At 46.3% G+C, this 101,629-nt stretch overlaps 3 protein-coding genes and 2 long non-coding RNA genes across 14 annotated transcripts in view; 3 read left to right on the forward strand and 2 right to left on the reverse strand.

The window, feature by feature from the left end:
• The first annotated feature begins 1,465 nt into the window (after positions 1-1,465).
• LOC135921818 (uncharacterized) lies at positions 1,466-69,311 on the forward strand. 2 transcript variants are annotated; one of them, XM_070526270.1, is made up of 20 exons: positions 1,466-2,176; positions 37,720-37,790; positions 38,890-38,981; positions 39,331-39,464; positions 39,622-39,720; positions 40,325-40,447; positions 42,754-42,845; positions 43,310-44,408; positions 45,305-45,508; positions 46,157-46,338; positions 48,347-48,408; positions 49,333-49,673; positions 51,265-51,443; positions 52,060-52,121; positions 53,999-54,273; positions 55,784-56,052; positions 59,011-59,072; positions 64,653-64,846; positions 65,579-65,733; positions 66,665-69,311. In XM_070526270.1, the coding sequence occupies exons 1-20, from the start codon at positions 2,008-2,010 to the stop codon at positions 66,986-66,988; spliced, it is 4,188 nt and encodes a 1,395-aa protein (XP_070382371.1). In that variant the 5' UTR covers positions 1,466-2,007; the 3' UTR covers positions 66,989-69,311. The 2 variants fall into 2 exon arrangements, with proteins under 2 accessions (XP_070382371.1, XP_065312233.1); XM_065456161.1 differs by lacking the exon at positions 1,466-2,176 and adding an exon at positions 36,033-36,255.
• LOC135921819 (uncharacterized) lies at positions 40,212-70,919 on the reverse strand. Of its 3 annotated transcripts, none has more exons than XR_010570637.1 (5): positions 70,760-70,919; positions 64,631-64,767; positions 55,725-55,965; positions 51,254-51,450; positions 40,212-40,421 (listed from the first exon to the last, which is right to left on the reverse strand). It is a non-coding gene; the product is annotated as an uncharacterized lncRNA (long non-coding RNA). The 3 variants fall into 3 exon arrangements; XR_010570636.1 differs by having other exon boundaries at positions 55,725-55,944; positions 70,760-70,918; XR_010570638.1 differs by lacking the exon at positions 55,725-55,965 and having other exon boundaries at positions 70,760-70,918.
• Positions 59,411-64,402, forward strand: LOC139050077 (uncharacterized). The gene is made up of 2 exons (XM_070526271.1): positions 59,411-62,170; positions 62,238-64,402. The coding sequence occupies exon 1, from the start codon at positions 59,585-59,587 to the stop codon at positions 60,773-60,775; it is 1,191 nt and encodes a 396-aa protein (XP_070382372.1). The 5' UTR covers positions 59,411-59,584; the 3' UTR covers positions 60,776-62,170; positions 62,238-64,402.
• Positions 70,920-75,967: 5,048 nt separating the features above from the next.
• The window catches only part of LOC135921817 (uncharacterized), a 45,322-nt gene continuing 19,660 nt past the window's right edge, over positions 75,968-101,629 (forward strand). Inside the window, exons 1-2 of the long non-coding RNA XR_010570635.2 lie at positions 75,968-76,078; positions 77,511-77,618. This is a non-coding gene — a long non-coding RNA (uncharacterized lncRNA). The remainder of the gene's footprint in view (positions 76,079-77,510; positions 77,619-101,629) is intronic.
• The window catches only part of LOC135921816 (microtubule-associated serine/threonine-protein kinase 2-like), a 33,392-nt gene continuing 13,342 nt past the window's right edge, over positions 81,580-101,629 (reverse strand). For 3 of the 7 annotated variants that reach the window (XM_065456155.2, XM_065456153.2, XM_065456159.2), the window contains 9 exons: positions 101,214-101,284; positions 99,407-99,523; positions 93,383-93,705; positions 91,769-91,927; positions 90,693-90,801; positions 89,281-89,417; positions 87,916-88,143; positions 83,865-83,984; positions 81,789-82,201 (listed from right to left, as the gene is read on the reverse strand). In XM_065456155.2, the coding sequence (XP_065312227.1) occupies positions 81,938-82,201; positions 83,865-83,984; positions 87,916-88,143; positions 89,281-89,417; positions 90,693-90,801; positions 91,769-91,927; positions 93,383-93,705; positions 99,407-99,523; positions 101,214-101,284 (1,528 nt within the window). In that variant the 3' untranslated portion in view covers positions 81,789-81,937. Of the gene's footprint in view, positions 82,202-83,864; positions 83,985-87,915; positions 88,144-89,280; positions 89,418-90,692; positions 90,802-91,768; positions 91,928-93,382; positions 93,706-99,406; positions 99,524-101,213; positions 101,285-101,629 lie in introns of all 7 variants that reach the window. The other 4 variants (XM_065456157.2, XM_065456160.1, XM_065456156.1 and 1 more) reach the window with 4 other exon arrangements.

Raw genomic sequence — 101,629 nt, forward strand, 5'->3', positions numbered from 1 at the left:
ATAAGTCGTTAAATTTTTCTTCTCGAGTACGAGAAAGTCATTTTTAGTGCCAGTGAAGGTTTAAGGAAGGCTCTGGTAAGACAGAAAGACAGCAGCGACGCCATACTGAAGTTCCCGCACTAATCACTCGGGACGTTATGGATTTTGACAGCGTATGTGCGGGACTAGCCTGCTGTTTGTCTATAAACAAGGTTTACAACGCTTTAATTTAGGGGAACAAAGACTATGCTATGTAAGCTTTACAAACATTTACTGCAAGAAAACGGCCTAAATATGCGAAAACGTTTCGATCCTTGACGTCACCCATTGATGTACCCGCGCATGCACTTTCGGGGGAAAAATTCAAGAAAACTTGGGCTTTCACTTTTGTCAACGCAAATTGACTCTTCAAAAAATATCACCATTCTCAACTGGTTTTGCATTTCTCTTCAGTCGGGTGCCTTCAACAAACTCAAGAGACGATCAAGATTCAAAGGCATATCGCGCAACGACTCCGCGACTGTCCAAGCTCCGGGAATCTATCGACGTCACTATAGAGCCCCCTTCCATGATGCAGTCACCACCAGCGCATGGAGTCTTGCCACCGAAGGCCTTTTGTGACCAGTATACTTCCTGGAACACCTTGCGGGGATCGTCCCCCGTCTCTGATCACTGCCGATTCATATTACCGCCGCCGGCCACATCGACCAAAGATATGCGGCCCGTCCGTTATAATGGCGGCACGAAGTGGGAAGCCCGATCGAGAGAAGGACTGGTTCCAAAGGTCACTAGGGGGTGTCAAACCATGGCACGCTCCTCTTTCTCTTTTCTTGATCCCGCGGTGTCGGTCGTGTACCCCCCGAGGCATGTATGTACACACTCTGGAGGGGGGGGGGGGGGCGACCGACTGCTCGACCTTCCTCGTGTGTAACGTCGCACACGTCGCCCCGGGCTGCGCCTCCCGCATTCCCGTCTCGTCTTTCTCCGTTAATTTTTCCCTTGCTTTCGTTTCAACGTCGTCCTTCTCGCGGGCGCGGGTGAGCGCGCGCCGCCAGTTTTCTCCGCGCATTTTCACCCGTTTCGCCGCCCGAACGCCTGTCCTTCCGGCGCCGACAGCTTGCTCCACCAAGTCGTCGTCGTCGACGACGCAGCGCTCCGCTTCGCATGCCCACCCGCTAGCTAGCCGGCCAGCCTGCCTACCTGCTCGCCATCCGAGGAATGCGGCCCTCCACCACCGCTGCGACGTAGAGGACAGGTTCTCGCGGGCTTGTCTCTTTTTTGTTGCGTGTGTGTGCGTGTTTGTGTACTCCGCGCCTTCTCCCTCTCTTGTTCCTTCGCGGTCTTCGTCATCGCTTTGCAAGCTCGCTCGCCCGCTTGCTCGCCGGCCGAGCCGGTGGAAGGCGAGGAGGAAAGCGCACTTTCCGGGCCTCCCCCCCTCCGTCCTCTCTTCTGGCCACCTTTCTTCTTGCCGGTCGCGGCGAGCGAGCGAGCGAGCGACGGTGAAACGCCGACCGACGGAGCCCTCGGCGACCAGTCTTGCAGCGAGCGGCCGCCGGCGGTTTGCAGGTGTGCAGCATCGCCTCCCCCCTTTCCCTGTGCCGACCGACGTTCGCCCTGCGCGGAGCCTGCCACGCCGACCCAACAACAACGAAACGAGAGCCCGAGAGGACCCGAGACCGAGCGACCCAACCACGCCACCGACGGCCACGAGTGGTTCGCGAAGCGAGCAGACGGCATCGATAACCTTTCTGTAGTGTGTGTGTCTTCGCGAAGCCAGCAGACGGCACCCATAACCTTTCTGTATTGTGTGTGTCTTCGCAACGAGTGCGCCGTTACGGTTCATCGTGGCCGTCTGGTAGAAGCGCCTCGGCACCATGCCCGCCGCGCTCAGCCTGTGATCTCGGAAGACGTGCCTCGACTGCGTGTGGCCTAGTGTCCGCCGCTGAAAAAAGTGTGACAGACGCCGCTGGAAACCGCGGCGGCGGCGGCGGGCTCGTCGTTCTTCGTCGACCGGTCGGTCTCGTGGCCATGCGTGGGCCAACGTTGCTGCAGTTGGCGATCGCGGCCGCCTTCGCGGCGGCCCTGGTGCTGCCTCCGTGTCTGGGGCACGTAGCCCTAACGTTCCCGCCGGCGAGGCGCTACGACCTGGACTTTCTCGACAACGGCCGAACCAAAGGGCCCTGCGGAATGCCCAAAAGTGAGTGGACGAGTGTTGCGGTGCATGTTCGCTGGGCGCACAGTGGCACGAGGTCAGCTGGTGTAGCGCCATGCTTCGCGCTGCAGCAGCAGCGGGCAAAAGCGCTGGTCGAAACGGTCTGGCTGACGTGCGGTTTCGCGGGCATCTTCCTCCGGATGAACAATGGTACTGCTCATACATGACGTAGGTTCTGCACGACCACAATAGTGCGCTACGGTAACCGCCGGCTGTCCTTGGTTCGGGTCGTTCTGGGAACAATAGCGAAGGGCTAATTAAGCCCGGACGGTTGGGCGGAAACGAAAGTTTCCCGAGCCAATTTCGCTGGCGATTCCGCGAAGGCGGTAGGACACGATTAGGCATAAAAGTGAATGCAGTAAACCATTATTTTATTTACGATCTCCCGCCCAGTGGCGTTGGAGGAGGCAACGGGGGAAAGGACATGTTGTTCCAGGGGCCCAAGCCTCTTGAAGCTATTAGTCTGCCATGCGCCTGTATAGGCAGATCTATTGAATGAATACGTGGCATTTTAGAAAACACCACGTGAAATAAGTTTGTGGCTACGCCACTGTCTGTGCGAACACCACAAAACAGTGCGAGTACTAATGACGGTGAGAACAGTTTTGCGAGTTCAGTTTCGTACGTACGGCACATATGGCACCTTCACATTGTAGAACGCTCGGCCGCTGTCCAAAAAGAAAGAGTGTGTTGACGTACCTGCATGCAGTTTAGCGTAAGCGGTGTTCTCGCGCCCGTTACCATGGTTCACAACTGATTTTACAAGCAACGGTCGGAGCTGTCACATTCAAAGCGTCTGTCAACACTGAGTCGACGTATTTTTGCGTTGGGTTGGTTGCAACAGAAAAAGGGAAGAACGCAGAGGAGGAGGCCTTGGGGCGCTAGTGAAGGGACAGGACTGGGAAAGGGTAAGAGAGAGCTGCAGTGAGCACATGTGGCTCAAGGGCACCGTAGGGAATGTTGAGACAATCCTGGGAGTTGTGTATCTGAAAACGGGGAATGGGTCGAAAGAGGAGAATGCAGAACATTTCAAATGTATGGCCAAGGACATCAGGGAGGTAGCTATGAAACGGGAGATAATCATCCTAGGGGACATGAATGCACATTTGGAATACTTGACGGGGCAACAGATGCAACAGGGCAGATGTTAGGAGATTTTTGTGAGGCTCATGATTTTGTGATAGTTAATACTGAAATTAAATGTGATGGGAAAATAACATGGGAAAGAAATAACACCCACTCGACAATCGACTACTGCCTAATGTCCCACAAGCTGTATGAACGGTTGGGATGTATGGAAATTGATGAGGAAGGTACAAAAAGCCTGGGGAGTGATCACAAACGAATCAAAATCAGTTTTGGAAGGACAGTACCACTGGTAGAAACTAAAGAAAGGAAAGGTATGAGCAAATTGAATGACAGGCAGCTACAAGAAGTGGCGAAAAACATTGAAAGCATGGTATCCAAGCAACCACAAATGGCATGGACATACGACGAGTTAATAGGTATTTTTAAACGAGAGCTAGAGAAGGGACAGATTAGGAAACTAGGAAGTAAGCAGGGTAAATATAAACCGAAAAGCTGGTGGGACCGAGAAGTTAAGGAAGCCGTAGAGCAACGCAAAGATGCGTGCAGAAAACACAGAGCAGCGAAGAAAAGGGGAGCCACACCAGAAGAGGTGGAGACTAAATGGGAGGAATACCTTGCAATGAAAAGAGAAGCAATAGCATTAATTCAAGCCAAGATAGCAAAAGTTGGGGTACAGTGGATGTTAGAGATACGAAAAAAAGACAGGAATGCCTCTAAGAAATTTTGGGAACACATTAGGCAACAGAATAAGAAGACAGAGGTGGTTCAGCACTCACTGACCTTGCCAGATGGAACAAAGGTAGAGGGAGAGGAAGCTCAGGAATATATTAGGTTAACAATAGAGGCAGCATTTGCAGAGCCAGTGGGTAACGAAATGGAGAATAATGACAACAGCAGGACAGAATTAGAGGAGGAGTACAGAAGGATGACAAGTAAGGAATGGGACAGAATTGAACACAAGGTCCCAGTGGGAACAGCGACAGGACCTGACGGCATACCTATGAAATTGATAAGCATATTAGGCCAGAAAAGTAAACTAAAATTACGACAACTTATTCAACAAATAGTAGTAGGGGGAGATGTTCCACAGGACTGGAAATCAAGCAGAATGTTATTAGTTTACAAAGGTAAGGGAAGCAAGGACAACATTAAATCCTACAGGCCAATAACTATCACATCAGTCATATACAGAGTAGCAATGCAGATGGCGAAGGAGAGAATGGAGGAATGGGCAGAACGAGAAGAGATCTTGGGAGAACTGCAGAATGGATTTAGAAGGAACAGAAGGCTAGATGATAATTTATTTGTTATAACACAGTGCATAGAGATAGCGACAGCCAGGCAGAAACCACTATGGATAGCCTTTTTAGACATTAGAGGAGCTTATCATAATGTAAACCGAGAAAAGTTATGGAGCCAGTTGAGGGAATATGGTCTAGAGAGAAAGATGATAGAGTTCCTACAACAAGTTTATACAGATAATGAGGTAGAGATAACATGGGAGGAGGAAACTACAAAGCCAGCTAAAATAAGAAGCGGTCTCAGACAGGGCTGTCCATTGTCACCTCTGCTTTTTATGATCTACATGAGCCAAATGGAAAAGAGACTAGAACAGAGCACAATAGGAACCGACATAAGCTATACGCTGGAAGGGCAGAAGGTAGTTCAAGTACTAGCCGGACTGATGTATGCAGATGATATAGTACTGCTTGCTGACACCCGAGAAGGACTACAGGAACTAATGAGCATATGTGGAGAGGAGGGAGAAAAATTGGGACTCCAATTCAGTAGAGAGAAGTCTGGGGTAATGGTATACAATGCAGAAAGGGGGGAACCATTGGAAATACAAAGCACTAAGATTGATCATGTTCAAAAATACAAGTATTTGGGCATATGGCTAAACGAGGGCAAAAAGTACTTGGAAGAACAGGAAAAAACTTTGATTGAAAAAGTGAAAAGGAACTCGGCTGTAATGAAACACAAGGCACTTTGGAACTATAATAGGTACGAGGTGGTTAGGGGCGTATGGAAAGGGGTTATGGTACCTGGACTCACATTCGGAAATTCAGTACTGTGCATGAAATCGGAAGTTCAGGCATGCATGGAAACGAGACAGAGAAGTGTAGGCAGGTTGGCCTTAGGAGCACACGGGAACACCCCTAATGAGGGAGTGCAGGGGGACATGGGATGGACGTCATTTGAAGGTAGAGAGGCAATAAGTAAAATAAAATTTGAACAGAGACTCTCAGCACTGGAGGAAAAAAGGTGGGCAGGAAAAGTGTACAAATATCTGTACATGAAAAGTTTGAACACAAAGTGGACACTCCGAACGAGGAAGCTGAGGAATAGATACCTACAGACGAGGGAGGGGATCCAAAGTTGTTCTAGTGTGGGAAAGGAGGTGAAGGAGACGGAAAGAAAAATGTGGGAAGAAAGAATGCTCGGAAAGCCATCGCTATCAATGTATAGGTCACAAAAACAGGAGATTAAGAGAGAGCTCTTATTTGATAACTCGCGGGGCAGCTCACTATTATTCGAGGCTAGGACGGGGGTTTTGAGGACGAAAACATACAGGGATAAATTTGAAGACGTGGACCTTCGGTGCGCAGCTTGCGGAGCCGAAATGGAGACCACTGAACATATAGTGCTGAGATGCACAGCCCTTCGCCCGACCCTGGCAGAGGGAACAGAGGCAGATATGGAAGGGGCATTAGGTTTTCCCGGGGAACGAGGGCAAATAGACGAGAAAAGAGTGGCAGTAACGAAGGGGAGGCTAGAGGATTGGTGGAGGAAGTCAAGGGATAGATAATAACATAAATCGGGGACAAAATGTTTCCTCTACTGTTTTAGATAGTTATCTTAGGGGGGGGGGGGGAGTAAAAACTAGGTTGGGAAAAAAAAAGAGGATATAAAGATAGAAAAAAAAGAATAATAATAAAATAGGAGGGGGGAGCAAAAGGCTAGGTGGCGCCAGCCGCCGCCCGTTACAAAGCGTATAGCCGCCATCCATCCATCCATCCATCCAACCAAGCGAAGGAATTGATATCGCAGGGAACAGGACACAGCAAGGACGCGTATTTGTGAAAGAGAATTTCTTGAGTACAGGGTGAAATCATGCGAAATGAAACATCTCGCCGGTATCCAGGCAACGATTACCTACCTCTTTCGCCAACATCGCTAAATGACAACTAAAACTCAGCTCGGCCGTCCAATCATCTGCCTTTTATAATTCTCTTGCTTTCAGCGCGAGAAGAAAAAAAGGCAGCCGTTCACATTAGACACCACTGTTCTCAACAGTGGCTGAACGACGTTATCTCGCTGAAGCTAACGCCACAACGAGAGGACTTCTCAAGGTCCTGACGAAGACAAGCTCCTGAAGGCAACGTTTCGAGAAGGGGACTTCGTCAAAGCCTTGATGAATGCAGGTCTCCTTGTCGAAATGCTGGCTTCGGCGACATGCCTTAGTTCGACTACTGTTGATCCCTGCAGAAAATAGCGCCTCTTCACAATAACACTCTTTCTCTCAAGTCTCCATCTTTTTGTGAAGCTTTGCCTACAGAACACTGCGCAGGTTTGTCAAATATAAATGGAAGAGCAACATTACAGCGGTTCGAACTAGTATAGTATTTTTTTTAATTATGGAGTTTTACGTACCAAAACCACTTTCTGATTATGAGGCACGTCGTAGCGGAGGACGTAGCGGAAATTTCGACCACCTGGGGTTCTTTAACGTGCACCTAAATCTAAGCACACGGGTGTTTTCGCCCCCATCGAAATGCGGCCGACGTGGCCGGGATTCGATCCCGCGACCTCGTACTCAGCAACCCAACACCGTAGCCACTGAGCAACCACGGCGGGTAAAGTAGTATAGTATCCTTTCGAAACCCTATACTTTCTGTTCATCTGGGAGTAAAACGGTCGGTTACTACGAAAGATATCATGAAGACTAAACTTTAAATTTCTTGAATTTCGCGCGAACAACATGAGAAACGCCACGTCACTATGACGTCACAAATGCTGAAGTATTTGCCGTTATCAAGGCTGTTCCGGTGCATAAAAACTTTCTAGGATTAATATTTGGTTCCGTTAAAACACAATGTCATATACTTTGCCCATAAACAAGTGGGCCTGAATAGACACTAACAGAATATATGACGTCACGTAGAGCATGGCGTTGGAATTTCAGGGCGGTATCTTCCCTCGTCATTCTTACTGAAACAGAGACTGTCTTACTTTTGCAGAAGCGAAACTAACAGAACCAGATCAACAAACACATCTATTTGGCCTTCCCATTAGACCTATTTGACACTGCAACCTTACAACTGCGACAGAGCTTTAATTTTAATCAGGGAAAAAATATTTCGGAGGTTTAACGACACGAGGCTACATAGTGGGAAGCTCCGGATTAGTTTTGACCACACAAGAGCGCGCTTTTGTATTGCGATTCCGTCGAGATGCCGCCGCCGAGATTCGAACCTCTGACCTCGTGCTCAGCAGTAAAACGCCACAGTCACTGAGTCACCGCTGCTGGTCGACTTAATCAGAAAAGGAAATAAAGAACATTGCCCATACGGCGCATTATACAGACATCTTCGCACACACATTCAGCCTGCAAGCCTTTGTGTCATAGCTGTTACGATACGGCGAAGTACTGACTGGCTTTGTTCCTTCTTTAAGAGCGGGCGATGCTGTACATCCGTGCTACGTGCTTACGCTGATGGACAGCCATACCGGAAAAAAAAATCGATACGAAGACACTCGTCCCAGACGCGCGCGAAGCACAAATAACAGCGCGTACGGAAACACGAAAAGCGTGTAGAACCAGAACCACCCAGACTAGTCTTATCATACGAAGCCAACAACCACTGACACCAAGGACAACATAGGGGACATTACTTGTGCTTAATGAATGAAATAAAGAAATGATAAATTATTGGAAATTAAAGTGGATGAAAAAACAACTTGCCGCAGGTGGGAACCGAACCCACAACCTTCGCATTTCGCGCGCGATGCTCTACCAATTGAGCTACCGCGGCTCCGTTTTCCCATCCACTTTCTTGGGTATTTATGCGTCCTAGTAGAACCCTGGGAGTGTTAGCCAGTGCCACCACTCGCAGACCTTGGCGGCGGACGTGGAACGTCTTTTTTTTGCCGCAGGCGTCACGAGAACGTGATCTTTTAGGGTGAAGGCAACTGGTCTATAAACCCACCTTGTTACCTGAAGGCATCAATGTTGCCGGATTCGAGACCCTCGTTATGTAATAACGAGACTATAGTCTAGGTGGTTCTGGTAGAACCCAGTCGCGGTCTTCGGAAGTTCTGCTGGTCGTCTCCGGAACTGCCGCGTTCGAACTGCGCGTGCGAAAAGTACGCGCCAGGCACCAAGTCAGCGCGCGAACTCAAGTCCTCCGGCGCGAGCAGGCGAGGTGATGAAAAAAAAAAATATGGGGTTTTACGTGCCAAAGCCACTTTCTGATTATGAGGCACGCCGTAGTGGAGGACTCCGGAAATTTCGACCACCTGGGGTTCTTTAACGTGCACCTAAATCTAAGCACACGGGTGTTTTCGCATTTCGCCCCCATCGAAATGCGGCCGCCGTGGCCGGGATTCGATCCCGCGACCTCGTGCTCAGCAGCCCAACACCATAGCCACTGAGCAACCACGGCGGGTTATATGCTACCACATATGCTACCTGAAGGCATCAATGTTGCCGGATTCGAGGCCCTCGTTATGTAATAACGAGACTAGTCTAGGTGGTTCTCGTAGAACCCAGTCGCGGTCTTCGGGAGTCCTGCTGGTCGTCTCTGGAACTGCCGCGTTCGAACTGCGCGTGTGAGAAGTACGCACCAGGCACGAAGTCGGCACGCGAACTCAAGTCTTCCGGCGCGAGCAGGCGAGATGATGAACGGTCCCGAACACCTGCCCCAGGGGGTGGGGGTCTAGGGGGGTATAGGGGGGTGTAGGGGGGTACGGGGGGGGGGGGGGTCCCGCGGCCACGCTCCGGCGTCATCCGTCAGCGCAGAATCGCACATGCGGTACACGTCGGTGCGCCACGCATCCCCACCGATGCGCGGCGATTATGCAAAAACGTACGATCCGCCGCGTCGTGTGTGTGTGTTGAGGAGCGTGTCGGCCGGCCGGCCTGCCGCACCGCGACGCCGTGTGACGTCGAGCGAGTCGGTCACGACTCCGGAGGAGCGCGAACGCGTTCTTACATAAGCGGGGTTTTTCGATGCGAAACCGCGTTTAATTCGCCGAGCAATCGGTACAGGGCCTCGTCGATTCCCGCGTTCCTTCCTTCCTGTCACTGTTTGCTTGTTCGTTTCTCACGACTGTGTGGCGTCACATCACTGTTTGCTTGTTCGTTTCTCACGACTCTGTGGCGCCACTGGCGATATGCGTGCGATAGCACACATCGCCAACGTTATATGCATCGAATCGTGGCGGCCGGCGAAACGTTGCATACGACGAATATTTTATTAACTTGTCAAGCTGACTTCGCTACCGGAGAATACGAGACAGGCGTTCTTCGCGTGGGGGACGATTCGGCGGCGTGTCTTCGAAAGGTATTTCGGCGTTCCGGGCTCTTCCGCAACGAACACGTGAGGACGTGCGTGGGATTCACGACAGAAAAAAAAAAAAAAAGAAACGACAGATGTGACAGCCACGCAGGAATCAAACCGATTTCATTGATGACCGTATTATTCTATTCATTCCTCCTCTATTGCCTCATTGATATATTATAGAAAATTATTTTTTTTCCTCTACGTAGCATGACAATCTACTGAACCGTTTCGATTTCCCCTCGCCTAAACTCATGTAACAAAATTTTAGATTTTTACCTCCATTTTCTGAACACATAAGCAAAGTCTGCCCGACTCTTGGCCAATCCCCGCGAGTGGGTAAGCGCCACACTCATCAAGGACATCATCATCATCATTAACTTAGAAGGATCAAATGGCTTCGACATTCGACTGCAGGGGTGTGGGCGAATCTGCATTTGAATACCACACCCGCGATGTTACGTCATACTCGCACCAACTGGTCGATCAAACGTTGAAGCTGAACGATGTAGTCGAGGATTCGACGGAATATACCATCTGGTGGTGTAAGTCGCGTAAGTTTCGGAATCCGTACGAATCCCGAAACGTCATTTTGTTTTCACTATGGTCAGCGACCTGCTACTTTTGCACTGAAGCTGAAGAAGCATATGTATGTCACTTAATTATGCGATGACCACCACAATATCGAGTTTCACCCAATTCCCCAAACCTGGTTGCCATCAGACCACGTGAGACAAAAACAGAACGAGCACTTGAGAAACATGGTCACTTTCATACAGACACGCCCAAAGGTCGTGTGATCAAATCTATAAGTCAGAACGAAGAAAGAGACAGTTTTGTGCTCATTATTACTGAAGTTGTGGTTCATTTTAACACAAGTGAATTTTACCTAGCACAGTTAACAGAGGCCCCCTCTCCCCACTCCCTCCCAGGCACCCATCGTTCAGCTTGCGTACCACTGGGAAAGTACAAATCTTGCAGAGTTTCTAAAAAAATTGAAACATTAAACACCCGTTTCCTTGTTTCGCTCATCAACGTTAACCACGCAATTTGAGACGTGTGCTATGCAGTTAAACCAACACGTTGCCGAGAAACGGTGACCTATATATCGCTACTCCACTAAGTCCAAGATAATCTTAATTTGCATAAATAGATGGCACACATAGCTGGGTTCGTACTATAGGCCTCGCATGGGATCATCCCGGTATCAGGGGTATGCTACTTTTCAACGTCGGAACGGCTGAAGTACGCGCAGCCTTGTGTGTGAACAACATTTCGTTCCGTAACGTTCAGTCGATTCTCGCTCTCGACAATTACCGCACGGATTTCTTTTTTTCCTCGAGGGAAATTTGTTCACGCGAATCGGAAGCAGACTCGTTTACGAGTCCCGGCAGCAAACTATATAAGCGCTACGCCGAAGCAGCCGGGTGAGTGTGACAACCAGCTATGACCGCTGGATACATGATAACAGATTTCACAAAACACTGCTTCAATTCATACACAACACAGGCCTCACAGCACACATATAATACACATATACGCTCCAACAATTATGCCTTAAGGGCAAGCCTTCATCGCAAAAAAAAAAAAGAAGAAGATGGCGAGGCGAGATTCGCTATCTCTCTCGACAACCGCGCCGCTTCTCTCCTGCAGTCTTGTGAAGCCTCCCTGCAAGTACGAAATAAACGAGGAAGCAAAAATACCGATATGCAACGAAAGCCATCAGATCTTGTCTGCGGCGGTATCATCAAATCGCTGAGGTGAGATTACCCTCATACGTGGGCCACTTCTTATTCACGAATTCTGCTCTCAAGGACGCTGGTATACATACCTGAAGCTAAGCGCAGCGCGAGGGAGAGTATGGTTGCGACACACAATTTGTACTTGCAGCCGCTTCGTGTACGCCTTGAAGGATTTCCATCAGATCAGTCTGCGAAGTATTTGCCCTTGCCTCTCTCTTTTCTTGAACACTTCACCTCCCTCACCACATACACACAAATATATATAATCATAGCATAAGAATCGATCAAATAAAGGCACCAAGGACAACGCAGAGGAAATTACTTGTTCTTACTAATTGAATTAAAGGAATGATAAATTAATGAAAATGAAAGTGGATGAGAAAAAAAAAACAACTTGCCGCAGGTATAGGGAACGATACCTCGTCCGATCCACTTTCTGGGGTATTCATGTGTTACTACTGGAACTAACCCAGGGAGTGTTAACCAGTGCCACTACTCACCACCTTATATATATATATATATATATATATATATATAAGAAAGATTGCCTGTCGAGCTTTTGTCTATAGCCAACTCTTACGTTGCATAATATTGCAGTGGAAGAGGTATACAACGAACTACTTTGCAACGAACCAACCTGTATCGTGCATAACGAAAAGATCAACATGTCCTGGCCAGATGTTCTTGCAACATCTGGAACATGTTCTTGCAAAGTAATTCGCAGTAGCGAATTACTTTGCAAGAAATTTCCCCGTTTTAGCAAAATCATTTACGTGTACCCACGGCCACGTTTGGCCTTGCATAATGAATTCGTGCCAAGGCGCCCGCGCTGACTCTTTGTCAGGGCAACTGCAACGCACGGTAAGCGTGAAAACAAAACTTAAATTTTCTGGAATTTCTTGAGATGTGGAAAATTCAGAGGGAGAAAACAGAATTTTCACCCCGCGCTTTTGGCTTTAATAAATCGGGGAAATTGGTACCTCCAGCGGTTGTGGCGAAGCCGGCGGTATCCCAGAAAAGAGCAATACATTCAACTGAAAACCTGCTCAATCCGCAAACGATGGTGCACCTTTTGGTTGGGCAGGGCTGGTTTGTCGGAATGTAACGAAACACGTCGTTCATTCAAATCTGACAGTGCTTCCCAAGTGACCTATAGCTTGATCTTGACTTCAAGCGCGAAGCGAACCTTGTCATGTTCTTATGCTACGGTTTTTGCAATCACCTATATATATGTTCTTCGCTTTAATAAAATTTAGTTGAGAGTTAGCGCTCGTCCTGTCTGCTCCTTTCTATGCCCGTGTTCGCTCGCCAAGATCATGTTACCGTACCAACTCGCCCAACTGTCTATCCTTTTGCATGACCTATAGCTTGCTAGCAGTAGTTGAAAATTATAGGCCGGCAGTAACTAAACAAGCTATGAACCACCTTTCCTTTTTTTTTTTTCTTGCGCCAGAACTACACGTGTTTTAGACTGCAGGGGAATTTTTATAAAAACATTCGGTAATGACACAAAAAGAAATCTGACAGCTTAAAAACATCGACGTTGTACAGACGTACAATTGGTCCGTTTGCCGCAACGTTGCATTGGCCACATCCAAGTCCGGTCAGTGCCTGAATAACAAGTCCAAGCAAAGGACGTCTCCGCAACATTGCCTTCACGGCGCTAAAGTCTCTTTTAGCGTAAACTGTACGAGACAGGTTCCGTAAGGGGCACCCGTCGTTATTCCGTCATAATGAACAAAGCTTGAGTTGTTTCATCGCGCGTATCTCGTATTATTTATTCATTCATTCGTTCATTCATTCATTCATTCATTCATTCATTCATTCATTCATTCATTCATTCATTCATTCATTCATTTGCTAACACTGCAATCCCCTCTTTGGATATTTTGGTGGGCGGGTTACACAAATGCAACCGTTGACAAAATTTGATCGCTGGAACAAACGAGTTCCAATAAGCATGGCACACATGACACAATGACGCTGCATGTAAAGCAGTTAAAATAACTCGACACAAACGACGTTAGTCAGCGCTGTAAATAAAGGCGACATTTACAGAGAGATAACCTGTGAGCGAAGAACATTCTTGGCCCCGGCCACTTATAAAGACGTTTGAATGTATATACCTAGGAGGAAGTTCCTAGAAAAAAAAAAAAGGCTATTAATCCATATCTTACAACGGACGACAACGGGCCAATGACAAAGACAAACGTACAAACAGCACTGGTTTTCATATACCTGAAAATTCATACCTGAAAGTCATCGCTCCACGTACGTTTGGGCCCTTCCTTGATCCCGTTTTTCGTGCGCTGCGAAGTGACCTGCGTGCCGGGGGGGGAGGGGATTAGATCACCTTATCCGTTGGAAAATAAAGTTTACTGTATCTATCCATCATCACTTTCATAATCCTATTTTTGCGTCCACTGCCAGGACGAAAGCTTCCACCAGCGATCTCCGATTATCCCTGTCTTGCGCTAGCTGATTCCGAGTTACTCCTGCAACTTTCCTAGTTCCATTACGCCTCCTAATTTTCAGCCGTTTTCGACTGCGCTTCCCTTCCCTTAGCATCCGTTATGTAATTAATGGTCCACCGTTTATCTGCCCTACTCATTACATGGCCTGCCCAGCGAAGAGCCACCTCGTAAGCTCATTGCTGATAAATCTAATGACCATATAAGTTCGTGGTAAATCGACAGTCATTAGAATAATCGTATTCGATTCGAAAATCTCGCCATTCGAAAAGCGGCTGGTTGTCCTTAGTGAGTAAGTGGTACAGTGAATTATCCACCGATGATCGCAGGATATATAAGAAAAAAAGGGTAAAGAAAACACACCGCGCGATGCAACACGAAAACACTCTTTCACATAGTCGGCATACCCTAAAACTGAAGATGAAATATACATATATTTGTTATAAATGTTGCGCTTCTGATTAATTCCCTAATAATCAACTTTCTTTCGCCAAAGAAATCCGACTTTTGAATGAAACACTCGGCCTCCGTACGGCCAATAACGTCTCTCTCGGAGTCCCTCAGTTACTGACAAATATTTTCAAAAGTTCAAGAATCTCTGCGACGCACTCCTGGCACGTCGCTGAAGCCAACGTCTCGACAAGGGAACAATGTGTCGTGCACAGATCTCGGCGCGCTTCTGTCACCCCGTGCTTCTTGGAAGAATCAACAAACAGTTCCCCTACCGGTTACCTCCCTCAATAGCCCCCTCTCCCCCACTCCACACCCATCCTTTTTTTCTTTGACACCGACTTCACTCACCCTATTCTGCGCACGGCCTTCTCCTCCTGTTCGTCCTCCATTGAGGGTGGGAAGAAGGAGCTACATGCACACAAACGCTGCTGAAGAAAAGCAGTTCCTGCCCCGACAACGAAGACAAGTATCCCCCTGTCTAAACGTGGGTTACAGCGCTATTCCTTGTGCGACCACTGCTATATCACTTTTCAGGACTCCATTTTTCTCCTGCGAAGTTTTCTCTTGATTGAACTTAACAAGTGTGATAACACTTATAGGACATTTTAGGCTCATACTAAATTTGTCACAGCATGCTGCGCCTGGTGTCGTCGAGGTACTACAGATGTCGTGACACGGAGTAAAATTTGCTGACACGGTGTAGCAAAAAGGCTAAGTGCTATAATATATAATGCCGCTATCCTTGAAAAGAGAAGCATAGAATCGTTGGATCCTACCGGTAGTGACATATGGGGCAGAAACATGGAAGTCAACAAGGAAGGTTGGGAACAAATTAAGGACCGCGCAACGGAGCAATGCAACAAAAAGCGATATGAGAGCCGGAAACACGTCACAAGCGCCTTGCTTTGGACAACGCCCATTAAAGGGTTTGGACCTGTTTAAAGCTAAACAATGACAAGTCAAAAATGCGACGCCAGTACTTCTGTAAGGGAAACTAAGGAGAAAAATAATTCGAGCTGTGTTAGTAAATTACCCTCCTGCAATAATAATAATAATAATAATAATAATAATAATAATAATAATAAACGACCTTACTGCGAGAGGAAACTTACTGGTAGGCCAGAAAAGTCGTTAAGACTAAGGACGGGTGGCGACGCCGCCGTGAAGTTCCCGCACCATACCGCCGTGACGTCACAGATTTTGACGGCACCTGCGCGGGCCTATAGTTACATATTTATCGGTAAAAACGGACTGCGCTCCTTTTCAAAACGCCGAAGAATGAACTTCGGCAATTTTCGAGAACATCTCCCGAGCCACTGCGGTACAATTAAGAGAAGACGCTTTGAAGTCCGTGACGTCACACTCGCCTATGCCGGCACTGTGCGTGGTTTTAAACACGAAATTAATTAAAAACTAGGCTTCAATTTCTCGTTTAGTATAATCAACCTCTTACCGCGAAATTGAACTTAAAAAATGAAGTTTTGACGTAATACACTTCATCGGACTAAACGGACTTTGCGTTCCCTAACAGCGCCTTTTAGCGTCTCTGTTGAGAGTCTGTATGCGAGTTGAACCGGAGGAAAGCGTCAGTGACGTTTCGGGGCGTTCGGAGAGCAATGAAGCGAGATTCGCGCGCTCATGTTCTCGCGATGCGCTTGCAAGGACGCAACCTGAAAACGTCGCGCACCGCAGCGAAGAATGCGGATCGGCATCGCATTCAGCGCATGCATACGAACGGAACGAAAGCAAGAAAAGAGAAAGAAGAGCGCAAGCAAGAAAAGAGAAAGAAGAGCGTGATGACTTTGGAGCGGGTAAAAGTCGCGCGGCTTGCGCTAGAGAGAAAGAGAGAGAGAGAGAGAGAGAGAGAGAAAGAGAGAGAGAGAGAGAGGACACACGAACCGCGAAATCCGGATTCACCGTGCAGTGGTGAGCACACAGGGCCGTGGTTCGACCTTCGACGGCCCCGCGCGAGTGCGTTATATACCTGTGCGTCACTGGAATTTTGCGCATCGGTCGACGACGACGACGAAGCACAGCCGCGCGATCGCTCGCCAGATACATTTCCTCCTCGCCCTCTTATAAGCCGCGAGTGCGATGACACCACTTTGGCTTTGGTTGCGTTACGGCTCCTTGGAGGAACCGCACGAGTTTCCCGCAAAGGTTACTGGAGGGAAACTCTGGCACTGACGTCGTTCGGCCACTTTGGGAATGTAATGCAAAAGGATAGGCAGTTGGGCGAGTTGCTATGGTAACGTCATCTTGGATTGTAGCGCTAAGTGACAATGACAGAGACTAGAAGCAGACTAGCGCTCGTCCTGTCTGCTTCTAGTCTCTGTCCGTGTCACTTCGCGCTACAATCCAAGATCAATACTTTGGGAATGATATGGCTGGTGCGTAGATTTGTCTATAACCTTCGTAACTGGGGCTTCAGACGTTCTTGCGACGTTATCTATATATGAATGTATAACGTATGAAAATGAGATTTCTATAGAAATTTATAAAGCTGGGGAATATTGTATAACGCCACAGGAACGGATGAAGCTGCGAGCACGAAGACTAGACAGATACACGCACATACCCGTCATCCTAGCACCTGACGAGTTCCCTCTAGCATTGTTTTTTTATAGGAAACTCTCATGCAGGTAATGTATACCCCAAGATCGGGTGGCGAGCTCCTCCCGATCTCGGAGGCCAAGCACGAGTAAAAACTGGAAAGTGCATCATTGTAATAATGTAATTATGGTGTTTTACGTGCCAAAACCACTTTCTGATTATGAGGCACGCCGTAGTGGAGGACTCCGGAAATTTCGACCACCCGGGGTTCTTTAACGTGCACCTAAATCTAAGTACGCGGGTGTTTTCGCATTTCGCCCCCCATCGAAATGCGGCCGCCGTGGCCGGGATTCGATCCCGCGACCTCGTGCTCAGCAGCCCAACACCATAGCCACTGAGCAACCACGGCGGGTAGTGCATCATTGGAATTTGCGCTTGGGTCGCCACAGTTAATGCCCGATCGCACGGCCTATTTCCTTCTTATTCTCCAAGTTGAGCGCGCGACGACACCAACTTGGTTTTCGTTGCGTTCAAGTAGCTTAGAACAAACTGCGCAAGGGTAATGCCGCTCAACAGGGCGCGCGGATTAGTACCGTGCAGATCTCGCCGTATAGTTAGTACAGCACAATACAGTACAGTGCAGTACAGTAGATTGCAGTATGCATTGTATAGTATAGCTTTCAGCGTTCAAATTCCACGAAATCTACGTATTGCACTTTGCTTTTTCCGGATGGTTTCGACTCTAGCAAATCCTCTTACACAACGGCGACTGTCCGCGGAGAATCCTTACACTGCACCATCGGTGAACCAGTTGAACAGCTCTACATCGATTTCCCAAGACCTAAAAATTGTACTTTGTTCTGCTGTGCGCACGGTGGTTGAGCGAAGGCCCTAAGTGACCCCTCAAAACAGTGCAGTAGATTATTTCATCGCGGCCTTTTTGTCCAACCGGTCGAGATCCGAATTTTCGTGTTTAGTCGCTGATTTTAAGTAATAAATAACGAATTTTGCTGACTCCTTCGTTAATGCAATGTATTTAGGAGACACTGCCGCAGGAAACAGGCGGGTCCGGTAAAGGACAAACACAATAGCGCGTTTAGATATCTGGACGAGACCATCAAGACACTTTTAGAGACTATGTGTACGTAAATGACTAGGGAACCGTTACTAAGCATAGTTGAACCATGGGAGCAGACAAATTCAACGCAGCCAATGATGAAAGAAGCATGTCTGATTTGCAGTACCATTCCCCGAAGGACATATAGTGATTCGGAAACGAGTTAGACGACTTTTGATTGCCTTCATCCGATACGCTAATTTGATCGACGTGTGGTGAAACCGTGTTAAGGATGAATGAGATGCTTGACGGGAACAATTGCCATTCAAGAACGCCTGGCTAAACACGCCTGAGTCCGAATTATTTTCACAGTTAATTCAAGGCAGAACAATTACCGGAACAAGTGCACATGAGACAAAAATATACCAGCATCAACCGATATACAAAGGAAAAGTAATGTCAAATAGCTAAGAATCAGAAAGTGATTAACTCGCCGTCTGCTCCACAGAATCAAAATAACACTGGATTACAATAGACACAAGGAATGCGGCAATCCTCGAATAGTGTACCAAAAAATTCATCACGTTCACGTTACTAATTACGGTGTACATACATACGCATTTTTTTTTGTCCCAACAGAATTCTAAAACATCGCCCGTCACAGATTGCAGAATTCTATTGCTTTAAGTGAATTACTCGAAGAGGAGGACATTACGTGCACACGAAATCAAAATCGAAAGCAAAATTTAACAAAGTGATTTTTACCTAATCAATTTTAGGGCATTTAGTGCAATTTACGAATTAGAGCCGGTGAGTCTGAAAGTCTTGAAAATCATTTCAAAGCTAAGCACTAGAAAATAGTTTCGTGAATGGCACCATTTTCGAGATATGCGTCCCTAAAGTTTGCAATAAAATGCATTACCGATCCAACTGAATGTTTCCTGCACTGCTTATTAAGACGGTTTTTTTTTTTGTTTACTATGTGGAACAACAACGCATTTTTGCCGCAAATTTGACGGAGGCATCTCCTCATGATGTCGCTAGCAATGCCGCTGCGCTGTTCACAACTCCAATGTTACTGTATTTTTGCAAAGGACATACGTTTACGGGAAGAATAAAACTTTGCTATTAGCGATTTGTCCATTATTCAGTGCAGTGTGCAGGTTTGTTAAATGATAGCTTGCCTATGTCGCGCAATAGCAGTTAAGGGCAAATACTTTATTGATCATACGTATAGGCCAAACTTTTTCTCGTAGCCGAAGCCATAACGTTGATGCCAGAGAGGGCAAGAAACTAGCCTGATTTGACAGTACAATCGCTCAGTCTGGCCACACTGACCATTTAGAGATGCCGTAAGGATGTCGCACAGAAAGCGGACGCGTTCAAGTACGAGAGGGTGTTGTACAGCACGGATTGCAAGTCAATTGCTGATGTGGATTCTCAAGTGCCCACAACATCTGAACTTGCTCTCTCCACTTCCTCTCTGTAGTGTTTACCCCGCGTGATAGAACGTAACGCGAGTGTAGGTGGTTCTAGGGGGGCGAACTATTCAAAGCATAAACATCCTCTCTCTCTCTCTCTCTCACTCACTGATAGACACACACACACACACACACACACACACACACACACACACACACACACACACACACACACACACACACACACACACACACACACACACGCACACACAAAACACCCAACCTGTTCGTTAATTATACCTACCACGGAAGACCTTCCCACCCCGTCGCGTCTTCACATGCGCCAACCACAATGTTTACCGCTCACCACAATCAGTATGGGCGATCTTCCTGGCAATAGTTCCTTGTTAGAAATCCTCTCGGCTGCCTCGACTACATCCCTCTGTAAGCGCAGAAAACAAAAAGAAACATATAAGAGAAAGAAAAGAATGGCCAAGATATTCAGCGCTTTGTTTTCTCTTCGTTTCTGACCTATTCTTCTTCGCGGCTTCCTCGTTGCGCGATTGCGCAGCGAGACGCGAGCCGTATCAAATTTCCATCGCGCGCCGTCTCTTCATTTCATTGGCGTGACGGTACACCGGCCGGCATCTCATTTCCAGTGCCCACCTCTCTAAACAACAACAACAAAAATGCAGTCTTCCAAACGAGGAGGCTCCGGCGGCGAGCTGTCGACGAAACAAGCAGGCACACGCAATCAAAAGAGCCCACATTCCATACAATCGAACGAACTCGCGAGGCAAACAAACGCCAGCATGCGCAGCCGAGCGCACGAGTTTTACGTACATACACGCAAGCCCGAATGATGCGGGCGAGCCGGAGGCAGCGTATTAAAAACCGCGCGCGCGCCCGGTACAGTACAGTTCAGTCAGCCCGAAACGTCGGCCGAATAGCCGAAACGTCGTCGTTGCACGGCATCGCGAGAGAGGGGGAGAAAGGAAAGAGAACGCATGGGAAGGTACAAGATGTTCGCTGGGGCCCGCTCCGCTAGGCGCTCCAGTGAAGAAAAACAAAAACAAAAGAGGAGCCTTCCGGCCACTTCCGGGTCCGCCGGTGGAGCTACGCGAACACCGCCGTTACCGAGGCGCCCCCCTTTTTCTTTCTTAACCCCTCTCGCCTTCTCTGTTTCTTTGCATTTTCACCCTTTGCGTTCTTTCCGTTTCACCGACTCGCGTGTGAGCGGGCTGCCGGGAGCATCGTGCTCTTCCTGCGTACTACTACACGCTGTCGTCTGGTCGCCGTCGTCTGCTCTACACTCGGTGCTCAGCGCAGACTGCTGCTGCAAATAGTGCGCGCGCGTTACGTTGTAGGCCTAGCACATAGGCCTAACTCCATCACCCTCTCCCTCCCTCTCCCGGGTCACGCCTAGCGCGGGCCCACTTATTATTACGCCCTCTAGCGGCGGCCGTTGTGTGCATCATGACCGTCGGCGGACGGCTATGCGAGCCTATCTCGCTCGCCTTCTGATCGCTCTTGTGTAACGGTGGGGCCGGCCGAAAAGGCGACGGGTCGAGACGCCGAGGAGGAGCGAGCCTCGAATTGAGCAGGTGGAGGCTCCGACTTGACCGCGGAGAGGCCGCGCTGTCTGTGTGCGGTCAACTATAGCATATAGGGAAGCAACTGGCCGAGAGGAACTGCCCACAATGCACGGGTCTTTCGAACGGGAAATGAGTTTGGCATGACGGGCCGCTGGATCGCCGGATTCGAGGCGCATCTGGACTTAATTCGATCGAGTGGCAGTTTTCCGCGGTTGATTTTTTTGTTTGCTTTCTTTCGCTGATGCCTTTCCGGAGAACGTCGCCGCACGGGCTTGGCTTCTATCCGTAGCGGATAGCACAAAGACCATCTTTTGTGCGCTTCCTTCTTATTTATAGCTCTTGTATTGTGTCCGGTCGCGTAGTTCACGGAGGCAACGGCTTATAGGTGGTCTCAGGCAAAAGCGGCGGACGTTCGCGCCGAATTACACTATAGCCGCGCGCAAAGGTGAGCACCCCAAGCGAGCGCTGTATTCAACAACGCTTCCGTGAGAATAGACACATAGAAGCGACGCGTTTGTGAGGTGCTGGCAGGCGGACATCACGTGGGATCTATCTATAAGTCAGCGTAAATAACGGACGCTGACAGCAAGTATAGCTGTTAGCGCAAGCTCACCTCCCATTGCCGTTGAATGTATCGGAGATATCTGCCTGTCAGGTCAGTGGCTTTGCGCTAGTGAACAGAATGTTGCGGCAGCAATCGCCGCATGCGCTTTGATGGTGGCACGGTATGCATTACACGCCTCTCGAAATTTTTGCGTGCACTATAAATAACCACGGGTGGGCAAAATTAATTCCGCGACCTACACTACCTCAAGGCAGCCTTGCCTCGGGACGTTAAAAGTCAATAAATCGATCAATTAATTGATGAATTAATCAATCAAAAAGTTGGGAGGACAGACTCGAATTAAACAGCACCGACTGACAATTTATTGTATCAAATTCTCGTAAAGAATCGCTGAACGATTGAGTAAGCATCCAGCGGCCACGGTTTTAGTTTTTCGCGGGTAGGTCCCAGAATATTCAACGCTCCGGGCAGCTAATTAAAATGGCGCTAACACGGAAAACGCAGAGGCATGGGCGCTGTGTTCACGTTAAGTCTACTGACCCTAAGCGATGGTCAATCAGCGTGGACGGTGAAGTCAGAAAGCCGACCTGCGTGTGTACTAAGTTTGGCTGGCCAAACTGTCGCCTGCATGTCAATTTCTGTCACACAAAGCTTTCATCGAAGCCCACATATTATTCCAGAATATTTATTTATTTATTTATTTATTTATTTATTTATTTATTTATTTATTTATTTATTACACAAATCCGCATTCACTGCAAGAGCACAATAGCGAGGGGGGATATATACACAACTTTGAGCACGGCTTTAAAAGCAGGTAAACAAAAGCAAACACAAATTTGGTTATGTAAGTTCATAGGTTCTTTTTTTCTTTGTTAACCTAGGTAAGACATTAGGCAGTATAATAGCAAGAGCTTGGTGGCGCAACCCACCGCACCGTTCCAAAGGGGACGCTCATAACATCCATCCATCAATCCGCCTCGGCGGCCGCCGTTCCCGCGCTCTACACAACGGTGACGCCGACTGTACATTTCCTTTCTGTTTGACGCATTATATTTTTGGACGCGAATATGAACAGTGAGAAAAGCCTCCTTAGCCTTCGTAGCGGTTACCTGCTATGTATGAAAATGTACATAGTAAGATACAAGTATGCAGTGAAGCCCCGCCTACGCCCTCATAACCGCCAGCCACTGTTCCTCCACGAGGCTGCAAATAGTTCGTACTTCAAACTTTTCCTGTTACGTAGATAAGGCGGTAACCATAAAAATAAAGTTATAAGCGCGTAATTTTATGCGATTTCACTCGTCTGTTATAGTGGAACGGCGAAAGCCCAATTCTTTATTGAACTGAAAGAAAACGTTTGCTTCGCTGCAACTATTTACTGTCAAGTTTCACTTCAGTTGGCAGTGAAGTTTCACAGGTAACACGGGCTCAGCAATAACATTAACTGTATCGAGGACTTTTGAAGAGTGAAATGCTCAGACCTCATACACTTTGTTCATGTCTGTCGCACACCTCATAACTTCCACCAATGAAAATACTCTTGAAGAGCAGCATACGCTCCTGAGCTATCACGTACGACGCCATTTTGAAAAGGTGGCACGATTTTGTTTGCTTCTGTGATTGGCCAGCGGAGTAACACAAAGCCGCGCGGTCCGTGTGCTTGGTTGCCAACTGCTGCTTTTTTTTTTTTAAGTTGTATCCTACCATATAGTATTCGTCGGTATCGGCTCAACACCTGTCCCACACAGCCGTATACTCACGGGACACTATGCACCCACACAGGCATACCAGTAACCATGAGAACTTTTCCTTGGTCATCATCGGTATTGACTCAACGAACGCATTAGTAGTCTTCGGTGTCGCAGCACTACATCCTGTCCAGCAGGCTCCGCGAAACTGCTGCGCAGGCATGCACAACGTGCTGGACGTCCTCCGCGGAACGTCTCCAGCGAAACGGAGAAACCTCAAGTACCTCGCCGCGTGTATAACAATGAGAGAACGGTTAATACTTTGCACACCGGGTCATTGTTTGCTGAGGTATACGTATCACCGAAACCTGAGCGGTCGCAGTGCGCGGGCCAGCCGCGCCGGCAATTTTCACGTCAGCGTTTCTGCGTCGCGCGTTTGCCGACATGCAAATGATCCGAGAGCACGTATACACGTCAGCGACCGCGCATGCAAAGTACACTGGCCATTGGTGATCACCTGCACGTACAAGGTGAGGCGCCCACGTGTTGGTGTGTTGAGCAACGAGGCATATGCGCGACACACCCTGCGCTTTACATGTACGTCACACGAATCGCGTAAGCTTGTGCGCCATGCTACGGGACGTGTATTATACTAGCTTTTAAAAGGACACTAAAGACACTTTTCAAAAGGAAAACGCAAGTTGAACTGCATGAGTGAATTACCCTTCTACGATAAGAAAACTATACTCCTACTTTGAGAGGAGGCTTACAGGTGGCGCCGCCTCCTTGAAGTTGCCGCACCAGCCCGCTGTGACGTCATGGATTTTGATGACGTCTGCGACGAGCCCAGTTTATTCTTTATCTGTAAAGATGGATTGCGTCGTATTCTAGAAGAGTCAAAGGTAGAACATAAGCAAGTTTTGAGAAGACTTACAATGCACCACAACGGCCCCAATTGAATAAAAATAAAATATACTGATACCCCTGACGTCACGCTGAGGTTTCGACGATGGGGCTTCGGCGCGACATTAAAACGATTATAAGCTTGACCTTCATTTTATCGCCTAGTAATCTGCAGCTCTTACCGCGAAATCAACGCAAAATGGACTATGGGAAAAATGCTTTATCTGCAGGCTAAACTCTCCTATGTGTACACCCCGGGAAATGATTCAGGTAAAGCAATGATATATCTTACCATCGCTGTCATAAGCTTTTATTCGTTTCAATCGCACGATGCATTCGTTTGCTTTCAGTAACGCTACGTTTACCATGGCCCTATCCGAAACGGAGGAACCGGTGGAGAAACCTTAATGACAATGTAGCCGATAATTATGACACCTGTTGTTTCACAAGAATACATCGTTTGTCCAATTAAGAGTTAATGCTATTATATAAACGCATGAAACCTGCAGCATGAAAGATTACGGCTGTAACGGGAAAGGTATCTTTTTGTTTACTCCTTTCTTTTTCTTTACTTTTATGTGCAATAAGAGTTACCTTCTCTTACGCGCTATCACGACCGCCGTTGTCGTTCGCACGTCCACTAGATAACAACGCGTTGTTAGCCTTTTCTGGTACAAACGCCGCGTCCAAATGAGATTATATGTCTTGAGAACGATGGCTGTTTCTAACCCAAGATGGGCGTTCTTAATGTCCCATTTCTCAAACACTGCGCAAAGCCACCAATATATAACGCTTTTGTGTGATGTTCTTTGGTTTTCTCAAGGTCGCTAGCGTAATACAAAATTTAATCATTAATTATGGGGTTTTACGTGCCAAAACCACTTTCTGATTATGAGGCACGCCGTATAGTGGAGGACTCCGTAAATTTCGACCACCTGGGGTTCTTTAACGTGCACCTAAATGCACGGGTGTTTTCGCATTTCACCCTCATCGAAATGTGGCCGCCGTGGCCGGGATTCGATCCCGCGACCTCGTGCTCAGCAGCCCAACACCATAGCCACTGAGTAACCACGGCGGGTCGTAATACAAAAGAAAGAAGTGTTACCGACAAAGAAGCGGTGTTACCCTACCGCAGTAATGCCTTGCAAGCATATGTGCGTGTCATTATATATCTACTGGCCTTTTACCTAACTTTTTACCTATTTTCTTACCGCCATGCTTACCTCAGGTCTTTTCTGGTCACCGATACCCTTTCACATGCAGAGTAGTATGCATACGGCTACTTATACGGCGCAAAGCTTTATTTTTTTTTCTACGTTTCATTAAAAACCTTTCTCTCCCCTGTCTCACTGGAGGTGGATCATTGAGAATGTAATTTAGTATGAATAAAAATAATTTCTCGGAACTTTGGGACGCTCGACCACAGAGCAACCAAGTATATGTTACCAATACACCTCTCGTATAAAGAAAGAAAAAAAGAGAAAAAAAGCAACATGGCCGTCGTGAGCGAGCGGCAACGTTCATAACGCAGCGCGAAGTCGCCGAAAGCCAACGAACGCGTTAAGAACATAAAACGCGAGGAACGTGCTAGACCAAACGCAGCGTGACGACGTAAAAAAGCCACCAGGAAACGGCGAAAGGGTGAAGTCGCCCCTCCCCCCCCCCCCCCCCCCGCTTCGTACCAACTCCCACTCCAGCTTCCAAAGTACCGCGCAGCAGCAAAGACCGGCTACAGGCCTCGAGAAACAAAAAAAAGAAGGAAAGAAAAACAAGAGCGAACAAGTAAAACACCGAAGCAAGAGCGACGAGCTAGACATCTCATCGTGAGGGCGGCCTGTGGGCGGACGTACGAAGCCAGACCGATGTATACGTTAGAGAAAAAAATATATATAAAAAAAATCGCGAGGAACAGGAAATGGGAAGAAAGCGTAGTGGTGAAAACGCTGTCGCCGTCGTGCCGCTGTGAAGTGCGCTTCCTCTTTCCTGACCACGGAGTTCGCAAGTTCCTTTTTTCCTTTCCGTTTTTTTTTTTTTTTTGAGACTCTCTTAGCCGTTTTACACCTCTGCGAACGACGGTGAAGTGTGCGCGAACACTGCACGCCTTTGCGGTGCGCGCAGCACACCCTGTTTATACATACGCACAAGTCTGTCGCCACGCTGCTCTCTCTCTCTCTCTCTCTCTCTCTCTCTCTCTCTCTCTCTCGTCTGGCCGTTTTTTGTTTCTCTTTTCGCTTTGAAACTTTCGTTTCCTCTCAAATCGTACGCGTGCGGAGCGCCACGCCAGGTCACGCGTGAGCCATACATACAGAATGCAGGAAACTCAACAGTAGCAGTTCCTTACGGGGCTTCGCACTCCTGCAGACTGTTCTCGAGATATTTTTCGCCGCCTGCAGTAGTTCTTGCTGCGTTTTACGGGCTCGAACGGGGGGGGGGGGGGGGGGAGTGGGAGCCGCGTTACATACCTAAATACGGACCACCGACCACGTACACCCTGCAGATCGGTCCGTACCGATTTCGAGATTGTTCCGCGAGCTGTTTCTTCCGGCGCGGTGAGCGTGGTTCATGCCGTCGAATTCCGCCATGTTTCGATCAGTTTCGAGCCAATCAGAGAGGGCGCGCGCGTAGTCCCGCATTTGCGAGCCAATCGGGGCTGGCAAGATGGCGAACTCGACGATGCGGCGGAGTTCGAGTGCATCCCGAATGGCACCCCCGTGTGTGTTCAAATACTGACGAGATCATGTAACTATAACAAGCCGATGTAACTATAACGAAAATGACGGACAGTGCGTGGATTTGTTTAAGCTGCGCCCCTGTGAGTTTTAACCAATCTTCTGGGATCTTCCTTAAATATTTGTCATCGCATGTTTGTTGTACTGCAATGATCACCCAATGAGAGTTCTTTAGAAGATTACAAACGAAAGGAATTGTGAGTAGTATCGAAGATGACCACCAGCAGTGAGCAATTATATTCGATATACTGTTTTCAGAATATTACAAACGAAAAATAAAAAGCGGTCTAAGATATCGACAATGATTCCCCGTTGTGAGAGAGACAATCCTAGTTTTCTACAACTGAAAATAAGGATAAAGCCCGTAGTTAGTGTTGCCACCCAAAAGATATCTAGATCTCTAGCAGCACCCAAACTTAAAAAAGAAGAATGTGTTCGAATATAATTGTGAGTGCAAATTACATAACAGAACGACATAGTTGAACGTAAGCTACTCAGCTCCCCTAAAAAGAAAACGTTTTTGTGGCCTCCAAACATGGCCCAAACCCACGATAGGCACTGGCCACTCAGAAGGAGATAACCACACAAACAATAAGGACGAAAAACTGTCAGAAAGGTAACAATAGGTGACACAACGACGGTGGAATGTGATTTCACATAGCACACCAGAAAAAAGAGGAAAAAAAGCTGCGCCGTCGGCACCCCTTGGAGCCCCACCACCGCCGAGACGCATGATTAAACTTAATTATGTAGATTTAGCTGCCATAATGAACCCGCGTTGGGCACTCAAGTGATATAAAACAAACGACAATATATTCGAAGTTGGATTGCGCGACATTTTGACGAGACACACAGAAAAGAAACACACCAGAGCGCTACTTGCAACTATCGTTTTATTCCCTTGTCAATGGAATAAATGCAGGAAGATACTCTGGGGAATGGAGGTGGGGAGGGGGGTCGCGACAAAAAACAAATAAACAATTTTTTTTTTTTACAAACATGGCCATCTACCAATGCCCTTCCCTCCCCCCCCCCCGAATATCTTCCTGTATTTATTCCATTGACAATGGAATAAAACGATAGTTGCAAGTAGCGCTCTGTGGTGCGTGTTTCTCTCGTGTGTCTCGTCAAAATGTTGCGCAATCTAACCTCTAATATGCTACACCAACACGCCGTCTTCAACCTTGACAACATTTATTTTTTACAATATATTCCATGTCGATAAACTAAAGCTCGACGACTTGCTAGAAATTTGAGGAACATTCTGGTGGAGCGAGGAGAAAGCGGCAGCAGAAAAGGAAAAAAAAAATCAATTGTTTCGTGGTCGTTACAAAAAAGGACATTAGCTAGTAATTGAGATACCTACGAAGATAAATACGGGGCAAACACGCAACAAGGCTGAAGTAAGACGAATTCAATCGAAGTCGCAGTCTAATCGCGTAACAATCCAGATGTCATCCATCATATTTTCAACTAGCTTAACTATACCACAGTACCGCGTAATTTTTCTCCGGTAATGCTAGCATAAAGCTATACCTTGGATTACGTGTACACGTGCTTGTGCGCTGACAAGCCCATATTGTCCGTACAACAAGCTCGACTTAGCCCAAGAAGTAGTACTAAGTTCACTGAATAACCAGATTTTCTAGCTGTACACTTACTAGCTATGCCAGGAGTTAGTATGTGCTCTAGTTATACTCTCTTAGTATGGTATAACTAAAGTTAGTCATACTGACGCTGCGTGTCTCGCCGGAATGAAATGCGAACGCGATAAGGCGAACCAGACGGCTCATTTCCCTTTCAAAAAGCACGAGCATGCGTCACACTGACGTTATTTATTCACGTACGCTTACTTCTGCGGCGTATCGTTCAGGCGTGATCATAGTTTCATACAAGGGCGTGATAACACGCCTTGTCTAGCCACAGTCGTGCCTATATGCCTGCGTCAGTGGTGCTACGTTGCCGTACACAGAACGTGCGCGTTTCAGAGAAGCGGCGAAACCATGCCGTTGAGTCAACCATGAACACGGTAACGGTGTGGCTATATGATCATAATCATGAAGCCTAATGCGTTTCTTTTGCTCTAAACGTTAAAAGAAATAAAATAAGCAGGTTCCCAGCGGACTTCGCGTCCGGGTTTTTTTTGTTTTTTTTGGGGAGAATATTGATGACCTTGGTTTCCCGAATGCATCTGATAAGGCCTCGTGTGCCGCGGAAAAGCCTTCCTGTTGACAGCTTTCCGCGTTGGCTGGGGACATCCGGAAGGCGTATCCGGCCGTCATTCATAGAGGCACCCGACGTTCTCGCTATGTCCAGCTTTTCCTTTTTTTTTTTTTTTTTGCCACCTCCTCCTTCCTTTTCCTCTTCGGCATCTGTGAAAAGCAGCTGACATGTATCTGTTTTTGCGCACAACTGTACTATTAGCATCGTACGCTTGTACCAAGCAACGATTAACCCTTCGCCGACATACGGCAAGCAAGCAGTTATTTGCTTGAAGCAAACTGCTTTCGTCTATGGTTACTTTTGTTCGCCGGTGCATCGGTAGATGGTGTTACTAAAAATGTATAGTTTTGAACGTGCCTCACCCTGCTTCACTGGGACGTACTCGAATAGTCGTCGGGCAATGGACTGCGATTTGCGACCGTAAATTGGACGCCAGACTCAAAGTTTAACGTAATCTTTCCCACTGGGAGTTCTACAATAAGTAACCTGTCGTGGTGACAGCTAGTTAGATGGTGCTAGTAGTAGTAATAATAAATTCGGATTCCGAATGACCACAGCAGCAGACGAAAATCAACTTCGGAACCACACCCTATCTGTCTCCACGGTTTCAGTTCACAGGTGTACCGTTGGTTACCAAGGGAGCTCATGTCAGTTCGTGAAAAATATCAAGCTTTATTGGAAAAAGCTTTGCAGTGGATTATGTCGCCTTACAATAAACTGCTATTGTGGCGCATTTTCTACCTTAACTAAAGATGGTTTTCATGTGACGTCAGGGACGTAGCTCTCACTGCGCTAGTACCCAAATATGGCGGCAACGATGATGTCAGTACATTGCATCATCAGGCGCACATTGTTTTGCTTATTGACGGAGACTGTTTTTCACCGGTTTATCACTGTTATCGCTATGTCGTTCCACCCAAAATGGGCCCATCATGATGTCCTGCTGTTACGTTTCTTGATTAGACTCCTTCTCGACGTGCTTACACCTAAAGATGGCGGCCGCGATGACGTCTGTGCAAACTATCTATTATATCAAACAGATTGTATTACTCGCATGGAGAGCATCGATACTACTTGTCTCATTTTTCGAGAAAACTGGGCTTCTAGACACAGAGTTAAGACGCAAACGCAAAACAGAGAGGCCCACGTTCCCGAAATCGTTTCCGCTTCGGTGCAGTGCCTTCTGTTATTTCTTTAATTACTTTGTCGTTAAAACGAAAGCATCGAGTATATGAACAGCAGCCGGTATAAAGCAGCGACACCGTGATCCATTTTTCACACCGTATAATTAAGGTTTCAGATAAGCGCGAACGACGGGGTTTCCCTGTTTGGGCTGGACGCGGCCTCGGCCAAAGAAAAGTAGGAGGCGTTTACGTCCTGTTCACGGACACGCCTGACAGCTGCCGTTTTCTGTCGTTCGCGCTGGCGTTCGCCCTCACTAATGAACACCGCATACACTGCTTGAACGTACAAAGTACTATGTTATTAAAGATCGTCACTGGCGCCATCTGTTGTAAGTAGCGTAAGTAAGTTCTGGGCAGCTACGCAAGGCGATACAGTGCGCCCGCCAAGGAAGTCGGTCCTCAGAGTGATCGCTTTCCTTCTTTTAGAGGAAGTCACCTTGAAAACGCACACCACACTTTAGTACCATGTACGTAAACGATGGCATGTTATTTAAGGTGACTTTCTTTACAAGTCGTCAGTGTCATTTTAATATATATGCATAACCTTAACCCAATTCAGTATCGGATAACTATGCTGTATAAAATTCAGGGCGTTGTTCCGGCGCGAAGGAAAGATCTATAAGACAGGCACAGGTTCCGGAAACGCTGTCAAATTCCGCCATGTTTGATTTTTGGACCAATCAGGGAAGGGGCAGCCGTGCTGTGAGCCAATCAGAGCATGCAAGATGGCGAGCGCAAGCAAGTTGGCCGAATTCTGCAGTGTTCAGAATAACGCTCGCTGGGAAAAAAGAATCCATACGCGAATACTCGTGGGTTATCGCATCGGGCATTGAGGATGCGGCACTTATACAACCACCGTTGTTTCGCCATTGCTTCACCGACCATCTGATGTGACACGGATTCGCAAAGAGCTAGCATACCGACCGAGGTTCGGTGGAAAAAGCATGGTTCATTTGCAAACTTTCGGTAGCTGTAGCTGGAGTCACCCAAGAAGCCATTTCCAGTCCGGTGCCACGCTTTCAGACTGACCGCGCCGACGTATAATGCGGACCTCCAATTCTGCACTGGTATAATTGAAACGGAAGGCGCGAGCTCAATTACTCGAGCTGTGTATATAGAGCTGCGACAGCCGACACATGTGTCGCAACGAGCACTTAAGCACGGTAAGGAGCCAACTGTGCAAGTGACCTTGCTATAACGGCACACCGTATAGTTCCCTTTGTTCCAAGCACGACAACGTCGTCCTCGGCACTGCCAGAGAGATATGTTATCTCTGCCGGCGCCAATTGTCTTCCGCGGCGGTTAAACGGCGAAAAAGGGCGTCCCCGCGAGTCCCACCGGCGTCGTGCACCGCGAGCTGAGAAATGGGCCTCACTTCTTTCGACATGCAGCGCGGGAGCAAAAGAGCACGACCAACTAACTGACCACCACCGTGCGCCACCCGCGTGGCTTCGGCGGTCGAGCTGCAAAGGAACGCCGTCATTTCGAAAGCGCCCCCCCCGGTCGACATATATGCCGAGCTTGGGTCTCTCGCGCTGTTACGAATGCCTTGGCAGCTTATATAGACTCCTTGCCGAGCGCGTTATACGCAGCTCCCCCCAAAAAAATTCAAAAATCAAAGGTCCGGTTCTGCGATACAAAAAGCGCGGGCCTGTTCAAACGCGTTACCTTTTTTTTCACCCTCCGAGAGCTGTTTAGAAATTCACTGCCACAACGAACGATGCAATATATATAATAGCCAGAGAGAGAGAGAGCGCGTGTGCCCCGCTTTCATTGTGTTGCGAAGGCGTCGTCAACGCGTCAGTCGTCGACGCTATAGCCCGCGCTCCTATCCATTGTTACTTGTCGCTTTGGCGCGCGCGATGATTCAGGCCCGCAGGGGGGGGGGGGGGGAATGGAACGCGCTCGTATACGCGGAGGTCTGGCCGCACGCATTCAACGGCTCTCTCTCCTTGCTCCTCTGCAAGTGTATTATTCGCTTCTTTTTTTTTTCTTTTATTGCTCGGAATTCTCGGGCCGCCGCAGGTCCGAGCGCGGTGCGACGATTTATTCGCCGCCTCGCTGTTGCGTGCATCGCCGGGAGAAAGTCGAGACGGACGCGCGTGAGGCGTAATGTGTGACCTGCGCGCGTGCGCGCCCTCTACGTGACAAACCGGTGATGTCCTTCGCGGAAAGGCCTAGCTAAGCCTAAACGTCGCCGCCGAAGCTTCTTGATCTCCCGTCGTATTCGCGCTTTCCAGATACGCTAGCGCCGCCGCGCGGATTTTTTCGGAACCCGGGAGGCGGTGATGGATCTCCCGCCCACACGGTTTCTGCAGCTGTGTTGGCGTTTTGGTACTCTTTGATATGGGGAAAAAAAACAGTCGACGAGCGAAGAGCAACCGCATGTGCAGTGTGCCACAATGCACAAATCGTGCAATATTGGGAAAAGTATTGGGAAAAGCACCACTTTCCAAAAAAAAAAAAGACAGGAAGTTGTGGGTGATCAAGCTCCGCATCGGGAAGCAAGTGAGCGAAGAAATAGTCATATGTAGCAAGAATTTCAACAAAAACTTCTTTTGGGGCCACCTTGGTGAGTGTACTTGACTGTTGCTCAATGATTTCATTTTATTTTTGTGGCGAGCTCTTACGAAAGCGGCTGAAGAGAAACGCTGTGCCTTCGCAAAAGATCCCGCTGCGGTCCCACGAAGCAAGACTGAGACCATGGTGTAGCTGAGACCTAGCGTTGGCCGAAGAAGGCCCTCTACAGATTCCCAAAGTAAATTTAAGTGCACAAGTGTCACCGTTTATTAAGTTTTCTGCCTGCACTCGCGCTGTTTCGGCAAATACCCTGCGATGGTGCCTGACGCTGCGTCGCGAGCATTGCAAACTAGAGAACCTATTCCGCAACTGTTCGTAGTCGTTTTGTGTGAGAACGAAACAGGCGGTCTATGCACAAGGCGTTCGGTGATTTTTTTTTTCTTTTGCTGTATTCAAAGGTGCGTACTGATCGGGGGTCGAGCGCACGTGTTTCTGATTTTGTAGTTTTGTTTGGTCTTAAAGTATCTCTTCTATAACAATGTTGCAAGAAACAAGGGCCAGGACTACGTACCTGAAGCGGTCATTGATGAAGAATGCGCATGCGAGCTTCCCTACAGCACGCGAAAACATTAATCGTGCTGTAAAACGGGGCGCGCTGGCACACGTCATAGTGTCACTCATATATTGTAAATCGGCCCTACTGAAATGTTTACGTATTATCTGGCATCATTAACAAGCATTCCGTATATAAGCCGGTGCGTCGAGCCATTTATCTCATCGTGAATGCACCCAACGTTTACCTTATGCAGCGTCATAAAGCGCATACTGCGCTTTGTTTACATCTGAGCGCTACCGATTAACTGCTTGGTGTCAATTCTTGTACATCGCGTATAGGTTACGAAGCGTAAGGATACATAGTGACCTTTACGGCGCCGGTTACACTGCAGACTTGAACTTTTATAGTATGCGGCGGGCCTCTCACGGCGCTTGTCTGCAGGCAGAGTTACTCGACCTGAAGAGCCGCGCTTGTCGTCTTTCGTATTTCACACCATATTATATGGCCAGCGTTAAACGTAGCCTCTCCCTCTACAACACATCTCTGCGTTTCCTTAGCAATGTTAAGGATCGCGCTTAGAGATACCAGAGGCCCGCAAGCCGCCTGCTGCTGCAGATGCGCACGCTTTCGTATCGCCTCCATCACCTCTATCCCCGCCATATTGCAACGTTCTCCGCGCCACCTATAGGCGCTGGAAAGTGCGAATACTTTTACATGCAGCGACATGCAGGAATGCGAAGCGCACATCCGTATGTCACCGTGCGGAAAGCCCTACATGTGACGTTAGTTACAAGGACCTTGAAATTGTACTGCGAAATGCCGCTGAGAAACGCCACGCGCATTCCGAATCCAAGTGGGAGCACGAGAAACGTTTCGCAACAAACCACCCCCGGTTTTTTTTTCCATCCTTTTCGCCGTTTTAGTTAGCCAAATTCATGCACACCACGTTTGGCGTTGAGCCACCGTCACGCACCGATAGTATGTAGCGGGGGAAGTCTGTAACGCGAAGAAGGGCAGCAGCGGCACATCTGCCGGCTCCGGCACCGACGCCTAGCACCAAGCAGACTGAACACGCCACCAATCCGAGACGGGCATTCGGAACAGGCACGCCTAAGTTAATTTCGATCGATCCTGTCGAGGACGCCAAATATTCCGCCAACACGCGCCAAGCTGTCGCAACGGCCTGACGCTGAAGATGGCGCGGCCCTCTTAATGTCATGCAATTCGATGTCGAAACGCAAATGCATCCCGGGGCACTCTGAGACGCCAGCTCGCCGTGAGAATACCTCACATTCCGGTCATTCTGGCACTGAAAGAAATAAAACACGACTGAAAACCGAGCACTATTAAACAGCTCCTTATTAAGAAACCTTTTTCGGAGACGGTAACAAGACCTAAACGCCCACAACAGTAAACTTGGCTTGGAAAGATACAGGTAACTTACAACAAATGCGAACAATTATATCAGTTACATTGTTCAGGTAATATGGAAACAACGTCTACTCCATGGAGTCCTGAAATATTTCCAAAGACAGAATTATTAGCACCGGGAAAATTCACGCAGAAACTCCTCTGGGAGTTGTCTAAGTATGCGTAAGCAACGTGCCCCTTGCTCATCTCCGCGTAGCCCGGTATCATTATCAATGTTATGAAACTTGAACCGACCAGTATAATCGACAGCGCTGCGGCGACACGAATTGCTGCGGGCGGCGGCGCAAGGTGAACTGATGACGCAAGCAAACTACTGCAGGTGGCGGTGCCAGGTGGGCTGATGACGCTCCGATCATTATAAGCCGTTATCGCTCCTTAGCGCCTTATCCATTCGGGTCGAACCATGATCAACCATACACCGGCGGCGGCTGCGTAAGGCGCGGCCGCGTGGGCCTCATCTTGAAAGCGATCTGCAATGGGAAGGAGAGCGCCGAGGCCTGATAGCTTCGTGTGCGCTGTGTTCTCGTCGCTCAGTTCGCGTTGAAGCGAGAGACAGCACGAAGGTCCATTCGCTCGCTGCTGCGGGTCCTATATTGAAAGAGATCGTCTTACGTGACGGACAGACGAACGGGTATCCTCGTTAGGTAGGCATAGAAATAACTTACGCATTAAAAAATTCGGGTGCTGTGCTCTAACCTCTAACTGCTCCTGGTTACGCAACCGTGAGTACAAAGGGCCAAAAAAAAAATATGTTTACGTGTTTCGTTTTCTCATAGGCTAAATTTTGAAACCGAAACTGTCGGGCCTTCGTCTAACGCAAACGTCTTTCAGATAGCACTCGAAAAAAACAAGCGCCGCTACGCGTAGCGGCTCGCCTTTCGCAGAGGCGGAGATAGGGCCATTCGCAGATCAACAATTAGAGCCGTACATAAGTGAGACTGACGAAGCGAACACGCCGAAAGAGCGCCGCCTAGCGTGCGTTGCGATGCCAAATCGGTCGCCAAAGGTAGACAAAAGCACAACGCGCGCTCGCGCCCAGTGACTGCCGCACTGCACGCAACTACTGACTGGCCCACGGGGATCAGCGTGGCGCACTTTGCGTGGGGGGGAGGCAGTCCATCGCAGCCGCTAGAGCCGCGCTGACCACCGCGTAAGCGCTGACCTCGATGACGAGCAACGTCGCGAAGCGGGCCCAAGGACGCCAAACCGCGTACCGCGCCTACTAGCCCCCGAGGAATGCCGCGGCGCCGCGTGATTGTGTACTGGCACCGGATCCCGTTGGAGCCATTAAGGAGACCGGGGCGCGTGCCGCCAGAAGGTCCGCAACACTTCTGCCTCCTCTCCCCTTTCAATTTATCGCTACAAAGGAGGATAAGTCGACGGCCGAAAGGGGGGACGGGTTTCCTTCACTCACGTCACCTCGATCGAATGCCTCTTGAGAGTCGGCGGACGGTACAGCATGCTAGGGTTCTAGATTCATCGATCTTTTCCTCCATTTGTTATTCTTATTAATGCCGGCGTGCATATTTGTACACTCCATGCACGCAAGTGTACAGGGGAACAGCCGCGGTCGAAAGAAATAGAACAGGATCGGTTGCCTCCACTGGTGGGCCCCGGCTACAGAGCCCCACCCCCTTGTTAGACATGCCGGTACTTCTATCAACACTGAGCAGGGATAGGCTAGCTCACTCCCCTTGCCAAACTTTTCCTCGAAGCTGCCCTGAATCCGACCCTGGCTTCCCACACCCAACCAGCCATTCCTCCAAGCCCTCCACGGGATGGGAGTGGAATAATCGGACACGTGGTCGCAGTTTCGACTCCTGGCCATGGCTGATGCATGGCTATATCATCACGGAAAACCAGAAAAGCCTACAATTTTCTGGCCATTTGACAAGTTCCAGAAACTTCAGAGAAATAACGAAATCTTTACTCCGGTTCCTTTGACTCGGGGAAATTGTTACTTTCACTGGTTATGGCAAAGCTATAGTGATACGGCAAGAAAAGAACTATACAGTTCTCAACTGAACCTACACAAGAAATTTGAAAATGCCTGTAGCAGACACCCTGATTTCAATGAGGCAGAGTGTAAGAACAATCATGTACTTAAATTTAGGTTCATGTTCAATAAATGTAGATGGTCATAAATAATCCAGAGCACTCAATACAGCTCTTGTTGCCAACCTGAGCATTGCTTTAACGACCGAAACCCAGCAATCGTACCAGCAATGGTGTACCCTTTCAAGCAGTATGAAATAGTGCCGAGATTGCTGTATGCCTGGCACATAAATGTTCAGTGCTATACTATAGAATATTCACTGGCAAAGCTGTTTGTTGTATGTTAACATGTCTGGTTCAAATGCACACATCACAGGTAATCGTTCACAGCTGTACATACACTGTTGTTTTCATGCTTGTAACGTGTTGCTACTGTGCCCATATTCTTAGCCGCATGACTGGAACTTTCCAAGATGTTGTTCAGGAAAGTGATGGTGCTAGCCAAACTCCATTTCATACATAACAGGCAACGCTACTAAATCTGTGAAAGTAGTGCACTATTTCTTGTTCACAAATGTGAGAAACAATAGAAGCTTCTCGAGTCTTCAGGTGCAAAATATGTCCATTCCAACAAAGTTTTATTAAATGGAAGCTTGTGTATTACAAATGGCTGGTTGAAGCTTTTCTGTTGATTTAGGACCATATACTATGTATAAATGTTAATAAGCCGAACATGAGCAAGACAGCTGAGCACTTATGATGCGACGTGTGCTTCTCTTCATTGCAGGTGACATCATCACAACGCTACCAGTTGGTGCCACAATCAATGTTACATGGCATTTGGCATATCCACATAAGGTGAGCACTAAAAATTAACAGCAAGAATGGATCCAAGCATAGTGCAGCATAAGTACTACAAGAGTGTCCCTGAAAATTTGTTCTCATAGTTTTCAACCACAGAGCTACGCACAAAGTTATCAATGCTTAGAGCTGCAGCTGGCTCGCATAATGAACCAAAGGTTCTGAGTTGAACAATCCAGGCAAGAAAAAATACATTTGATAGGTGTATCTAGTGAGAGTGCTAGAAAGACTAACCAAACTAAATATTGATGCTTAAGCTTATTCTAGAGCAAAAGTGCATGCAAAATTAAGCAATATGCACATAAAGTCCAACTACATTGCTAATACATTGCTACATTACTATTAGAAAACTACTATTAGAAAAGACAATAATTATGAACAGTTCAACCACACACCTACCACAGATGTGGCATGTTGATTACATTTATTGATAGTTTTGCATTCTCTGAAAAACTGCAATATTTATCAGAATATGTTTGCAAACAACTTTAAATTTTCTCTCTGTGTTTACTGCTTGGTTACTTGTTCCTAAAAACATAGCGTTTCCATTTTAACCAGCCTTCAAATCTTTTCTGGTTTTATTACATGCATTTTGAATAGTACAATGCATTGTTAAAGCAAGCAAGTGTACGGCAAGGAGTAATTTTAATGTTGCAACTAAGTTAATGATGGGAATAAAAGCCATGAAGATCAATAGGGCAATATGAAAACTCAGTTCAGTTGAAGCATTTAGCAATTCAGCTGCTCGTTCTTGTATGTAGTACCTCTGACACATAAAAGAAGCAGCAAAATGTATTAACAGAAAAAAAGACACAGTTTTCATCATATGATCTAAACTGTATGCACCAGATGTGGTATTTGCAATGTTCTCTACTGTGGGCATATAAACTGGGAAATCATTGACCGGAAGTACAAGAGAGCTATACTTTAAACTGCGAACAATCCTATAAAGCAATGCTTTATGGCATTTCTTTATTCTCTCCCATACTACATCCAAGATGACACAATGCAAGCACTGTGCATCCTTCTTCTTGCAAATCTTTGAAATTAGCTTTGTTTAAGAGTTTATGCCGTTTATCTTGTTTCTGTCATGCAGGGAGGCTTCAAGTTAGAGTTGCTTGATGCTGAGGAGAAGCACTTGCAAGATCTGACACCATCTTCAGAATTCCTTGGCTTGGGTGATGCTACGTAAGCACTCTCTCTCTGAATCTCGCTTGGGTAGACAACTCCAAGTCATACGATTTACGATTGGGTGATTTGTCAAAGGAAAAACCAATTGCTCTATTTGTTACACCCAGTGCAACTGCTATTACGAACGGTGGTAAGAGAATATGCTTATATATGTCTGGAGCAATGACAACACTGCTGCAGATGCAAGTTGTGCACTACTGCAATTTTCGTTCGGTGTTTCCAAACTTATCTGTGCTGCTCAGCCTGAAGTCACAGCTATTGGGACCCACTGTAGCAAAAGAAAACCACAGTGCTGAGAGAACCACAATCACCACCAAGTTTCTGCTTTGTATTTCAACACATGCAGGGCTCAGAGTTCAACTGTGCGTCTACCTGGGTCTGTCACTTGTCGCGGCTGTTCGATTCGCCTCCTGCGGCAGGCATCTGAGTGGGGCGGAAAGTACCTCTTCTGGAGTTGCGCTGATGTTGACCTTGTCCCAGGTAAAGCTTCTGTTCGCTTTCTTCTGCTTTTTGAATCTAACTGCTGCACTTAAAATGACACAGCTTGATCTGTGTAAAGCTTACATGCTGACATTTGAAACCACTGTCTGTGACTTGTGCAAGGTTGGGAATGACTGAAAGTACCCTCGACACGCAGTGCCAGAGTTCAACGTCATCTGCTCTGGTCATGGGAGAATCGATGGTGGGAGGTGCCATTGTGACCATCTCTACTCTGGCAATGTGTGCCAGTACAAAGGTGAGATCAAGTTAGGGTCACGTAACTTTGGCTAACATTCCAAATTTTTGGTAGCCTGCAATTTTACTTCACTTCCTACGTGACATTCAGATGTTGAATGCCATGATTTGGGTGTGGTCTGCATGTGTGGATTTTGACGAGTTCCATGGTAATAAAATTATCATTTCGCACAACTGTTTATTGATTATTGTACGTACTGATGATGTATGTGTTGATCATTAGAATAGGTCTGATGATCAATTAAGGCATTAATTGGCATTAAGGCATTAAGGTCTAAAGCAAAAAAGGGAATAAACAAAGCCCACAAAGAAAATGCTTTGACAATTACCTTCACAAGCTTGAATTTTGAACTACCATTCCCAAGATCACCCAACATAAATCAAATACAGTGTACACTAGCACTAACATTTATCAGCTCTGAATCTGCTACATTGTGAAAACATCCGTGATATAAAAGGAAGTTGAGAAATCACCATTCATTGTTTCTAAGATTGTTTCTATAACTTGCCTCACGGCCTTTATACGCAAGTGCTGCGATTTGTAGAACAGCCAACACTGCACAAATGAAACTGAATTCATCGCTGTCATTAATTTCTTGGTGCAGACGAGTGCTGGATTGACCCGGATTGTGGACAGCATGGCCGCTGCGTGAACATCGATGCCACTTCATATCCACGGACACAGTGCTTCTGCGAGATGGGCTGGTTTGGAGAAGGATGCTTAAAACGTAAGCTCACACGTGAAAAACATGAAAAAGAATGCGTGCTGGCCACAGTTTAGGCATGTGCTGAAGCTTTACAGATATGTCACTAAACAAGTTCCATTAATTATTTTTTTTCTGATGGACTGCCCGTTGACTGCTGTCCGAGATACAACTTAAAGGCCAACTGCAATGAAATTTCACCTTGGCTAAATTGGTTATAAATGAGTAGTAGCATATTATCAAAGTAATCTTGACAAAGCTCCAGGGCTGGTAATCATCCAATTTCCCTATTAAGAATCATTAAATAGCACACAAGCTGACGACATGTGCACCTGGTAATTAGCATATTAAGGTGCAAACGCAGACCATGGCCTCCGAGATATTAAGTGCGCTACCAAGCTCTGAGCCCATGCCAAGGAGCTGCAATGGTTTAAAACATTCTAGGTTCTTTGTCACTGGGCTTAGGTAGCGTGCAATTTTTTTCTACATCTATTTTTCCAAGGTATTGCGACACATCCACTTGTATTTTGAAGGTTAAATTTAGCCCAATCTGTCCTCTATCCACACTATCTGAAACTAGACTTTTTATATGGTTAAAAATGTAAGAACAGTTGGCATTTAATTGCAGTTCAATAGTATTCTTTGTGGCTGCAATTTTCTCTTCATACATTTCTCTTACTTCAACCTACTTTCACCTACTTTCTGCACCGACTAAACAAGAAAGTAGCTAGTATGCACAGTACAATATATTTTAGCACTGAAATCAATTTCAACCAGTGATAAAATACAACCAATACTAACATACAAAGTGTGATCTGAATGAGCAACATTTGCATATATGACAACATAAAGACTGTCCACGCCAAGCAAATTATTCATACACGCCTACCAGCCTATTCACTACTGTGAGTCGATGTGACAGAAGAGTTTTCAGTGGACTGTACTGCTTTAGGCTGGAGCACAAAATACTACGTTTTTGTTTACACCAGCTGTGTCTCACTTCTGGCTGGTCTACATCACCAGCCTGTGCTGCTCTCCAAACAATGAACAAAGATATAAATGAAGCATGCAAATTCTCACTTCAACCTGATCTTTAAAGAAACATTATAGTACCCTAAACTTAACAAACAATTAACCATATATGGTGCATACTCGCTCATGTACACTTTGGTCAAACCAAGACAAAACCACTTGATACTGTTGTAGTCCATCGCAAGCAGCACCACTGAAGGACAAAAAGCAAATAACCACAGGACAAGTGGTAAACAATGAACTAAAATTTAATGGTTAAATTTTTGCTACTTGGCTATGTGCACCAACATGCCATGATCACTTCAATGCACTCTTGTACAAGTGCAGAGCTAGTACAACACACTACTCTGTTTACTCAAATCTAATGCACCCTACTCTTCAATGATCGCCCAATTTTCCTGGCCAGAAATGAAAAATGCAATACCCTCAACTGCAACCCGCTCCCAAATTTTCACACTACAAAAAATGATATATGCATTTCAGGTTTTAGTTCCAAAAGAGGGAGTGATGGATATTTGTTCTTACTTCGAAAAATAGAATTGATTCATCTGGGCCGCAGTGGACTGCGCATCATACATCACTGCTGAGTGATGTATGATGCGCATACATTGCCATTACTAATAGCGCAGAACAAGTCTTCTTCAGCACCGTTCGTGGCACTGAAGACACCACATTTTTTTAACGTCCTGCAGACAGAGGCAGCCCAACAAATTTGAGTAGCGATCACAAAGCAACCACGTTAGCTACACCTAGGATGCTATTCCTGCCACTGTCAATTTCGCTGCGTTGTCAGATTCTGCCATGTTGGCGTTTTGAGCCAATCAGAGAAGGCACAACTGCCCTATGAGCCAATCAGTGATGATGAGATGGCGAATTAGACATTATGGTGATACATATCTGACAACAGGAAACCCGCAGCGACATGTCGATTGGATGAAATCACATAAATCTTTAGTGCGAATTATGATAGCTCATCATGTTGCAGCTTTGCTTTCGAACTGAAATCTTACGCTCAACTCATCTTGTAAATTTTTTTGAATAGAAGTGCATGTTAGAATCGAGTAAGCATGGCAAGTTTGCATGGTACTGCTGACAATTAATCTTTACCACTTAGCCCACTTTGTCATCCTAACAAACACTTAGTAGCCTCCAGGAAGCTGTGCCATTCCTATGTATCAAAGCCAATAAGCCATTTAGGCGTCGCACAAATGCGGCTTGTTACAACAAAGTGTTAGGCTGTGTATGAGTGGTATCGGCCCAGTCTGTGAGCATCACCTGTGCTTTCTTTCTTTCAACAGAATCACCGATTACTCGTGAAGGCCTCAAGTGGTCTGAGTATCACAGCCGGAAACTCTCTGACAACTTCAGCTTATACTGGAAAATTCTGCGTGTAAGTCGAGTCCTGCAGTACCTTGCAGATTAAGGACAATGTGACGATTCATGGGGAAATACAAATTAATAATATTTATGCACTATTCAATAAATCATAGGCATGCTCAGAAACTGCATAAATATTTCCACCATGTATCACAAGTAAGCGAATGTGAAATGCTGTTCCTGTAACATGAAAGATGTAATGCTTGACCTTTTGTCAGTGTTTGTATGCTAAATGCCTTAATTGTTTTGTAAGTGCTTAGGCAGGTAAGCTGGCAGAAATTCGCTCAGTGGTAATGCCCCCAAAGGTCAAAAAGGCAAGAGCCCAATGAAGATGGCAACAATTGGTCAAGTAACATCTGAAAAACAAATCAAAATATAATGAAACCAAATATGTTTTAACCGACTTGATTAATTATTTATTTGCATTCTAGAGGGCAGTGTTCAGAGGTCTGCTAAAATTAAGTGCTTATTTTACAGAAAACCTCAGAAATTGAGATGGTCATGAAAGTGAAGGGTACATCTTACGCCGCTGTTGGATGGAGGCCCAAGGACACCACAAATGCTTGCAAGGCATTCCCACCTTTGCCAATTGAAGAAAAGCGGTCAAAACGTCAGGCTCCTACCGACACCCATTATGATGATGATGCAGAAGAGGAGTCCAGTGAACCAGCCTCTGAACAAGAGCACCAGCCAACACCGAAACCAGCTCCAGAACCAACACCTGAGCCAACACCAGAGCCAGCACCAGAGCCAACTGCTGAACCAGCACCAGAGCCAGCACCCTCCAGTGAGAAGGGCCATGAGCCTACCCCCGAGCCTAAACCAGAGCCTGAACCAGCCCCAGAGCCAACACCAGAGCCTGAACCTACATCATCAATACATGAGGCCGAGTCAGCACAGGATCCAGAACATAAGCCCGCTCCAGAACCAACGCCAGAACCGGCCCCGGAACCATCTCCTGAACCAGAGCCCAAGCCTGAGCCGGAATCACAGCCAGAAGGAACACCGAAACCCGAGCCAGAGCCTGCTCCAGAGCCAGCCCCAGAGCCAGCACCAGAACCTGCACCAGAGCCAGCACCAGAGCCAGCACCAGAGCCCGCACCAGAGCCCGCACCAGAGCCCGCACCTGAACCAGCACCCGAACCTAAAGCTGAACCCACACCACAACCTGAACCAGAGCCATCAGCAGAGCCTAAGCCAGAACCAGAGCCCAAACCAGAGCCAGAGCCAAAGCCAGAGCCAGCACCCAAGCCAGAACCAGAACCAAAGCCAGGATCCAAGGGGTCAGCAAAAGCACCTGGTGGCAAAGCTGAAGGCCGTAGCCTGAATGTGGGCACGGGTCGGTACCCTCCAGCTGGGCCTTACACACCTCGTGTGGACTTCCATCCGATGGACTGCACAGACATTGTGGTAGGATCAGCGAGAGGCAACCTGAGCCGTGTGCTAGACATGTACACTCGAGATCGGTCGACCCCTCGTACAGATGCGTTTTATGGTGGCCATGATGACCTCTCGGCTGCATTTGCATACGAAGAGGATGGCACAACTGTGGTCTTCTTTCGTAAGCCACTGGCGGGTGAGTCCTAGCACCTATGTAGCCTAACATTGGCTTTAAGCATTCTACCAGGCAAATGCACAAACTATACGCAGTTGCTCATGATTCATTGCTTAAGTACAGACTGAAAAGCTAACAGGAGTGCCATCCCACATTTACATTAAACTGCCTATGCTTTTTCTGTATGAAATGCATCGTGACAGCTGCTAGTAACAGTACACTGCCTTTATCAGCAGACGATATGAAGCAAGAACATCATTAGTGCTGTTTTTAGTATTTCTCAAAGCACTAATCAAGTACTTTACTAAAGCAAAACAGCAGGTGTGTGTATGAGCTATGAATTACATAATAATGCAGTGGTGCATACTGTGTTTTCATAATAGTTCATATAATAAAATAGTGCATATAAAACAATGAGCATGCATGTTTTATTCATTTGTTATGCAAAACAACTGCAGTGATTTAGCATACCAATGTGGCAACAACTGGTTGAGGTAGCTTTTTTGTTTTTGCTTTCTAAGCAGTCTGTTATCTCCTTATACTTTGAACAAATGGCTTTTCACAGTTTCGAAAAATGGCCTACATTTATTGAATAACTGGTCTCGTGGATAGTTTGCAGAATACATTTTTCCAGCAGCACACCCTTTTAGCTGAATGACCAGCTTCCAAAAACTAGCATCTGGCAGTCACTCCAAAATCTCAGAAGTTACCGTGGGAACTTCTTTCATACATATATGTGTATAACCCACATTTTGTAGCTTTATTATGCGCAACCAAAACTGAGCAAAATCTTAAACTGAATTCACTATAAGAATGATTTTTTTTTATTTCGGCATTATATGAGACTCTAGTTGCGTTGGTCAGCAAAAGAATATTACAAAATGGGTGGATGAGAAACTGTTACTCCTTCTGCACAGCCAACGAACTGTCGGATCAGCCGCTCAAGAATGCGCCGACTCTACTGATCTGGGCGCAAGGGCAGGAACACGGCAACTATGTCCACTCGCCAAAGACAGGCCTGGACGAAGGCCACGCGAGCGTGCTCGACTTCTACCGACCCGATGAGCTCAAGTACCACGGCCACAAGGATCAAAGAGGAAGTGCTGTCATCAACTTCCACGGTGAGCAGTTGTAATCGCACGCGGAATTCCTTTACCTGATCGCACGAAAATTGATGTTTGCAGGCTTGTTCTGGCCTACAGCTATCGCAACAGTACGCAGATTAAAGAGTCAGAAGTGCAGACGCAGTTTAGCAAAAGAGGAAAAGGTTTCACCATGCCATGTTTCCCTGGAGGATGCATAAAAACATTCACATATGTAACAGTACTGCACAAGTTAGAATTACCTGGTTGTGCCTAGATAAGAAGGATAAAGCATGGTTTTAGTTATTTAGTGCTTGGTTCCCGATACATTTTTTAAAAAGAAGACTGATATCTGGACTTGCACTTTCGTAAACAGCCGAACTGTCTTACAATTCTGACTTGCAAAAGCTGTATGAAATGCTTATCACTGAGTGAGTGCATGTTTTTGAAAGAAGTCCTCTGACTGCATGTAACCTAAGATATAGGAAGTCACGTGGCATGACGTGACATGAGAGGCGTCCCTTTCAGGAGACAATTGCGAAACTACTTTAATTTCTTTTGCTTGATGTTTATCTGTTTTCATGCAATAACAATAATAATAATTATAATCATAAAAAGTTGCTTCTTAGAGCTGATATAGAGAGAACACTGAAGCATTGCAACAACCAATGCTGCATTTTTATGCAGGAGAGACACGACGGGACCCATGCCAGGGTGAATGGCGTTACCCATCAACATGTCGGGGTGACAGCTGCACTTATACCGCCAGCTGGCTTGCTAATCCGCACACACAAGAAGTGTCATTTGAAGTCCGGTCAAAGATTCCTGACCGGTGGACTGGACTTGGGTTTTCAGAGGACCGTCGCATGGTAGGTCTCGGGCAAGCCAAAGCTGTAGCAGTGCAATTTTAGCCTTAGCAATGAGTAGTGATTGCAAAAACGGACACAAGCTAGTGCTTTTGCTTACAAAAAAAAGAAAAATGTGTGAGTGGGTTCTTCAGCTGACACAACAAAGAAAATGTTTCAGGCAAAGTCAAAAATATTCTGTGAACAAATTTAGTGGAGAATGCAGTCAAGGGGCACTGCTGCAGTCATTCTGTACACCTATATACATATATACATAGAGAGAGAGAGGGACGGGACAGGAACAGTAGGGAGACTTTTTCATCAACTAAGGAGGAAAGGGCATGCAGCGAGGTTTTCCTCCTCTCTGGCTTGTGCAAGCCAGTGCGGCATTGCTGGAATGTGTTGCCGTCGCATGCTGAGGAATGATTTGGAGATGTTTTAGCTTGTTTTCTGTGAAATTTATGTGACGTCAGCTTGTACAAGGTTGTCAGAGAACCCCTGTGTAGCCTTTCTGTGCAGCACTAACTATGTACAGTATGCGGAAATTTCTCTTGGCTGCGCAAAAATGGGACATGCATCATCGGCCGTAGTTTGTGTGATGTGTTGTGAACTGTTTTGGCTCTATGGGTTATCACTCGACGAAGAGAACTGGCGTCTATGAATTGCCAGCTTGAATTGGGAAAAAAGTTCTCACTGTCTCATCACTTGGAGCAGGAACAAAAGCATAAGAGTGCTTGAGTACAGCCAACGCAATGCAACCGCGAAACATCTAAGTGCCAATCGTTATAAAATATTTGAATCAGCCACTGGCATCATTCTCAAGCATTTCATGTCTAGTAAAATTAAAATCGCTATGCTGTGTCTACGTTAGCCTCCTATATGAAGTCGATGGCGTTGCTCAACAACAGCAATCGGTGTGGTTGGTAAACCAGCATGGTACACATAAGCTTTGTGCTTCAGCCATGCATTTTCGCCCTGTAAAGCAGTAATATCCAAAGCGGATTGCTTAAAAAGAATCCCACTGCTATTTGTGAGGACACAACTTCCATAAAACGGGTGAGTGCATAGTAGAGAACAAGAGCAAATAGACCAAACAAAAAGGAATTGTTGTCATCTTCTTTCGTTGCGAAAAACAAAAAATACACACGAGAAAGAAAAACACTGGCTAATGCAAGAATAGGAATGTGCATGGTCATGCAGCATGCGTGTACCATGCACTGTTAAATCAAGTAGATCTATAACCCAGCATCTACCACTGGTTCAGGCGCTTGCACAGACCGCGGCTGGACACTCGACCACTCAACAAGTGTGATTTACACCGTACAGTCCAACAAACCTCGTCCAACAAACGAAGTTTGTTGTTACAAACCTCGTTTACAGTTACAGTTTACAGTTAAACTGTTACAGATAACAGTTGGAACACCTGTCAAAGTTAACAGCACAACTTATTTTACAGCTGATCAGTACCCACGCTGTTAAGATCATCATCTGTTTCGTAACTAATCATTGCTGCTAAACCACACCTTAGAATTAGGGTGAGAATGGTGCAGTAAGGTCCCATTCGTGAAACTTATTTTCAGAAATACACAACTGATCTCCGTAGCTGATTGTAGGCTCAAGTTAACATGTTCACACTCATCGCATTGGGTGCTCCATCTGCCTCAATGCCAGTAGAACCTCAGGCCGTGCTGACTTAAACCACTTCAGTACGCCTCACAGAACTGTTTCCCACATCGAAGATGCCACATCCTACTAAATAAACCGTGCGAGCGCAAATACAACCACCAGAAGCATATAACTGGCATAAGACACAGCGTGCTCACCCAAGCCAGCACACCGACTGCCCATAAATGGCACCACTGCCTACACAATATGGTAGCGCTAATGAAAAAAAGGTCTATGTATATGCTCCCACAACAATATAACACAAAAACAAGTCACTGAAAAGTGTTTCACGGATAGCATAAAAGTGCATACTAGTACCAAATCTGCACATGTACTTGTTACCAATGTCCTCCTTTCTCCATTTCAGCCCAACACAGATGCCGTGATTGGGTGGGTGGAAAAAAATGGCCGGTTCTTTGTCTATGACATGTAAGTAACTGCAGGATTGTGCAGTGTAAGTGATTAAGTGTTCTAAATTGCAACAGAGAACAGTGCAGCACAGCTGTCTATGAAGATCAATAGATTTCTTTTTTTTTTTGTATCAAATATTTTAACTCTCGGTTTTCATGTGCCAGAACCACAATGTGATTATTAGGCACCTTGTTGTGGAGGAGACCGAATTAATTTTGACTACGTGGGGTATTTATTGTGCACCTAAACCAAAGTATCCAAGTGTTTTTACATTTCACCTCTATCAAAACGCAGCCGCTGTGACAAGGATCAAACCTACAAACTCGAGCTCAGCAGCATAATGCCGCAGTCACTAAGCTACTGCGGCAGGTTCTTTTTCTACTGATAATTGTACAACTGTGCGTGCTTTGTAGTCATCAGTTTAAAAATGGATGAAAGAAGCAAACAAGCTCGTAGCTATAAAGCAGCACCACTTAGTTCTTACACCTCATTCAGTGTAAATGAGTTACTATTACAGATTGCTTCTGTTTTCCATGCAACGAAGGTGTATAACTTTACATATTATTTATTTCCACTGACATGGCAGAGTACAGCAACGCTAGTTATACCAGCCACAGTGACTACGGCATTCTCTTGCTGAGGCACTACTGGGACAAGTGTTTGGTTCTCGGCCTGATAGCAATAACCACATTCCAATGGGTGCAAAATTCAAAATTGTTCAATCAACCTATTTGGAAAACTAGAACCTGCAATTTTTTTTATTCAGAAAACAATTAAGTTTATATCCCAATACCCCTCGACCAGAATGTTTAATATCTGTTTACTATCAGTACTACCTAACCCAACCTACTGAACTGATGCATGCTCAGCTCAAACTTCATTCAGCTGCAGTCAGACATGCAAAATGCAGTACAGTGCACTGATTATGAACATCGACTTCAGGTGGTTGTCCGGCTACAAGGAACCATCGAATGATGTCCGATCAGACCTGTTCAATGTGAGCGGTGAGCACGCCGACGGCATGACCATGCTGCGCTTCGCACGCAAGTTCGACACCGGCGACGCTGTGCACGACCTTGCCTTCACTGAAGACCGCTGCCTGCACCTAGTCTTTCCCGTTGCGGGTGGCACCTACAACAGCGTGTTGCGCAAAATCGGCCGCCATGCACAAAATCCGGCGGTCTCGAAGACAACGCTGTGCCTGCACGGATGCCGCGAGCCACCGCCAAAAAGGCCTCCACCTCCCCCACCCTCTTTGCCTCCAGCGGAACAAGGACCAAGTGGCAAGTCTTGTTTTAGCAGCTACACTGGCGTGTATTAGTACTATGCACAATACTTGTAACAGCTTGTGTAATAGTGCCTTGCTGGCAAGCACTCGTCAACGCGATAAAAGAGAGCCTCTGCTACGAGGAGCCGCTTTGCTCCGTGGCATCACAACACTTCAGTCGCTTCTATCTCAGCTACTACTGAGCCATTAAAAAAGAAAATTTTTGCTGCAGGATGCTCTCTCGGTGGTGGTTTACAACTTCTTGTCCATAACCAACATTTTTGACAGGACCTACCGAGATGCCCTTTAACATGTGCTGCTGTGCCAATTGAACAACTGCATCTTTCAAAACATTAAAAGCCTTGGACCTCCACAGAAGGGACTCATTTAATGGGAAAGCCTACGAACATGCCTGGCAGAAGCTAATACTACAGTGAAAGCTCGTTAATTCGAACTCCAATAATTCGAATTTATGGATAATTCGAACTGTACGATTTGGTCCGGCCAAGCTCCATAGAAGTCTATGTATAAAAAAGTCCGTTAATTCGAACGCGAGAAGGTTCCCTCACGGATAATTCGAACTACGCTCACCTGGCACACAGCCAGAGAAACGCGCCTACTGCCTACACACAAGGCTGTATTGCCTCCGAAACGGAGAGAACGGCGAGAGAAGGCAAAATCGGACAAAAATCTAACCGACGCGGGGTCAGCCAGAAGGCAGCGGCGGCTGCCGCCTCTCCGTTCTACGTAACCTCCGAGACTTCTTGCCCGTTGCGAATCTCAGAGGCTTTGAAAATTTTGTTTAGCTGTTAATATTGTGCGGAGATGGCACGGCAAGCTCCAAAACACAGTGAATCAAGTACGTCGCAGCTGCGCTTGCAATCAATAACCAACGAATCAGGGCCTTCGCCACCTTCACAGGTTCAGCGTCTTTGTCTCGGCAGTCTTCATCGGTTGTGCACCTCTGTTTTCTGCTTAGGAGGTATCGGCCGTCGCGATTCATTGTGATGGTGTTGCTAACGTTCGTTTCGGTGGACATCGGTGGTGTGGCAAAGTCGGACCCAGAGCTTCGACTTGAAGATGGCGTGTGCCCGCGGCACACGCCATCACTTTCTGACACGCCAAATTTCAGACATGCCCTACTGCTTCCAAATCGCAGTGTACTGTTGCCCTCCTTCACTTTCGTTAGTTCGAACTTTCGTTAATTCGAACTGAAGCGGCTTCCCCTTGCGGTTCGAATTAACGAGCTTTTACTGTATAATAAGATGGTCGCAAATTGCTAATAGTAACAGCAAAATTTTGTAACATTCAGAAACCTGAATGCACTTGATGGCAACCAGTAAAACTTGACTCTTGCAGCATTTGCATATATAATTCACTGGCTGTGCAACAATGAGAATTGACCAAAAATTCGCCATAAGTTAGAGTGTGGAAACACTGTGACTAATTACTCCACGACTAGTGGTTATGACCAAATATTGTGCGACCAGCAATAGTGACCAATGGCTGGAAGTGACGGTTGTGACCAATGGTTGGGGACTCAGTTTTTCAGATGATGAAGTGACAAACAGTATGGCTGGCTAAAATATTGCTCACCAATGTCGCAGGTGGGAGCTCAGATGCTGCTTGCTCAGGCTCCTGGCGTTTCCCCGATTCATGTGCTGCCGACGACTGCGAGTATACAGCCAGCTGGCACTACCAGGCCTCTTCTGACCAGGTTGCCTTCACCATCACCACGCGTAGCAACAAGTGGACAGGCATTGGCTTCTCTACAAACAAGGCCATGGTAGGTGCTGCAAAAGCAAAATACTTAACTCAAGTTACAACCACCACGGATAAATTAAATTACAGCATTTACCGTCTCAAAGCTGCACGATGGGTAATCATGTTCAACATGATATCATGGGTTTGATTTCCAACGGCAATGGCCACATTCCTGCATAAGTTGATTAATCAGATGCTCATGTATATGACTTAAGTACACATTACCCCAAGAACAGAAACTTTCTTTTTTCGCTATCTGGAGCTCTTTGAAACATCAAATATCTCAACTGATTATGAAAATTACGCATATGTCCTCCATCACAGCACCCCTCGCAGCCTTCAATGCAGTTCTGAGATGCTATACACAATTATCCATCAATCAGTCATATCCCATTTTGAGATTAAATGTAGATACATTCACCTGTTTATTTCATGCTTCACAAAATGAACTACTTTTTGTTTTAACATGTTCCCTCAAATCAACAAATCTGCGCAACATAATTTAAAAGCAAAATAAAGAAAGAAAATGACAACGAAATGCAAGCAAACAGGAAATTTTCTTTTCCTATGCTATCTGTTTAGTTTGGCTTGTTTCCTTCAGAGCCAACAAATAACTATGTTGCCTTTCTTTTCTGTAGCCAAAAACAGATGCTATCCTGGGCTGGGTTGAAGAGACTGGACGGTACTTCATCATGGATGTGTGAGTGGCCTTTAAATTATGAAGCTGACAGCGTCAAGTGATAACACTCTGTCAACTATCACTGAGAGAGGTTGCAGCGACATGCAATGTGAAATCCGATTTTACAAAGTTCCCGATCTAACAAAGAAAATTCCATTCCCCGGCAACTACCCACAGGGTTCAATGTTGTCATCAACCTGAATTAACAAAACTAACTTGGCTATCAAACCCGATTTAGCTATGTTCTTCTTGAAATAGTAAATAAAAAGTAGTAACTTTGACACAGACAGGTTTTTCTTCGAGCATGCACTCTAACACTATCGCGTTAAAACAGCTTGGTGCCCTAGTCATGGGCCTAACTTTATTTTCACGAGGCTGCCCATTGCACCCACGCACAGCCCATCGTCACTTGCTTCAGACATGTTGGATTCGAAGCAACCACTGCCAAAACTGTATCAGGCTTTGAGGATCCCTAACATGATCACGTGCATGATGCAGAATACCCCAAAGCTCGTGTGCCCACTCCAAGCCAGGTGATGGACGCAATCGATCTCTTGAGGCGGTTTTCTGGGGCCCACAAGGGAACCGAGGATGCATTGCAAGCACTTGTGGGCTATGAGAAGTGCATACTACCAGTGCCGGTGAATTGCACACAGGCGAAGGTCACAAGTTTTTCTTTTCACTGCAAAATTTCACACACAGGACATATAAAACATTTTCCTTTAATGTTGATAGCTCTTCACAAGTTGATAGCTCTTTAGTGATCAAGCGTTCATCACGCTTGAGCATTCTCATTTGTTTAAAGTCAGGAATACTATCTCAGGCCAGAAATATCTAGGGCATTATCACAAGAATTGAAGTGAACGATATGCAAGGCATGGTCGGAAACAAGACAGTCATGAGAGGCATCAAAATAAAACATTTTAGCAGAGTGAATCAAGTTTTAAAGGGCCTGTCACCTGTCCACCTTCTCACAAAGCATAGTGAAAAAGCCGCAATTTTTTTGTCTCATTGACAGTGATGCATCGTGCAAGTTTAAGCTCTGTGCTATTTTAACATATCTATTTAGAGACACAAAAGATTACAGCTTCTTATTTTGCTGCAATTATAATAAGAACCTTTTAATGTTGCACTATAGGGCAGTGCATAACTTCTATCCCTCAAGAGATCATGTTTTATTTTTTTTACGTAACTGTTTTACCACATTTTTATTATGTTTTTAGTCAAAAGCACCCTGGCATTTTCATTTAGTGTTCTATGGTATGTTAGCGCTAAAGAAATGCTTACCTGTTACTGACAACAATTAATGCCCAATGTTTCGCTCACAACGTTTATAACTTCAGATTAAGTACACTATGTCATTCTGTCATGGTGAAACAGGCCAACAGTCTTTACCTATTAGTTCACTTCAGCATTGATTTATTTAGCAGGGTTCCATTCAACAGGTATAGTTACCTTCATATATAAAATACAATATAAATGCATTATTACTGTAAAGCACTACCACTATAATAACCGAGTCACAAAAGTAAAAGATGAGGCATTCCACATTCGGAAGATCGAGGGTAATTAATTGCATCACCCATTCATCAGTTGGCCTTTCAGAAATGGAGCTGTCTAAGCTTGCTGATGCATGGGTCTTGAGCGATAGTATTATTATTATTCTTTCTTATTCTGCTTTGTTGGAATTGCAGTACTGCTTCCTCTTTGGCACGTGTGTACAGCTTTATTGTTAGGGATCTGCAACCTGTGACTAACTTGCTTGCTTTAGTCTGTGCTGTTTTCATTCATTTTTCATTCGAGCGGCAACGCCTGTCCATTCTTTTCTGTTCATTCCATATTTGTTCCAGTGCCTAACTATTTTGCTGACCACTGATAGTCAAAGTGTCGCCGTGCAGTTGGATGGAGGGATACGAGCCCCCTCTGCTGGACCCGGTTCAAGATGTGGCCAACATGTCGGGACACCGGCGCGACGGCCGCACCACGCTGAGCTTTGCGCGACAGCGCTACTCCGAAGACGTTGGCTACGACCTGGATTTGGACCAATGCCTGTACTTGGTGTTTCCGACTCACGGTGGCGTCTTCAACGCCGTTTCCAAGAAGATCCGAAAGCATGAGCAGCGGCCCCTTGTCTCTAGCGAGCCGGTTTGCTTCACAGGCTGCCATCCACAAGGTAAAGAATCCGTTTGATGACTCAGTTGATTTAGTTTATTCTTATTGACGGTCTACAATGTGATCTAGAAGTCACGGAAAAGGTAAAAATTTGTGATTTAAGAAACATAGACAGTAGAATATAGCCAGAGTATTTACATTTGTCACTGAGACAATATTGCGGCACTGAGGTGGTATTGCGGTTCCAAGTTAAGTTGGGACTAAAGCAACAGACCAGAAGGGATACGTGTGAGTAACAATTAACATTACTCAGTTTATAAGATATGTTGTCCTGTCAGTACATTTATTGCTATTATTGTTGTTGTTGTTGTTGTTGTTATTATTATTATTATTATTATTATTATTATTATTATTATTATTATTATTATTATTATTATTATTATTATTATTATTATTATTATTATAAGTTTTTGCTTTTGAATCACTGGTATAAGCTGCATGTATGCACCAGATTATATATCAGTATTACGAATAACAGGTGCTTATGACAAGTTGACAGCCCCTAATTTGTCACAAATATTGGCTAGAACTGTAACTATTTGATGACACCCTGACCATTCTGAGATCTCAAGTGCAGCTCATTCTCCTAAATCCAAAAATTTCACCGACAGTTATGATACTCCCTAATGGGAAATTTTTAGTCCAGCTCTATATGTGTTTTCATTTCGCGATATATTGGCTGTCGCGGACAGTCTGTCTCGTGCGGCACATTGAAAATGGAGCGAAGTTTGGCACGAGTACCTCGCTATTCGGAAGATCGCGAGAGGCGGAGTGTGGGTGATGCATGGGCGCAATTCGCAGCAGCCACCGCAGACAGACCTCTGCTCATGCAGCGCTTTGTTTCCATATATGGTATCAGTGGATGTGCTCGCCGCGTGCCATCGATGAACAAACGGCAGCGAGCTGCTCTGGCGCCTTCTCGTAGCAGTCGTCGCCGCAGCACGTTTCTTCTCATGCTTTTGCCATACCCTCCTCCTCTGCTTTCCTCCTCATGCTCTATTTGCTATTGCCGTCTTTCATCCCCTGCTGCGCTCTGCGTTCACTCTTTCAACCTTTGCTGTGCTTGTTCGCTAGGTTACGCCGAGGGACGTCACCGATGTGAAACGCAGGAACGGGCACCTAAGAGCTGTGCTCTGAAACACCCAACATATCTTTTTCAGGCACAAATAGAATGTCGTACATTTATGAAAAATTTCTTTATCTCCGATACAAAGCTTAACACCATATAGCCTGACATCCACATTATGACATCAGAGGTGGACCACTACCCCATGTGCACTTGAAGACAGCTGTAGAACAAAGAAATGCTATGCAGCAAACACAAGAAACCTAACGTGCTCAGAGAATGCAAAGGTGACGCGAGATGAAAAACCTGCAACAGGTGTGAAACCTCAAGGGATTGGTGTGCAAAGCACTAATATCGCACACTATTTGTGCAAGTACGATACATACGTGCATTCGCAATGCGTAACTTCAGTCATGGTATCTCGCTCCCAATGGCTCTGGTACAGGTGGTACCAGACCACCTCCACGCCCATCACCGGGAGGAGGTACCAAGGCTTCATCGCCAGCAGAAGACACAGGTGCAGGGCCGAGCATCTATCCACCGCGGTACACGCCAAAAGGTGGCCCAAGGAAGCCTTCAGCACCAACAACACTGCCACCACCAAGCCTGGAAGAGTACCACCTGCGGCTGCAAGTACTGGAACCTTGGCAGGCCAGCTATGGCGTGCGGGGATCACGGCCTTACTCGCTTCTCTCTCAGCAGCTGACTAAAGGGGTGAGTATCCTGAATAGTACAACCGTTACCACTAATGCCTCAAGCAAACTTAGCCTACTGTACTAATACAGATCTGCACTTGTGTCCCAATCGATGATAATGTCTTCACTGTTTGTGGTTCACAGGGTTATCTACTGAAAGTAAGCTTACACTATTAACCAACATTAAGAGTGTTAGAGGCACGGGTGCATACTTTATAATTGCACGAAGAGTCGCTCATCTTCATGCTTGAGATACATTCACATGCACACTTCATCGATCCATTAAGCAAGCTGCTTTCGTGCAGGTAATGCTAGCTCTAGGGAGCAGACATCCATGTTCCTTAACGTTGAGCGAGTTGATTTAGTTAACGTGATGATACTATTTGCGCCCATACACTTTTTATTTCCCCACGCGTGTTGTCTTTTTATTGTGCTATTATCATACCTGCCAACCTATGAAATTCAAAATTCGTAAAGATCCTGAGAAAGGGAGGAGGGCAAGGGATGGGGAGAGGTGTATGGCTTACATTCTTAAGAACTTAGCCCTGCGCACACACCTTTTCTGTCATATACTTATGCGCGTTATTATTAATTTAACTTCAGGCTCAGCACACAAGCAGCAGCAAACTTGGAGCAGTAGCGATTGGCAAGGAACACATTGCCTTCTGATCGCACTGACATTGCTGTTGCTGATTTCGCCTGCTTCAGGAACTGTACTGAATAAACTTGCTGAAAGCAAGTACCCCACAAGTATACGGCATCTTGCTCTGCCTCATGAAGGTGGTGCAAGTACCACATTATTCTTGTTTTTGCGTGCATTCTTTCTTTATTCTTGCGACACCCTATCCATCAACACCTCTAAAGCCCTTTTTTTTTTCGAAGACAGAATTTATCTTTTGTAAAACATGACGCAACATTCATAAAATCGTAGAACAAGCCCATATGCGTAAACTTTGGGAAAGTCTGGGAGTATTCAGAAAGTTGAGAGAAATTGAGGAGAGTTGGCAGGTATATGTTATGCATAAAGTAATCAGTCATGCCTCTGGGAGGGCGCACTGAAGACAGCTAACATGTGCAAAAGAAATGAAAGACTCAGTCACATGTTTGATGGTATTGTTACAAGTGAAGTAAGGATACAGTAGCAGGCATATTGTCTATTCAATGTTTGCAGTGTACGTACAAAAGTATGAAAATTAAGTAAAGAAAATTGGGGTCCAGTAAAGAAAATTGGGGTGCATTGATGACCCACTGCCTTACACACCTTTCCTTGCCGCAATCAGTTACGCTCGGGCAGCAGCTATGCTTTACTCTGTTATGTAGTGAATGGTGCCTGGTAACATGTTCCTTACTGCGACTCATGATTAAATCAAATACAAAATTATGGCTTTACCACACTGCAGTATTGCTTGATTTATAAGTAAGGTTCCATGTTTTCGGTACATATTGATAAACGCCAAAAATAAACCCTTGAGGCATTTTTTTCTGAATTGATGAAAACCAAAAAGCTCAAAATTTGAGCTTTGCAAGTTGTGAACCCAGCCACGAAGGCCGCACGACCTAATGACAGCAGGAAAAGACTTCAGTAGATTATTTTTGCCTGTTGCTTGCTCTGCAGACCTGCCATCTTTGAAAGAGGAACTCTTAGAATGTTCACTGCATAAATTTTCATCTGCTGAAGTTTGCCTCGGCAGGTTCTGGAGAGCGCACAGCAAAAAAAAGGGGCAATCTCGTCAAAAGCTTCCCTTGATTTTTTTGCCATCCCGTGTCAAGAGCAAACGTAGAGCACGCGTTTTCTGGCCTGTGTTTGCTAAGTCACAAGGAGCTTACTCCGATGGCTGACAGTGTCTTCCTTTTTTAGTTTAAGTATTAATTTTATACTCCTGAAATGTCACGTTTCAGTTGTTATATTCACTCATTGGTGCATTAATGAATTTTGTAGAGTGTATGGTCTGTGCTGAATAAAGTCAGGTAATGTCAGGTGCGTTATATTTTCACCATTAAATATGCATTCGCTTTGCAAAACAAGCCTCGATAAACACCCATCTCTCTTTGGAATTCAAATTAGACACCGATTGAAAGAGCAAGACATTAACACCAATATGTTACCCCCGAATTCGAAGAAACACAGATGACATAGATTTTGAAATGTGAGTGGTTATTGGAAATTGGGGAAAATGGCAGTAATGTACAGTCGCCCAAAAACGTTCACGGACCACGAGATCTCAGAAAATTGTAAATATACGAGTAGCGTTTAAAAGCAGCCATTAAAACCGGGCATCCGAATGTTGTTCGCACGTACACCTAAAGGCTGGAAATGGGAACACCAGGCTACGTTTTGAGGATGAGGAGATATTCAGCTTTTTGTCAGATCTCTTGGTCCATAAGCTTTTTTGGTCGACTGTACATGTCCACTGTTCAGCTAATAGATTAATAACCCAATGCAGTAGCTTAGTGGCTATAGCACTACACTGCTAAGGGCTCGATCCCAGTCACAGCAGTCACGTTTCAGCGAAGCCGGAATGCAAAGATGCATGTGCACTTAAATTTAGCTTTGACGAAAAGAATTCTCATGTGGTCAAAATTAATGTAGAGTCCCCCACTACAGCATGCCCCATAATCAGATGGCACTTTTGGCATGTAAAACTGCATAACTTATATTTAAATTTTGAATAGTCATAATGTCACGGAGCAATTGTGCAGATTTTGTCACACTAGAGTAGTGCCTTCTTTTTTGTTGAATCACTAAGAATATGTTGTTCCTTTATATTTCTAGGACTATTCTTTAAAAAATCATTTGAGAGCTTTTGAGCACTTTTCTTAGGCCATTAATAAAATCTTGCGATTTGAGAGAATACTTCACCCTTGGAGTGCCAAAAGTGCATTATGAAATAAACACACCATAAAGGACTAAGGGAAGTCGATTCAATATGTTCAAAATTATGCCAAACTTAATTTGTCACACTTCTATTTGTTTCAGCTGGAATCTGCCTTGAATGAAGTGTCCGAGAAGCACCAGATCAAGCTTAAACGCCTTGTAAGGTAAGTTTCGCAACAGGACTAGATGAAAGTGACATAAGTAAAGGTAGTTTGCACTTATGATAGTACTCTGAATAGGGTCTTGCAAATTTGGTGAACAATTATGCTCCAATTTTTACACAGTGCCCACATTTACCTTTAGCAGCACTGTCTTGCACCATCATGCAAAATGGACAAGGCACGACTGCATTCTAAGCGGGGATATTACAAAGCCTACAACAGTGATCAAGCATATTTCTATACAGAAAAGATAGTGCAGATACTTAGCATATTTAATATATTGCTACGGGGTAGTATTCCCAATGACGAAGAGCCGAGCAGGAAAAAGACGAAGACGACGATTGGAAGCTAGCGCGGGCTGTTGCCTCTTGGTCAACTGCGGCGTATAGCCTTGTAAATATACTTGTAAATAGCTTTTCGTCGGTGTCTTCCTACGTAACATATTTGGTGGAGGTGGACGTTCCCTGTACCTCGTCACGGAGCTTCGCAGTGGACGGTACGTCGAGCCTACCTTCATGGCTCCCGGCGACGCCAACCCGACACCACCGGCTCCGACACCTGCTGCCACTTCGACGACCTACATCACCCTCTCCGCTCCCCGTGATCCTGGCGTATTCTCGGCAAAAGATGGGGAAGACGTCGAGGACTGGATCAGCCTTTACGAACACGTCAGTCGCAATAACCGGTGGGACCCAACTATCATGCTCGCCAACGTCGTCTTTTACCTCGGTGGCACACCTCGAGTTTGGTATCGGACGCACGAAGATGAGCTGACCAGTTGGGATTCGCTTAAGCAAAAGCTTCGAGACTTGTTCGGCAACCCCTACGGTCACCAACTTGCCGCGCAGAAGGCGCTTTCCGGTCGTGTGCAGACGTCAACGGAGCCCTACGTCACGTACATTCAGGACGTCTTGGCTCTATGCCGCAAAGTTGACGCACACATGACTGAGTCCGACAAGGTCTCCCACATCCTCAAAGGCATTGCCGATGACGCCTTCAACTTGCTCGTATTTAACAACGTCGCGACGGTGGATGCAGTTATAAAAGAGTGCCGCCGCCTGGAATTTGCTAAAAGCCGACATATCGACCAACAGTTTGCCCGTCTGCCCAACACCCCAGCGACATCTTCCTGTGCCGACGCTCCTCGTCCCAACAACACTGGCGATGTTACCAGGATTGTCCGGCGTGAGCTCGAGGCCGCCTATCCGGCTGCGTTTGACTCCAGCCCCTCCAATGCACCTGCAGTCACTGTTTCCCTGATCCAGGCAGTTGTCCGCCAGGAGTTCGCCAACATGGGTATTCACACCATCTGCTCGGCCCATCGCCCTGATCCCCACCCGGCATCTTCGATTCCACCCCGTCCCGCACCTTCTTACCCACCACGTTTCCGTAACCCCTCTGAATGGCGCACTGCAGACGACAAGCCAATTTGTTTTCACTGCCATCGAATTGGGCACATTTCTCGGCACTGCCGCAGTCGCTGGAGTTCCCTGAACCAGTCTACATATACTGCCTACTCTCGCCCCCCAGATGGCCTTTCTCGTCGCTATGCTGCCCGCTCAGATAATGCCGCCACCGATTCTCCTGCGCCGAACCGCCCCTATTCTCGTTCACCTTCACCCCAACGACGACAATCTCGCTCTCCCCAGCCCCGTCGTTCCTATTCGCCGACTCCCTTCGGACGCCGCTCCCAGCCGGAAAACTAGACGATGCAGCGCCTCAAGGTGACGCTGCATTGCTCCCTACGCCGCCAAATCCTCTCCTGACGTTGCCCACTCATCTGAACCTTCTTTACGTGCAAGTCGACGGTGTTCCTGTATCAGCTCTCATAGACGCTGGGGCGCATTTGTCGGTAATGAGCGCGGATCTTCGTACCCGGCTGAAGAAAATAATCACGCCCGCCACGACGCCTGTTGTCCGTGTCGCCGATGGCGGAACAGCCCCCGTAATTGGTATGTGTGCCGCCCGCGTCTCCTTCGCCGATCGCTCCACTACCGTGCTATTCACAGTCATCGCTCACTGTCCCCACGACATCATCCTCGGCCTCGACTTCCTCTCCGCACATTCTGCTCTCATCGATTGCTCCGCCAGTACTCTCCGCCTCGACCTGCCTGTTCTGGATCCTTCCTCGCCTCAGTTCCGTCGACTTCGTTCGTTTGCCACCTTCGGCACTGACTTACGTTGACTTCGTGTCATCCCCACCAGTGCCCGACGGTCACTACATCGCGGCTCCTATGCAAGACGTCCTCCTTACACACGGGATCACACTACCTCATACTATTTTATCTATTACGGCGAATTGCGCCTGCCTGCCAGTGGTCAATTTTGCCTTGACGACACAAGTGCTGCCACGCGGGATGTCTCTGGCCCAACTTTGCTCATTCGAGGATCACTCTGTAGCATCGATTTCAGTAGACGACAATTCAACCGATCCTCCTCTACCATCGCAGTCGGCAACTTGTACCATCGCCAACTTACAGAAAATGATTGCACCCGACATGCCGTCCGAGCACGCTCGTGCGCTCTACCGCGTTCTGATGTCCTACCAAGATATTTTTGACTTTAACGATCGTCCTTTGGCTCAAACAACAGCTGTTAAACATCGCATTAATACCGGAGATGCCCCTCCTATTCATCGCCGCCCGTATCGAGTATCACCGGCTGAGCGTCAAGTGATTCACACCGAAGTTCGCAAAATGCTTGCCAAGAACATTATTGAACCATCATGTAGTCCATGGGCGTCACCGGTTGTGCTGGTAAAAAAGAAGGATGGCTCATGGCGCTTTTGCGTAGATTATCGGCACCTTAACAGGGTTACCAAAAAGGACGTGTATCCCCTACCTCGGATTGATGACGCCCTTGACTGCCTCCACGGTGCTCGCTATTTCTCCTCTATTGACCTTCGCTCCGGCTATTGGCAGATTGCCGTGGACGATCTCGACCGCGAGAAGACTGCCTTTGTGACACCCGACGGTCTTTATCAATTCAAGGTGATGCCGTTCGGCCTATGTAATGCTCCTGCCACTTTTGAACGCATGATGGACTCCCTTCTTCACGGTTTCAAATGGTCCACATGCCTGTGCTACTTGGACGACGTTATAGTATTTTCCCCAACATTCGCTACGCACCTTGAGCGCCTCTCAGCAGTCCTGGACGTTTTTCGGCGAGCCGGTCTGCAACTCAACGCATCGAAGTGCCAATTCGGCCGTCGCCAGATTACTGTCCTTGGACATCTCGTTGACGCGAACGGAGTGCAACCGGACCCAGGCAAGATCCATGCTGTTACGCACTTCCCTGTTCCGAAGTGTGTCAAGAATGTGCGCAGCTTCATCGGCCTTTGCTCGTACTTCCGCCGTTTCGTCAAAAATTTCGCGGCCATAGCACGACCACTAACCGAGCTTTTGAAAAAAGACGCCCCTTTCCAGTGGGGCGATAACGAGGCCTCTGCATTCTCGCTTCTCATCGATCTTCTCACAACGCCTCCCGTTCTGGCCCATTTCGATCCTTCTGCGCCTACCGAAGTCCGTACTGATGCCAGCGGTCACGGTATTGGCGCAGTACTGGCACAACGCCAGCGTGGCCACGACCGTGTTATCGCTTACGCCAGCAGGCTCCTCTCACCCGCGGAGCGCAACTATTCCATCACTGAGCGTGAGTGTCTGGCCCTAGTTTGGGCGGTTGCGAAGTTCCGCCCATACTTATATGGCCGACCCTTTTCCGTCATCACAGACCATCACGCGCTTTGTTGGTTATGCTCATTGAAAGACCCTTCAGGAAGACTTGGTCGCTGGGCCTTACGCCTCCAAGAATATTCGTTCTCTGTCACCTACAAATCTGGCCGACTACACAAGGACGCTGACTGCCTGTCTCGCTACCCGGTAGACGAGCCTGACGACGCCGACAGTAGTACCGCCGACGGCATTTTCTCTGTGTCTGCCTTCGCTAACATCGCCGATGAGCAGTACCGAGACCCATCGCTGCGAGTACTCATCGAGCGTCTGCGCTCTACACCTACCGACGCATCCGTTCGCCGATATGTCCTCCAGGGCGGCATTCTGTACCGAAGGAGCTTCCTCCCTGATGGCCCTGATCTTCTTCTTGTCGTGCCAAAACATCTACGAAAGACTGTGCTCTTTCAGATGCATGACGCACCCACTGCAGGACATCTTGGCGTAACCCGCACGTACGACCGCGTCCGCCGCCGCTTCTATTGGCCTGGTCTTGCTCGCTCCGTCCGACGCTATGTTGCTGCCTGTGATCCCTGCCAGCGTCGGAAAACGCCTCAGGTGCTACCTTCCGGTCATCTCCAGCCGATCCCCATCCCTGTGGAACCGTTTTTTCGTGTTGGATTAGACCTCCTCGGTCCCTTTCCCACGTCATCATCTGAGAACAAATGGGTAGCCGTCGCAACTGATTACGCCACCCGATACGCTATCACGCGGGCTCTTCCTACCAGTTGCGCCACTGACGTCGCGGACTTTCTCTTGCGTGACATTATCTTAGTGCATGGCGCCCCGCGACAGCTGCTTACTGACCGTGGTCGTAACTTCCTCTCGAAAGTTATCGCCGACATTGTGCGTTCCTGGTCTATTCAACACAAGCTGACTACCTCATACCATCCTCAAACCAATGGCCTGACAGAGCGCTTAAACCGTACTCTTACCGACATGCTGTCCAAGTACGTTTCGAAGGACCACCACGACTGGGACGTTGCCCTTCCTTACGTCACCTTTGCTTACAATTCTTCCCGACACGACACCGCCGGATTTTCTCCATTTTATCTACTCTACGGTCGCGAACCGACCTTGCCCCTTGACACGGTACTTCCTCCTGCTGCGACCTCAACAACCGAGTATGCACGCGACGCCATCGCCCTCGCCGATCATGCACGCCAGCTTGCCCGTGCTCGACTGACGGACTCGCAAACCACGCAGCAGCGTCAGTACAACGCCCGCCACCGTGACGTACAGTTTTCGCCTGGTGCACTCGTGCTCCTGTGGTCGCCCTGTCGTCACGTTGGACTTTCCGAAAAGCTCCTTTCGCGATACACAGGGCCCTACCGCGTGCTGCGCCAGGTGACGCCTGTGACTTATGAAATTGCTCCTGTGAGCTCAACCTCGTCATCTACTCTGGCGTCTAGTGATGTCGTGCACGTCAGTAGGCTCAAGAGCTACTCCACTGCTTCCGAGTCCAGCCTTTAGTCGCTCCGGGACGGCGCTTTTGCCGCCGGGGGTAGTGCTACGGGGTAGTATTCCCAATGACGAAGAGCCGAGCAGGAAGAAGACGAAGACGACGATTGGAAGCTAGCGCGGGCTGTTGCCTCTTGGTCAACTGCGGCGTATAGCCTTGTAAATATACTTGTAAATAGCTTTTCGTCGGTGTCTTCCTACGTAACAATATTAAGCAAACTTGACGTTACTGAATACATAAAGCACTTCTAAAGAAAAGAGAACGGAGAAGGCAGAAGGAATGCAGCTTAAACTCCTGGTCATTGAAAAATGAAGTGCAGAAGCACGAAGCACGACATGGAGGAGCGTAAGAACACTTGGGGAATGTCTCACATGCTGCATTCTTTCTGTGCAGAGAACCTGATGGTGTGGTGGCCGAAATGCAGCTGCTGTTGCCAACGAACCGCGATGCCCAGGTAGTAGAGGAGAGCCTGCGCACTGCCCTCTCGCCAGGACAGCTTCTTGGAGGCCTGCGTGTAAACCCGGCCTCCCTTCAGCTGCATGTGGGCGACGCACCAGAGTCGAACGTGCGCCAGTCCTCCCTGCCAGGCAAGTTTATGATGCAAGATTCTTATACTTTAACTCCTAAGTGCACGCCATGGCACTCGGGGTGTGCACTGGCTGCAGCCAAATTAGGTAGCAGTATGCAAAGCATGGATCTGAACTGCGAATGGCACTGCTATATCAAGCCTCCTGTGGCGACAAAATTGAGCTGTTGTGCATATGTAGTGGTCAATGGGACTATGACGTCTGTTGTCACTATGACTATAACCTTGTACCACATGGCACAGAACATGGTCCATTACCTTGATGTGTGCATACATACATGCATTACATATACATATGCACAGGCAGGTACATCCAATGCAGCCACAAATCACTGTCACATTACACTAAAACATTGTATAGCAATCCCACAAGCACAGTTGCATTATGTTTCCTAACTCTTCATGGGACTTTCATCCCTTTTTTCTGTATCATCAGAGTTCCTCACTTGTGTCACATTCGTTCACATGTTATAATCGTGCAAATACAGCAACTAATAGAACTTCAGTTGCTTATTTGAAAGCAACCATTAACGCGACAGTGAGTGCAAGACCTTGCAGCGGCAAATTAAATTGGCAGGCTTCGGCAGTGCCATGTATCTGGACTAGAGTGATAGGGCCAAGTTGGTTTCCATACACTGTTCCATGCGCCTGAAAGGTAAATAAAACACGATTCACCGCACCAATGCTTGATGCTGGAAAGAATATGTCTCTCTCTCTCTGTTTCTTTAACCAGGTTCTGACACGTCGGGTGAAGAGTCGTCCAGTGAACAGATCAAGCTGTATGCCATTGTCGGCGCTGTTGCTGCTCTCGTTTTCCTGCTGCTAGTACAAGCAGCTTCTATGGCCTGCCGAAGGAAACTGCGCACCCAGCCACCTGCTCCCAACAGGGTAAGCATTGTAAGCATAAACTACCGTGGTGCCATCGTAGAAGAATGGCAAGACTTAAGATTGGTAACACTAAGATGGCAAGAAGTATGACTGCCAAGTTATGTAAGATGGCGTGATAGTTAAATCAAATTGAATATTTACTGTATTTCCTTTCAAAGAAAGAGGAAGCCAGGGTTAAAGGCGGATAAGCCTGACGAGGTCATCGCTTCCCTTGCAAAACAGCTGATATGGTGGCAGTAATAAAACTAGGATAGTCAAAATTTATAGTGAACAACTCATAAACTGTATTTTACTGCTAATTACAGTCAATATAATGCATGTGGTAGTAAACACAATGGTATACACATAACTTAAATCACAATAAGTGAAAAAATAGAACATAGTGCAATGATTTATAGAAAATGTTGGTGCTAAATGTAAGAGTGAAAAAAGCTGCTTACAAAAATACGCCTGTAACCGTCAAATACAAAGGTATATCTTAATAACAACCTGAAGGGTACAAACACATGCACATGCAAGGTACAGCAAAGAAAAATAGGAGACCAACAAGCACCCTTGTCTGTCTCCCATTTTCCTTCTCTCTACATTGCATGTAGAGATGCTTGTGCCTCTCAGGCTGTAATTAGGATGTACCAACTCATCCAGAAACAAGTCCTTCTAGACAAAGGTATAACCTGTGTTCTGGCCATCGAAGGTCCCTTTGAATTAACTGTTCTTTAACAACTAAAACATTTACAAACAGCCACACTAAAGCTATTTTGTGCCATGTATAAGCATATGAAGTGATGCATAACTTGTTTGATTAATTTTTGCTGTGACGAAACATGGAATTCCATTGCGGGCAGACAAACGTGCTTCGGTGTTCCTTCTGAGACCCTCTGTACAGAGGCTGTCACAGGTAACAAAATCTGCATTCCTAATGGCTGCGCAGGAAAAGTTGCTAACGAGCTCCCACTGGAAGGACTACTCAACCACAGCCAGCAGCAACTACAGCTATGAGAACTTCGCCCTGCGACCGGATGAAGACTTGGGCCCACCAGCAGGTGCACCCCGTGCCGCCAGTGTCACCTACGACCGCGGGCCCGCCCGTGCCCCGCCTCCCGCAACCAACCCGTATGCCACAGGCCAGAGGCGGCAGCCGCAGGAGATGAATCCAGACTTCTACTTCATGCCACACCAGCGTCGCTACTCCGGTGAGGTGGTGCGAGTGTTTGTGGACTACAGTAACCCCGAGTACACTGGGGCACCCAAGTGAATGCATGAGCTTGTGGCAGGAACTGAAAGGGCCACAGCGAACTGTTCAGTGAACTTGCAGTGCTGCAGTCGTGAAGCGCCCAAATCAAGACACGCCTGCGGGTCCATCAGGTGTGCTGCTGTTCATGTGTGGTTCGACATATTGACGATGGCTTGACACGTTCAAAGCTCCAGCATGTGTCGCAGTCACCAGAAAGCCGTGGACTACTGAATGACTCATTTAGGTTTACTTCAGAGTGCTGCAGCCTTGAAGTGCTCGTGCCAAGGTATGCCCGCGGGTCCATCGGGCGTGCCTGCACCAAAAGCTTGACATTTGCATTTGCTCAAAAATCCTTCAGCATCTGCATCGTTGTAGTGGCAAAGCCATGAGCCATTGAACTACTCACTCACACACATTGTATACCTGCAGGTCAATCAGGTGTGGTGTGGCTTTTTGCTTCCCTTTGTCAGACACACTTCTGAACTTCATGAACTGTTGCTGTTGTCACAGCTGCATGCTGGTATCTTTGAGAGGCACTGAGTTATCTACCACCCAGAAGCAGCAATGTCGGCTGCTTGTATATGTCAACACCTGGTGCACTAAAAATGTACCTGAAACTCAATCAAACCTGTCGCCATCAGCTTTTCTCCTTTGTGCGGCAGGGAATATTCTCAGGCTTCACAAACTGCTGGCAATTTCAAACAGCAAAAAAAAATATGCAGGTAATGTGCACAAGTGTGGTGAGGCAGTGTACTCTGATGCACTTGCACTTCCTGGCTCATGAAGTCAATGTCACAATGAGATGGTACACAAATGTATCAAATGTGCTTGTGCTATCATGTGCATGCAAAGAGAAAGCACTCGTGTAGTGTGTGTGTGGCTGTGTGATCTGCTACCATACTTATCTGCACCATAGGCTACAGCCTTGAGGAACGTCTCCTTGAAGGCAGCGCCGAGACCCTGCATACTGTATTGCAGTTTACCATCTGTGGTACCACCGATACCCAGAGGTAATCAGACAGTTCTAACCTTAAAGTACAGTCTGTGCACAAATAAATAGCACTAAGCACAATGCCTGAAAGCAGGTAGCAAACGGACAAAATAAATGCGCGCACATGTTAGCTTAGCACATTAAAACTCATTGCATGTGCCAAGAGCAACTGTTGCAAGACTCCACTACACCTCACAACTGCCAAAAGAGCCAAGCACTGATGAGCTGGGCTCCACAACAAATATGTCTCAGGCTCTGCTATGCTTCACAAGTGCCCTCACAGCCAAGCACTTTTGAGTGAGGCATTGCATGTCAAGCATGTGCCACATACATACTCTAAGCAGCCATGCCAAACGTCAGTGTAAGAGCATGGTGGAGAGGTGAACTGGTGGCCCCAGGAAAGTGTGAAAAAGAAATACTAGCGACTTAAGAGAAAGAAAGGTGGTAAGCTACATACTGAAGAATTGTAGTGTAGCCTCTAGACGGTGTAGAAGGTAACTGGTAGAGAATAGCCCGTCTTTTCCTAGCAGTGTGTGAGTGTGACCTAATGTAGTCATCACGATTCTGGGCCCATCCTGGTATCTGTTTTTATGAGGTCTTTCATGCTCACTTGCTTCCAGAGCTATATTTGTTCTTATAAGGTCACGGATTATACTTCACACACTGTGAGGGTATAAAGAATAAGTTGTCAGGTAAAGGTGGTTCCATTCAGCAGGTTATAGCGAAGTCGTAAAGAGTTTGTAAATAGCAACATACACGAATGCACGGCTGATGTGCAGCTGGGCTTCTTGTCGTGATATACTGAGCACTTGGCAAGAAATTAAATACTGAAGTCCACTTACCCAATAGTATAGACATGTTAGTTCCTCTCTACTAACCCTTTTCAGAAAGTGCACAACAGGGAGTGCAATTATAGTGATCAAATCATTTGAGCAGACTGAAGTGCATCACATGCAGCAGACAGGAAAGCATACATGTGCAGGATCAGGTAAAATTAACCAAAGTGTACATGAATATTTGCAACACTGACACACACTGCACATAATGTGGCCATGCATCAAGTTTCATAGCCACTTGGAGAGCAGCTATGTTGTTTCGTTTATGATGATTTCAATAAAATGGGAATTCTCACTTTTCTCAAGCAAACTTGGCAATAGTCGGTTGGGTGTGAAAAAAAGCAATAGTAGACATCGCACAAGGAGATATTTAATAAAGCAATTCTGGGACATTAACATGTCTTGATTTATATGCCGGACAAGTTGAAGACAGCTATTCGCTGTCAAAGCATGTCAGTGCAAGACGGTATTAGTTGAACAGGCTTCTTGATACAAATAAAGGTGTGGAAGCAACGTCCTTGTCCTAGTGCTTCTGAATGTGTTGCCTCATCGACAGATATAGCATGTCACAATGCACAAGCCAACCTACCACTTGCTACCAGCAACTCAAGTGTGAAGGTTCATTTGTATACTTGAATTTTGTATACTTGTTAAGTATACTTAACACCTGCTTTGTTGCAGGACACTTTAACAGAGAAGAGATCATGCTTGATGAAATTACAGTTGTCAAGCCAACATTTCTTTTTTCTCTCGGGGTAAGGGGGGGGAGGGCCTGTGGTGTAATTTATGAAACCCTTAATTGTTATCACTGATGTTCAAGGTAAGGATCATGGTACTCAGCTGTCAAGCCTATATTTGCTGGAACTACAGTAAGCCTAGCAAAAATGTAAGTGACAGGAAGAGCACAGGAAATAAATGAGAGACCCGCAAAGCGTTATACCGGCATCGCACGGGCACTTTCGATCGCGATCCTTGGCTCCTGCGCACCAACTGCCGAAGGGATGTTGTTGTTGTTGTTGTTGTCCTTAGTGGCCGTGGCACATACCCACAGTGGGGGATTGGCCAAGAATCGGGCGGTTTAATTAGGTGCCTAAAAATAATAATGATAACAAGGGAGTTAACAATTTGGGCGTGTGAGTTTAAAAGTGAACGTTTTGTGTTTGGAGAAAAAAGGAAATAATCAGATCAAAACCGGGTATAAGATAATAATAATAATAACAATAATAATCAATAAAAGATAAGAAATAAAAAAAAAGCTATGGTTGGGAGGGAGAACGATCAATCTAACATGGAAATCGATTGGTTTCAATGAGGTAATTTTGGATCGCCAAGCAAACATTTCTGTTGCTGAACCCAACAATGGAGGCTCCAAAAGACAGGATCACAGGCACTGATAAAGTTAAACCAATAGAGCGAGCAAATTGTGATCGAGAAGTTCGATCCTCATCGGGCTCGATCGCGAGCTCCCCTAGTGAAAGGGTATTACTATCTTTTCGTATCCCATTGTTCATACGAACTTACGTTTGATTAACACTTCGGAATGTTTTGTAGAATATATCGCTCGCACTGCGAAATACTTCCTTCGTCAGTGACGACAAGGTCTGATAATTCATATTTGTTTTCGTTTTAAGATAAGACGCCAAGTTGCGTTGCTCGATACCTCTGGTTATGCATTTGGCGCGCGATGCTGCGATGTCGGCCACTTAATAGAAAACCGCTGTTGTTACCTGACACAGATGTAGCTGGCCCGACGACGAATACTCGAAAATGACTACGATCCGCAGAATGAACTTGGCAGGCAAACGCTACTCGGCAGAACCATTTATGAACGAGCGGCGAAGGTGACCATTACCCGCGTTTCCCGCCAAATGGTCGAAAGGACTGCCACAGCAGCATCTAGCTAGTAATGAATTTCGCGCGCGACGCTGCGATGTCGGCCACGTAAAGGAAAACCGCTGTTCTTACCTGACACATACGCAGCTGCAAGTGTAGCTGGCCCGACTACGAAGGCTGGACAATGACTACGATCGGCAGAATGAAGAACTCGGCAGACAAACGCCACTCTGCAGAGCCAATGATGAAAGAGCGGCGAAGCAGCTGACCTGGTTTCCCGCCAAATGGTTGAAAGGACTGCCACTGTAGCGCCACTGTGCAATACTAAAATTAACCCTAGTGCGCCTTGCGGGCATGGTGTGCTTGCGGGTGTGCGCGTTGCAGACGACGCCAACGACGCCGAAAAGAAAACTGAAAATCTAGCGCAAATTTTTCGGATACGGTTCGTTTCATGTTCGTCTGAGAACAGCGAAGAGGAAAAGTTACGCTTGGCTGTCAGTAATGCGCTATAATGAACGGCCAGAATTAAGCGAGCACTTCTCAGAAAGGAGGGTTGCCATGTTGTCTCGCTTTTCCACAGCATGCGTTCTTGCCCCGGGGCACGGCTCATGGCATTTACGGAAACATTTTCGAGTATCAAGAAAGACACTCAGTTCTATTTGACGTAAGGGGACGAACGTATATATACGACCGGAGAAGACAGCATATTAAATGTGCTGTCGGTCTACGCAAGCTAAGCATTTTGAGCAGATTTCTTTTTTTTTTTATGAAAGATATAATGCATTGGAATACTACGAAGGTGTGCCGAATACAAAACACGGATTAGGGCCATGACGCGTAGTACTTACCCGTCCTAAAAGGGAACGTGGCCGATCAAACGGGGCCCAAAGTCCGCTCGTCTGTGGCCATTCACAACGTCGGCAGAGGTTAAATCTACAGTGGTTGGGCTCATGCACTGTGCTGTACGTATGGCCCGCAGTCACGCAGTGCCTTATTCACAGACGCGACCGCAGGTGAACCGTACTCCATGTGGTGCTGAAAGGTGGGTTGACGTAGTCGTACGCGAGCGTGAAAAAAAGAAAACACTAACTGGTCGCGGTGCAAATAGAAATCTTGCATTCTGAATTAGGCATCGCACGGACGTGATTAATTTCAGGAAGAGTGGCACATACGTGTCGTGAAATCGAATAACGCGCAAACCTTCATCAAATATACTTCATAAACTGAAATGGCACAAGGAGGCATGCAGCAACTGTGAAACTGTTACTATAGCAACAAAAAACGTTAAGCGCAGTCAGGGAGGATAATACAATCTCGTGGTTGGCGGCAATGGAGCATAGAACACGTACATACTTATAAAGCGATGTACACCAAGGAAGAATTAGCATGTGCTTGCTGCGGTAACGGTGGGGGAAACGAGAAAATTTTCTTTGTATTAGAAAGTGAACATATCTGCACAGTTGTCGTTCTAGGTTCCTTTGGACTCCTTGGATACCTTGGGTTCAGCGATAGCAGTGGAAAGTAAACGTGTTTGCAATAGATATTAGTAGGAGGCGATTGGAACATTGGTGGCCGAAAAGTAGGGACACTACAAACAGCGGAGGCGTACAAAAATAAAGTTCCCGATAGTGGTTCAGAAAGTTTGAGACTGGGAATGATTTGTGTGTGTGTTTTCTGAATATAGGAAAGACATTAAGCAAAATAGCCAGGAAGATCAAGTTGGCGTCCATGTGCGTCCTGCAGGACCTTTAATAAAGTTTATCCAATCCAAACAAGTTGGCTACTAGCTAGCTTGATACAGCTTCAGCAAACTAAAAGCAGCTATAGCTGTGTCAAGCTATAGTTTAGACATCTTCAAGATGGCCAGCACTTGATGTCTCCAAGCCATACTCTTCTAGCCACTGCGAAGACATGTACTTCGAAAAAGTGTCGAAATTTCTCAGGCACTGCCATGGAGAGTCCAAGGAAACCTCAACGAATTGGGGGGGGGGGGGGGGGGTCGCAGTCAATTTTGTGAGTACGGAAGTGACCGGCATGCTTCGGAAAAGGTTAGGGGATAGTGACGAAATCAGCATAACAAATGGAGCGCGCGGAAAGTGATTCTTCGCAGTTCTCCTACGCACATTCTGAAGCGTGCACCTTCACGAGTTCAAATCTGGCGCCACATTGACAGCATGCTGCGACTTGCAGCGCGCAATTCAAGATCGACATAAGAAGCGAGTAAAAAATAAGATGCAATAGTTTCAAAAACATTGCTCTTCATTAAAGTTGTTTTAAAGTCGTAAAAGTGTAACGCCTGCGTCACCTCCGCCGCTTGTCGGCCCGCCATTGCACTACCTTCGGGATTTTTTTTCTACGCGCGGACACGACAGTGGGGTAAATTAGCCCTTAACAACTTCGCTGAAAAAGAAAGAAAAAAAAAAGACAGGAAAGGTACGGTAGGCTAATTAGTGGCTACACAGTAGATATGGCGTGTCGCTGCTAAACTCGAGCTCACGGGTTCAAAACCAGGTCGCGGAATTCGATGGAAACGAAATGGAAAAGCACTCGTGTACTTCGGTTTAGGTGCACATTAAAGAACCCCAGGCGGTGAGAGCTGAACAGGGTGCTCATAATCATATCGCCAGACGTAAAACGCCAGACTTAATTTGCTTAATATTACAGAAAGAAGGTAGCTGCGTCCTTCGGCTTTGTTCTAGGGGTGTAAACGAAAGAAATTATTCTCGAGCCTGATTGCTAAGAAAAACATGTTACGCTTATCTTATATTCCATACCTATAATGTGCTGTAATGTAATATTCCATACCTATAACCATGTGCTGTAGCACATGAGAGCTCTACTAAACCAGTCATCAAAATACAAAAGCCTTTGTTTATACCGAGAATTGCGCGTTTCAGAAGCGCGACTTTTAGTCGCGGAGGCATTTGGCTGTCGCGCTTCGGTCATCTGGGCGGGGCCTCCCCTTTTTTTCTAAAATTGTGCCCGACTATAGATGTAATGCCGTTCTCAATTGCACTTCCGCTCAACTAATCAGCTTCTGTATTATAAACGACTGCTTTCAGTTATCCGGAGCACTATCATAAGGACAATAACGAAGCAATTATAGGAACGCCATCTCACATACACGTAGAGTTATTTGTAGATCTGCTGTGCTCGTTGAAGATAAGTGTGGTACTACAGTGGGCACCCAGTTTTAATGGGTTGCAGACATGGCGAGACTGCCAAAAAAATATTTTCCTTGCCTGAATCAAGGTAGCAGATTTACAGGCTGCCCCAAAACGGCGCGTTTATATTGATGGACAGCTAGGAACTAGTTCAGCAGAACCTATTAGCATCCGTGGGTCAATTCTCTCAGGAACTGGTGCGCCTCTGCGCAACAGCCCCGATTCTCCGGCAGCACAATCATTCGGAATAAGAGTCTTCACTTGCATATTTTCCACCGACCAGCTAACTAACTAACTAACTAACTAACTAACTAACTAACTAACTAACTAACTAACTAACTAACTAACTAACTAACTAACTAACTAACTAACTAACTAACTAACTAACTAACTAACTAACTAACTAACTAACTAACTAACTAACTATAACCAGCTAACTCCGCTATTAATCCTGTGCAATTTTCTGTGACCAGATTGTCAGGCACTGCCAGTCAAGCCCTCTGAGGCTTTGGTAGGCCTGCTATGACCTTTGTTTTCTTTAATGCACAATACAGATTGTATTGTATTGTATTGTATTTGTATCTGCCCCTCACCTTCGAGACTTCAAAATCGCTGTTATGTGTTACATTCGAACGGAAATGGCTATTCGATAATTTTTAATAGTGAATACTAAAGTCGAATACGATCGGAATAGGACATGTTACTACATGTTTCTACTTCAGTTCACCTGCTGGCACGCTGAAGGAATTTGCCAGGCGAGCCACGGAGACTACATTGGTACAGACTTTTCGGTCTCTCCGATTCAGTCTGAGTACATAGGCGATAACTTTTCCCTAACGCTGTTGTTCATATTAACGTCCAATAATTGCCTTGATTCCTTTTCTCGGAAAGACGAAAAAGAAATTATGGGGTTTTACGTGCCAAAACCACTTTCTGATTATGAGGTACGAGTGGATGACTCCGCAAATTTCGACCACCCTGGGGTTCTTTAACGTGCACCTAAATCTAAGCACACGGGCGGTGGCGCAGCAACAGGGGGGGGGGGGGGGCGGGGGGCCGTGGGCCCCGGGTGCAAGGGGCCAATGGGGGGGATGTCACGTCTGAAGACACCCCTCTATCCGCCGGCTACACCCGGGAGGGGGGTGACAGAAGACCTATGGGCCCCGGGTGCCAGACGACCTAGCTACGCCACTGCACATGGGTGTTTTCGCATTTCGCCCCCACCGAAATGCGGCCGCCGTGGCCGGGATTCGATCCCTCGACCTCGTGCGCAGCAGCCCAACACCATAGCCCCTGAGCAACCACGGCGGGTCCGGAAAGTCGATTGGTTCACCGGCGGTTGGTGCTGCTTTTAAAAGAAACGCGCTTATTCCGGACGGGAGTTTTCACTTTTTCAGTAAAACACGTTGTGGGGCTTTCAATCGGTGCATTTAAATTATTTGATCATTTTTCTCTTACATATATGTCGTGGATTTAGATGTCTCTGTACCCTTAGATTTATACCTAGAAGTGTATTGGTCATCTGCATCTCTTCGCGCCACGCAGGTAGTAAACCTGGCTTATTTCACTATAATATTCTTTTCTTTGGTCCCTGATCAATATGCCACCAACAAGAAGCGCGCTTAAAATGACACAATATCAATAAAATTTTCTTGTGTAGCTTCATGTTGCAGTTCACCTGGCTAACACTACAATTGGTACCAGCCGACAAGAGTCGCGGGCGCGCCAAAGCAAATAAAAGCGTAAATAAATTTTGTGCACAGACTTTCAGCGAGAAAAAACGGGCCTCCGCTAGCGTCTGCGCAACGAACGCGCGCTGGCTAGCAGACGACACATTTGAAAACGACAGCAACATTAAAGACGTCATGTTTTATAATCCATGCCTCAAATACGTATACTTAGCAAAAAATGTGTGAATGTAAATTTGCAGTTGAAATAAAGCACCATTACAGGAGCGTACGCGCGCAATGGGTCTCAGCGCCCGCAGCGAAATTACGTTGAATCTGCCGCGAAGCGCGTCTCCGCCTCAATTTAGTTCGCTCGTAGCGCCCTCGCACAATTTTTCCACACGAGGCGCCGCAGAGGTTAAGCACAGTTCGGCCCCTCAACCATTCTCTACACTCTCCTTCTGCGCTTCAACTTCGCGCTCTTTTGAGGGGATTTTGAAACATTAGGCGGCCATTCGTTCGTGCTTTCACTTGCTTGGAGTGATACCGAGACTTCGAGTGGAGAACTTCGAATTGTTTTTGCAAGAACGACAGCAACAACACCTCTTTATTGAGATTCGGTAAGTGATTTTGTTATATGATTGAAGGGTTCCTGCTTTGCTGGAAATCATTTGCACGATATGAACGGCACTTAACGCTTCCGATTGTTGCGTTCATGCAGTTGTTGACGGAGTCTGTTTCACATTGCAGCACTTCTAGGTTAGTTAGCAGCATTTCTTTCCTTTTGCCTCTTTGCAATTTGAATATCTTTCTGGCTTTCTGGCTACTACATTCATCACTATGTACTCTAATTAAACATGGTCGCGTAAATTATACTTGCAGACGCGACTACAGGCGAAAAATAAGCGAAACAACAACAACAAAAAATATCGCATGAAAGTCGACTCAACACCGGTTCTTGACCTTCCAAAACGGGAAAGAACTGCTAATGGCCGCAGATTTAGCGTATGGAAGTGTGTGCACTCCTATATTAGACATGAAGGCAATGCAAATAACACCAACGGCAGGCAGCAAACAAGTGCGCGATCACCGAAGATAATGGCCGCCTGCAGCTGAGGTCTGTTTTGCACAGTGATGGTAAAGAGCAGAAGATAATTACGATAATTACGCTGTTTCAAGGGAAGCCACAATTAAGGGAGTAAAACAAGATCATCAGCAGCTCATAAACATATATGTGCAGCATTTAATGAAAACAACATTTAAAGCGGTTCGAAAATCTGACGGGTGCTGCATACTATTTTGAATGCAAAAGATTATCACTTTTACACTAAATGTGTAAATGAAACATGCTAAATGAAACTTACAATTTCTGTGTTCTAGTGTGAATTCTAAAAAAAGCATATCTGCAAGTCATGGGGAACATTAAGTTACTTCTGCATGTCTTGTTTTGGTTGAATGAGTATAATTTCTTTTTTTAAAATTTTATGTAAGATACCTTAACCGTCAGTTGGCGTTTATTTGGTTGCACTGGGTTTCTGTGCTCTGCTATACCATGTGACTGTAAAGACAGCTGTGTCACTTGCACTCTTGTCACAGAGTAGCGTGTAGTCAATATAGTCTGCATATTTTTCCATTTCTGTTGTTGCAAGCATACAAGTCTTTTTTCTTCTTTCGGAACACCTGTCTTCACTTGGAGGTTGCATTTTAAATTCTGTGCAAGGTACGACTTTTCATATGATATTCTACCTTTCTCACTGCAAGAGGAATACCTTGGATGAAGCGGTGCATAGCTGTCACAGAATGTGAGCTTCAAGTAATCTGTGGTTAGTTTGGCTGTAGAAAGCAATGACAACAAATTTGAGACAAGGAACAAGGCTAGAACAAGGTCCTTTTTGTTTGTTGAGTAGTCAGCTATCACATTTAAACTCTTTCCTTTACATAAGCCAGTGCAGCTTAAGGTTGTTGATAGCCAATGTGCTATATTTTGCTTTCCTAATTTAATTAGTCATATGTGTTACCTACATCAACTGATCAATATTTTCTCAATTTCAGAGGTGGCTAGGAATTACCCAATGTGAGCTAATATGCTGTCACACTATGTCAAAACATTGGCAAACTGGCTGACAACGCTGCTGCTTAAGCATCATTTGTGCCTCAAAGGTAAATGTGATGCATTTTGTAATCTATGTAGAATTCTGTGTTTTCAGGAATATGTCAAAGTGAGCTATGCATGCATTTATTGGTCGGGAACCTCTAGCTTTTATTTATTTATAAATATAAGTTTAAACTCTAGCTTGCCAAACAGCAGTGTCTAAATGCTGTCAAGATTGGGAAAGTGAGTTTTATGTCGTGCTGTTTGTCACTAAGGAAAATGGCTTTTCCCTTTTGAAATTTACAATATCCAATGTGAATTTGACATCAAACAATGATGATGAGGTCGTTTGTGATTGATTGTGCTGACAAGAGTGCTTGGTTTTTTTTTTTTAGTATACCAGAAATTTTTTGTTTCATTTTTATACAAAGAATGGATAGCTGTCAACTCAGTACGTAATTATGCTATGAAACCTCAATTACTTGTTTAATAATACAGAATTATTATTAATGAATGCATTACAGTTACAACTCAAAATATGCACAAAGTGCAGTGTGGCTTTAGGTGTGTCTATTCTTGTCACCAATACTCGATGAGGCAGTCTCGATAGGACAACAGGGAAGAGAGTCCTCTTGTATTCAAAATTGACCCTTCCTCTTGCAATCGGAAGGGTCAATATGATGACATTTAGCGACAAGGTCATTATATTCATGTCAACTACTACTATATTGAGCCAGCTATCTCGCGATTGAATTGTTTGTGACACCACATGAGTTCCAACTACGGTTTCGGCGATGTTCATAGTTCATGCTTCACGAATAAAATAGTGCTGCACTTGGAGTATATTTTTAAACTAGCTGCATAAAATGTGATGTAATAATTATTTGTGCTCCTCAAGGAATTGAGGTTCCGTGTCATAATTGTGGGGTTGACAACTACCTAAGAAAGCATGAAAGTGAGGCATGAAGTTTTAGTGTCAGTACTCCACTATGTCAATTTCTCCTAGGTGCCTTAATTGATTTTAAAAGAGAGCAGTAATTTTTACGCACAGTTTGTTTTACACTGTTGATGCCTTGTTTTAACTCATGCAGAATACTAGAAATCATTAAGTCCACCAATCCCTGTGTAAGCAGCTGCATCTTTCCCTGAGGTAGCATGTAGAAGGAAGTTCCATAGCTGTGATCTCATGGGAGTCATGGGAGTCTCAGTTGTCCATAGAAGATTGCAACAAAGCATTTCAAGGTGAAAATTGAGCCTTTCCGGTTAGCAGAATCTCTTTGTGGCAGGCCAGCCACATTTCAGTTGCAATTGCAAATGGTAACTTTTGAAAGCACTACAAATAAATTTTGTGTGTGTGTGTGTGTGTGTTTGTGTGCGTGTGTGTGTGTGTGTGTGTGTGTGTGTGTGTGTGTGTGTGTGTGTGTGTGTGTGCGCGCGCGCGTGCACGCTCATTGTGACAGTGGTATAGTTTTTGGGGCGCTGATTTAGGCGAAATAAGTCTTTTAGAACAATGGTTTCTGGAGAGATATATTCAAGAGAGCATTGTGAATGCCTCTTTGCTGCCGTTAAAGCTTCAGATTATGGCCAAGTCCTGGCCTGTTTTCTCTGCACTTTTCGCTTTATTTTAAAATAAAATCTAGTACATTTAGTGATGCTCTAAAAAAAAAGCTAATTGGTCCCTGTAACCACTTTATAAATATTTTGGATGACCATTTTAAGAAGACAACTTTTAATTTTTGGTGTACTGATAATTAAGATTTCTAAATTCTCTGTAATGAAGTTTCACTTACTAAGAACCCACTGTATTAGTTGTATTCATAGAAACCATACCAAATCACATTTGTATAATATATGGAATAGGCTGCATTTTTTTACTGCTCCCTTAAGCATCTGTGAGCAATTATGAAAGGTTGTCTCTGTGGAGTGACAAAAAACAGCCTTTCTGCATGCCGTTTAATCTTGCTTAATATGCACTCGCCATACACTGCCACTCAGTTCTGCTGCCATTAGTACCATATGCAGCCATTTAAAGTGCAGTTTAACTGAGGTGATAGGGGTATTTATTGGCTGTATTCGGTCTTGGAAATGGTATATGTGGGTTTTGCATATGGATCCATGCATTTTCATGCCAATATAAGTTTGCTGGCACATAAGATGCACATGCGGTGGAACATTGAACCTACTCATGGCCTGTGGAAGAAGGGAAATAGAGAATGGCTGAACAAAATGAGTGGACTCCAATGCATTATGTTCACTCAATACGTGCTTAGGCTGAACTGCTAGGTACAGTTGTTTACACTGTATCTGAAATTCTAAAAAATTAAGTGGCATAATGTAAGGTCGCTTGTTCTCCTGTACATGTGTATTGTTAGATGTCATACTTTGTTTGAAAACCTCCAATAACGTTTCATTACCAACTTTGGTACACATTAAAATTGGTTAGTGCTGACACCATGTGATCGCTAGAAATGCATATACTCGCCCTAGCTTTGGCGAAAGCTGTTGTCTTGCAGTTTACAAGTAGAAGTTTACAGCGAGTGGGAGAAGATTACATAGAGCACAAATACATTTCTTTGTGAACGTTGGGATAGCTATTTCGGTACTGGTGCTAAGTATATTGACGAAAGGTAAATTTGTTGCACTGTATTTGATACATCTTAAGTTATTATCAATTTCATATTTGTGTCATACTACAGTGACATGAAATGAAGGGCTTGACAACAGCTCACCTGGTTGGGAATTAACTTTGCACAAGAAAGACACCGACGACAGTCAAGGTGGAAATTTTACTGCAGTTGTTACCTTACTTGCGCTATTGTAGTGACATGTAAAATAAGAATTCAACATTCCAGGATCGTAAACATGGTACGTAGAGCTAACTATAGCATCTGTGAAGCTGAAACAAGCCTGGACATTGAATGTCTAAACCGCAGCTACAGCAGTGCTTTCCAAGGTGGCTACTAGTTCTAGGTGGAGAGAGCATTAGCTGAACTACCAGCTGGCTTGTGGAAGTCTAGGTCTAGAGTAGGGCTTACAATAGACTGCTACTAGCTGTGGCCTTAGCTAGATCAAGCTGGAAGGTAGACGTATACTAGCTAGCTACGTGACGGAATAGCTACCTAATAGCTACCTAATAGCTACCTCCTTGACGGAACATGTGCAGCTCACAGTGTTTAGAGGGCCCACGAAGACACGGAGTGCCCATTTGGCTTCAAAAAACGATAAAGCGAAGCGCAAGCACCCTCAGACTACGTTCAGTCGCCCCAGCGAAGGCGCCAGTGCTGCTTTCTACTGCTCGGCAAATGCGGTGTGCGCACACGCACTGTAAAGCACGCCAGCGTTCCTGCTACAGCGTGCTGGGTGCGATGCCCTGCTCTGAGCAGAGGGGGTATAGTAAGCATCAAGGCGCACTGTGATGTTTACTACACATGTAGGCACAGCCTGATACCGACGGTCTCATCTTGAGAGTAGAATGATTTCTTCTTTCGAGTGTACAGTAAAAACATCGTTATAACGAAATTGAAGGGGGAGGGAAGCCAGAATTAGTTATATCCGTTATTATTGTACTGCAATATAAATTTCTCGGTATTTCAAAGGGAGTTTCCCTTACATTTCTTTGTAAGTATTATATCGTGTTTCGTTATGAGGTTTGACAGTCTATCCGGGAGTTCCTGAGGTGAATGAATCGTGCCTTACTGACGATTTGGACTTCCTGCTGACACGTAGCCTGATCCGCTGACAATGCCTGGATCCGTAGCCTGGATCCGCTGACGAAGGAGTCCTTTTTTTTTGGGCGTGTTTGCTAGATCTTCCAGAATCGCCTCCGTTGCTCCAGGTTACAATTAGGTTTTTGTTAATACATTTATCAAATGCATGCGCTAAGCACATAGTATTTACCGTACTGACAGGGAATATCTCACTTCAACTGTCTTTTAGCAACATTTGCCAATTCTGCATAGCAGTTACGTAGGAGATGTCACCTTTGTCCGAAACGGTATTCCTCGCCGCGGCTTCCAAAACACACGCACAGCACCGACGCCACCATTTATTATGAGAGCCGTGCATTCCCAACAAATGTCGGTTATCTTATTCTGGCACGAAAATCGTATGCATATAGGAGACAAAACGAAAATAGTTCCCAATCGGCGTTACATATATACAATTCGTCTATCGAGGTTGTCGCTGGGTAACTGCAAGCGACCGGCTTGTTCGCAATACGTCGACAGGAATGCGTTCGTAGAACGCGCGTCGCGCTGGCGCGCCAAGCTCGAGTAGCGCCTGTCGCGTCGCATCGCGCATGCGCAGCGCATGCATGACGCATCGCGCATGCGCATAGGAACTCGGCGCGAGCACGCCGACGAACGACTTCTCGAGCTGCGGCGCGCCGTCAGAGGTTGGTCTCGGACGCGCGCGTCGAGCGGGTGGGCACGCTGCCGTCGGTGAGGGTCTGCTCCTGCAGCTTGCTGATCACGAAGCGGCCGGAGCGCATGGGCGACAGGGGCACCACGGACAGGCTGACCTCGGCCTTGCCCATGCCCAGCAACTGCATGACCTGCTCGATCGTCAGCGTCTCGAGCGCCGTGCTGTCCACCGCGGTGACCACGTCGCCGGGGTACACGGAGCCCTTGCCCGACACGTTCACGTCGGCGCGCTGCGCGAAACATCGCTCGGTCTCGTACATCTGAAGAAACAGAAGCGAGCGGGACAGAAACGGAAAAGACGGGAGCGCTTACTTGATCGCAACAGGTTCATTATGAAGGTATGCGTGCATAACTTGTGCAACCACGACAACCGGCCAACAGCATGAAAAGAAAAAAGGTCACGAAAGCGTGACATCAACGAACCACTCAGGTGATGCGATCCACTCAGGTGAAGCCTCCGCCCACTGCCAGGGCGGAGGCTTCTCCCGGCGATCTCCAATTACTCCCGTGGTGCCCTAGTTCATTTCAACTTGCACTTGCAAATTTTCTCATTTCATCAAGCCACCCAATTTTCTACCATCCTCGACTCCGTTTCACATCGTCATGCTATCATCATCATCATCATCATCAGCCTGGTTACGCCCACTGCAGGGCAAAGGCCTCTCCCATACTTCTCCAACAACCCCGGTCATGTACTAATTGTGGCCATGCCGTCCCTGCAAACTTCTTAATCTCATCCGCCCACCTAACTTTCTGCCGCCCCCTGCTACGCTTCCCTTCCCTTGGGATCCGGTCCGTAACCCTTAATGACCATTGGCTATCTTCCCTCCTCATTACATGCCCCGCCCATGCCCGTTTCTTTTTCTTGATTTCAACTAAGATGTCATTAACTCGCGTTTGTTCCCTCACCCAATCTGCTCTTTTCTTATTCCTTAACGTTACACCTATCATTTTTCTTTCCATAGCTCGTTGCGTCGGAAAGAAGAATGATAGGTGTAACGTTAAGGGATAAGCTATATAAGCTAAGCTATACGCATTCGTAAAGAAAGTCAACTTTTGACCACACCGCGATATTAACGCAAGGTTAACCGGTGCTGATACTTTTGGTTTCATGCGGAATGCCTTATTCTACATAGGTTCTTTCGCACTGACCTGTTACAGAGAAAGGCACACTGGTTGCACAGATGATTTTGTGTACTCTCAATGTTTAAGCACTTCTGGTGATCCTTTTTTTTTTCCGTCCATGCATGTCTCGTTCCCGCTTTCTTTAGCTATGCTGCTTGTACTGTAGTCAAAACAAGGCCTAACAGGATTGTGCTGTAGCACAGTGCAATAATTTACCAAAGGCTCTCGCATCGCTATTCTGATGCCTGGAAGTTTCTAAAGGCACGGTGCGCATACGCAGGTACCGTCTTTCGACTGTGCACGTCCCTTCGATGCGACATTCAATCTATACGCATAGGTTTAAGCTTAAGTTTACGCTAAATTTTACGCCGGCGATGCGTCTAGCCGAAAAAAAAAAAATTCGTTGTTCTGGGCCTACATTCTGGGCGATCACTTTCGGCGATAGTTTGTCGCGAGATTTCGCGAGGCTCAGCCTACGAAAGCTTCTTTCTCGCGTTTGCCCTACTCTTGCGGGCATCTGTACAGCGCCGATTCTCGCGAAATATCGCGAAAGTGAAACCATCTGCCGAAAGAGATCGCCCGAGAGTACTTCACGTTCGTTGGATACTGTAGAATCACGCCACGTTTTCTCGTTTGAGCCAATCGGCGAGTACGTAGCCGCGCTCTGAACCAATCGCAGCAGGCAAGATGGCAGACTTAGCCACACGACAGAGCGTTTACAGAATGGCGACCCATAATCGCGCCACGGGTTTCGACGGGACTACCGACCGTGATCACGAAGCAGCGAGTGAACTGCTTGGTTCTATCGTCGTAGACCATGGCGTCGATGAGGCCTAAGCCGTAGGGCGCCGAGCCGCCACACGAGAAGCCCACGCTGCGTAAGGACACCTGCACGCCGAATGACGCAGTGTCTGAACCTTACAGGTCACGTGTGCACCCGTTAAACTACTCGTAATTTCGGCAGCCTACGAACTAAAATGGAGGCTCAACGGAGATGTTAAGGTTCGTATATGAACTTCCCGGAATACAGCCTGTCGTAGGCAGAGGCCTGGTATGTCGAGAGAAAAAAAAAAAAAAAAAAGGAAGTGGATGTGTCCTATAGCGCTCCTGCTAAAAACGTCACAGTACTATAGGACGCTATAACGTAAAACTGTTCCAAGCTTTTCTATTCCATTTCTGCAATGAGCCCTCCGCGATTGGCCAAAAACTTTTTTTTTTAACCACCCCCACTTCACCTGTCTGTCACACGACGTCACGAAAAAAGTGATAACTCCCCATCGGATATGACGTGTGCACTGATTATGCATGATTTGACCGAACAAAATAAAAAAAAATCTTATTTCTGATTCGACGTCTTTTCGCCATTAGCCCTCGGCTATTGGTCAAAAGTTTTCGGGCTGCAGCCACTTCACCTGCCTGTCACTCGACGTTACAAAACCGCAAAAACTCGCCGCGTCAGTCACGTCTACGCGTTAAAGATGCACCAATATGATGACCAAAACTGAATTTTTTTCAATAGCTGCAGACTGCCCCGTTACGAAAGGAATAAAAGATGGCTGCCGCCGATCGCTCAGGCCTTGCGGCTACCCGCACCTGCGCAACTATTTGCGTATAATATAACTCTTTGCGTGGCAGTATGACGTTTTCGAGCACTTTCGAAAAGTTTACGACCGCGTTTTGCCGACTCATTGATGAGGATCCGTTTTAGCGGCATTCGTAAGCTTCCGTTGCGTGCCGCCGCGATTTTCGACCAGCCGCTGCAAGCTAAGTAAGGGAAAGCGGACCAATCGCAGACGCCAGCACCACCTTTTTTTTAAATTATGGGGTTTTACGTGCCAAAACCACCTGGGGTTCTTTAACGTGCACCTAAATCTAAGTACACGGGTGTTTTCGCATTTCGCCCCCATCGAAATGCGGCCGCCGTGGCCGGGATTCGATCCCGCGACCTCGTGCTCAGCAGCCCAACACCATAGCCACTGAGCAACCATGGCGGGTGCTTGCACCACCCTCTTCATCCGGTTATCGATTTTAAGTGCAGTGGCTCGGCCCCATCGAATCCCTCACCAGTTGAGCGTGCTCCTCACCTCTTGTCAGCCAATTAGGTAAGGCAAGCGCCGCTCAGTGTAGGCAATGTTATTCGTTTTTTTAAGCAAACAAAAGTGACCTGCTATGAACGAAGAGAGCGTGTGATTGGTCTGTTCAGACAACGCTGCGGGTGACCGCCCGATGCTTGCGTCGGTGGTTACGCAAGTTTGACGTCAGGAGATTGGAATAAGAACATTGGAATAGTTTTGCTTTATAGGGCCCCTAGTAGGTCAAACCATTTTGCCCTTCCTCATAGGAGGGAATGGTTTGAATTGGTTGATGGGGGTTTATTGACGTCACGACGCTATGAGAGACGCTGTAGTGGATTGCTCCGGACTAACTTGAACCACGCGTGGTTTTTCCACCTAAAACTAAACACACATGTCGTTATTAAACCGAAGTTTTCTTTGCTTACTTTCCCGGGCTTAGCGGTACTGCTGATTGGTCCGTAAATAATCCCTCAACTGCATTTATAAATATAGATGAAGGTTATGCAAACCTGTTGGCAAGGTGGCTTATACAAGCCTTGTATGCTGACCGAGTGTGCATAGAATATCTATAGTGATTTTTATATTAACTTGCCAATAAAACCTGAACATATATTTTCTGGTCACCGCTATATGTAAGGCACAACGATCTCTTAATGGAGTGCTCTGTAAAATAAGTTACACCCTTAAAAGTGAAAAAAAAAATGATGTAAATATGTCCATAACTTATACCCTTAGGGTGTGAGTTATAGACACATTTACACTCCTTTTCACTTTTAAGGGTGCAAATGATTTCACAGTGTGGGGCATTATGTTCACCGGATTCTTGGATTTAACCACACAATATGCACCCTTACATTTCTTGGCCAATCGTCCAATATCTTAACATTGCATGTCAGCGCACGGATATCTATAAAGCAGACGGATTGGTTAATGGAATGGGGAATGTATCTACGATTTCTTGTAATTTTAAAGCAAGTATTCTTGCCGAGTTCCACGCAGTTTTCCGTACGTATCTGGCCTATAACGCCGAGCACTTAAGGATATGGCGCTATCTAGGATTTATGCACCGCAGTGCTCAAAGTCATGGTGGGGGGAGGAAGCCGGGCCCCCCTCCAGTTTTTTAAGGAGGGGCTCGGCGTCCCCTTTGCAGGTCAACTACAGCACTGCTACACCCATTCGACAAGCGCTGTAGGCGATCTTACTGCGAGTAGTGCCTTGTGGGGGCAGTTCTAACTTTCCAATTTTTGGAATAATGATTTAATCTCGATTAATCGGTTCATGAGGCATGAGAAAAAAAAAAAAAACCAGGACAACAGGTATTGTGCAACTGGGGACGTTCCCGTTCTTGGCCAATCGTCGAGAACGGGTACATCCCACTCTGACACAAGAGGCACACCGTTCCCAAATATTGCTTGATACGTGCCGTACTCACTGTGCATCCGCCTGCAACTGAAGTTTGCGTTTTGGCCTATAGCTTGTGAACGGTCCAGTGCACATAAACGTTAAAATAAAAAAAGCACGGCGATAAAGTTGTGAACATTATGGTGGCAGAACATAAACACTCGGTTGGAGATCGCTTGATGCACGGGATGGAAGTAAACAAAGTTGTGCGCATTGCCGTTAGTTGTAAAAGATTTGATTAACCGCTGTACTAAAGCTTCGTGTCACAAACATTTCAACATGAGCATATAACAAAGTTTTATTTATTTTATTCATTTTTTCTTTTGCATGATAACTTGCGCGACCGGTTATAGAGCCTCCCAACCTCGGGCTCAGCATCACAACGCCATAGCTTTCTACGCCACCCCGATGGGTGGCTTATAGGGAATGAACACATGGTACACATGAATTACACATGATATACACATGGTTTATATCATGTGTAATAATGTAAGCGGCCATGTCTGCAGTTTTCTTTTGCTTTGGAACCCCCTTCTGTATATAACCGTTTCTGTTTTAACTGATACGTAAAATTGAATAGAAGTGTTTGAATTTCCATAAAATAAGGCAGTTGAAGTTCGTGCACCGTGTTTGCCCACGCCTTCGATCATATTGTCCTAGCCTGCTTGCGCTCAAGTGGTTTCCAAGCAAAACGCGGGACCAGAATGATGGCTTCTTCCATTGTGTCTACTTTCACTGAAGAAAGGAGGACAAGGATTTCGAAGTGTTATTTGCCACCCTAAATGGACTTGCCGTTTCTTCTCAGTGTGTTACACACTTTTTTTTTTTTTAGAAATTTAGGCGAATTCATGTACTGCCCGTCACACTCGTGCTGAAGTGCTATTTCGGACATTGTAAAACTATGTGGCGTATTGTTGAGTTCGCTACATTAATTGTCACTTCATACTGATCCAGGAGGCTGCTATACGGCGTCTCTGATTGACTCAAGACGCCGCCACTACAGAATTCCACAATATAGCGGAAATTGACGATGTCCAGGGACGGCGATCATAAGTGGTTCGGCGAGTTCTCTCGCAATCGCGCGATTGGTCAGGATTGTGTTTTTCGCCGACGAAAGCGCGATTCTGGCCAGTCACGCAAGGGAAAGTGAACGCGGTTTCGCTTTACCGAATCGTTATAAGATGGCAGCCCAGTACAATGCCCCCCTTTGCTGAAGCGCCCTACATACTGCAGCTTCCGTAGGCACGCGGGCCAGAGTTCTCGCTGCATGGTACACTTTGTAGGAAACTCTGTATAGAGGGCGGCACTTTCGAAATGCACTCTCCCACGGACAGGTGGCGTACCTGTTCCTTGGGCACGGAGCGCATGATGCTGAACATGTCTCTCCGCGTGGTGAGAAGCCGGTAGGAGCTGCATGACATCACCGAGAGCACCATGGTGTCGCCCGTGCGCGCGATGAGCTTTCGCGTCTTGGACAGGGACTCGTTCATCACGGACTTTCCGTTCACGTACAGCACCACGTCCAGCGGAAGAACGGTGGACTTGTCCGCCGGACTGTCCGCGGTCACCGTCTGGCGGCCACGGTAGAAAGAAAGCTTTGCACGGAAGCTTAGGTGTACCTCCGGAGACTCGAAGACACCACAGGGACCTAATCGATTTTTCAGGTTGGTTATTATGGCGAACTAGTACGTTGCGAACCTGAAGACCCCACTTAACAGGAAGCTTTAGCTCGGGGATCTCCTATCTCTGTGGCCGTTGCACCAAGTTTGATTACGTTTGCAGCAAGAAAAGGCAAAATCTAGCTACTGTAGGAAACATATTTATTTAGGTCGTCAGCTTTTTAAAGTGGAAATAGTGGAAAATTGCGAAAATCTAACTAATCAATGGCAAATATCACAATGCTGTAAACTGCACGTTACCGTACATCTAAAGCAGACAAAATTGATATAGTATAAGCATAGCTCTGAAATATATGCGAGTAGTACTTTGTAACATTGTAACGAATTCGCGTGGAGTGGAAATAATTATATCAAATTTGTCCGCTTTAGATTTTCTAACAAACGCAACTTACAGCTGTTTTTGGTGCAGAATTACGAATTTGTAAACTTCGTGTTGATATTTTTTTTATAAACTTACCGATTTCGGAAATATTTCTAAAAAAGATCTGGACCCTAAAAGAAAATTTTGCTCGCTACACTTACTATAATTTAACGTTATATCTCCAAAGCAACAAATTTAATTAAAATTGGCCCAGTGGGTATCTCGGAAAAGCATTTCTGCGTTTTGCGTATATTCCATGCTCGTGGACGAAGTAACCGCCTCTTTGCGTTTGTTATTGTAAACACCGCTGTTCTTTGTCTAAACAAGATGAAGATCTTCTGTCATTTGTAAACACTCGAAATGTATTTCGTGGTTCAACTTCGTCATACTTGACACAACGAAAACTGATGGCCATAGATTAGACTACTTCCACGTAGTTACGCATGCATCTGACTTGATATGCAGGGTAAATATTTTACGTAACTTCTTCCTAACTTAATTTGGGGAACGAATGAAAACGATGTGCAGTAAAAGTACGAGGGATCTCAGAAGGATATACTAAAGTCAGCTAGAGCTCAATTTTGTTTTGTTTCATCTCAGTGCACTTAAGACGACGGTACTGGACACGCGCGGTCCTATATCCAGAAAAAAAAAAGAAAATCGCGTACGTCCACGTATATGTAGAAGGAATCGTCTTCGCCCTTGCTCCGTCGCAACGAGAAGCCGTAGCCCCAGAATTTGTAGAATTTCTTTTTCCTGAACAGAAGCAGGTCGACTTTCTCGAGGGCGTCTCGGTTGTCAGAGGCTGCGAGTGTAATGAATTGTGAGAGAGTTGTAGCACACAGCGTAAGTGGCTCCCCGACACACGCAAGGAAGCAGCAGGGCCAGACTGCGCATGCGCAGAACGTTAAGGCCGCTTTGGGCGTTGCGCTGTACTGTACTAATTGCCGAAATATTGCATGTTTTATTTTTGTGCTATATGCATTGTTGTCATACCACGTATTGTACTAATTGTTGAAGTGCTGCTTTGACCCACGCTGTAACGGCCGACAGGCCAACAGTACGAGCAAATAAATAAAACAAACAGTGGCTTAGCTCGGCTATGCCAGTATATACGTAGCGAAAGCTAAGGCATAGTATGGTTAGCCTTGGTTATTCTTGATTGCAAGTCCAGGTTAGTCTGGTTGTCTAGCTATGTTGCGGCGTTTAGCCAGTCGTTCGGCGCGCTGTTCGTCTGTTTCCTGGGCGATTCGTTTCCTCTTCATCTCGTTCCAGTGTCAATTCCAGGCCTCCTCCTGCTTATCAGAATTGTCGCCGTCCATACCGCCTCCTCAACTGTGGTTGCGGCGCACGCGAGCTCTCCATTTCAATCCTCCGACATGTTATCAGGCATGCGACGCAGCTGGCGAAGCGAGCGCAACGACGAGGAACGCAGTGTGACGTCATACCAAACGGCGGCGGTTACAAATGGGCTTCGACGTACACCTGAGCTCGACAGGCTTCCTGCCAGTGTGCTACAAAACCTCAGACCTTACAAACACATCATGCATACGATCCGAGTGACTTTTCTCGTCAGCAACATGAATTGAGTCTTCCTCGTTTAGCGTTTAGCCTCACGTCGCCACCGTCAAGCTCCCTCACCTCGAAAAGTCCGCCCTCCGTCACCCATTTTTCCGAAGCCGGTCCTCACCTCACGACGTCAGGATGAGGGCAGATAAGGGTGAGGACTCCCTCGACAGGGCTTGCCCTCGTGAGAGTTCCCCCTGCTCAAGGCAGAGGGAAGTTCAAAAATGGAACTTCGCGGCAGTATTTGGAACATTATAATGTGCTATAAATACATACCTGTCCAAAATTTGAGGATATCTTTGCATATTTGCATATTTTTGCATGAACTTTTCCTTATCATGCAACAAAGTTCGCCTTTTTTATTGATTGCTTGAAAAGGATGTTGCACCAACAAAGAGAGACAGTGCACGTTAATGATCCGTACGACGGCTTGAAGTCTGGGCAGGTGGAACTGGCCTGTACCGCTTCGCAAATTGGCAAAAATAATGAAAAAGAAAAGGTAGTGTTAACTTACGCTCGGGTATGCTCTGTTTGCGTTTCGGCCGGTCGTAGCGCAGCTCGGAACTCTCGTTACCGCTAGTGTCCATCATGTCCGCGTTGACTTTGCCGTGCTTTTCTTTCAGCTGCGATGGACAGAAAAATAAGCATTCAGATGGCGTCCCGAAGGCCTGTCGTCAGAACCTGGTTCGCATGAAAAAAAAATAACAGTATCACCGCCGCTATCATGGACTCCAAGATCGCGCGCACGTGTAACTGCGTAACACCAACGAATATTAACCCTTTTCGAGGAGCAGTTTGCTCTACAGAAACGAGATGGCGCTTTCGGCGGCGCGCCGCGCGTTGCCTCAGAGAAGGCGTACCGGTGCGAAGTCATTACCGCTTCAGCTTTGGTACTTTGCTAGCAGCTGCCGGAAGAGTAACTGGGTTTTCGCTAACGCACTGCGCTCCATTCGTGCTTTAAAATATGGAGCCGTAAAGTGAATTCGTGTGCAGTAGTTGGCGGCAAAAATTGTCATTGGCATAGTCATAGTAAGGCATGGAATGAATCTGTGTGTCCAATCATCGAGACACTTCTCTTGGGCTTCGCGTGATCGCTTCTCGGCCTTTTGGCTAAGATCAGAGTGTATTATCCGGGGCTTCGCGTGATCCGGCTCTCCGCGCGCTGCGTGGGATCACGCCATTCCCCGTCTGGACAAAATGCTGCCAGACAAATTGCGAGTGCGCCATGTGCATTTTCACGCCGATGACATCTTGAAGGACACCCTGAAGACGTGCACCCGCGTTGTCAACGGGCGAAAAGTCGAAATCTGTAGGGGTAAGTGGAAGTCTTGTGGAAGGGAGTGTGCCCAAAGTTTTCCCCAACCTACCGTCGGATCTCCCAAAGCCATGAACGAAAAAAAAAGTAGGTTTTGTATTTGTATGTGTGAAAAGTGAACAGCGATTTCCAGAACAACGATTTCCAGCGATTTCCAGTACGATTTCCAGAACAGCGATTTCCAGTACTAAATCGACGTCATACAGCGGGCGAAACCGGAAGCCGTCCAGGGCGCATGCGTTTCTGAACAGCGAAAGGGTCTTATATAAACGCACCGCGAGCATCAACTTCCGGAAGCTCTTGGACGCGTAGCACAGCAGCGGCTTCTGCATCTCTGGCAAGATGTCTGTCATGTCGTCGATCTGCTGGTGGCGCCGCTCGTCGTCTTCGTCGGCGCTGTCGCTGGCCTTCTTCTTGTCCTCTTCCTGCACTTGCTGCGAGAGGGCGCTGCGTCTCAAGAAGCTGCCTCAAGAAGTAAGAGGCGATCGGAGGATTGGCGGACGTAGGAAAACGACAAAAAAAAAAAACGCAGGCGTACAGAAGCACAGTTCGCAATAGGTGATCAGAAAATTTGCTGGTGGGAGTTCATAGCGCTTTCTTCTTTTTTATTGTTTAACCTAGGTAGGACATTAGGCAGTATAGTAGCAGGAGCTTGGTGGTGCAACCCACCGACCCGTTCCAAAGGGGACGCTCCTACCTTAATTCCATCCATCCATCCTGACGCACATTTCCCGGCAGTCGCCCATGGTGAGAAACTGATATAATTCTTACGCTTTAATTCTTATTCACGTCTTATAATAGAAGAAAATCGATAGGAGCGAGATGTGTTTGCAGGCCGGAGTAGAGAAATTTGCGGGCCACCTGTTGTGGACTTTCAGCGGTCCCTACAGACGAGGTATGATGAGAAATTAACGAACTGACGATGTGTCCTAAATACAAGCAACAAATATCCTATCGGATACAATTAATCCGCCAGTATCTCATATTTGTGCTTTTCTAGCTGCGCCAATTCTTTTATTTAAGTTTGCCTGTGGCAGATTGCGCAGTTCTAACCCTCGATCTAAATTACTCGATGAGGCGACCATTACTTCTACGAGAAATCGAAATGCTTAATTGAATAATTATCGCAATCACACTAATTACGCTTTAAATTAATTTATTTACGACTCATATTTCGATCCACAAATTCTAGCTACCGAGTTCGCAAGGCGTATCCACTTCAAACGAGTTCTCCGGACTGCACGAGCTTCAAGATATCAATTTTCGAAGTGTCCGACAAAATTCATTGGCGCATTCGGAACCTTTTCTGAGTTTGAGGATACCGTCGTCGTCGTCGTCTTTTCTCGCCCGGTAAGTCTATGTATAGCCGCACATCATTGTGTCTCCGTCAGTGTCTCCATGAGGCCCCACTTCTCTGCGAACGCCCTCGTGACCACCGTTTATAAAGCTTAAACTTGTCTAAGCTTATCTATAAAGCTTATCTATAAACGGTGCCCGTGACGGTATAAACGCACGCGCCGCGTAGGAGACGGAAGGGCCATCGCTCCCTTCCACGACACGTGATGATCACCGTGGTTTGACGTCACTATCGGTAGACACTGCTGTCCGCGAAAAGTCTGTGCGGCGCAATTTCAATATCTACGGTCTGGCCGCACGACACTTACCCGATTGCGGGCTTGTACGCGCCGAAAAATCAGATACTTCGCACTAACCGTTTGGCCTGCGGTGACTACGGCTTATGCGGTACAGTTCAATAGCGACAGCGTAGGAGATTCGTCGCGACGATACGTTTAAACCGGGATTACTTATTAAGCGGGAACGTATCAACGAGGTTTTACTGTTCACGGTTTGAATGCCACTCGCCATTAACGCAACCTCCTCGTGTATACCTTGATGGCGGGTATGTCGATGAGATCTTTCTTGGTGTACAGCTGCTTCCAGTTGAAGCCGTCGAAGAAGGAGTGCGTCTTGAGGTCGGAGTAGATGCGCGACCCGAGCCGCTCGGCGGGGTTCTTGCGCAGCAGGCGGTACGTCATGTCCTTGGCCGGCGTGGTGGCCGAGTGGCCGTGCGCGTCCGTGGCGCGGGGCCACTTGAGCGGCGCCGTGATGATGCGCTCGCGCAGCATCTGCTTCGTCTTGCCCCGGAACGGCACCTTGCCCGTCATCAGCTTGTACATGACGATGCCCGACGACCACCAGTCGACCGAGCGGCCTGCAGCGCGCGCATCCGCAGGTTGGCCGGCGCGATATGGATCGCGCGTGAACGCCTTGAAGTAATTAAGTGAGTGAATAATTACTTAATTACTCGGTCACTTAATTAACTTACGTAAGTACCTAATTAATTACTCGTGTCATGACTTAACTAATCTATAAGTAACTAAGTAAATAATTAGGTAAGGAATTAAGTAAGTAATTAATCAAGTGATTCAGTAAGTAATTAAGTAGCTAACTAAGTAATTACTTAATTAGGTAAGGAATTAATTAGATAGGCAGTTAACTAAGTAATTGATTAAGTAATTGCTTAACTGAGTTATTTATTAAGTGATTAGTTAATGTATTAGTCATGTCAGCTCTTAATTATTTAGCGAGTAATTAGGTTATTAATTATTTGGGTAGGTAATTAGGCTACTAGGTAATTAAGTAACCCGGTAATTAATTATGTAGGTAGTTAGCTACCTGTATGATTAGACAAACAATTAATTCAGTGATTAACAAGGCAATTAATACAGTAATTAAGTAACATGGTTATTAAGTGCTTAGGTGATTAGCTAATTAAGTAAATAGTTGGATATATCATTAGGCAATTAAGTGATTGATTAATTAAGTACATATGTAGTTAATTAAGTGAGTGACTAATACATAAGTAGGTAGGTAATTAAGTAAGTGATTAACTAGGTCAGTAAGTAATTAAGTAAGTAATTAAGTAATAATTAAGTAATTGCATAAATAAGTGATTAAGTATTAAGTAAGTAGGTAAGTAATTAGTTAAGTAAGTAAGTAAGTAATTAATTATGTATGTCAGGAATCAAGTAATTCATTATGGAAGTAAGTAATTAAGTAATTAAACGTGTAAGTAAGTAAGTAAGCAAGCAAGTAATTCAGTAAGGTAGTTAAGCAAGTAAGTAGTTAAGTAATTAATTAAGTATTGGCGTAATTAATGAGCTATGCAAATAATTAAGTAATTCAGTAATTAATTAAGCAGGTAAGTATGTGATTAAGTGAGTAAGTAATGAAGTAATTAATTAGCTAAGCAAGTAAGTAATTAAATAATTAATTAATTAGGCAGGTAAGTAAGCAATGAATTAAGCAAGTAAGCAAGCAAGTAGGTAATCAGTCAGGTAAGGAGTAATTGATTAAGTATTAGTTAATTAGACATGCAAGTAGATAATTCATTAACGTAATTAATTACGATAGTTATGCATAATTATAGCTATATTAATTACCTAAATAATGAAGTAATTAATTACACTACTTAATTAAATTACTTGATTAACTAGTCAATTAATAAATGTCATTATAATTATATGTTATTATTTATATTGTATATTATTATGTATATTATGTAATTAATAAATAATTACTTAATTAATGTAAGTAAAGTAAGTGAGTGAGTGAGAGTGAGTAAAGTAAGTAATATAAATAAGTAATTGTAAGTAAGTAAAGTAAGTAAGCGGTCCTGATCCCTTTTGATTCAGGGCAGGCGTTTGTCAACGCTGCAGGACCAGTTGCACCGGCCAGAGGGCGCTGCGACGCTTTCATTTACAGTGAAAGCTCGTTAATTCGAACTTCAATAATTCGATTTTATGGATAATTCGAACTGTACGATTTGGTCCGGCCACGCTCCACAGAAGTCTATGTATAAGAAAGTCCGTTAATTCGAATGCGAGAAGGTTCCCTCACGGACAATTCGAACTACGCTCGCCTGGCACACGGCCCGAGAAACGTGCCTACTGCCTACACACAAGGCTGTATTGCCTCCGAAACGGAGAGAACGGCGAGAGAAGGAAAAATCGGAAAAAAAATCTAACCGACGTGGGGTCAGCCAGAAGGCAGCGGCGGCTGCCGCCACTCCGTTCTACGTAACCTCCGAAACATCTTGCCCGTTGCGAATCTCGGAGGCTTTGCAAATCTTGTACAGCTGCTACTGTTGTGCGGAGATGGCACGGCAAGCGCCAAAACACAGCGAATCAAGTACGTCGCAGCTGCGCTTGCAATCAAGAACCAACGAATCAGGGCCTTCGCCACCTTCACATGTTCAGCGTCTTTGTCTCGGCAGTCTTCATCGGTTGTGCACTTCTGTTTTCAGCTTAGGATGTATCGGCCGTCGCGATTCATTGTGATGGTGTTAAGCCTCGGCTAACGTTGGTTTCGGTGGACATCGGTGGTGTGGCACAGTCGGACCCAGAGCTTCGACTTGAAGATGGCGTGTGCCCGCGGCACACGCCATCACTTTCCGACACGCCAAATTTCTGACATGCCCTACTGCTTCCAAATCGCAGTGTACTGTTGCTCTCCTTGACTTTCGTTAGTTCGAACTTTCGTTAATTTGAACTGAAGCGGCTTCCCCTTGCGGTTCGAATTAACGAGCTTTTACTGTATAGCCTTCCCGAAGCGCTCGGATTCAACGCGGATGGAGCGTTAACTGCATGGTCGGCGGTCGCGAGATAAGCGGAAAACATGTCCGATATTGGTGGGTGCAAGAAATGCAGGGTTAGAGATCGATTGAACCAGGGTCGTTACAGGCACACGTGACTCTACGATATATAGAGGTTTTAGTGAAGAAAAGGAGAGAACGTGAAATCCTAGACTGCAATAGACGTAAAACGTTATTAGCTCAAGCAAGTCTTTAGGTGATCATATTTGTCGCTGCCTCGTTCCAAAGGGAATGCCGATAGGAATCGTCATTGATTGGAAATGGTATTCGTTGCGCGGAGGAATGTTCTCGAATACGGTGGTGAGTATTACGGATCGAACATGCCTATGGTCACGCAGAACATGCGCACTTCGACGTTTTCAGACGCCGCGGACACTATATAGACCGTTTTTTCGTAGGCGCCGCCATATTGTGAACGCAGTGGCGCCGCCTATGAGCAGCGCCGTACTGGCTTGGGTGAAAGCGGTCTTTTGCATGGCAGGTATACGCTCGGCGGTAGGTGCTGGCATTTGTTTTCGCGGTCGTTCGGCCTGTTTAGTATTACGTGCGTCGTCTACGTGGTAAACGTTTCTTTGAGACGTGCTGAAGTGGTTTAAGGCGTCATGGCCGGAATTTCTGTTGGCGTTGAGGTGGACGGAACACGCAGCGCGATGTGTGTGTGCATATTTGAGCCTACAATCAGCCTCGGAGATTAATTGTGTATTTCTGAATGTTCAAATCACTAATGTGACCTTATTGCAGTATTATCTTCTATTTCTAAGCTGCGGTTTAGGAGCCATGAAACATACGCGACGATCGTAACAGCGTGGGTACCGTTCTACAACCGTGGGTACCGTGGGTAAAAGCGTTCAAAAAGTTCGCTGCAGGTTGCATTGCGTGACTACTTGGTTCGATGGATGAGGTTTCCGCCCGTCCATAAAATATTTTTGGCAAGTAATGGCAGCATACCTTACAGTCTGAATTAAGCTTGTTCAGCAAAGGGACTGTTTACGAACTGCGCGAGCGTCCTAAGCAGTGGTAGGTGCTGGATTACAGATATCTTTGATCTATAAACCGCATGGTCCAAGCATAGGGCTTCAGAGGTTATATAATTATAAATGTTGTGCGGCGTGACTATGCGAGGTCGTATTGCGGCGTTAGCCCGTTTTCTCTTGCTTTTTCGAAAAAGAGGCTGATAACCGAATTCTTTTTTCGGTTGTGTTCGTTCCGTTCTCTACGACGCACTCACACGTATTACGGAAATTTTGTCCTAAAAATAGGCATCGCATTCTTTTTATGCGATCCCTCTCATATATTATGGCTGTATACAAGCCAAAAAGGCAATGCCGAAGCGCACAGCTCACATATGTATCGTGCTGGTTCACGAACCGCAGTGGTCTCTGTGTTGAGCAACGCCATCGGCCTCATGCAGGAAGGCTAGCGTAGACATATGGTAATTTGAAGCCTACTAGACTTGAAATGCGCGAGAACGATTCTGGTGCATCACAAATATTTGACAGCGCCTGCCGCTTAGATGTTTCGTGGTTGCCTTAGGTTGGCCGTGCACGAGCGTGCGCTCTTATGCTTTATGTTTTACTCCCTACGCCAAGCGATCAGATAGTGAGCAGATTTACCATTTCATGCTGCTAATACAGAGACACCGGTTTTCTTTGTTGAATTAAAACCGATATAAGCAAAATAATTCACTACACATAAACACACCGCGAATGATAATGTGCGTACGCCGCGGCTGATAAGGCGCGTCACATTTTTGCTCCCCCAAGAGATATGTCCGCCTACTGTAGTTACCGATGCACCGAAAGGCTTCCCCGACGACCTTATATGAACGGACATGGCGTAAATTTCACAATGTACCATCTAAAACATCTCGAAATCGTTCCGCAGCGCGCGACAACAATACTTCCAAGCAGCGCCGCGCCGGATCGCCCAAGCCAGAGAGGGGGAAAGGCTCTCCGCGCGCTCCGTCCTCCTCGCCCGATGAAAAGGTCTATATATCGCCTCGTGATATGCTTTCGCGGAGGTGCACATATATTCTGCGCACGCGCCGCGGTCCTCCCGTTTCGCTATACCACGGCTTGCTTGCGTGTATGGACAGTTTGCAGTGACGTCATCGTGGACGCCGTCTCGCCGTACTAGCATGTCGAGAAGTTGCATAAAACGAGAAACGTGACGACATGCATAACAGCACGACAGGCGTGTCTATAACACCGAGCTACAACCCGAAAGCACCGATAATCCGGTGGAAAACGGTCACCGTGAAAAAACAAAAAAGCAAAATGTGCGTAACAACGTGGTGCACTGACGTTAGCGTGGCTGCCTTGTTCGGGTACTAGCACTGCGAGAAGCTGCGTCAGTGACGTTAAACGTGGAAACTATAGGTAAGATTTGTTTTTTTTTTTGCAACAATTCGAGTGCTATATAACTTCACAATAAAACCAATGAATATGTCGACATGTCTATGTTTTAGAGATACCTAAGAGTCGACTACATACAGGTATTACATACTGATTTATCGTTTTATGACGACGAACGAACGTGCGCTCACGCGAAGACCTCACGCGAAGAACGAGGCCGGCAAATATAGGCTGTCAGCGTGATCGATTTGGCGGAAGACAAAACACGTACGCATGGTTGAACTCGCATGGCAGAATGTCCCGCTGTTTCCTGTCGTACACACTTGCACCACCGCTTTCTGAAGGCGAGCACATGATGATCACGCCTAGCTCACTATAGACGTACACCACCAGTGCGTAGGAAAGATTACCGATCCGGCGACGTGCCGTTCTGATCACGTATACGATTCTGTTGTCACCGAAACGAAGAAGTCGCGAGCTTTCTTCAAACACGACTGATTACAAAAAGTTGTTCTAGTTGTCCCGCTTGAATGGTGGCGGACATAGTGAATTATTCGAGGCGACGTTGGGGGGCGGGGGGGGGGGAGGTCGATTGGTCACTTTGACTACCCTCCAGGCCAAGCAAAGGCGCATGCAGAAACTACGTGAGACCGCTGACGTTGAGAGTTTTCGTAACCTCTCCCCCCTACCTCCCTGCATTCAGAAGAAACACAACGAACAGACAACGAACTTCACTCCCTCACCTAACGTGTTTTGCCCTAACCACGTTTTACCATCTCACTCTTTCCAACGCTTAGAGAGCTACCAACACTGTAAAACAAATCATTCGCATCCTTAGAAGTGAATGGCGGTGTATTTACAGTGAACCGTCCACCGAGTGAAGGACTTCATGGTCGCGATCGTACCGTACGGTCGCCTCTTGAGTATCTCCGGCGCCATGTAAGGTATGGTCCCGGCCGACTCGCTGTCGTTGAATTCGAACGCCGTCCTCTTGAAGTAGTGCCTCAGGACGCGCTTGGAAACTGCAGTTCAGCGGGAGAAGCGCGCGGAGCGCGTTTTTACGCGCTGGCATGTACGCTGTCAAGTGTTCTCACAATTCTCCCGAGCCGCTTTTGGCCGCAGTGTTCCGCTGCCGAACACGTGGTCGCAGATTCGATGCCCGGCAAAAACTGCACAGGCTTATGCCAATCCTAGGAGCTGGTACTTCAGACACCGAATGTGCATAAAGCTATAGTTCTCATCCTTAGGGAACCACTATAGCGATGGTGGGACGCGTACATTTCACTTATGGGGAGCACATAAAGATTGATAAAAGTGCCGACGAAATTTCAGAATATCAGTTTCGGAACAAGAGGCGTACATTGATCCCGGCTGTCATCGAACCTGCAGGCCGCGTACCAAAACTTACGTCATGCAACATCCATAGAGGCTAGGCTCAAGTGTATCACTAAAGGTTGTCAAATTGTTTTCAACATTAGCCACAAGGCGTAAGGCACTAGGAGCTGCAATAGATAATTGGAGCTTAAGCGTATTCACTTTAACCTAACAACGACACTGCCGTAAGGCTGAGCTACATATGTAATGATGTGTCCGTTATCGCAGGCAGTACCGTCGTAAGTAAAGGTGATCCGAAAGAGGAGCAACCCCTGCCGCGTCTGCGTGCACTGCTAAAATACCATTCCCGAAACCTCGCAGCGTTTGTTTTGTGCGAGGACCCTCTCCGACAGTAAAACTTGACAAAACACAATTATTCACAAATTTAGTGCTTACAGAAAACTGATAGTCAGCAGCGACACAATTTGACAAGCAATATTTTTTTGTCAGTTTCGCTCAAAGAAGCAGTGTCATGCGCTTTGCTGCGTTACTTAATGAAAACATAAATATGTCTGCGCCGTAACGTCTCGAAGCGGCGAAACCCGTTTTCATGAGGAATCCTTCAGAGCAAAAGAAAGTCGTTTACTTCAAAGAACTTTCATTCGACCGTGTGTCGGGAGTATAGAACTGTAGCAACTAGTTAGTTATTACGGTAAAATTAAAGACCACGTGTCTACAACTAAGACGAACACGAAGTGCGTTTATGAACAGTAACGATGGCGTCGGCGATAACTTCCATTTATTTTATTCAGGGAATGCTGGGTAGCTGTCGCAAAAGCCTTCGTCATTGTGACTTGCGAGCATGTCATTCACCAAAGACCAATACTCCAAGAACAAATTTAGTGTGGCGACAGTCCTTTTGGATCTTATGATTAGCTACGCCTGTCACCTCCATAAAAAAAACGAAGTGCATCACCGTCCACTTATTTTTTAAAGATCAGTACACAGAACAAATGACTTTCCGATGGATGTTCAGTTAATGTTCCGAGTCAACCGAAAACCGCTCTATGGGCCTGCAACTTTTCTTATCGCGCCATCTAAATCTCCGTCGCCCTCGACTGTGCTTCCCTTCCCTTGGCACTCATTTCTCAACTCTAACAGGCCACTGTTTATCTCTCCCACGCATGACACAATGTTCTCAACTTCGCTGCCTAATGCAGGCTAGAGCGTCATCTAACCCCTTCTGGTCGGCAATCTACACGGCGATCTTCCTATCGTTTGCCGTTTAAGTCTATCGCTTTCCTTCACATCTCTCGCTGCGCGAATAATGAAGATAAATGAATCAAAATCCGATTAGCATTCGAAGGTGCGTTTAATGCGTCGAACGTGGTCACTCACAATGGCCGTGGCAGACCTTGGTCGTGTCGAAGTCGATTACCTTCACCCTGCCGCCGGGCATTATGAGCATGCTGCCGGACGGTGCGCCGTGGAGGCACCAGAGGAAACGGGAAAGGAAGAACGAGTAAAATGCGTCGGTATCCACAAAGAAAACAGCTAAGAGAGCTTAAGATGCACAAGCAATTAACATGCACTGAACAGAAATACAGGGCTTGTATTTTCCTTCGACACACACACATCAACCCTTGCCTTCTCTGTAAACAGCTTCAATAATACCGTATTGGCGAGTTTATACGTTGGCCACCCTGCAGTGCTGTTGGCCACCCGATTTCTTCCCCCCTCCGCGACTGTGCTTATGGCAACGTGTTCGCAGTTAACAGCTAATACCTACTTTATTGTTACCTGCGTGTTTCCTT

Source organism: Dermacentor albipictus, chromosome 9, assembly GCF_038994185.2.
Source record: "Dermacentor albipictus isolate Rhodes 1998 colony chromosome 9, USDA_Dalb.pri_finalv2, whole genome shotgun sequence".
Classification (NCBI taxonomy): Eukaryota; Metazoa; Arthropoda; class Arachnida; order Ixodida; family Ixodidae; genus Dermacentor; species Dermacentor albipictus.

Coding starts and splice junctions, on each gene's coding strand:
- LOC135921818 (XM_070526270.1), top strand. CDS start 2,008: ATGCGTGGGCCAACGTTGCTGCAGTTGGCGATCGCGGCCGCCTTCGCG. Junction 37,791..38,889: donor ATTTGGCATATCCACATAAG/GTGAGCACTAAA, acceptor TCTGTCATGCAG/GGAGGCTTCAAGTTAGAGTT. Junction 39,721..40,324: donor CAATGTGTGCCAGTACAAAG/GTGAGATCAAGT, acceptor TTCTTGGTGCAG/ACGAGTGCTGGATTGACCCG.
- LOC139050077 (XM_070526271.1), top strand. CDS start 59,585: ATGGCTCCCGGCGACGCCAACCCGACACCACCGGCTCCGACACCTGCT.